This window comes from Microcebus murinus, chromosome 13 (genome assembly GCF_040939455.1).
Source record: "Microcebus murinus isolate Inina chromosome 13, M.murinus_Inina_mat1.0, whole genome shotgun sequence".
Classification (NCBI taxonomy): domain Eukaryota; kingdom Metazoa; phylum Chordata; class Mammalia; order Primates; family Cheirogaleidae; genus Microcebus; species Microcebus murinus.
Window position 1 is genome coordinate 84147779 of NC_134116.1, and position 121289 is coordinate 84269067.

Sequence of the window (121289 nt, forward strand, 5' to 3'; positions counted from 1 at the left end):
GGGCTGCCCGCACATTTTCGGTCACCTCTGGGATAGTAGGTGACTCCTGTCACGATGGGGCAGATGAGAAGGTCTGCTCATCTTCTTTACCGCTCTGAGACGAAATGCATGGGTTGTGCAGATCTGCTGTGTAGCTATGCCATCACTGGGTCTTATTTTCGGGGTGGGGCTTATATTGCACAAATGCTTAGAAATCCTGCCAGGGCTTATTTTATGGGTAGGTCTTATTTTCCAGGAAACACAGTACCTGCTATTTTGCCTTAAAAGATGCCGTGCTGGGTGTTGGCCAAACCAATGACACAATCATATTTGGTTTTGGGTTTTGTTTGCTTGTGTTTTGGACAGCATGACTAAGACACGATGGACATACTGTAAACTGCACACATAAGATAGATTTCAACGTATCTGTGACGTGTGCACACACCTGTGAAACCATCATCGCAATCCAGGTAATTCCTCCCTCTCGAATGTCCCTGCCCTACCCCGAGTCCCCGTCCCCAGGCAAAAGGCAAACCCACTGAAAGCTTTCTCTCACTGCCGACTAGTTTGTGTTTTCTAGAACTCGTGGGAAAGGAATCACACACACAGTTTGTACCAGACTTTCTGTCTCTCGTCTCACAAGATTTTGCAAAGTCATGAAGTTTTTTGTCTGGTTTCTTTCACTCGACATATTTGTTTTCAGAATCATCTACACTGTTGCATTTATCAATGATTTACTCCTTTTATTGCTCAGATCTGTGGTGTGCATATGCTGCAGCTAGTTTCTCGTTCACGTGGTGATGGACTTTTGTTTCCAGGTTTTTACTCTCACAGGTAAATCGGCCGTGAACATTGTGTGCATGTTGTTGTATGCATGTACGCTTTCATTTATCTCGGGGAAATATCTAGGAAGCAGAGTGTCTGGATCATATGGTGGGTATTTGTGTAACTTTTCAAGAAACTGCCAGACTGTTCTCCAGTTTGTGATGGCACCATTTACGTTTCCTCCAGCAGTGAATGAGAGTTCCGGTTGCTCCTCATCCTCACCAATATGTGCTGTGGTCAAGTGTTTTTTTTTTTTCTTAAATGTTGAATAGGTATCTAGCATCATTTCATGAGAGTTTAAATTTGCATTTTCCTACTAACTAATGATATTGAGCAAACTTTATTGTGCTTATTGCCATCCAAATGTCATGTTTGCTGAAGTGCTTGTTTACACTTCATTTTCTCTCTGTCTTTTACTTAGGATGTTTGCTTTTCCAATTGTTGAGTTGTTTATTGAGTTTTAAGAGTTCTATAGCTATTCTGGATACAAACTCTTTATCAGGTGAGTGGCTTACAAATATTTACTTCCAGTCTGTGGCTTGTCTTTTCATTCTGTAATATCAAAATTGTCTTTCAAAAAGCAGAATTCTTAATTTTAAAGTGCAGCTTATTAATTTTTCTTTTAGTGGATTCTGCTTTTAGTGTCATATTTGCCTCATACGGGGTCACAAATATTTTCTTGCAGAAGTTCTATACATTTAAGATTTATATTTTAGAATCAAGATCCATTTTGAGTTAGTTTTTGTCAATGGTGTTGAGGCATATGAATCAAAGTGCATAATAGATATGTATTATTGAAAAGACTTTTTTCTCCACTTGCCTTTGCACCTTTGTCAATAATCAATTGTCCATATATATATGTGTGTGTGAATCTCTTTATATCCTCTCTATCCAGTTCCATTTATTTGTTTATTGATCTTTAAAAGTAATACCACACTATCTTGATTACAGCAGATTTATAAAAAGAATTACAGTCATGCAGTGTAAATACTCAGACATTATTCTTTCTTTTCAAGGTTTAAGGTTGTTTGTTCTGTTTTTTGCATTTATGTATGAATTTTAGAATCAGCTGTCATTCTCTACAAAAAGTCTGCTGAGATTTTAATGGGAATGCATTGAATCTATAGATCAATTTAGCGATAATGAACATTTTTACAGTATTGCATTTTCTGACCTGTGAACATGGCATATCTTTACAGAGATCTTCATAAATCCTCTCAGCAATGTTTCATAGTACTCAGTGTGCAGGACTGACACATGCTCTCAGATTTGTTCCTAAGTATTTCACCTTTTTTTGTCCTATTGTAAATGACATTGTTGTACATTTCAATCTCTGTTTAAACAGTTGATTTTTGTATATTGATCTTGTATCCTGATACTTTGCTTAACTAAATTATTAGATTTTTGTTTGTTTGTTTTTATTTTATTTATTTTTTTTTTTTGAGACAGAGTCTCGCTTTGTTGTCCAGGCTAGAGTGAGTGCCGTGGCGTCAGCCTAGCTCACAGCAACCTCAAACTCCTGGGCTTGAGTGATCCTTCTGCCTCAGCCTCCCGAGTAGCTGGGACTACAGGCATGCGCCACCATGCCCGGCTAATTTTTTTTTTTATATATATATATCAGTTGGCCAATTAATTTCTTTCTATTTATAGTAGAGACGGGGTCTCGCTCTTGCTCAGGCTGGTTTTGAACTCCTGACCTTGAGCAATCCGCCCGCCTCGGCCTCCCAAGAGCTAGGATTACAGGCGTGAGCCACCGCGCCCGGCCGTTTGTTTTTATTTTTGAGACAGGGTCTTGTTCTGTTGCCCAGGCTCGAGTGCAGTGGCATCATTGGAGCTCACTGCATCCTCAAACTCCTGGGATCAAGCGATCCTCCTGCCTCAGCCTCCCAAGGAGCTGGGATTATAGGTGCATCCACCCTGCCCGGCTAATTTTTCTATTTTTTGTAGAGATGGGGTCTCACTCTTGTTCAGGCTGGTCTCGAACTCCTGAGCTCAAGAGAGCCTCCTGCCTCAGCCTCCCAGAGTGCTGGAATTACAGACATGAGCCACCACGCCTGGCCTCACATAACTTTTAATATAGTCTATTGTTATAATTGTTCTATTAGTTATGGTTGTTAATCTCTTACTGTGTCTAATTTATAAATTAAACTTTATCATAGGTGTGTATGCACAGGAAAAAACATGGTATCTAGAGGGTTCAGTACCACCCATGGCTTTAGGCATGCACTGGGGGTCTTTAGGTATGCACTGGGGGTCTTTAGGTATGCACTGGGGGGTCTTTAAGCATGCACTGGGGGTCTTTAGGCATGCACTGGGGGTCTTTAGGCATGCACTGGGGGTCTTTAGGTATGCACTGGGGGTCTTTAGGCATGCACTGGGGGTCTTTAGGCATGCACTGGGGGTCGTTAGGCATGCACTGGGGGTCTTTAGGTATGCACTGGGGGTCTTAGAGTGCACCCCATAAGGGGGCTGCTGTGATTATATCTGCAATGACTCTATTTCCAAATGAGGCTGCATTCCGGGGTACTGGGGGCTCAGATTCTAACATTCCAGGCACACAGTCCAGCCCATAGCAGGTGGCAGAGCGGGAAGAGGCCGCATGGGTTAGCCTTCACCCAGCTGTTGCAAAGGTGGGGTCCCAGCCGTGCAGCTCCCGGGGGGGGCAGTGGGTCCGTCTCCTGGACGCCCTGCCGGAGCTGCCCTGGGGTCAGGGTTTGTTCTCCCGTCTCGCAGGCAGGACAAAGTATAGTTTCTAAAACCACAAACCCTGACTTTCGTGCAAATACAGAACAAGCAAGTGTTACTAAGCAAGTGTTACTAACTCATCGCCAAAGGACCCAAAACGCTGGTAGGGCCGGTTCAAAGAGTATTTTAAGGAACTGGGTGTTCACCAGTGTTTAAAGAGAAATGTGAAAACAGACCACTCAGAGACTGAACTGGCCAATGCTCTTCAAACCCCAAATAATATATCTCTGCACACACACACAGAGACACATACATACACATAGACACATGAACACACACACATAGACACAGACACACATACACACACAGACACATAGACACATATGCACACACACATAGACACACATATACACACATACATATACACACAAATACACAGAGACACATACATACACATAGACACATGAACACACACACATAGACACAGACACACATACACACACAGACACATAGACACATATGCACACACACATAGACACACATATACACACATACATATACACACAAATACACAGAGACACATACATACACATAGACACATGAACACACACACATAGACACAGACACACATACACACACAGACACATAGACACATATGCACACACACATAGACATAGACACACATATACACACATACATATACACACAAATACACAGAGACACATACATACACACATACCTACACATACACAACAGACACACATGTAAACATATACAACACATACACATATATGCACACAGAGAGACACATATACACACATACATATACACACAAATACACAGACACATACATACACACATACCTACACATACACATACACAACAGACTCACATGTACATATATACAACACATACACATATATGCACACACAGAGACACACATATACACACATACATGCACACATGTATCTTTTGAAGTTATCTTTTTTGGGAACAAAAGCCACGTGCCTCTTTGCTGGGAAGTCCCTGGGGGTTGACAGGCACCTGCACAGAGTCCGCGTGGAAACAAACGGCAAGTAGAACAGGGACTTGGTGGGAGGACGAACAGCCTGGGTGGCGCAGGTGACGTGGGAGGACGCACCACACGCGCCTTGTCTCCGAGTCTGGGGTGTTTTTCTCCGCAGATAACGATGCCGCTGTGTCTGCAAGAGGCCGTTAAGCGCATCACGAGGTGTTTTGTGAGACTCTCTGCACAGTGTGGGGCATTGTGAGCTCGTATCTAATCTGCGCCCCGCATTAGCGGCTGCGTCGACGGTTCTGGACAACAGGGAGGCTGTTTGCCAGCCAGACTCCTCACAGGGAGACTCCGGATCGCACGCCTCAGAGCTCGGCCTAATCCGCGGGGCCACCCGAGCAGCGCGGTGCGGGCAGCTCCGGGGCGCCGCTCCCCACAAGGCCCTCCCTGCGGGCGACTGTTCCAGGCTCCGCAGAGGACAGGGGACTGCTGAAGTCTCCGTTGGGAAGATGGGGACCTACGCTCGGACCCCTGCACCTGTAAGTCAAAACCAGGTGCGGCCTCGGCGCGGTCAGGTTGTCAGTGAGATGGGCGGCCGCGTCTTCCCGTTTCCAGACTGGGCGGGGTGTAAGCTGCAGGGCAAGCGCCTGCGCGCGCAGCGCCGTGGTGCGCTCTGGCCAGCGAGCACGTGCTCCCTGGCGCTGGGCACCTTGCCTGGAATCCGGAACTCTCTGGTCCGAAAAGCAAAGTGACCACGGAGCGGGGCAGCGTCTCCTGCAGTCCCCAGGGCGGAGGTGTGCTCCGGCAGGTGCCCATCCTCTCTCCCATCCCGGCGTCTTTCGCCGCCCCGAGATGCTTGGTGACCGACCGCCCTCCTCCCCTGCAACGCGCGTTACCTGGTCTCTCCCCGCTTGTCCGCGCCACGTGGGACGTGCCGAGCAGCTGGCGGCAGACCTGGTCGAAGGTGGAAATCGTCTCTGAACAACCCGAGTCCAGCGACACGCCAGGTGGGCGAGAAGCCGCCGTGCAGGCTTCCAACGGAGGAGAAGGCCAGAGTCTGGCTGGAGACCCCGTCCCGTCCCTGGTCTCCGTGGCTGGAGCAGGTGCCGCACATGCCTGCACACACACACGGGCCTCCTTGGCTCTTTGTCACGAGGGAAGGGCGCACGGCGGTCAGTTGCGATCAGAACCGCCAAGCCCCACGCGCCACCGGCCCCACAGCGCAGAAATCCGTGCGTCTCGGGCGGAGAGGGAGCTAGTGACGCCTGGGGTTTTAGCGAGCAGGCGGCTGTTGGAATTATACCTGTTGCACCTGCGATTCGCGGAGGCCAACGTGGAAGCCCAGGCGGCCGTGCGTCCTGCAACGGGGTGCGGAGTCTGGGCGCCAGTCCCTCCGGGTCTAGACCAGGCTGCGCTTCCGCCGCTACAGCCGGAAGGTCCCCCGCGAAGCACCGCACCGAATTGCACATCGCTGAGGTCCGGGGACACAGGAGGGGGCTGTAAAAGCGAACTTTTACTCTCTCCTGGAAACACCAGACTTCTGGGGTGGGGGTGGTGACCCTGTCCTGCCACCCAGCACCTGGCGTTTGCGGTTTGCTTCCGCTTTTCGTGAGGACCAGGAGGGAGGTTCCGTGTCCCCAAGAGGGGGATGCGGGCCCAGGAGGGGCGGCCGGGCAGGCCCTGGCCTTTGGGAGGGGTCCAGGGGCCAGGCCTGTCCACCAGGGCTGTGCAGCTGGGACTACGTCCTGGCCGGGACTTGGGTTGCTTCTGCCTCCACTTATGTTTCTGGGATGGGGACGCCGTGGCAGAGCCGTGGTCAGGGCAAGGGCCGGGGCCAGTCCCGCTGCCATCCCACCACACCCGGCCCACAGAAAAAAGCTCAACCAACCCCCCCTTCCCAGCACCAGGCGGGGGCCTTGGCCAAGTGGGCAGGAAGGCTGCGCAGGGGCGTCGTCCAAGCCACTCACCCGATCGTCCGGCGCTGGCCTGTCCCGCTGGGCAGGGGTCCTGCCAGGAAGCGTGGCGCGCACAGCCGGCCCGGCACAATGGCAGGCCGCACCCGCTTCCTCCCTGCGCTATTTTCAGCCAGAAGCCGTGTACTTTATCCATAAACACTGCAGAAAGCGATTCTAAAAGGTAAGAACTCAAACGGCCCACACGACCTCAGCCCCACATTGACACCAAGAACAACGGAGCTGCTAGACCGCAGGGTCCCTGGTCAGCTCAGTGCTTGAGCGCGGGGTTCCCAGCACACGGGCGTGTCCTGCGTGCACAGAGCACGTGTGTGGCTCCCGGGGCGCCGTCCTGGTCTGCGCCCGCGTCCGTCCGCTCAGCACAGGCGGCCAAGGGCGGGCGGTCTGGTCTCACTGGTCTCAGGCGGGCGGTCTCCCGTTTCTCACTCGGTGGCTGTGATACCCTCTGAGAAGCGACTTTTCCCCCGGCGTGAGGCCACCGGGCGGGCGGCGTGTCCAGGAAAGGCAGGCTGCGCGCTCCATTCTGTCCGGCGTTTGCAAGTTTACAGAAAGACAAGCTGGTTTTCAGCACCCCCAAAGGCAAGTCACGTCACCGCTGGGTCACTTACTCTGGATTAACCACTTCGGTACGGCGCTCACCGGCCGCGACTCCTCGCCCACAGCCGCACCCACAGTCCGCACGGCGGTCTGCGCTGTGCACTGACGTCGAGTCCGCCTTGCTCTTGTGTGATGAGGAAAGCTTGAAAGCACTGAAAGCTTGTTTTACTTTACAGGCAGCTTTACTTGTAATATAAATCAGAATAGGTAACATATACATATATATGTTATATGTATATGTTTATATATATGTTTTCATGACGTTATTTTTAAATGTTCACAATTTTATTTTGGTAAATGAAAAATTAGAAAAGTCACATCATGGCCGTCGGCTAAAGTCGCTGTGCGCCGTCGGCTAAAGTCGCTGTGCGCGTTCATCTGTGGCTGTCGACTATAGTTGACGCTCGTACTGAAGTGGTTAACTTACCTCCCCCCTACACCCCCTACCTGCCCACAGGCTCTCCCAATACGCACAATCCTCCCCTCTCTGGTGCCCCCACGCCCCTAACCCACCTCTGACCCTTATGGACATGGACCTCCCAGGTAGGGCCTCACACCCTCCTTTTTGTTCAGAGCCATCCCCTACTCCCAGGCTGCAAGCGGCAGATCAGACGCGGCCCGCAGTCTTCCCACGAGAACCAGAGAGAACACACACACACACATATATATATATATAATTTTTTTTTGTAGGACTAAACACAGTTTTGTGTGACAAAAAAAAAAAGTGCTGGCGTTCCTGCTCCAGGAACAGGCACTTGGAGCAGGTGCCTGAGCAGGAGCTACAGCCCGCTCGCAGCTTCTCCAAAGGCAAGGTCCGTTACTCCTGGATTTACCGTGGGGGCGCTGGGAGGGGGGACACCTGACTGCCCGAGAGGTGCCGTCTCTGAGCTGTGGTGTGTCTCTCTGGCAGGTTGAGACGCCCGGTCGCTGTCCTGGTGGGCGAGGGTCTCTCTTTCTGCCTCCGCGACATTTTCCTCCCTGCAGAGAGCACACAGGCTTTGAACACGAGTTTTCTCTTCCTCCCCTGCCCGGTCTCCTCTCACACGGGGGCGTCACGCACACAGTGCCCTCGCCTTGGAGGGGCAGCGGGGCAGGCACACTTGTTCCCCGCTCCCGTCCACGCGTGGGGCAGCCTGGGCAGGGTCCGGTGGTGTGGCTGCCTTGGCCTGCACGGGGCCAGCCAGGTGCCGGTGAGAACCTGACCCGGACTCCAGGTGTGTGGATGAGAGTTCGGCCCCGGTCACCTCCCCTAAGGTGGAATCTATTATTTATTATTATTATTGACTTTAAATCTTCTTTTCTAATTTACGCCTTCAGCACTAGAAACTCTGAACTCTGCTTTCCCCGATGCCCACACGTTTTGATAAGTCTCATTTTCATTCTCATTTAGTTGAAGATGCTTTTTTCTCCTGAGGCTCTTCTTTGACTCCCATGTCATTTGTAAATGTGTGGTTTAATCTCAAATATTTGGGGACATTTCTTAAAGCTAACTAGTTCTTCCCTCATTAGTCTGACAAGCCCATCAGAGGATTCTATCCATCCGTCAGTGTTTTTAATTTCTTGCATTTCTTTTTTATTTCTTTGAGTTTCCATCTCTCTGAGTACATTACCCACCCTTTTCTTAATATTTTTCACTTTTTCCATTATTACAGGGATAGTGGTGGGTTCCCCGTGGGATGGTGGTGGGATCAGTGGTGGGCTCCCCGTGGGATGGTGGTGGGATCAGTGGTGGGCTCCCCGTGGGATCTGTGGTGGGATCAGTGGTGGGCTCCCCGTGGGACGGTGGTGGGCTCCCCATGGGATCAGTGGTGGGCTCCCCGTGGGATCAGTGGTGGGCTCCCCGTGGGATCAGTGGTGGGCTCCCCGTGGGATCAGTGGTGGGCTCCCCAGGGGACGGTGGTGGGCTCCCCGTGGGATCAGTGGTGGGCTCCCCGTGGGATCAGTGGTGGGCTCCCCGTGGGATCAGTGGTGGGCTCCCCAGGGGACGGTGGTGGGCTCCCCATGGGATCAGTGGTGGGCTCCCCATGGGATCAGTGGTGGGCTCCCCGTGGGATCAGTGGTGGGCTCCCCGTGGGATCAGTGGTGGGCTCCCCAGGGGACGGTGGTGGGCTCCCCGTGGGATGGTGGTGGGCTCCCCATGGGATGGTGGTGGGCTCCCCGTGGGATGGTGGTGGGCTCCCTGTGGGATCTGTGGTGGGATCAGTGGTGGGCTCCCCGTGGGACGGTGGTGGGCTCCACATGGGAACAGTGGTGGGCTCCCCGTGGGATGGTGGTGGGTTCTCCTCGGGATGGTGGTGGGCTCCCCATGGGATCAATGGTGGGCTCCCTGTGGGATGGTGGTGGGCTCCCCGAGGGACAGTGGTGGGCTCCCCTAGGGACGGTGGTGGGCTCCCCGAGGGGTGGTGGTGGGATCCCCTCGGGGTGGTGGTGGGCTCCCCGTGGGATCAGTGGTGGGCTCCCCGTGGGACGGTGGTGGGCTCCCCTCGGGGTGGTGGTGGGCTCCCCTCGGGGTGGTGGTGGGATCCCCGAGGGGTGGTGGTGGGTTCCCCGCGGGATGGTGGTGGGCTCCCCTCGGGGTGGTGGTGGGCTCCCCGAGGGACGGTGGTGGGCTCCCCGTGGGATCAATGGTGGGCTCCCCGAGGGACGGTGGTGGGCTCCCCGGGGGACGGTGGTGGGCTCCCCGCGGGACGGTGGTGGGCTCCCCGGGGGACAGTGGTGGGCTCCTCGAGAGACGGTGGTGGGCTCCCCGCGGGACGGTGGTGGGCTCCCCAGGGGATGGTGGTAGGTTCCCTGTGGGATCAGTGGTTGGGCACACAGTGGGATGCACGCCTGCCGCCCTCTGTCTTTCTGTGTGTTGTGTGGGTTTGGATGAAGCTGCAGGAGGCAGTGCACCTGCCCCTCTGTCCCCAAGGGAAGGTGGTGGTGAGAACACTGCTGGCTTCACCTGCCTCCCCAGGCGCAGGTGTGCACTGCACCAAGGTCACAGGGAAGTATGGACTGGCGTGTTGTCACGTGCACCCGGTCGTACACTGGTGATTTTCCACAGACTTTCGGGTCTGATTTTGCACGCCTGTCTGTACCCCACCCTTGCACATACCTGTCAGGTGTGTTGGCCTCTCAGTGAGTGGTGGAGGCCGTGACTGGGCCTCCGACGGGGGGACTGGCATCGACATCGGGGCGCTGCGGAGGAGGGGCCCCGTGGGGGATGCAGACTGGACGTGTCCCTCGCGGCACACCCCCCTCTGCCCTGGCTGGGAGAGGGCGGCGGGCCCACAGCGTGGGAAGCCACGTTGCCGCTGGGGAGAAGGGAAGGCCGTTTCTGACCCTGCTATGGGACCATGTCCGTCAGCTGCTGTTGAGGGAGGCACGGATGCAGGCAGGACGTGCGGAACAGCCCGGAAGGTCTCAGGAATGGCTGGTGATGGGCTCCTCCATGGGGCTCGGAGTGCAGCACTTAGCCCTCCCTCCCTTTGTCTCTCTCAAATTGTAAATGACACAAATGCATTTCCTAGTCTAAACATTAATCACGATAAGTCAGTTGATAAATTAAAACACAGCCGTGGAACAGCCCTGTTGGGCAGAGCTCTGAGGCCAGCCGTGGGGGGCAGCTGTACCTGACCCGGGGCCTCTTTTTGGTCCCGTTAGCCGTGGCCCAAGGGCCGGGGCCACAGAGTGAGGCGTGCGGGGAGGGGGAGAAGGGGCTCACGGGGGTGCCGGTCTCCGCATGTCTGCGCTGAGGCTGCCTTGCTTGCTAAAGGTGACTGAAGGGCTCATTGCTGTGAACTATGACCTTTGGCCTCTGACCTTGCAGACCAGAGCTTTCCCACCTGTCTGGGGGAAGAACACACTTTATTAATTCCAACGTGTTGTGGACAGAGATGTGAACAGCTTCCTTCAGTAACTGACAGAACAAGCAGACAAAATATCAGTGAGGGCTGTAAAATACAATAAAAATGAATTTCTAGAAAAAAATGTAATGAGGAAAAGACAAAAATTCAAGCCTGTGGATGACGTACTTGGGTGTGGTGGGGTGTCCCACTGGTGAAGTTTCCGGAACTTACTCTCCATTTCTGTTCTCGCCTCGTCACCAATCCAGGGCCACAGTTTGCAGATCTTCGTGGCCCCTGACTTGGCCAGACGCAATGGGCCAGGCCTTCTCCACCATGGCCCGTCCACTCTGGTTGGAGCTAGGGCACCAGGGTGCGGCTGAGGGCCTTGCCTCGAGCAGGCAGTTGGAGAGCCCTGGACCAGCGTGGCATGCAGTAGGTGCCACATGACTGCACACACAGGCTTGAGTCTGGTCGTGGTCAAAAGACACTGTCTGGGGAAGGTGGGATCAGGTGTCCTTAGTGAGGGATGCCTGTCATCACCCTCCACCAGTGTCTGTGAGCCTCGTGGTGGAACTCTCCCGCTGATAATTCAGTTCTGAGGCCAGCGGGACATAAGAAATCACCAGATCGATCCCTTGTCCCCTGGCAGGACATTAATGCACACATACAGGACGACACTGTCCTATTTTCTCCAAACGCTCTAGGGAGAGCCATGCTCTGTTTGCAGCTGTGGTTTTTACTCTCCTCTACCTGTGGGTCTCTGCGTGGCTTTCTGCAGAGTCTGTCTGACCAGGCTTGTCCCTCAGAACCTCCCCGGCTGCTCCAGGGTGTCTACCCGGCCCCCGCCCACCCTCAGCCCAGAGAGACCTGCGCTGGCTAAAGCCCCACCTCCTGTGCACACCCTCCCAGCACCCAGGGTGCACCTGGGAGGTGCTTCAGAAACACAGGAAAGGAAGGCTACTATGCTCATAGGGCATTCCTCCTAACACTAAGCAACTGCTATTTGGCACTTTTTGCACATCTCTTCAAAGTAGGAAAACAGATTCCTTCCCAAAAGTCTTCAACAAAATGCAGATGTTTCAGTCACTGGATATATTTTATTGAACTAAAAGCATTGGCTTGGTGTATAGCCAACCAGGCAACCTAAAGAGTCCCAAAGACGTTGTCCCAACTTTCTGCTTCCAGGAATTTATCCAAAGGAAAGAATTCAACATGTGGAATAAGTCTTTATGCCCCAGAGTATTTACTAGTGTGGCATTATTTGTAATAGTGAAAACATAAACGACCCAGTTGTCTGACAGCGAGATTACTGAGTTGGCTGTGGGGGATTCTCAGTAAGCACAGAGTGGTTGAGCACAAAGAAATGAAAACGTTTGGGGGATGGTCATGATGGAGACTCAGACTTTTGGGGGGAGGGGGGGAAATGGGCATTTATTGAAACCTTAAAATCTGTACCCCCATAATATATCAAAATAAAAAAAATAATTAAAAAAAAAAAAGAAATGAAAACGTGTGTCAAACGTTAGTAATACTTCTTCGTGCAATATGAGGATGGTTTTATGTCCAGGTTCTCAGTCCTGTTCCATTGGTCTATGTCCCTGTTCTTGTGCCAGTTCCATGCTGTTTTGGTTACTATAGCCTTGTAATATAGCTTGAAGTCTGGTGAATTGATCCCTCCCAATTTGTTCTTTTGGCTTAAGATTGCTTTTGCTATACGGGGTCTTCTCTGGTTCCATACGAAGTGTAGAATTATTTTTTCTAGATCTACAATAAATGATGTTGGCATTTTAATGGGGATTGAGTTGAATCTACACTTTGTGTAGTATAGACATTTTAACAATGTTGAGTCTGCTGACCCATGAGCATGGTATGGTTTTCCACCTGTTTATGTCCTCTGTTATTTCCTTCCTCAGTATTTCATAGTTCTTCCTGTAAAGGTCTTTCACCTCCTTAGTTAAATATATTCCTAGATACTTTATTTTCTTTGTTGCTATTGTGAAGGATATTTGGTTCTCAGTTTGACTGTTGTTAGCATATATGAATGCCTCTGATTTGTGAACATTGATTTTGTAACCTGAGACTTTGCTGAACTTGTTTATCAATTCCAATAGTCTCATGGAAGAGTCTTTGGGGCTTTCTAGATATAAGATCATATCATCAGCAAAGAGTGATAGTTCAGATCTTTGACAAAGCAGACAAAAACATACACTGGGGAAAAGAATCCTTATTCAATAAGGATTCTTGAAGCTTGAAGCTCTGACTTGAGAGGGGAGGAGGGGCAAAGGCAATATCCATTAACCTTAACATTTGTACCCCCATAAGATGCTGGAAAAAAGTAAAATAAATAAATAAATATTAAATGAAACAACAACAAAAAAGCCAACAAAACGGTGCTGGGATACTGGATAGCCCCATGTAGAAGACTGAAACAGGATCTGCACATTTCACCTTTCACAAAAATCAACTCATGGTGGATAACAGACTTAAACCTAAGACATGAAACCGTAAGAATTCTAGAAGAAAATGTTGGAAAAACTCTTACATACATTGGCCTAGGCAAAGAATTTATGAAGAATACCCCAAAAGCAGTCACAACAATAATAAAAATAAATAAATGGGACCTGATCAAATTAAAAAGCTTCTTCACAGCCAAGGAAACTATCATGAGAGCAAACAACCTACAGAATAGGAGAAAATATTCACATGTTATGCATCTGACAAAGGGATGATAACTAGAATCTATTTAAAACTCAGGAAAATCAGTAAGAAAAAAATCACACAACTCCATTAAAAAGTGGGCAAAGGACAGGAACAGAAACTTTTCTAAAGAAGATAGACTAACGGCCAACAAACATATGAAAATTGCTCAACATCTCTAATCATCGGGGAAATGCAAATCAAAACCACAATGAGATATCACTTATCTCCAGTGAGAATGGCCTTTATTAACAAGTCCCCAAACAATAAATGTTGGCGTGGAGATAGGAACACCTCCTACATTGTTGGTGGGACTGCAAACTAGTTCCACCTCTACGGGAATCAATATGGAGATACTTTAAAGCGATACAAGTGGATCTACCATTTGATCCAGCAATCCCATTACTGGGCATCTACCCAAAAGAACAAAAGTGACTCTATGAAAAAGACATCGCACTCGAATGATTATAGCAGCACAATTCACAATAGCAAAGCAGTGGAAACAACCCAAGTGCCCATCAGTACATGAGTGGATTAATAAAATGTGGTATATGTATACCATGGAGTATATTCAGCTATAAGAAACAACGGTGATACAGCACCTCTTGTATTTTCCTGGATAGAGTTGGAGCCCATTCTATTAAGTGAAGTATCCCAAGAATGGAAAAACAAGCACCACATGTACTCACCAGCAAATTGGTATTAACTGATCAACACCTCAGTGGACATATAGGAACAACATCTACTGGGTGTCGGGCAGGTGGAGGGGGAGGGAATGGGTATATACATACATAATGAGTGTGATGTGCACCAACTGGGGGATGGACACACTTGAAGCTCTGACTTGAAGGGGAAGGGAAGCAAGGGCAATATACGTAACCTTAACATTTGTATCCCCATAATATGCTGGAAAAAATAAACAAAAATAAATAAATATTAAATGAAACAAACAAAAAAAAGTGGGCAAAGGACAGGAACAGAAACTTTTCTAAAGAAGATAGACTAATGGCCAAAAAACATATGAAAATTTCTCAACATCTCTAATCATCAGGGAAATGAAAATCAAAACCACAATGAAGTATCATCACTTATCTCCAGTGAGAATAGCTTTTATCAAAAAGTCCCAAAACAACAAATGTTGGCATGAATGCGGAGAGACAGGAACACTCTTACATTGCTGGTGGGACTGCAAACTAGTGCAATGTCTATGGAAAGTAGTATCGAGATACTTCAAAGAGCTAAAAGTAGAACTACCATTTGATCCAGCAATCCCAATACTGGGCATTTACCAAAAGGAAAAAAAAAAAAAGACATTCTATAAAATAGACATGTGCACTAGAATGTTTACAGCAGCACAATTCACAATTGCAAAGATGTAGAAACCACCCAAGTGCCCATCAATACGTGAGTGGATTAATAAAATGTGGTATATGTATACCATGGAGTTCTACTCAGCCACAAAAACAATGGTGATCTAGCACTGCTTGTATTATCCTGGATAGAGCTGGAGCCCATTCTACTTAAGTGAAGTATCACAAGAATGGGGAAAAAAGCACCACATGTACTCACCAGCAAATTGCTATTAACTAATCAACACTTATGTGCACAATAGCAGTAACATTATTGGGTGTCAGGAAGGTGGGAGGGGGAGGAGGGGATGGGTATGTTCACACCTGATGGGTGCGGTGTGCACCGTCTGGGGGATGGACACGCTTGTAGCTCTGACTTGGGTGGGGCAAGAGGCAATTTATGTGACCAAAGAGTTTGTACCTCCATAATCCTCTGACATAAAAATAATAACAATAATAATAAACAATACTCATTCATGCACCTGTGACTTACGGTAAGGTCTTCTTTGTAATAATTCTGTCCTAAAAGCCATAAACTCATATATATGATATATGAGAAGAACTATTATTTTTCTTGAACTGCAATAGAAAAGTTCTTAAAGAAAACAAGTACAACAGCCCTCCCACCAAGGCTCGGGATTCTCTGCCCTCCACGAGCCATGACCGGCCTCCACGCCCCTCTGCCGGGCGCCTTGGCCCGAGCCCGGCCGCACTCGCTGAGCTCCAGCCCAGCAGCACCGACTGCGCTTCCGGTCTCGGTCCACCCTGCCTGGGACGGGAGGTCATCTTCTCCCAGGAGGCGCAGGGAATTTCTCAACCAGAAGTTCTTTTTTTTTTTTGAGACAGAGTCTCACTTTGTTGCCCAGGCTAGAGTGAGTGCTGTGGCCTCAGCCTAGCTCACAGCAACCTCAATCTCCTGGGCTCAAGCGATCCTCCTGCCTCAGCCTCCCGAGTAGCTGGGACTACAGGCATGCGCCACCATGCCCGGCTAAGTTTTTTCTATATTTAGTTGGCCAATTAATTTCTTTCTATTTATAGTAGAGACAGGGTCCCACTCTTGCTCAGGCTGGTTTCGAACTCCTGACCTCGAGCAACCCGCCTGCCTCGGCCTCCCAGAGTGCTAGGATTACAGGCGTGAGCCACTGCGCCCGGCCTTCGACCAGAAGTTCTTTACATTTGCAACACGTGTTATCCGTGTTTCTCTCACAGCTCTTACGAGGTCACGCCTGGGTGTGTGGGTGCCGGCAGGCAGGTCGAGCCGCCCTGCTGGCCCAAGTAACAGGCCGTCCGTTGGTTCCCATGTCTCCCGTGAACCACACGTGGGCAGCAGCAGACACTCGTCACGCCAGTGACCCGGCCGCTGTTCTCCACGTGTGCAGCATGACTGTGTGTGAAGCTTGCTGTGAATCCGTCCACCGGGCTGACAGATGCCTGGTGTATGGAAGCATTTGCTAACCAGGAGAATAGAGAGCATTACTCTCCCACTTTCAGTAACAGATGGGGTATTGAACAAAGGCTCTATAAGGAAATACAAGAGAGGTTCTGTAAGCCACCCAGGCCTGACAGGCACAGAAAGCCCCCTGCGCCCAACAGTCGCAAATGCACCTTCTTCTCCAGCACGCGTGGCTGGCCTCCGGGATAGACCGTGTGCTCCGCCCTAACACAATTCTCTAGAAATGTTTAAAAATTGAAATAAAAAAAAAAAACTGAAATCATACAAGCTATTTTCTTTGATCACAATAGAATGAAACTGGCCTGAGCAAGAGTGAGACCCCGTCTCTATTAAAAATAGGAAAATTAGCTGGGCGTGGTAGCACCTGTAGTCCCAGCTACTGGGGAGGCTGAGGCAGGAGGATTGCTTGAGCCCATGAGTTTGAGGTTGCTGTGAGCTGTGATGATGCCACTGCACTCTCGCCTGGGCAACGGAGCCAGATGAAAATAGAGGAGAGGGGAGGGGAGGGGAGGGGAGGGAAAGGGAGGAGAGGGGAGGGAAGGAGAGGAGAGGAGAGGAGAGGAGAGGAGAAGAGAAGCCCAATAGAATGAAACTAGAAATCAATAACAGAAGCAAAACTGGAATAGTTGCAGATATGTAGAAATTAAGCAACACATTTTTTTTTTTTTTTTTTTTTGACACAGGGCCTCGCTCTGTCACCCAGGCTGGAGCGCAGTGGCATGTCATAGCTCTCTGTAACCTCAAACTCCTGGGCTTAAGTGATCCTCCTGCCTCCGTCTCCTGAGTAGCTGGGACTACAGCCATGCACCACACCATGCCCAGATAATTAAACCAATTTTTTTTTTGTAGAGACGGGATCTCACTGTTATCGTCCAGGCTGGTCTCAAACTCCTAGACTCAAGCAATCCTCCTGCCTCAGCCTCCCAAAGTGCTGGGATTACAGATGTGAGCCACCACACCTGGCTTTAAACAATGTATTTAATACATTCTTTAAAAATCAATGGGTCAAAGAATAAACCACAAGGATATTAGACATTACTAAGAGACGGATGAAAATGAAAGCATAACATAGCAAAATTTATGGATGCAGTGAGAAGAAAGATCTCAAGTCGACAGCCTTACTTTATATCTTACATCTTAAGGAACTAGAAAAAGAACAGCAAACTAACCCAAAAACCATCATAAAGGAAGAAATAATAAAAATCAGAGCATAGAGAAATAATATAGAAAATACAAAAACAATAGAAAGAACCAACAAAACCCAAAGTTGGTTCTTGGAAGAGATCAACAAAATTGGCAAACGTGAACCGGGAGTTCAGAAAGAAGCTATACTGACTAGGAAAAAAGAGAAGACAGAAATAACTGAAATCAGAAATGGAAGTGAGCACATTACTGCCAACCTTACAAAAAGTAAGATTATAAAAGAAGACTATAAGCCAACAAATTTGACAATATGTCCAGGCGCAATAAAAGAAAACGAAGAAAAGTCCAATGCCAGATGACTTCTTGGCATATTCTACCAATCACTGAGGGAAGAATTAACGTAATTCAAAAAATAATCTTCCAAAAAATAGAAGAGGATGGAACACTTCAGAACACATTCTATGAGGCCAGTATTACCCTGATATCAAAGCCAAACAAAGAGACCTCAATAAAAGAAACTACAGGTCAAGATCCCTTATAAATATGGATGCAAAAATCCTCAACAAAATACTAACACACTGACCAGTGGCACAGATAAAGGATTGTTCCCCATGATCAGGTGGAATCTATCCCAGGAATGCAAGGGTGGTTCTACAGAAGAAAACCAATTAATGAAATACACTGTATTAGTGGAATGAAGAGGAAAAAAATCTACACAATCATCTCAACTGATGCAGAAAAGGCATTTGACAAAATCTAACACTGTTTTATAACAAAAACACTGAACAAGCTGGGAACAGAAGGACAAGATCAAGGGCATTAACATGATAAAGGTCATTTACCAAAAACCCACAGCTGGCATCATGCTCAGTGATGAAGGCTTCCCCCAGGGATCAGGAACAAGACAAGGATGCCCCCTTCTACCACTGCTATTCAACATTGTACTGGAAGTTCTGGCTGGAGCAATTAGGCAAGAAAAAATAAAAGGCATTCAAATTATAAAGGAAGAAGTAAAACTATCTCTATTTGCAGATGACCTGGTTACATATATAGAAAATCCCAGATCATCTACAAAAAAAACCTACTAGAGCTAATAAACAAATTCAGTTAAGTTGCAGGGTACAGGATCAATACATAAAAATGAGTCGTGTTTCTTTACACCATCCATGAACAATCCAAAAACAAAATTAAGGAAACAATTTAATTAAGATAGCATCCAAAAGAATAAAATACACGGGAATGAATTTAACAAAGGAGGTGAAAGATTGGTGCACTGAAAACTATAATACTTTGCTGAAAGAAATTAAAGAAGACCTAAAAATGGAAAGACATCCCATGTTCATGGATTGGAAGTCTTCATATTGTTAAGATGGAATACTTCCCAAACTGGTCTACAGATTCAGTACAATCCCCACCAAATTTCTAATGTCCTCTTTTCAGAAATGGAAAAGCCATCCTCAATTTTATGTGGAATTATAAGGGATCCTGAATAACTAAATGATATCGAAAAAGAACAAAGTTGGACACTGTCTCAGTTCATTCAGACCGCTATAATAAAATACCTTAGACTGGGTAATTTATAAACAATGGAAATTTATTACTCACAGTTCTGGAGACATGGAAATCCAAGATCATTGTGGTGGCATATTTAGTGTCCTATGAAGACCTGTTCCTGATAAATAGTGTTTTGCCTTCTTTGTGTCTACACATAATATAAAGGCACAGGGGGCTCCCTCAAGCCTCTTTTATAGGGGCACTAATCCCATTCCTGAGGGTAGAGGCCTGATGACATAATCTCTTCCCAGGGCTCATCTCTTAATACCATTACCATGGGGGTTAGGTTTCAACATATGAATTTTGGGGGAACACAAACATTCAGACCATAGCAGATACTTCATACTTCTCAATTTCAAAACTTATTACAAAGCTCCAGTAATCAGAACAGTATGGTACTGGCCTCAGGGTAGACATGTACATAGAACAATGGAATTAAACTGAGAGTTTTGAAATAGCCGAACATCTAGGCCCAGTAATTTTTTATGAGGATGCCAAGATCATGCAATAGGGGAAAGAACAGGTTCTTCAACACGTAGTTCTGAGATGACTGGACAGCCACAGGAAAAAAGAATGAAGTTAGACCCCACCTTTTGTATCGGTTGTATAATTAATACAAAATTCAGCTCAAATGGATCAATTACCTTAATATAAGAGCTAAAACTATAAAACTAGTAGAAGAGAACAAGCATAAATATTCATGACTTTGGAAGGGTTGATGGATTGTTAGCTTTGACACCAAAAGCATGCACAACAAAAGAAAAAAATTGATACATCAGACAACATAAAAACTAAGAACTTTAGTGCATTAAAGGGTCCTCTCAAGAAAGTGAAAAGAAAACCTACGACCTGGGAGAAAATACTTGTGAAACATGTATCTGATACGGGTTAGTATCCAGAATGTATAAAGAACCTCTAGCAACTCAACAACAAAAAGACAAACAACCCAATTTTAAAATGGGCAAAAGATCTGACTAGGTATTTCTCCAAAGTAGATATACAAATGGCCAACAAGCACATGCAAACCTCGATCAGCATCATTAGTCATTAAGGAAACGCAAATCAAAAACCACAGTGAAATGCCACTTCATACCCACAAAGATGGCTGTAATTTTTCTTAAGTGGGAAAGGGCAAGAATGTGAAGAGGTAGGAGCCTGTGTACGTTACTCGTATACGTAGAACAATTGCTGTGGAAAAGAGTTGGTGGTTCCTCAAAAATGACTCAACAATTCTGCTGCTAGGTGGAGACCCAGAAGAAACGAAAACATGTCCCACAGAAACTCGTACACAAAGCTTTGCACCTGCGTTGTTCATAACAGCCAAGGGTGGGAACCACCCGCATGTCCGTGGACAGAGGAACGTACGAACAAGCTGCTGTTAGCCACACCACGGAAGGGCATCCTCCGTAGGCAGGAATGAGAGACCGATTCATGCTGCGACTTGGCTGAACCTCAGGAACATTGTTCTCACTGAAAAAAGGTGGACACAAAAGTTCACAGATTGCACGATTCCTTGTGAGAGCAACATCCAAAGTAGACAAATCCACAGAGACAGAAATAAGACTGGGCTGGGACCAGAGGGGTGAGGAGTTGTTGTTTTAACGGGTTTGAGGTGCTTTTTTGGGGTGACGACAGTGTTCTGAAACTCGAGCGAGGCAGCGGCCGCACCATTGTGAACACACTAAGTGCCCTGAACTGCACATTTTAAAACTATTAGTTGCTTATGTGAACGTCACCCGAAAGATGTTTAAAGAGAGTATTGTACGATTATGTTTACGAGTGAACCTGCCTTTACACTTGCGATGGGAAGTTATTGAGGGAATTTCGGTTCGTGAAGCAAACGCTCCACTTTTCCTCTCCGGACGGATTATGTTCGTGGTCTGTGCCACGGGTGGGGCCGTTGGGGCCAGTCAGCCCAGGGGTGGAGGGCCACTGGGGACCCCACCTTTCCAATTGTTCCCCGACTCTGGAGAGCATCTGACCGTCTCTGTCTGTCTGCTCAGACCTCGGATCTCGTGTCACTCCTGCTGTTCCGGGCTTTCAAATTTGTCTGTCTAAACGTGGCTCTGCTCTCCTGTGGGGACCACAGCGGCCCCTGTGGGCCTCCCTCGAGGAGGACACTGGGCCCGGAGCAGAGCACATGGCCAGAGCGTGGGCACCGCTGTCGAGCTGGGAGGTGCGAGGAGCCCCGGCCAGAGGAGCCTTGGGCACAGGCTGGCAGAACGGGCGGCACTGTGTAGGGGTGCGTGGCTCGGTGGTGACGTGGCTGCTCCGGTGCCACGCGTGGTGCAGAACTGCGGGGCTTTGGGGCCACTGGGAGGGCTCCGCTCATTCCGGGTCGTTCTGTCTCCAGCCCTCCCTCCCTTTGCCTCTTCCCTTCCCCAGGTCGGATTTTGTGAGTCCGAGGCTTCCCCTCCCTGTCCACCCGGCCTCCTGCTGAGGGAGCCCTTGCCCCGTCCCTCCGCCACGCGTGGCATCTCCCCTGGTGGGCACACCACCGCTCGTGGGAGCTGCACGGCATGGCGCCGTGGCTCCTGCTCCCAGGAGACCAGGAACGGTCGGCAACTCTGACTCAGCGAGAAGGTTCGGTCTTGCCTGTGTCTGCCAGACTCCCAGCTCCCGGGGCGGGCAGAGGATCATGCTCACGGCTGCCGCGGAGGCCTTGGCTCCAGTCGGCTGTTTCCTAGCGCCGGCCTCTCTGGACAAAACCGCCTCCACATCCAGGTTTGTCCGTGTCCTGGGAAGAAGCCCAGGGAGTCTCCCGAGAACACGGCCTCGGGACCCGGTCGGCGCGGCCCGTCTGAGTTGCGCAAGGCCCGGGACCGTGTTGTGCCGATAGAAGAATGTGGCCCAGGCTCTGCGGTAACCCACAAAACTCCACCGAGATTCTTGGAAGAAAAAACGCCGTGTTCCTCCAGATGTTTTGAAACGTTAACCCTAAACGTGGCCTAGAGAATTTAGGAGAGAGACGGAATTTTGTTTATCCTTCTTGGCGGCGGACATGCATCGCGTCCTGCGGCCAGGAGCACACTCAGCACCACTGCGGGCCAGTGGGCCTGGGGTCCTGGCCCGGGTGCAGCTGGGCCGAGCTGTCCGGGAGGCGTCTGCATTCCTGGACGCGTTGCCGGGCCTGGTGTTCCCAGTCCTTTAAAGGGACGGAGCCTTCTGTTTGCAGGGGTGGGGCGGGGAAGGCTCGCAGAAGGCGCCGGAGCCCCCCAACCGCCCGCCCAGCGCACACGGGGATGGTGAACACAACACTCAGGTCGCAGAGTCCTGGGCGGGAAGGTGGGTGGACAGCCCCTCGGGGACCGCACAGGCCTGGCCCTCCCCACCCACGGACTCTGGTCTTCAATCCCTTGGGGGGGTTTGTGACCTACTGACATAGCTGTGAGACCAGGGCAGGCAATGCCCATCTCCCAGCCTCAGTTTCCCCTCCGTGCAATAGAAACAAAGTCGTCCCACCTCGCAGCACGTGGCCTCGGACATCCGTGGGGACACACGGAAAACCCCCTATGCTGTCACAATCGGGCGAGGTCACGCCTTGATCAGAAAGCCTCGCTTTAGGAGAGCTCTGATGGCCTCGGCCTCCCGCCGAGCTCTGTCTCTGCTCTCCCCTGGCCCGTCTCTCCCCCGTGGCCTCTGGTGTTGGCGCGGGAGCCGTGTCCCAGGCCACTGTGCCCCTCTGCCTGGGCCAGCGGGAAGGGCGGCCCGCCGAGGCCACCGCAGGCCTGCGTGGGCAGGAGCCCAGGCCGAGCCTCTGGGAGGAAGCTGTCTGTGCTGGGCGGCCAGAGCCGACGCTCCGCCCAGCGAGGAGGCCGGAGAGACGCTTGGCGAGGCCGTGGTGCCCACTCCCTGCACAGGACGCGGGCAGACGCCCACAGAGCCAGGGAGGGCCTGGCAGCCCTCTGGGGTGACTGTCCTTGTCCCCGAGTGTCACAGGAGAGTGTCCCAGGCCACTCTCCACGGGCTGGTGTTGGGGTGCAAGGCGAGGCTGTGGGGTGCCGTCCTTCCTTCCTGCCCCGGCGTCGTAGACGGCCCAGGCCCAGCAGAGCGCACTCCGCAGGCGCCGGCCGGGGGAGACCGCCGCGTCCCGCTGCAATCGCTTGGTGGGTCGCCGCCGGGCAGGGCTCCCGGGCGTGGCGGGTCTGGTGTGCAGAGGTTATAAACCAGCGAGAGCCGTGGTGGCCTCGCAGTGGTCCGAGTGACCTCCTGCGGCTCGACGCCTCGCCTGGCTCCATGGTGTCCGCCGCCCCCGGGGAACGCAGGCCCCGCAGGACGGGCGGTTTCGGGCCCAGCTGGCGCAGCCCGTGGAGGGAGCGCCCGGCTGGCACAGCGCGGAGGGCGGAGAGTCGCCGCGCGAGACCCTCTGGGGCGACATCACGCTGTCCGTGCAGTCGCGTGTTGTCACCTGCCGTGCGCGTGACCCACCCGGGGTGGCGGGGCTGTGAGGTCAGCAGCCTCCCCGGATCCGCACGACCCCCCCATGACCTTTCTCCTGATGTCGCTCGGGATTCCCAGAGCGTCCTGAATCTCCACTTGCCACGTTGACAAATGCCACGGCCCGAGGGCTCCTTCCCCCCCTCAGGGCGCGCGCCTCCAAGGGGAGCCCGGGTCCTTGCGCTGAGGCCGCCTCTGCCCCGGCCAGTCCCGGAGGAAGGGTGGGGCCGCGGCGCGAAGTGGGGGCGCACGGACAGACTGCGCAGCCTGGTGGGGGGGATAGGGGGAGTCCCAGGTGCTCGAGGACGTCCCTGCGCATGCGTGCCACGTTCATCTCTGCTGATCCCCAGCCAGGGCCGCCTCCTATCCACGTGGCCCCGGGAACCACACACTGGCTGGGCCCGGAGCCCCCTCTGCCCGCCGGGCTCAGGACCGGGATCCACACGACCTCTTCCGCGGATCCGCCGTGCAGCCCCCAAGCCCAGCGCGGTTCTCCTAGGAGGAGCGCGCGGAGGGAAGGTGTCATGCGCAAGAGCGAACCGCGGCCGAGGCGGAGGGATTTCTTAGGCCTCAGCACCGCGGCTGCGCAGCTAGGTGGGTCCTGGGGGGGGTCCTCGTCCCCACCCCCCTCGGGGCTGTCCCAGTTTTGAGGTCGGAGCCCTTGACCCTGGTGGGCCTGTGGACCCGGACGGCGCGCCCCCCGCCTGGCCCAGGGAGCAGGCACTGCCCATGGTGCCGGGCCACTCTTGGGGTGTCCCGCCTGCTAGCGACCGACTCCCCCAGCCCCAGCGTCACCGTGGCTACAGTGGAGTGACAGCAGCGCCCGCATCTAAGGGCCTGGTGACCCCGTGGGCTCCAGGCCAGGCCCGCGACGGAGACAAGACGGCGCCCGGCCCCGCCTGGCACGGTCCTGGGGTGGTGCCCTCAGGGCGGGTTGGACAGGGAGGCAGCTTCTGCATGTCCTCCTGTGTGTTTATCGTCTGCGCGCCAGCAGAGGGGCGCGGTCACACGTCCCCACCGCCCCACGGACACAGGACACGGCGGCAGCCAGGCTCCCTCGCGACCCCCACCACGCCAGTGCCACGAAGGCTTGCTCTGAGCGTCTGGACCTTGCGGCCACGAAACCAGACCGCGCGGCTCTCTCCGTGCCTGGGCGCAAGAGGTCCCGTCGGGAAGGGGCGCAGCCGTGTGTGTGTCCTGCCTGGGGCGCAAACCCGGGCGCAGCCCGGGCAGGACGGTACGAGGTCTCGGACCCGAGGTGCAGGGCACAGAGGTGGGGGGGTGGAAGGGACCCCTCTCGGGGGACCCTTTGTGGGAACCCCTTGAGCTGGTGGTGTGGGTGTCCCGTGAACGGTGGGCAGCGTGTTCCCAATGGAAATCGCGACCACTCTGCCATTGTTCTTGCCCTTCTCAGAGGAAACACGCGTGTAGCACAAGGTTCCCGCACGATTAGCCACTGCTCGTTAGACCTCCGGGGCCGTCCCTGTTCTCACCTTCACACCCAGACCGGGAGAAAACCGTGAGCCTGTGTTTCCCTGCAGGGACCCGTGTTCCCGGTCAGAGAATTCTTCATCCCACAGCCCTAAACCCATGTCCTTATGATGGGATGTCATCGGTTGTAGGTTTTTGTCCATTTTCAGCTTCATTTGGATTTTTCTTGCATACAGTGACAGGCCATAATTAAGACGTGCGGTCTGCCGGGACGTGACTCGTGGCTGTACGTGAAGTCACCGCCGCGGTCACGGATGCTGCCGTACGCCGAGGACCGTCTTGTGTGTCCCGGGATTTCGCATGAACGGGATGACCTGGTCTGTGCTCCCACTGCCCGGCTCTGTGCACGCCTCCCCTCTCCAACCTGGGCCGCGTTCTGTCACACGGACGTGCCGTGATTTTTCCGTGACCTGCTGGTGGGCACGGCCTGCTTCAGGTTGGCAGTCACGGACGGCCCCGTGTTGGCCGGATGGGGACATTCCTGGAGCCGACGCCAGCTCTGCGCAGCTTTGCAAGAAACTGCCAGGCTGTGTCCAAAGTGGTTTTCCAGCTCCACGTCCTGCCAGCCGCTGGGAGCGTCCCACCCACTCCACATTCTCGCCAGCACTCAGCACGGGCGGGGTTTTTCTGTTTTTCTCATTCTAGTGGGTTTGTAGGTGTAGCTCCCAATGGTCTCAATTTGCATTTCCCTAGAGACTCAGTGACACTTGGCCCCTTTTCCCTGTGTGCCGGCCATGTGTCTCCTTTGGTGAAATATCCATTCAAATATTTTGCCTAGTCTTTAATTGAACTTTGTCTTTTTTTTTTTTTTTTTTTTTGAGAGACAGAGTCTCACTTTGTTGTCCAGGCTAGAGTGAGTGCCGTGGCGTCAGCCTCGCTCACAGCAACCTCAAACTCCTGGGCTCAAGCGATCCTCCTGCCTCAGCCTCCCGAGTAGCTGGGACTACAGGCATGCGCCACCATGCCTGGATAATTTTTTCTCTCCATATATTTTTAGTTGGCCAATTAATTTCTATTTTTAGTAGAGACGGGGTCTTGCTCTTGCTCAGGCTGGTCTGGAACTCCTGAGCTCAAGCGATCCTCCCACCTCAGCCTCCCAGAGTGCTGGGATTACAGGCGTGAGCCACCGCGCCCGGCCTGAATTGTTTGTCTTCTTGTTCCTGAGTTGTAAGACTTTTTTTTTTTTTTTTACAGATTCTGGGTGAAAGTCCTTCGTGGCATGTTGCAAATGTTTCCCCTGCGTGGCACTCGCCTGTTCTTTTCCTTTGTGCTATCTCTTGAAGGGCAAAAAGCCTGGTGCCCGAGGGCCCTCAGCACCACGGGGAGCCCTGCACAGCCCAGCCCCAGGGCTGCGTGCGCTGTGCAGAATTTCCCCACAGCGGCCAGGCGGGGCCTCCACGGTGGGCAGGGCACCCGGCCGGGCATGCATGCGTGTCCCCAAGTGTCGGTGCTGCCACAGGCATGCCTGTTGCCCGCCCGCCCATGACTGTCTGCAGCAGCGGCAGTGCCAGGCCTGGGTGGGCCCGACTCCAGCACAGAAAGCAGAGGAGTCTGGGATGTGGCCCAGGCCTGCCACGAGGTGGTGCTGGTTGTCAATGCGTGTAGCCGCCAGGCCGAGCCGGGCCCACACAGCCCACGCCGTCACCCACCAGGGACGAGCCACAAGTCCAAGGCCAGCGCCCAGCGGCTCCTCTTCAACTCTGCCTGGGCGCCCCCAGACGCCCTCCACGGACGCGGCCTGGTCATGCACCCGCCCACTGCCCTGCTGCCACCTGCAGGCACGGTCCTCGGCCCCCATGCTCAGCTGCGCAGACGGACCCGGAGCCGACCCCCTGGGCCACAGTGTGCAAAACCACGCAGGGGAGCGGAGCCTCGGCCCCTCGCAGGGGCGGCCTGGGAGCCAGGGTCCTCGGAGTTTCCAAATTGCTGCGATCTTTATGAGACTCCGTGCGGGTGAGTTCAGATGCACCGAGTGTCTCCTGTCCGATCCGCAGGACCAGGGCCCCGAGCCGGGTCCCCTTCCCTCGCCGTGTGTGCAGCACGCAGAACTGTGCGCGGCACGGCGGGCGGGACTGCAGAGGACCCTGGATGGGGGCTCGCGGGGTGACGGCACCCCTGCAGGGCGGAACATCGAGGTGCCCCGAGACCCCGTCTCGTAAGAGCCACATGTGTCTGCCGATCTCCACGCACAGGCCTGTCTGCAGGCGCTGCCGTGCACGGAAACTGCGTGTGATGCTCTGCACGTCACGAGACAGTCTAGTCTGCACGTCCACATCAGCACAGGACACTCGTGGGTGCAGCGTCACAGGAAAGAATAGACCAGCAGCGCAGCTGGGGTGTCTAGGGGCTCCAGGGGGGACATGGCCCAGGTGCGGCTGGTGCTGCTCGGGCTGTGGCCACGGCCCCGTGGGAGCCTCGCCGTGGCAGTGGTGTCCTGCAAGGCCGGCCCCAGGCCAAGCCTGCTTCCTCTCCCACTTCCCGGCGTCTGCATCAGTGGGGCCACAGGAACCACGGAGAGCAGGGCGTCAGGCTGGGGCCACTGGCCGCTCTCACACGCCATGGGGCTCTGTGAGTGCCCCTCGGGACTGGGGGGGCCCGAGGACAGGGGCCCCGGTGTCAGGGGAGGAGCGGAGCGGGGGGCTGGACACCCCACCAGCCAGGCCCCCACCCCCCTCCCTGAGCCCGGGTGCACCTGCCGGTCTCTGCAGGAGGTGCCGCCTCGGCCCTGCTGGCCTCTCCGCAGGCTCCCGCCTCCCTCGCCCGAGCCCCCCCCGCCCTGACCGCGAAGGCACCTGTGTGGTGTTTGGGGCACGGAACTAACCTGCGTGGGCTGCTGCTCCTGCCACCTGCGGGTGTCTCCTGGCGCCCATGGTCCCCAGGCCTGTCTCAGGCCTGCCAGAAAAGGGACTCAGCCCACCTGCCGACCACCCTGCTGCGATGGCCACTGCCCAGGGACGTGCGCTCCGGCTCCACTGCGTCCTGGCCCAGCCTGGCCCCCAAACCCCCGGCCCCTGACCCCAGACCCGAGACCCTTGGCCCTGCCACAGATCCCAAACTCCAGGCCTTATCCAGATCCCAGGTCCCAGACCCCCAAACCCCAGACCCCCAAACCTCAGATCCCAAACCCCAGATCCCCGGCCCTAGATCCCAGACCCCCAAACCCCCAGACCCCAGATCCCCGGCCCCAGATCCCAGACCCCCAACCCCCCAGACCCCAGACCCAGGCCCTCGGCCCAGCCACAGACCCCAAACTCCAGACCCCAGACTCCAGGCCTTATCCAGATCCCCAGCCCCCAGGCCCCAGACCCCCAAACCCCAGACCCCCAGATCCCAAACCCCAGACCCCCAGACCCCAGATCCCAGACCCCCAAACCCCCAGACCCGAGACCCTCAGCCCTGCCACAGACCCCAAACTCCAGACCCCAGACTGCAGACCCCAAACTCCAGGCCTTATCCAGATCCCCGGCCCCCAGCCCCCCAGCCCCAGACCCCCAAACCCCAGACTCCCAAACCCCAGACCCCCAAACCCCAGACCTCCAAACCCCAGCCCCCCAGCCCAGCCCCCCAAACCGCAGACCCCCAGTCCCCAGGCCCCCAGATCCCAGCCCCTGGCCCAGTCCCAGACCCCCAGACCCCAAACTCCAGATCCCGGCCTAGCCCCCAGCCCCCCAAACCCCAGCCCCCCCAACCCAGACCCCCAAACCCCAGCCCCCCAGCCCAGACCCCAGATCCCAGCCTAGCCCCCAGACACCCGGCCCAGCCCCAGCTCCACACCCTGGCTGCACCTGGGCCGGCCCGTCCCCTCTGGGAGGCGGCGGCTGCAGCTCTCTCTCCGCCTGCCCCTCGGAGCCCCTGCGCCCAGGGTGGCGCAGAGGGGACGGAGCCCCCTGCTATGTGCATACATGTGTGCATGTGTGCATGTCAGCATGTGAGAGAGCTCTGGTCGGGTTCTGGTGAAACGTGTTTGTGGGAGTGAGGCTGGGCACGTTTTCAGGATGAAATTGCAGACCGTCAGCCCCTTGCGGTCGGTCCTGGCTACGCAGGTTTAACAAGGTGCCACAAAGCTGCATCTAGGCCCCTCTTCCTGCTCCGTCTCTGCCTCCTCTGAGTGGCCTCCTGGTCGGTTCGCAGTCGGGTCCCTGCGCCCACCTCCAAGGCATCGGGCGACACCCTCGCTCCTGGAACCTCAGGGGGCAGCGTCCGACCACCGTGGGCTCCAGCGCCCTGGCATTTGTCCCAGGTGGGACCCCCCAGGTGGCTCTGGCCATGCCTGCGGCTCTCACAGTACACGGAGCCCCCTCCTGCGCCGGCTCGGGGGACAGTCGGCCGGCTTGGCGGGGAGGACGTGGCCTCACCCGGCCCGGCCAGAGCCGTGGGCACCACAACCCCGCCTGGGGGTGGCCCCTCGCTCCCGCCTCCAGTTGTGACCAAAAGAGCAAAGCCGGATGTGGCGAGCGGGGTCCCCAACCCCGCACCCACTGGGGGACCCTCCCCCTCCTCTGGACAAGGGCGCAGGGCTCCCCCAAATGCAGATCGCGATGCCAGTGCTGTGACTTCCGTCCCCGCCACGCCCAGCCTGTGCCCGCCACACCCTCGGTGACTGGCGGCCACTGCAGCCCGCCCCAGGCGCCTCCCGACCGTCGCGTGTTCCGGGGCGCCGTGGGGGGCTGTGTGCCCCCCCCAACCCCACCCCGTGTCCCAGGCGCCCCTGCCCCCACCTCACGCCCCCGAGCCAGAGGGGAGGTTGGAGCCCAGAGAGACAGAGCCTGTCCCCTAACGCATTTATTGTGTCTTCCGAAGAGATGCCGGGGTCGCCGCGCCCCAGCGGGCAGCGGTCGTGTGCGGGGCTCACGCCGGCTGGTCGTCCGCCTCGGGCCTGTGTCAGGGCGGGGAGGGTCTTCCGCGTGGAGGCAGGCGTGGTCCGCGCCGCGCTCCGCCTGGCGTCCTGGGACAAGGAGACGGAGCCTCAGCGGCTGGCGGGGGAGGCTCTGGGGGCAGGTGGGCACCATCCCCGCGACACCTGCCTGCCGTCCCCGCCACCCCCTCTCCGAGCCCAGTACCTGCTGCGCGGCTACGCGCCGTCCTTCACCTTCCTCCTGGTCGTGTACGGGATGCAGCACACCCAGCTGGTCCGCGCCCTGGGGGGGGGGCAGGGGGAGCGAAGGGGTGAGCAAGGTCCCGGCTGGCCTCGCGCTCTAGAGCAGCACCCCTACCCCTGCGCATGCCGGCAGGTGCCCTCTGACCTCTCTTTCCCCCCAACACCTGGTGCTCTGCTGGCTGACAGGTGGGGCCCGCCCGCTCTGCCCCAGGTGTGCACAGACGGCTTCCGGAAGTGGGGGAGGAAATGCCCCCCCCAGTGTGACCCAACCAGCGTCACTCACTCGTCTTCCGACCCATCTCCTGTGTCCATCCGGGACCGATGCTCTTCCTTCGCGGCACAGGTGGCCACCTGTGGGGAGCAGCAGGACAGGTGTCGGCCGCAGCCACCTGGCCTGACCGGCGACCTGCCGGAGGGTCAGGGGCAGTCGGCGCAGAGACAGGGGCGCAGAGACAGGGGCGCAGAGACGGGGGCGCGGAGGGGACGGGGGCGCGGAGGGGACGGGGGCGCGGAGGAGATGGGGGCGCGGAGACGGGGGCGCGGAGACGGGGGCGCGGAGACGGGGGCGCGAGATGGGGGCGCGGAGGAGATGGGGGCACGGAGAGGGGGCGAGGAGAAGGGGGGCGCGGAGATGGGGGCGCGGAGGAGATGGGGGCACGGAGAGGGGGCGAGGAGAAGGCGGGCGCCGAGACGGGGGCGCGGAGAAGGGGGGCGTGGAGAGGGGGCGTGGAGATGGGGGCGTGGAGACGGGGGCGCAAAGAGGGGGGCGAGGAGACGGGGGCGCGGAGAGGGGGCGAGGAGAGGGGGCGCGGAGACGGGGGCGTGGAGAGGGGGCGCGGAGACGGGGGCGCGGAGAGGGGGCGTGGAGACGGGGGCGCGGAGAGGGGGCGCGAAGAGGGGGGCGCGGAGATGGGGGTGCGGAGATGGGGGAGCAGAGAGGGGGCGCGAAGAGGGGCCGAGGAGATGGGGGCGCGGAGACGGGGGCACGGAGACAGGGGTGTGGAGAGGGGGCATGGAGAGGGGGCGCGGAGAGGGCCCCAGATGACCTCCCACCGACAGGGCTCTGCTGAGGGGAAATTTCAAACTGGGGGCCCTGACCAAGGAACTGCGCCCTGACGTGGCCTCCCCGACCACAGACAGGGACTCGCAGCCTGTTCCTCCCACTCTGATGCTGGCTGGCCCTCCTCCACCCCATGGAACCCACGTACTCCAGGAGTGGCCTCCTGGGGGAGTCACAACCAGCGCTGTCCGCCTTAGGGCAAAGGGATGTCTGGAAAATCACCAGCCCCAGGCAGAAGCCTAAACTTGCCAAGAAAGAACTTTAAGAAACCTCCAAAATGATGACGGTTTGCTACAGCTGAGAAACGAAGGAAGGCATGCCAGATATCTGTGTTGGAAGGGCCCAGACAAGCCTCGGGTCAACCTCTTCTTTTTATAGATAATGAAGATGATGGTGATGATGGTTATGATGATGATGGGTACAATGGTGGTGATGGTGGTGGTGGTGGTGATGATGGTGGTGATGATGGTGGTGATGATGGTGGTGACCAGTTGGTGGTGGTGGTGGTGGTGACCAGTTGGTGGTGATGGTGGTGGTGGTGATGATGGTGGTGATGATGGTGGTGACCAGTTGTTGGTGGTGGTGGTGGTGGTGATGATGGTGGTGGTGATGATGGTGATGGTGGTGGTGACCAGTTGGTGGTGATGGTGGGGGTGGTGGTGGTGATGATGGTGATGGTGGTGGTGATGGTGGGGGTGGTGATGATGGTGATGGTGGTGGTGATGGTGGGGGTGGTGATGATGGTGATGGTGGTGGTGATGGTGGGGGTGGTGATGATGGTGGGGGTGGTGATGATGGTGCTGGTGGTGCTGGTGGTGCTGGTGGTGGTGATGGTGATGGTGGATGGTGATGGTGGAGGTGGTGCTGGTGATGGTGATGATGGTGATGGTGGTGGTGATGGTGATGGTGATGATGGTGATGGTGGTGGTGCTGGTGATGGTGATGATGGTGATGGTGGTGGTGATGGTGATGATGATGATGGTGATGGTGGTGGTGCTGGTGATGGTGATGATGGTGATGGTGGTGGTGATGGTGGGGGTGGTGATGATGGTGATGGTGGTGGTGATGGTGGGGGTGGTGCTGGTGATGGTGATGATGGTGATGGTGGTGGTGATGGTGGGGGTGGTGATGATGGTGATGGTGGTGGTGATGGTGGGGGTGGTGATGATGGTGATGGTGGTGGTGATGGTGGGGGTGGTGATGATGGTGACGGTGGGGGTGGTGCTGGTGATGGTGATGATGGTGATGGTGGTGGTGATGCTGGGGGTGGTGATGATGGTGATGGTGACAATGTAGGTGATGGTGGTGGTGGTGATGGTGATGGTGGTGGTGATGATGTAGGTGATGGTGATGGTGATGATGGTGATGGTGATGGTGATGGTGGTGGTGATGATGTAGGTGGTGATGGTGATGATGGTGGTGATGGTGGTGGTGGTGGTAGTGATGGTGATGGTGGTGATGGTGATGGTGATGGTGGTGGTGATGATGGTGATGGTGATGGTGGTGGTGGTGGTGGTGATGGTGATGATGGTTATGATGATGGGTACGATGGTGGTGGTGATGGTGGGGGTGGTGATGATGGTGATGGTGACGATGTAGGTGATGGTGGTGGTGGTGATGGTGATGGTGGTGGTGATGATGTAGGTGATGGTGATGGTGATGATGGTGATGGTGGTGGTAGTGATGGTGATGGTGGTGATGGTGATGGTGATGGTGGTGGTGGTGATGGTGATGGTGGTGGTGATGATGGTGATGGTGATGGTGGTGGTGGTGGTGGTGGTGGTGATGGTGATGATGGTTATGATGATGGGTACGATGGTGGTGGTGGCGATGGTGACGTGATGATGGTGGTGGTATCACAGTGATGATGGCAGTGATGATGGCAATACTGAGGTGTTCTGAGTGTCCGGCACTGTTCTGAGAACTTCACAACACCACCTAGAGTCTCGATACTACCATGATCCCCATCGCACAGAGGAGCCAACTGAGGCTCAGAGAGGGAAGAGCTGTTTGCACATTCGCCGGCAGAGCCATTCACCAGCCAAGACCAGGTCTCCCGACTCCCACCCCAACGCGACCCCACGGGAGGTCTGGGCCCCACAGACACCCTGAGGTTGGCCCAGGCCCTGGCGCCTCTGGTGGTGCTGGTGTGGGCGCAGGCTGGGGTGTGGGAGGGTGAGGGTGAGCCCCGCCAGGGCCCTCCCAATTGCCTGCCCGCAGCACACGCCTGCCACAGGAAGTTCTGGGGAAGGCTCTCAGGCCTGGCCTGAGACGCGCAGGCACCTTGCCGGTGGCTGGCGTGGCTTTGCGCGCATGAGGGCCTCGTCTTTACCTCCTCGGCGTGGTCTCTCAGGTCGATCTCCACAAACACAGATGGTTTCTGCGAATGGAAACCAAAGAGGTGGGCGGCGGGCGTGCATGAGCAAGGGAGGAAAGCGGAATTCCCAGGGGAACGGGGCTCCCGCCCTGGGGCTGCCCGGCCTGAGGATGCCACCAGGGCCACCAGTGCCACCAGATGCCACAGTGCGGGGCAGAGCGTGGGCGGCGGGAGCACCGGGAGCTGTCCTGGGAGGACTCAGCCCTCTCGCCCCACTCCACTCTCCTCCCACCACAGCCCTGGCAGCCTGGAAGGCGCCCTCCACCGGTGCCCTCTGGGACCAGGGCTTCCGGGCACGGGGCAAGGCCCAGAGCTGGGGCGACCCCTTCCCCCAGCCCTGCTCAGCGGGGCGGCGCGTGGATTCTGCACCCACGGAACCACAGGCCACACCGGCACCCAGGTAGTCGGGACTCCCACCCAGGCGTGGATGCCCCGGGGCTCAGCCGCTGCCCTGGGCCTCTCACTGGGCACCTCGGCTGGCTGGACCGTGTCCCCGATGGCAGCACTTTGGCCAACCCCAGGGACGTGTCTGGGGGGTGAAGGGCTTCTCAGAGCCAGAGTTGGAGCAGGGACGTCTGTGTCACAGCCTGGCCAGCTCCGTGTCTGCCCCTGCACGAGGCTTGGAGGAGAATAGAAGCCGCCTTCCCTCATCGGGTGCCCGGGGAGCCCAGCTCAGCACCGCCATGTCTCTGCCACGTCTCAGGGTCACACGAGGTCCCCCCTCCCAGCCCCCACGCACTGCCAGTGGCCGCAGCATCTGGCAAGCCAGGCGCGGACGCCGCCGTGGGCACAGAGCGTAGGGCTCGGCCCGCCCTTCAGCTCCCCGCCTGCTGAGATGACCCCCGCCACGGTCCGTGGCAGGCTCGTGGCCGGCGGGACTGGCGCCTGGACGGGCCTCCCCATCCCACTGGTGCCACCACGGCAGAGAGCACTTGCCTCTTTTTCCGGGTCCTTTAGCTTCACGGACTCAGGCTCCGGCTCCTGCAAGCCCAAAGACACCGACCAGGTAAACAGAGGCAGGGCTCGGGGGCAGGGGGCAGGGCTCTGCCGCGGCGGCCGGGCGCGACCTGACCTTGGCCTCCCCGCCACACTGCTCGCCGCGCTCGCCCTGCGGCTCCCCCGTGGCGCTGGGCTCCGGGCCACCCTTCTCAGGCTCCGGTTCCGTTCTTCCCGCCGCGGGCTCTGCCTGTGCAAGGTCGCCCTCCTCCTTCTCTCCTGCGTCTGCCTCCGCCTGGCTGCACGAGACGGGACACGCCGGCTTGGGGGCGCCGCTCTGGACACGGGGCCCCGGGGCCGTGCGCCGGGAGGGCCTCCCCGGGCAGAGGGGCCTGAGCCGCGGGTCCCCTGGCAGGGACGGTCTGGGCGGGAGGAGGCCGTCCGGAACTGCCCTCCGCTGCTGCCCCGGCACCAAGGTGTGCACGGCCAGCCTGGGTTGCGCGGAAGGCGGCGCCAAAGCTGGCTCTGGGGGGGACGTGGCCACCCCGTGGCACACACCGGAGCCCCCACGAGGGTGCCAGGCGGGACGGGGCGGGACGGGCATGGCCAGGTGTGCAGGAGCCTGCAGCCCGGGAGGACGGCAGGACCCCGGCCGCCGGCTCTGGGGGCTGCGGGCCCGACTTGGCCACGGTGAGCTCACTGCCTCGGGCTCCCCAGGGAGCTGCGCCAGGCTGGCCTGAGACACCCACCGCAGACACGTGGCACCTCACGCTTATCCGCCGGGGACTCCGGGGCCAGGTCACTCTGTGGCCCCACAGGGGACCCGTCTGTGAACCGGGGGGGGGGGGGGGACTGGCCCCGCCTGGGCCCTGCTGCAGCTGCTGGGAACCGGTCTTGTTGGCATCTGAGAAAAATCCCTGGTGGCCCGGTGACTGTCCCCTACTCCGATATGGCGGGAGGGTGCGCGGGCAGACAAGACCGGGCGCAGCGAGGTGGCGTGAGCAGGCAGGCGCCCAGCCCCCACCGAAGCCACTGGAGCTGCCCCTCGCGGCAACCGACTGCACCTGTCCCCAGGAGGGCCACTGGGGCGCAGTCGCGAGAGCCCCTGGCTGGGTCCCTCTCCGGATGTTTCTCCCCGACCCCCGTCCAGCCCTAGGGTGGGGTCTTTGGGGGACCCCAGGCCCCTCCCGGGTCTCCGGCACTCACAGCCCGTGCGCCTGGGTTTCCAGGGCTGCGCCTGGGCCCGCCACGCCAGGCCGCACTTACCAGCTGGAGTCTTCCACGTCACTCCGCGGGTCTTTCCCCGGATCCTCAGACTCTGGGGAGGAAGCACAGAGCGGTCATCGCGTCAGCTCCGTGGCCTCGTGCGCCAGCCTGGGGCCCGGCCCTGCCCCCATCGCTGGCCGTGTGCTCAGCCTCCCGCGGCTGCAGCTCCGGCATGTTCCACCGCGCAGCCCCACGGCGCTGGGCCCCCAGGGACTTGGGGGAGGCCCGTGGCGACTTCTCGGTCTGGCCCAGCACGACGGTGGAGCAGCACAGCAGGGGTGGGCGAGGCCCCTGCCGCGGCCCGGCGTCCTGAAGCCGCCGTGGTTGTGCAGAGAACACTCCGGTCATGGACCCCCGGGCCCTCGTGGGGCATTGCCGGGTGTTCCTCGAGGTCCTTGTCCCAAAAGCAGCTGGCGAGGGTCCCGGGAGGCTCCTGGACCTCGCCCGGGCGCTGCGGGGCGTGCGGGTGCGAGCGGCTCTCAAGCTCAGCCCGCGCCAGGCCGGGGCGGGTCCCTGTCAGGAGGTGCAGGGCGTCCTCGGTTTCCCGCTCGCTCTGTTGTAGCGAAACGCCGAATTCCCAGGGAGCCTGCGGCCCGCACAGCCGTCTGCGGGGGGTCACGGGCCGGTTGCCGTCCCACCCGTCGGGTTTCTGGCCCGCAGACTCTGCCTGCTCCCTGCGGCTGGCAGGGACGCAAGCGGGGCGGGAGGCGCCAGGGCCCCGCGCGCCTGGCCGGAGTCTGCGAGCAGCCCCGCCCGGCACTTCCCGCCAGAACGGGAGAGTGGGACCCGCCACCCAGGCCTCTCCTCCAGCTCCGCGCCAGGCCCGGGCGTGGGGACTTCAGCAGGGCGCAGCTCTGGGGGGTCCCGGGAGGTGAGGCCAGCGGCTGACCACAGGGCTGACCACGGGGCCGACCATGGGCCTGACCACGGGGCCAACCACGGGTGGGCTGACCACAGGGCTGACCACGGGCCAACCACGGGGCCGACAATGGGCTGACCACAGGGGAGCTGGTATGAAGCCCGGGAGGTCACAGGGTGGGGATGTCGCAGGACGGGATGAACGTGCGCCGGGCTTCCGCGCCACGGCGTGAGCAGCGTCAGGACACGCAGTTGGGACGGCCCCTCAGCTGCCTGGTGGCGGCACGCTCTGGGGGCCGGGCTCCTGGAACACGTCTGGGCCCCACGCAGAGGGTCCGGGGCGGAGGGCGGCGTGTGCCGTGTGGCCCCTGCTGTGGCCCTGCTCTCACGCCATCTGGGGAAGGCCATTCCAGCACTGGGCCCTGCTTCTGTCCCTGCCCCTGTCCCTGCTCCTGTCCCTGCCCCTGTCCCTGCTTCTGTCCCTGCCCCTGTCCCTGCTTCTGTCCCTGCCCAAATCGTCCCTGCTCCTGTCCCTGCCCCTGTCCCTGCTTCTGTCCCTGCCCAAATCGTCCCTGCTCCTGTCCCTGCTCCTGTCCCTGCCCCTGTCCCTGCTCCTGTCCCTGCCCCTGTCCCTGCCCCTGTCCCTGCCCCTGTCCCTGCTCCTGTCCCTGCCCCTGTCCCTGCTCCTGTCCCTGCCCCTGTCCCTGCTCCTGTCCCTGCCCCTGTCCCTGCTTCTGTCCCTGCCCAAATCGTCCCTGCTCCTGTCCCTGCCCCTGGCCCTGCTCCTGGCCCTGCCCAAATCGTCCCTGCTCCTGTCTCTGCTCCTATCATCCCTGCTCCTGTCCCTGCTCCTATCGTCCCTGCTCCTGTCCCTGCCCAAATAATCCCTGCTCCTAGCCCTGCCCCTGCCTCTGTCCCTGCTCCTGTCCCTGCTATCGTCCCTGCTCCTGTCCCTGCTCCTACCATCCTTGTTCCTGTCCCTGCTTCTATCGTCCCTGCTCCTATTGTCCCTGCCCTGTCCCTGCCCCTGCCCTGTCCCTGCCCTGTCCCTGCCCTGTCCCTGCCCAAATCGTCCCTGCGCAGCCTCAGGTCGTGTCTTCTGGGGACTTTGCATGTCTTGGGGAGCCGGGCGATGGTGGCGGGTGCAGGCGCCACGACGGCTCACGTCCCCGGACGGCGCAGCTCTGGACTTTCACGTCGTCCAGGGCTTGAGCGAGCAAACCGCCTCCCACCTGCCGCGGGCTGACTCGGGGAGGGGTGGCCGGCAGGTGTGGAGAGCGCCAGCCCCGCCGTCTCTCGGCCCACTGGGGCCTGCGCCGCTCTGGGGAGGTGGCGCGGCAATCACGCCTGCACCCACGGGTGCTCCAACGAGGCCGGGACGTTTCACGCGCCCATCCCTGGGCCACGCCAGGCCCCATGTGGCATGTTTGGGGGTGTCCTGGCGTGGCGGAGGGCGTGATGTGAGGCGGGCCTGCACGTCCCGCCGGTCAAAGCCAGGCCAGCGCTGGGCGGCTGCGCAGAAGGTCCCCGCGGCTGCGCCCGGCCGGCCTCCCGTGAGCAGGTGGCCGCGTGGTCCCCAGGCCCGGCCCTCCCTGTGCCCCCTGCGCTGTTGTGCCGCCCGCGGGCAGGAGACCCTCCCGGCCGGCCGGCCTCCGTGTGTTCGACCCGAGGGGACCCGGAACGTTCCAGCACCCGCCCAGCCCTACCCGGCTCCTTGCGCGGCTTCCGGAGGCAGCTGGGAGGGTCGCCCTTCTGGTGCAGGCCGCCCACGCTGCGGCTCCTCTGCAGCTCGGCCACCTCGCCGGCTGTCCTGGCGTGCCCGGCGGCCGCCCCTGCCGGCAGGGCCCCGGGGCCGGGCCGGTGCCTCCTGTGGCCCGCGGCCGCGCCGTCCTTCTCCATCCCGACGCAGGGACGCGGCGCCGGCTCCCAGCACGGCCTCAGCGGGGGTGCATGGCTGCCCGCTCCCGGCCTCTGCTCTGGGAGAGTGGCCGGGATGTGCCCTGGGGACCCCGTTGCCGTGGGGCTGCTGTGATGTCACTGCGAGGTCGGAGGTCAAAGGTTGGCCCGGGCCGGTCCAGTGTCTCCTCCCGGGCAGGTGCAGCGGCCGGCCCAGCCCGGGGCCCCACGTGGGCGCCCTGCCCGCCGCCGGGACCCCTTCGCGGACCTGAGACTTCCTCTCGCCCAGGGCAGACTTGGGGCCGAGGGAGGGCTCGGGAGGGCCGTGCCGGCGCCCTCAGCACGCGGGGCGTGGCCTCCATGACGGCGCGGCGGACGGCTCCCTGGGCAGGCGGGTGAACTCGCCACCTCTCGTCCCCAGCCTGCGCCGTGTGGCTGCGGGATAAAGGCCGCGGGCCATGGCTGAACCATAGGAGTTCGTTCTCGCATTCCGGAGGCGTCTCCGTCCGAGATGGGGGTCAGCAGGGCTGGCTCCCCAGGGCCGCTCTCCCGGGGGGGGACGCGTCCCCCGTGTCCTCACGTGCTGTCCCTCCACGTGTCCCCGTCATCTCTGCTCAGAAGGACGACAGCCCGGCTGGCCAGGCCCCCCCTGGTGACCCTGTATTACCCGAGTCACCCCCTCCCGCCCCCCCACAGGCACACGGAGGTCCTGGGGCTCCGGCGTGAATCTGGGGCCCCCACACGGCCCGACAGACGCCCCCAGGCCTCACGAGGCCCGGCCGTCCGAGAGCCCCACCTCTGAGCGTCCTTGGCTGGGCGGGAATTAAACCACGCGAGGGGCAGCACGTGGTCCCGCGGGTTCCGTGTGGCGTGGACGCCGGCTTCCACACGTGGGCACTGGCGTGGAAGGAGCGTGCGGGAGGCTGGAGACGGTGGGGCGGGAGGCTGGAGACGGTGGGGCGGGCGGGCCCAGCTCCACCCGGGATACGGGAGACGCCGCCTTCCTCCCGCTCCGGCCGTGCCCGGGCGTCGTGGCTCCTCCAGGAAGACGCGGGGGCCCCGCCGGGCACGGTGTTTAAGGGCCTTTCTCCCAACGTAACCCCCACGCCACACGGCCTGTGCCCGGCGGGGTCCCCGCGTTCGGGGCGGCAGAAGGACCCTCAGACCAGCCCTCTGGGGCCTCCCCCGCCATGTCACAGCACCCCGGCGACCCGGAGGCCTCAGGTCACCTGCCAAGCGCCTCGGTGGGCAGCAGCCTCCGCCCTGGGGTCCCCCGACCTACGGCCCCCCGAGACCGAGGCTCAGAGGCGCCTGTGCCAACCCAGACGCCCGGCCGATGGCCGCAGCCAGGACGGACGCCAGGTAGCTGCGCCTCTGCCGCTCTCTCTGCGATGGCCCCCCGTCACCGGAACCAAGCGGGTCCCGCCGCCTCCGCCTGGTGTGGCCGCTCTGGCGCTCGGCCCGGCTGCTGCAGAAGCTCAGCCCCAGGCACCCGGACAGCCTCGCGGGCAGCGGGTCCCCCCGGGGTCACCCCCACAGCAGCCCTCTGCCCGGGGCGGGAGGAGGGGCCCAGGGGCCGGACCTGCCGTCCTCGCCCTGCCCCACCGGCCCGTGCGGCCTCGTCCTCGCCCTGCCCCACTGCCTCACCCTGCCCCGCCGGCCGTGCGGCCTCGTCCTCGCCCTGCCCCGCCGGCCCGTGCGGCCTCGTCCTCGCCCTGCCCCGCCGGCCCTTGCGGCCTCGTCCTCGCCCTGCCCCGCCGGCCCGTGCGGCCTCGTCCTCGCCCTGCACCGCCGGCCCGTGCGGCCTCGTCCTCGCCCTGCCCCGCCGGCCCTTGCGGCCTCGTCCTCGCCCTGCCCCACTGCCTCGCCCTGCCCCGCCGGCCGTGCGGCCTCGTCCTCGCCCTGCCCCACTGCCTCGCCCTGCCCCGCCGGCCGTGCGGCCTCGTCCTCGCCCTGCCCCACTGCCTCGCCCTGCCCCGCCGGCCGTGCGGCCTCGTCCTCGCCCTGCCCCACTGCCTCGCCCTGCCCCGCCGGCCCGTGCGGCCTCGTCCTCGCCCTGCCCCACTGCCTCGCCCTGCCCCGCCGGCCGTGCGGCCTCGTCCTCGCCCTGCCCCACTGCCTCGCCCTGCCCCGCCGGCCCGTGCGGCCTCGTCCTCGCCCTGCCCCACTGCCTCGCCCTGCCCCGCCGGCCCGTGCGGCCTCGTCCTCGCCCTGCCCCACTGCCTCGCCCTGCCCCGCCGGCCGTGCGGCCTCGTCCTCGCCCTGCCCCACTGCCTCGCCCTGCCCCGCCGGCCGTGCGGCCTCGGCCTCGTCCTCGCCCTGCCCCACTGCCTCGCCCTGCCCCGCCGGCCGTGCGGCCTCGTCCTCGCCCTGCCCCGCCGGCCGTGTGGCCTCGTCCTCGCCCTGCCCCGCTGCCTCGCCCTGCCCCGCCGGCCGTGTGGCCTCGTCCTCGCCCTGCCCCGCTGCCTCGCCCTGCCCCGCCGGCCGTGCGGCCTCGTCCTCGCCCTGCCCCGCCGGCCGTGTGGCCTCGTCCTCGCCCTGCCCCGCTGCCTCGCCCTGCCCCGCCGGCCGTGTGGCCTCGTCCTCGCCCTGCCCCGCCGGCCGTGTGGCCTCGTCCTCGCCCTGCCCCACTGCCTCACCCTGCCCCGCCGGCCGTGCGGCCCCGGCCCCCAGGAGGCCCTCACACCCACCCCCAGTGTGCCGGGAAGCGCCTGGCCTGGCGCCCAAAGCCAGCCCCGGACTCTCCCATAACGGCTGACACGGTGGTGCTAAAATAAAAAGGAGGAATAAAGGAATCAGGAAGGTGCCGGGCGTCTCCGCCTGGCCAGAGTCTCCGTCACGGCCCCCGTCCCTCCCCGTCCCTCCCCGAGTGGCCCGAGCTGGGGACACGGCGCAGCTGGAGCCCCCGTCCCTGCACTCGGAGCAGAGCCGCACGTGCCACGGCCCCCGCATGCCAGAACCCCCAGGTCACACTGCCTGCCACCAGAGGCTGTCACCTGTCATCAGAGGTGTCCCTGTCACCAGAGACACCACCTGTCATCAGAGGTGTCACCTGTCAGGGATGTCATTTGTCATCAGAGGTGTCACCCGTCACCAAAGACACCACTTGTCATCAGGTGTCTCATCAGAGATGTCACCTGTCATCAGAGGTGTCACCCGTCACCAAAGACACCACTTGTCATCAGGTGTCTCATCAGAGATGTCACCTGTCATCAGAGGTGTCACACGTCACCAAAGACACCACTTGTCATCAGAGGTGTCCCCTGTCAGAGATGTCATTTGTCATCAGAGGTGTCACCCATCACCAAAGACACCACTTGTCATCAGGTGTCCCGTCAGAGATGTCACCTGTCATCAGAGGTGTCACCCGTCACCAAAGACACCACTTGTCATCAGAGGTGTCCCCTGTCAGAGATGTCACCTGTCATCAGAAGTGTCCCCTGTCATCAGAGGTGTCACCTGTCACCAGAGATGTCACCCATCACGAGACACCACCTGTCAGAGGTGTCACCCATCACCAGAGATACTGCCTGTCATTAGTGGTGTCACCTGTCAGAGATCTGTCACCTGTCATCAGAGGTGTCACCCATTATCAGAGACCACCTGTCAGAGATATCACCTGTCATCAGAGGTGTCACCTGTCAGAGATATCACCTGTCATCAGAGGTGTCACCTGTCAGATCTGTCACCTGTCATCAGGGGTGTCACCTGTCATCAGGGGTGTCACCTGTCAGATCTGTCACCTGTTATAAGAGGTGTCACCCATCACCAGAGACACCACCTGTCATGATAGGTGTCACCTGTCATCAGAGTGGTGTCATCCAGCTCCCGAGCCGGCGCCCAGCCCCCCAGGCGTGACCGCAGGGCGCACGGAAGAGCACACCAGTCCTCAGCAAGAATAAAGTATCTCCTTTAATTGGCCAGTAAAATACGCTGCAAAACATTAGTATTTTATAAACAGACGTGAATACAAACCCTATTACAGCTCAGCGCAGCCTCACCGCCGTGTCCCCACGGCGACCGTACACTTTCCTCCACCGTTGTGGTGACAGGCAATGTCAGTCCCCGAGTCTGGGTTGAGCCTGAACGATGGTCCCCAACGGGGACGGGGAGACAGGGGCACACGGACCCGGTGCACACGCTTCCCAGCGCCCGCCTGCAGCCCCGTGGGACGCCGTGCGTGGAGGGGGCGTGGGAGGTGACGGCCAGCGTTCTGGGTCCACAGAGACGTGGCGAGAGGGCGCAGGCCGGGAGGGCCCATGTCACTGTCACCGCAGGCCCACGCCCACACGCCGGACTCCTCCCTGCGTGGATTCCCTCTGAGCACGGCCACTCTCCTGACACGCACGGGTGCCCGCCCGCGGCGGCCGCTCCTCGCAGGCCCAGCCCTGACGCCAGGAGTCACTTCCTAGCAAAGAGCTACCTCAAAGTGGTCCTTTAACAACGTTAAGACAAACAGCTTCGAAACCGCGTGGTGCCTCAAACCCCGTGGAAACGGCAAGAGTGTGAGCCAGGCCGAGAGCGGGCCCTCCCCGCGGCCCCTCTGCGGCGGGACCCCCGGGCCCTCAGCACCCCCGGGCGGATTTCCCCGAAGCTCTGCGTGTCCAGCGCAAAGCGACCCTTCGGCCGGGAACAAAGCCACATCCAGGGCCCACGGGGCAGTCGGTGCCCGGGGCGGGGCGCGGCGAGATCCATGCTGAGCTGCACACGCGGGCGGAAGCACGTGCTCTGTGGCAGAGGCGCGGCGTGGGCTCCCTCGTGGCTGTCGACGTCCACGGCCCGATGTCTGGCTGGCCGCGGGTCAGCAGGTCGAAAGCCGGCGGCCGCACTCCAGGACGGCGGGCGGGCGGGAGGGATGGCAGCTTCTCCGGGCGGCGGCGTGGCCCGGCGGCATGGCCCGGCGGCGTGGCTCGGCAGTGCGGTGGCTGCGCTGGTCCCAGGGAGGAGGCGCCACGGCCCACCCTCGTGCCCGCTCCCCTCACGGCGTGCACGTCAGATGGAATGCGTGGAGGTCTCCGACTGCTGCCTGACGCAGCTCTGGAAGGTCCTGTCGCCGATGGGGTGCTCCCTGCCGGGAGGAGAGCGTGAGCCCAGCCCTGCGCGGCCGGGACCTTCACCTTTCACCGCGGCAAGCACGGAACACGACGGAAGACCGACCGGCACGGAGCCCCCTCTGGAAGTGCCCACTGCGGCCCTCGTCTGTTGTGTGCACACACGTAGGTCATGTGTGTACGCACGTGTGGCATGTGTGTGGACTGTGTGGACTGCATGGAGTGTGCGGGTCAGCAGGTCGACCCACACCGAGTGTGGGTGTGTGTGCAGAGTGTGTGCACACGTGTGGGTACACACGTGTGGCATGTGCGGGGGCTGTGTGCAGTGCATGGAGTGTGCAGCACCTTTGCAAAGTGTATGCACACGTGTGGGTTCTGTGTGCACACATGTGTGGCATGTGTGGGGGCTGTGTGCAGTGCGTGGAGTGTGCAGCACCTTTGCAGAGTGTGTGCACATGTATGGGTACACACGTGTGGCATGTGGGGGGCTGTGTGCAGTGCATGGACTGTACAGCACATCTGCAGAGTGTGTGCATAACGTGTGGGTTGTTTGCACACATGTGGCATGTGTGGGGACTGCGTGCAGTGCGTGGAATGTGTAGCACCTTTGCAGAGTGTGTGCACACGTGTGGGTCGTGCGGGTACACACGTGTGGCATGCGTGGGGGCTGTGTCCAGCACATCTGCAGAGTGTGCACACGTGTGGAGTGTGAGCTCCAGGGCACGGGTCTGTCCGTCTGTGAGCCGTGCCCGGCACGTCACGGGGGCTCAGTAGCCGCCGCCGCCATGGCACACGCCTGACTCGAGCAGCAGGGCCGGCTGCAGGCGCCATCTCCAGCCCGCCAGCTTCACGCCCGGCATCAGCGGAGCGACGCCGTGGAAGGCGAGCGTGCGCTCTCCCAGAGGGGCCCTCCGACCCGCGTGCCGGTGAGCACGGGTGAGGGGCGAGGGACAGGCACGCCTAGGCACAGACGGGTCACGCCACCCAGGAGGGGCTTCACGCTTGGTCCCACGGGCAGCCTGTCCAGGCCGGGTCCTGGGGACCTGCCGCCGTCCCTGGCTCCACCACTTCCCTCCCAGATCCAACCACAGCCGCCCTGCGGGGGGTGACGAGGGGACAAGGGGGGGAGGGGACGAGGGGAGGAGGGAGGGGACGAGGGGAGGAGGGAGGGGACGAGGGGAGGAGGGAGGGGTCGAGGGGAGGAGGGAGAGGGCAGGGACAGGAAGGAGGGGACAGGAGGAGGGGACGAGGGGAGGAGGGAGGGGACGAGGGGAGGAGGGAGGGGTCGAGGGGAGGAGGGAGGGGTCGAGGGGAGGAGGGAGGGGTCGAGGGGAGGAGGGAGAGGGCAGGGAGAGGAGGGAGGGGACGAGGGGAGGAGGGAGGGGACGAGGGGAGGAGGGAGAGGGCGAGGAGAGGAGGGAGGGGACGAGGGGAGGAGGGAGGGGATGAGGGGAGGAGGGAGAGGGCAGGGAGAGGAGGGAGGGGTCGAGGGGAGGAGGGAGGGGTCGAGGGGAGGAGGGAGAGGGCAGGGAGAGGAGGGAGGGGACGAGGGGAGGAGGGAGGGGACGAGGGGAGGAGGGAGAGGGCGAGGAGAGGAGGGAGGGGACGAGGGGAGGAGGGAGGGGATGAGGGGAGGAGGGAGAGGGCAGGGAGAGGAGGGAGGGGTCGAGGGGAGGAGGGAGGGGTCGAGGGGAGGAGGGAGGGGTCGAGGGGAGGAGGGAGGGGTCGAGGGGAGGAGGGAGGGGTCGAGGGGAGGAGGGAGGGGTCGAGGGGAGGAGGGAGAGGGCAGGGAGAGGAGGGAGGGGACAAGGGGAGGAGGGAGGGGACGAGGGGAGGAGGGAGGGGACGAGGGGAGGAGGGAGAGGGCAGGGAGAGGAAGGAGGGGACAGGAAGAGGGGACGAGGGGAGGAGGGAAGGGTTGAGGGGAGGAGGGAGAGGGCAGGGACAGGAAGGAGGGGACAGGAGGAGGGGACGAGGGGAGGAGGGAGGGGAGGATGCCACTATACAGGCTCCCTGGGCCCACCTGCCCCATCCAAGGTGGGCTCCACCCTGGCAGTCCCAGGGCACCTGCCCACTCCGGGCCCAGTGCTGTTCTAGCAGTTTCCGTGACTAACCTCCCAACGACTCACGAGGGTCTTATAACCCTCGGGCCTGCGGAGCAGCGGGAGTTCCTCTCCGCTAACCCGCCCCGCCCTGCCCTGCAGCCCGTGGCCGCGCCGGCTGCCGTCTCTGCACGCCCCAGCACCTCCTGACACGCACGGGCCAGCCCGGCCTTGGCGGGAAGCGCAGGCCCAGGCCCGGCCCAGAGGCCTCAGGCGCCTGAGGCCGGCACGGCAGAGGGGCCGGGAGACAGCCGGGGGCCGGAGCACAGAGCCGGGCACCTGCCCTGAAGGGGGGACCACCGCCGGGCACGGGGCGGGCACCCCCGGGCTCTCCTGGTCGGGGGCGCACACGCGGGCTGGCGGGTGGCCCGGCCCCTCCCCCCGAGACCCTCCGGGCCGTGGCCGGGACCCCCGCGAGCCGACTCACTGGCTTCCGTATCTCGTCTTCTTGAACTTGTCCCTCCGGTACTGGGCGTGCTCCTGCTCCAGGGCCCCGACGCCGGCGATGAGCTGCCTCAGCGTCTTGTACGTCTCCTGGGGGTCGTCGATGACGAACGTGGAGTACTCCTCCTGCTCGGGGCCGGCGTACACGGACTTGCTCCCGCATGCCTCTGGGGACCGGGCAGGGCAGGGCGGTCAGCACCCTCGGGCACTCCAGGTAACATTCCAGAACGAGCGAGGGCCCGAGGTCGGCAGGGCAGAGGCCACGCCACGTGGCACGCGGGGGACGAGACCACCCACCTGCCGTGCTCGGCACCGTGGCGCGGCACACGCAGGGGAGGGGACGGGGCGGGTGGGGCAGACCCCATGGTCGAGCGTGGGGAGACAGAGTTCAGCTGATACAGTGCAGCGTCTCGAAGCAACCAGGACAAAACCGCCCGCCCCGAGAAAGCTTGGGGACTGCAGGGCTGACGCTGCCGGGGGCTCGAGCCGAGACAGAACCTCACCAGGCGTCCAGCCAAGCGGGGTCCACTGACCACGCCACCAAGAGGGCTCCTTACTGGGAGGTGACCGAGTGTGAGGGCGCTTCCACGTGTCCACTATCAGCCCTTTGCCTGTCCCACAAACACCCGCCTGTCCACCCACTCACCTGTCCATCTACCTGCCCCCACCCATATGCCCATCCATTTGTCCATGCATCCATTGTGCACCCATCCATCCCATCAATCTATCCATCCACCCACCACCCACCCATCATCCATCCATCACCCATCATCCATCTATCCTCCATCCACCCATCTACCACTCAGCATCCATCCATCTGTCATCTGTCACCCATCCATCCATCATCCATCCATCCATCCACCCATCATCCATCAACACCCATCATCCATCAGTCCATCCACCCATCCATCACCCACCCATCATCCATCTATCCTCCATCCACCCATCCACCACTCAGCATCCATCCATCCACCACCCATCATCCATCCACCACCCACCCATCATCCATCCAACCACCCATCATCCATCCATCCATCCACCACCCATCATCCATCCATCACCCACCCATCATCCATCCATCACCCCATCAACCATCCACCCATCATCCATCTATCCTCCATCCACCCATCCACCACCCATCATCTATCCATCAATCCACCACCCATCATCCATCCATCCATCCACCACCCATAATCCATCCATCACCCACCCATCATCCATCCATCACCCCATCATCCATCCACCCATCATCCATCTATCCTCCATCCACCCATCCACCACTCAGCATCCATCCATCTACCACCCATCATCCATCCATCCACCACCCATCATCCATCTATCCACCACTCACCATCTATCACCCACCCATCATCCATCTATCATCTGTCACCCATCCATCCATCATCCATCCATCCACCACCCATCATCCATCCACCACTCACCATCAATCCACCACCCATCATCCATCACCCATCCATCCACCACCAATCATCCATCCACCACCCATCATCCATCCATCCACCACCCATCATCCATCCATCCACCACCCATCATCCATCCATCCACCACCCATCATCCATCCATCGACCACCCATCATCCATCCACCACCCATCATCCATCCATCCACCACTCAGCATCCATCCATCTGTCATCTGTCACCCATCCATCCATCACCCATCCATCCACCCATCATCCATCAACACCCATCATCCATCAGTCCATCCACCCATCCATCACCCACCCATCATCCATTTATCATCTGTCACCCATCCATCCACCACTCAGTATCCATCCATCTGTCATCTGTTACCCATCCATCCATCATCCATCCATCCACCCATCATCCAGCCGTCCATCCACCCATCCATCTGTCCATCCACCTATCCATCACCCCATCATCCATCCATTACCCATCATGCATCCATCACCCATCCATCCATCCACCACCCACCATCCATCCACCACCCATCATCCATCCACCACCCACCATCCATCCACCACCCATCATCCATCCACCACCCACCATCCATCCACCACCCATCATCCATCCACCACCCACCATCCATCCACCACTCATCATCCATCCATCCATCCATCCACCACCCATCATCCATCCATCCACCCATCATCCAGCCGTCCATCCACCCATCCATCTGTCCATCCACCTATCCATCACCCCATCATCCATCCATTACCCATCATGCATCCATCACCCATCCATCCATCCACCACCCACCATCCATCCACCACCCATCATCCATCCACCACCCACCATCCATCCACCACCCATCATCCATCCACCACCCATCATCCATCCACCACCCATCATCCATCCATCATCCATCCATCCACCACCCATCATCCATCCATCCATCCATCCACCACCCATCATCCATCTATCATCCATCCATCCACCACCCATCATCCATCTATCATCCATCCATCCACCACCCATCATCCATCCATCCACCATCCATCATCGATCCACCACCCATCATCCATCCATCCACCACCCATCATCCATCTATCATCCATCCATCCACCATCCATCATCCATCCATCCACCACCCATCATCCATCCATCCACCATCCATCAACCACCCATCATCCATCCATCCACCACCCATCATCCATCCATCACCCATCATCCATGCATCATCCATCCACCACCCATCATCCATCCACCACCCACCATCCATCCACCACCCATCATCCATCCATCCACCACCCATCATCCATCCACCACCCATCATCCATCCACCATCCATCACCACCCACCATCCATCCACCACCCATCATCCATCCACCACCCATCACCCATCATCCATCCATCCACCACCTACCATCCATCCACCACCCATCATCCATCCACCACCCATCACCCATCCATGCACCACCTCCCATCCATCCACCACCCACCATCCATCTACCACCCATCATCCATCCACCACCCACCATCCATCCACCACCCATCATCCATCCACCACCCATCATCCATCCATCCATCCATCCACCACCCATCATCCATCCATCCATCCATCCACCACCCATCATCCATCCATCCACCACCCATCATCCATCCATCACCCATCCATCCATCCACCACCCATCATCCATCCACCACCCATCATCCATCCACCACCCATCATCCATCCATCCATCCACCACCCATCATCCATCCATCCATCCACCACCCATCATCCATCCATCCACCACCCATCATCCACCACCCATCATCCATCCATCCATCCACCACCCATCATCCATCCATCCACCACCCATCATCCATCCACCACCCATCCATCCATCCACCACCCATCATCCATCCATCATCTACCCATCCATCCATCCAACACCCACTCATCATCCATCATCCAGCTGTCCATCCATCTAGCCATCTGACAGCACATAGATGCTGAGCACCCCTCCGTGCCAGGCCCTGGGACAAGCCCTGCGCTCTGTTCTCCGAAGGCCACAGCATGTTGAGAATGGAGGAGAGCAGATTATAACTGCAATGATGGAAACAAACCCCGACTGCTGGCTGGGGAGGTCAGTGCTCCTGGGAGGAAGGGACTTCCAGGGTGAACAAGGGTCAGCCTGCCTGAGGCCGGAGGACGTTCCAGGCCTCATGTGCGTGCAGGACACAGTGGTACAGGGGCAGCCCCAGACCCCGGTGCGGGAGCTGGGAACAGGTGGAGAGCCTGGTTGGCCTCATTCCTGAACCTGCTCTTACGTGGCGGCCCCACCTCTCCAAGGCTCATGTCCTGTTTGGCCACTGCTCTCAGGGGCCGGCCCCACCCTGCTCCACTGTCTCTCGCCCTCAGGTCTGAGCAGCCAGCGTGGTGCCCTGGAGCCTCAGACCCAGACAGGATGCATGACTTACTCACTTGCAGAGAACATGCTACATGTGTGGGGTAGCCCAGGTATGAGTGTGCATGTACACATATGGTCATCTATGCACATGTGTACACATGCACACAAGCATGAACATGGGAGTGTATGTGTTGTGTTCGAGTGCATGTGTGTGCATGTGTTTGCCTTGCGTATATGCAGGCATGTATACATGTGCACACACATGGCTGGCTAGGTGAGTGCATGTGTACATGGCATGTGTGTGCCTGGCACCTGTGCACACCCAGGGCACGAGGGGCCCCAAGAACAGGCATGACTGTGCTCGTACATGGGCGGCTGCATGAATATGGAGCAGGACTTGCATGGGGTTTCCAGGCCAAGGCGTTCCTGGCACTTGTGGGTCAGAGCAGGAGAACCTGACAGGCACCTCCAGGCATGTTCTGCTATTTCCCACCCTGGGGGGCTCACAGGCCCCGTCAGGTCGCCTCTGGGGGGCACCGAGATCTGCAGACCTCGATGCAGACATGGCCCAGCCACTTATCCCCACAGGCTCTTCCTGCATCTGCCTCCCCCCCCCCAAGCTACAGCTTGTCGTTTTCTAATCCCGTAAGACAGAGAAATGTCAAGGATGATTTAACACATGCAATGTGCCTGGAGGCACATGTGCACATGCATGCACACGCACACACATCCACACACGTGTGCACGTCTGCAGGTATGAAAAGTTATTAATACGGTCTTACAGAGAGCTCGGCAGTGCAGAGAATGCAAAGTTAAGTTCCTCCTAACAACCATCTGCAGGGCCTGTCACCAAAGTGCTCCTCCCCACAGAGCTGCCCTCCCGCCTGCCGGGGCCACAGAGACGCCTGCACTTGGCCCGCAGGACGCAGGAGCTGGGACCTGGCCAGGCGCCCCTCGAGCCTGCAGCCCGGGGCCGGCGGGCTCACCCTGCATCTTCTCCAGCTTGGCCATGTACGTGAGGAACAGAGAGTAGATCCGCTCCGTCTCTCGGTCCCCGTCGACGTCCAGCTGGATGTTGGCTGGGAGGCCCCTGTCCAAACACGGCGCGAACAGACCAGTAAGGACTCCGATTTAAATAACGCTCTTCAGTCCCACCTTTGAGAGCTCCGGGGGACTGAATGACCGTCAAGCGCTGAGCACACACGAGGCTGTCACTGCGTCCCCATCACACGCACAAGTGTCTCAGGGGCACAACCGGGCGAGGCCAGGCACCCCGGTCTCCTTCCTAGACTGGCAGAGACGACCCAAGGCCCACAGGGACCAAGGGAGGCCGGCTGATGCCACCAGGCAGATAACGGCCTCCCGAGAACATGGGCAGGAAGCAGCTTTTGGGAGGCGGCGTCCTCCTAGGCCCCGCTCAGAGAAACAGGACAGCACCCACCCGGGTCCTCTCTGCACCGAGCCCCCTGTCCAAAGGTTTCCGGGGCAGGAGGCTCCTTGGACGTTGCAGAGCGAACAGCCCTGCCGCCTGCACCCTCAGACACGCCTGCGCGCCTGCGCACAAACCCCCGCTGTGCGTCGGGTGTGGGGCAGACCTACCCCGTGCAGGGCGTGCAGCCCGCGGCCGTGTCCGAGGACGCCCGGCAGCACAGCCAGTGGCCGTTCAGGTAGGCGGACGGGTGGAAGACGCTGAGCCGCTTCTGGTTGCACTGGCTCACTTTGGTGAGGATGTCGATCCAGTCCTTGGCCTCCACGCAGTTGTTGGCCTGGATGTACAGCGCGCGCTCGGGCTGCACCACCTGGAACATCTGCGGGGGCGGAGCGCACTCAGGCGGCGCCACACGGCTAGAGTGCGGCGGGCACTTGGCGTGGGTCATCCGACCCTCGGAGGGGCTGAGGCCCCGCTCTGAGGCAGGAAGCGCCAGGAGTGCTCAGGCTGGGGGGCAGAAGGGGGCTTTCCCTCTAGCCGGCACCTCCTGTCCTGGGGCCCCCGGTCTCCATTCCCGGAGCAGAGCGGGGCAGTCTCCCCACGGCACCCCGGAGCTGACCACGGGTGCCGCATACACGTGGGGCTTGCTCCTTGGGTCTCCCTGTTTGCTGACTCGAGTGTGCTGTCCTACCAGGGGCTCGGGAGCTGGCCCTGCCCACCTGCCTGTTCCCAGCCCCCGCCCCGCCACCCTCGCCCCCAGCTGCCTCCTCTCTAGCCAGGTGTTGGGGCCTCATGAGGCCTCCCAGCACCCATTGGCGTCTAACAGTCAACAAACGCGACTGACTGCCAGGTACCTCCTAGGTCCTGGGACATTGTGTGGCCCGAGTCCCTGACCTTGTGAACATCCCGCCAGCACTACAAACAGAGGAGGCACAAAGCACAGGGGCGTGTGGGGGCGGGGAGACCACGTGCGTGGTCCCAGCGGCGCTCAGGTCTGGAGAGGAAAAGAGGTGGAGAAAGCGGGTGGGGGCGCAGGGCGTCCCAGGCGGGAGGGATGGGGGGGACAAATCCTGAGGTGGGAGGGGTCTAGGACTCCCAACAACACTGGCCAGGCTGTGCCAGAAGGCGGGGTGAGCGAGCGGGGAGGTCGCCACTTGGTGCGCAGTGAGGCACGGTGCGCAGTGACGCACACTCTCCACACTGCTGGGTCCCCACCACGAGGAACAGGATCCCTCCGCGGGGAATCCCCGTCCCTTTCCTCTAATTCCTCCGTGAGCCCAAACTCACATCAGAATAAACGAAGCTCCACGGAGAAACCCCGACATCCCCAGCCCGCTCCTGGTTCCTTGCCAGGAAGCCGGCGGGAGCAGCGGGTTCTGCCCGGGACCCCCAGGGAGAGCCGCCCCCTCGGTGCAGGTTGGACGCAAAACCCAGCTGCACCCACGAACCCGCTGGGGGCGCGCAGACCCGGGGACGCGCAGACCCGGGGGCGCGCAGACCCGGGGACGCGCAGACCTGGGGACGCGCACTCACGTTCTTCATCTTGAAGGACTCCTCCTCCAGCCGCTCCACCGCCAGGATGTTCTCGATGGGGATGCTGCACAGCGGCGGGTCCCCTGCGGCAGAGGCTCCGTGAGCGAGCCCAGGGCCCCCACCCCGGCCCTGGCGGGAGGCCGCATCACAACAGGCCTGTGGGTGCCTGGACATGCGGCCCCATTGGCCTCCTGCGCCCTCCAGGCAGGACCAGCGCTGAGCCTGAACGGCCATGACCCCCGGAAACGCACTCGCCATTCTGGTGGGGAGGGGAGTCCCGTCCCACACTTCATCGTCTGGATGGGGCGTTTCAGACCCAGGAGAGAACAGCCAAGAGGGAACAAGGCTTCTCCCTGACCCAGTGAGCCCAACCCCTGCGGCGGAGCTGTGCGCCCGGCCACCCTCTCCAACGCGCAGTGAGGTTATCAGCGGAGCATGGACCACGCACGCGCAGCTGAGGGAACCTCCCCAGCACGGCCTGCCGGGTGGCACGCGCACCCCCATGCCGAGTGCCACAGGCTGGGCCACGGCCACAGACAGGCGGGCACAGGAGCAGCAGGGCCTGCGCACGGGAAGGGCCTCGTGGCCTTGTCAGTTTTGTATTTGTGGCGGGTTCTTAAGACTAAGTTTCTCACCCATCCCGGTGCAGAGGTGTCTCAGGCTTCCTCCACCCGGCATCTGCACCCCCAGGACAGCCCTTCCCGCCCCGTCCCCGCAGAAAAGCAGCCGCTCAGGGCGCAGGTGAGGCGCGAGTTACCTTTGCTTTTCTGGTAGGTGAATTCGTGGTTGGTCAGGCGAAACCATCTCTTCTTGAAATTCTTCATCCCAAAGCGCTTTCTCCCCTGCGCCCTCTTGATCATGAACCTGTCGGGAAGAACACGCAGTCCGGGAGGGTCCTAGAGGCGGGCACCTCACCCTCCCCCACCACCGGGAGGGATGGGGTGTTCCCACGTGCTGGGACCCCCAGGAGGTCAAAGGAGGAGACAAGATGCGCCACCATGTCCCCCGCCAAGGACCACGGAGAGCACGGCGGAGGAATCGAGCTGAGCTCACAGGCAGGTGCCCAAGGCCTTCCCCGCCCCCCACCGCGCCCCCAGCCTCCCAAGAGGAAACCCTGGGAGTGTGGGCAGGAGGCGGGTGTGGCCGGGCAGCGTGGGGATCCCCACCCCCAGGCCGTGCACCGCCCCCCAGGCTCTTCTCCACGGGGCAGAGTCTCGGAGAAGGGACAGGAGGCCGAGGGACTCCAGCCAGAGCCCCACCGCCCTGGGGCCACCGTGCCTCCATGGGCCGCAGCCCACCCACATCTCCCCATCCACAGTGGCGCTGCTTACCCTTCCTTGAGCAGGATGGGCTGCTCTACGCTCTTGGGGTCTCTTCTCCCCGAGGACGAGATCAGATCTAGGAACTGCGGTGGGGAAGCAATCAGGCCGTTAGCGGGGCAGCCACCCCTCCTCGCACACGTGTTCTCACGCATGGTGTCGGCTGGGGACCTGCGTCTCCTCAGAGCAGGCTGCGGGGAGGTGACGGTCACTCTGTGTGTCCTCCTGCTATGCCCTCAGGTGTGTGGAGGTGAGAGGCCAGGCTCAGGGCACACCTGGAAACCCACCTGCAGCTCACAGGGGAGCGGGCAGGGCGGATAGAAATGGGAGATCCTGGCAGGGGAGGAGGCAGCACAGGTCCACCCGGAGCGGCCACTTCCCACGGGCAGGCACCGCCCTGGTTCCCTGAGTGCCAGTTGCAGGGGTGGGGGGGAGGGGTTTCGGTAGGTTTTGGCAGGTGGGGTCTCCCTGGGATCCTCCCACTAGCTGGGGACCACTCCCAGCACCGCTCGCTCCCTTCCCTTCTGCACAGTCCGGCAGCGCTGCACCCAGGGCTGCGTCTGGGCGGCAGACAAGGGCAGAGCTCTGGGTGCAGGGCCTTTTCTCGCAGCTGCCGCCCGGCTCTGGCCAGGGCCCAGGGCGCCACAGCTGAGGCGTGGGGTGAGCAAGGCCACGACACTCGCAGGTGCCCGCGCAGGTGGCTGGAGGGGAGGGGCTCAGACTCGGAGCGTGAGGGGCCAGGGGTGGAGCCGAGGAGAGCCAAACAGCCCTGGGAGGCGAGGGCGCCCTGGAACCGGAGGGCGAGTGGGCAGCGCCGCGAGCAGCTTCTAGGCGCTGAAACATTTTGGGCTGGGCGTTGCCGCCAATTTCGTGCTGTGCAGATTCCACCTCAACCAGAAGGGGCCACGCTGTTTCCTGGGACCGGCATGACAGGCGGCGAGCGTGGTAGGCTCCGTGGACACTCACGTTTTTCACAGCGTCCGCGTACTTCTGCTCGTTGAAGAACTCGTAGAACGTGGCCATGTAGGACTCCTTGAAGCTGGCCTGCAAGGAGACCGGCAGCGGTGAGGGCCGGAGAGTGCGCGGCTCGTGGTCAACCAGGAAGGCCAGAGGCACTGACTGTGTACGACCAGGAAGGCCAGAGGCACCGACTGTGTACGGCGATTCACGTGAGACCCGGAAACTGCCGGGTGCGTGGCAGAGCCCACGGGCCAGCCCTGACCAGGAGTAGCCCAGGCGTGTGCAGAAAGGAGCTGGGGACAGGTGTGGCTTCCCAGATGGGGCTTCGGGGGCTGGGTCACAGGCCCCAGGGCTGACGGAGCCCAAGTCCCGCCCGAGAGTGGCCGGCAGGGTCAAGTGCTACCGCAGGGGCCGGGCGGCGGGCCGAATCACGATGGCACCAAGGCGTGGCTGCCTCAGGACTGTCAGGGGCCAGGTGTTCGCTGCCCTGCAGGGGAGCCGTGCCCACGCACTCTCGAAAGGCAAAGAATGGCAATTCCGGAGGGCGCAGACGCGCCTGGAAGGCTCCAGAATGTTCTATGTGTTAACCACTTCGGTACGAGGGTGGACTATAGTCGACAGCCACAGATGAACCGAGCAGCGACTTTAACCAGCAGCCGTGATATGACTTCTCTAATTTTTCATTCATCAAGATAAAATTGTGAACATGTAAAAATAACGTAATGAAAACATATATGTATGTGTTACCTATTCTAGTTTATGTTGCAAGTAAAGCTGCCTGTAAAGGAAAACAAGCTTTCAGTGCTTTGAAGCTCTCCTCATCACACAAGAGCAAGACTGACTCGTCGTCAGCGCACAGCACAGACCGCCGTGCGGACCGTGAGTGCGGCTGTGGGCGAGGTGTCGCGGTGGCCGGTGAGCGCCGCCCGTGCCGAGGTGGTTAAGGTGGTTGGTGTGGATTTGGGGCTAGGTTTCCCGTTTGTTCCTTGTCCTTGTGATGTGCTACAGGTGCCCGCGTGTGAGGCCCGCTAGCTGTAGCTCCCAAAGAGAGAAGGGAATCGGCGTGCTCTCACGAGAGAGACGCGGACGGCGTTGGACTTACGGACTTGGACTTGGACAGGCTGCCGAGCGTCTGGATGGTCTTGGAGACCAGGGTCAGGGTCCGGGAGGTCTGGGGGTCCTGTGGGACGGGGCAGGGCCACGTGAGCAGCTCTGTCCCAGTCCTGCAAGAGGCCGGGACTGGCCCCCGTGGACACAACGAGCATCGCCCGCAAGCCGCTGCGGCGTGTGGGCGAGCTCCGGTGAGACGGAACAATCTGGAAAGCCTTTGCTGGGGAGCAGCAGCTGCAGCCTCAGGCTCTGCCCAGACCTGCGGCCTGCGTTCCCACGCGTGCGCGGGAGCCCGCCATGCTCAGCCTGGGGGTTAGCCTAAAGCCAGCGGGGAAGGGGCCCCTCAAACCCTCGCCCTGACTCCTCCCAGCCCTGCCGGATCCTCTGACGTGTCTCGACCTGTGTCCCCGCAGAACATCCACCCCCAGAACCAGGGGAGCCGGCACACGGCAGGTGTCTGCCCACCAGTGCGTGTTCGAGCACACACGAGGTCACACGTGCTCCACAGGGGGGAGGGACGTGGTGACAGCAGCCGCAGCCCTGCTCAGACCCCCCCCACCTCTGTGACAGCGTCGACCCTCCCACACGCACAGGCCGGGCGGGCAGCGAGAGCTTGGCGAGCCGCCAGCCACGGGTCGGGCCAGGAACGCCTGCGCCCACTCCCCTCAGCGCAGGGGCGCCCGGCACCTGGGGGGGCTGGCTGGTTAGGGGGGCAAATGGGTTAGGGGGGGCGGCTGGTTTAGGAGGACGGGCTGGTGTAGGGGGCTGGCCATTTAGGGGGGCTGGCCGGTTTAGGGGGGCTGGTTGGTTTAGGGGGCTGGCTGTTTGGGGGGCTGGCTGGTTTAGGGGTCCTGGCTGTTTAGGAGGGCTGGCTGGTTAACAGGACGGGCTGGTTTAGGGGCTGGCTGGTTAGGGGCTGGCTGGTTAAGGGGAGCTGGCTGGTTAGCAGGTCGGGATGGACACCAGGACGCCGGGGCGGCGCTGGCCCACTCACCGTGTGGTGCGGCGTGAGCTGGAAGAGGTTGGGGGAGAGGATGGCCGGGGCGAAGAACCGCAGGAAGATGAAGCTGCTCACGGCCGTGTACCGCACGTCCGGGTCGTCTGCAGAGACAGAACCGCCCTTTCCATCCGCACGGGCGGTGGGGCCTCGTTCCGGGGTCTGCCGTCCTCCGGGGTGTGAGGGCGTGAGCTGTTCACTCCATCTTGTCCTCAAGCGGGGCTGGGGCTGGGGTCCTGCCTCCCCGCCCAGGCCACCGCCCAGCCTGGGACTGCCCCGCCCGCTGCCGAGGGCCCAGCCAGCCGTAGGCCGGGGGGGCTCTGCTTGCGGGACCAGAGGGCCGGCGGGGCGTCCAGGCAGGAACACAGCGGGCCCAGGGCCGTGCAGGGCGCAGGCGCAGCCAGGCTGCCCAGGAGGGAGCAGCGGAAGGCGCCAGGCACTCGCTGAGCCTCAGAGCTTCTCCCAGGCGGACGCAGGATTCAGAAGCAGGGTCCAGGTCCCGGGAAGCCCCAGCTTATGTGCTCAGCAGGGGACAGCCCCACCCGAGACATCATCATCTCCGTGCAAACGCCCCGGTGCTGAGTTCAGGACACGGCACCTGCCCAGCCTGGTCGGCTGCGGGAAGCCCCACTGGCGGCTGGATGTTTCCTGAGCAGAGCCCAGGCCAGGAGAGCCGACCTTCCTCCCCGGGAAGCCCAGCAGCTGCCTCCCTGCTCGGGGGCGGGGGTCCACCGCAGTCAAGAATTGGGGTGCAATGACCGCGGGCGTGGACCCCGCAAAACCCAGCGCCAGCCCCCCGGCACCAGCTCTGGCCCAGCAAGCTGCGCCGTCCCCTGGCTGCGGGTGCCAGCGGGTGGCGGGGGCAGGGGGTCCCGCGGCCGCTTCTCCCCAGCGCGAGTCTCCACCAACACTCACCCTGGAAGCGCTTGGCGGCCGCCTCCCGGAGGGAAAAGAAGATGTCGCACATGACCGTGGGGCAGCTCACCCCGGACGTGGTGATGGCGTGGAAGACGTGGTCCACGAACTGCCGCAGGTTCTCCTGCAACGGGACACAGGTGCACCGGCGTGCCTGGGACCCGGGCTCTCCCTGCGGCCGCCGTGTGGGCTGCACTGAGCGTCGGTCCGGCCCAGGGAGGGAGCGAGTCTGCTGGGCCGGGGCAGCCACCGCCCTGCGGCGGCAAAAGACACACTCGCGCGATGGTTAAGAAGCCAACCCCTTTCAAACAGGTGCTAAACAGCTGCAATAATCCGTGTGGTGTAGCCACGACTCTGGTCTCTGGGGAGCCGGGGGTCCCTCTTCTCTCTCGACCCCCTGAACCGAGGGCAGAATTGAAATTCACTGGGATGCACCTGCCCGGTGGCAAGAACTACTGTGTCATTTAAAGGCACGACCCGCCCCCGTGTGATCTGCATGAGGAAATCACATAAAATGTTGGGAGGACGCTGGGCACCAGGGAGCTTCGCTGTTTTAAGGAACGGGACTCGGTCCGGCGAGCGGCCCGAGGCAGCCGGGTTTGCTGGGAGGACGGAGAACAGGCAGAGCAGACCAGGGCGGCCACCGGGACAGGGGGAGGACACCGGGGCTGATGCCGGCCAAGCCTCGAGGCAAACGTCCCCCACCGCGTCCTGGCCGCTGACCCAGGGCCCTGGGGCGAAACAGCGTCCACACGGACACAGGCTGAAAAGCCCCCAAGTAGGCGCCCGGCTTTGCACAGTGTCTTGAAGAAACAGGACTTACCATGTTGTTCTCGAGGTTTTCTCCGTCTTTCAGCCTCACCGGGTCGATCTCACAAGACTTGTGACTCTGGCATATCTGGAAGTCGTGGTCAGAACGGGGCTCTGAGAGGCGGCTCGGGGGCCAGGTGGGTGGGAGGGTGGAGGTCTCGGGCCTCCCGGGGACGGAGGGCCCGGTTCAGAGAGCTGCCTGGCGGCTCCCGGCCCTGCCCCATGTCTCCCATGCCTGGCTGCAGGGCCCGCCCCACAGCCCCCTGGTAGACAAGCGGGCTGTCAGGCGGGGAAACAGCCCTCAGCGGCCGGCAGACACGCAGGACCCCTCGAGGGAGGCCTGCGTCAGCCCACAGGGGCCGAGGTGTCGTGGGGTTTGAGGACATTTTCACTTCACAGCGTTGTCCTGACTTTGCGTCCACAGGATGTAAAACCAGGATGTTATCATTTAACATTTTTCTCACATTTGCAAAGAGCTTGTTTTTCACGGGGCCACTCTGGGGAGTGATGGCTGCACAGCGCCCCAGTGAGGGGTCTGCCGGGGAGCCGGGCTGCGTGAGTGGGACGTGTACGGCCCGAGCGCGTCACGCAGCTGGTGCCCGGGCAAGGACAGATGTCCAGACCGGGGCTGGTGGAAGCCACGCGGCTCCCAGGACTCGGGAAACCCAGAAGCGTGTGGGGAGAGAGGGTGTCCCTGGGAAGAACCGAGTTTTTGCTACATGTCCTGTCGTTAGCTGAAGGATGCATTTTTTTCTTAAGTGTATATATATATATATATATATATATATATATATTTTTATAATTTAAGAAAATGAGGAAGATTCTGGAATACACAAGAGCGCCCTTTCCACAGAAGCTAATGAAACGACGTCCCTGCAGGGAGGTGACAGGTGAAGCTGACTCAAAGCCCCGGTGTTTGCAGGCTGGACGGTGGCGTGGGGGGTGGCGGGCTGGGGGACTCACCTCCTCGATGGCCGGCCCCAGCGTGACGTGCAGGTAGTGCATGCCCGCCAGCTTCATCGTCTCGTCGATGCACTTGGACGTCAGCGAGTTTCCCCGGAAGATGGTGTTGGGGTCCCTGGGAAACAGCGTCCGGGGCATTTGTCTCCCGTGACCCCAAAGCCCTCGAGGGAGCGGAGCCCATCCCTGACACCCACTACGAGGACATGGACGGGTCTGTTTCAGGAGCTTCCCAGGAGCGGAACCCACGGGGGCCAGCACAGCAGGCCACGCGGCCAGTCCGTGCCTGGGGCCTGAGCGGCCCCTTCCTCCCGAGGTCCCCTGGCCCCTCTGCAGGGACTTTTTGCAGAGAACCCGCCCCGAAGCCCTGGCAGCGTGTGAGCAGCAGAGAAGCAAACGCCTCGTTGCCAGCCACGACGGGGACATGCTGGACCCTTCCGGATCACAGGCGTCCTAGGGCAGCCCGCAGGTCCCCAGGAAGCAGCACCCCCCTAACCCCCTGTCACCCCGGACTCCAGCACGCGGGCTCTCAGGGTGAGCGGAGACTGCAGAACCCCTGGGGCCTCCCAGAGAAGGCCCTTTCTGGAGAACCGGGGACTGTCTGCAGGCAGGTACGCGACCTGGCGGCGGGGCAGCACTCACTGCGTCCTCTGCACCTCGGCGCTGGCGATGGCGCTCACGAAGGCCACCACCCTGCCCGCGTGCAGCAGGAGCCGCGCCAGTGGGACGGCCGCCTCCTGCTTCTCCCGGCACACCTCGCCCAGGATGTGGGCCGCCGACGCGGACACGGGCTGGGGGCGGGGCGGGCGGTCAGCGCGGCGGTGGCCAGGCTTGGCCCCACCCGGTCGCGAGAGCCACGAGGGCGCCCAGCGCGCAGCCGGGGGCAGAGCCCAGCAAAGGGGTCAGGCGGCTGCGCAGTGCAGGGTGACCCCACCCCACGGGGAGGGACAGCTGGGACAGGCGGGCAGGGGGTGGGGCCTCAGGGGCCGGGGCGGGGCTGCAGGGCGGGGGCGGGGCCTGGTAGAGCTGGACAGGGGGCGGGGCCTGGCCAGGGTAGGGCCCCAGGGGTGGGGCGGGGCAGGGGCGGGGCCTGGTAGAGCTGGACAAACGGACAAGGGGGCAGGGCCTGGCCAGGGTAGGGCCACAGGGGCGGGGTGGGGCAGGGCAGGGGCGGGGGCGGGGCCTGGTAGAGCTGGACAGGCAGACAAGGGGGCAGGGCCTGGCCGGGGTAGGGCCACAGGGGCGGGGCGGGGCAGGGGCGGGGCTGCAGGGCGGGGGGCCTGGTAGAGCTGGACAGGCGGGTGGGGGGCGGGCAGGGGGCAGGGTGAGGCCTGGCAGGGGCGGGGCCAGACAGGTGGGCAGGAGGCGGGGCTGCAGACGAGGGGTGGGGCCTGGAGGGGTGAGGCCTGGCAGGGGTGGGGCCAGACAGGTGGGCAGGAGGCGGGGCTGCAGACGAGGGGTGGGGCCTGGAGGGGTGGGGCCGGGCAGGGGCGGGGCCGGGCAGGGGCACCTGTCCTGCACCCAGAGGTTCTGGTGCCCACACAGGGGGCGCCCGGGCACACACCTCCACGTCTGCAGACTTGAGCAGCAGCTCCCGCAGAGGGCTGTAGTAGTCGGAGGAAAACACGTGGTCCTCGGTGTACACCACGTTCAGCCGCAGGGACCCCAGATCGTCCGGCTTCGGGCTCTTACTGCCGTTGTCCCGGGGCTGAAGGAAGTACCTGCGGGAGGACACGGAAGGGCGTGTGGGCAGCAGCACCCTTCAGGGAGCTGGGCTCCCTGGGCGCTGTGTTGGGGTCTGGGGCTACCCTGCAGGACGCCCCGCAGGGTCTGGTCACCTGTTGTGCGCCCCAGCGCAGGTTCCCTACGGGGCTGCCCTCACAGCCGAGGGGAGGAGCTGATGGGGACAAGCGCCGGGGAGGTAGGTAGTCAGCCCACAGGTGCGCAGCCTTAGGGGGACTCTGCTGCCCGCACAGGGCACCTTGCAGAGTGACCCTGACAATGAGAGCAGGTGCAGGACAGAACTGAAACTGCTCTAACTCGCTGTGGGTGGCTTCGGACCTCAGAGGGGACGGTGACCTCGTGCAGGTGGGCCGGGCAGGCCCTGTGCACACAGTCATTAGGGGCTGATTTCTGACCGCCACGTTTCATCTTTGCAGCTGCCCAGGGGGGCCGACTGCATTGGCCGGGGGTGTGAGAGCGTGTGGACAGAGCTTGTGTCTGGGGCACCCGGCCACCAGTGGCCTTGGTGGGCTGCCCGGGCGGGGGGCCTGCTAAGCGCGAGCAGGAAACCTGACTGGTCCGGGGCCCCAGCCAGCGCTGTCTTCACGGAGCCCACGGGTTCCTGGCGATAGAAAACCGCCGCGGCGCCCAGGCAGCGTGGTGCAGAGCTACCACCAGGTCACCTGTGCTCTCACACAGCGTGAGTCTGGGAAAGGTGTGACTCACGGAGAAATAACACGGAGGCCCATTGCTAATGCCAAGCACCAACCACCCCGAGGAAACAAGCAGCAGGCACGCGAGCTGCGGGCCCCGTCCTCGAGTGGGCTCCAGGGCAGAGCCCACGCCCCTCACGCTGGGAGGCGAAACGTGGAGAACTGCCCCAAATCACAGTGTCCTGGGAATCGCCCCGGGCAGACGGGGCTGCGGTAACCAGGTCTGTTTCCGAGTGCAAGGCCACGCCCACCCTGGCTTCCTCCCAGCGCTGGGGGCTCCTCACACCTCTCCCCCCACTGAGCGGGAGCCAGGTAGGCGGCCAAGGGCAGCACGCGGCCTCTGCACCGCTCTGTCCTGCAGCTGGGGCGGCTCCCGCTGGCTGGGCCGTCCCGCGCGGACGCCGCGGCTTACCAGGCCTTGTGGGAGCCGGACTGGCGCAGCACCTTCAGCGGGATCCGCAGCTCTCCCAGGAACTCGTCCCCGAACTTCAAGTTGCTGGCGTTCCAGAGGTCAACTCTGCAAACGGCAGAACACTCAGGTCTCACCAGCAGACCAGTGGGCGGGGCCTGGCGCAGGCGCCTCCAGCGCGTGCGCAGTGAGCGTCAGCGAAGGTCTAGACTGAGCACGTTAAGCCGTGTCGAACCCGGGTGCTGCTCTGGGACAAAGACTTCGTTTCCCGGGTGCAAGGAACAGGCGGGGGGTGGGGGAGTTTGGAAGGGCCGAGCCCCCAGGATGCAGCCCCCAGTGAGGTGATGGGAGGGACCCGCTGGGCCCTGCTATGTGCGCCAGGACGTCGAGCAGGTGCGGCCACTCTGGGTCAGCACCGTCTCCCGTTAGGGGCCCGGGAGCTGCCCGCTTGCCTGGGCGGGGCGCGGGCCATGCCGGGGCCCTGCCGGGTGCGCCTCGTGGCTGTGCCCAGTGCCGGCCGCGGCTCTGACCTGCAGGGCTCAGCCCAGGACACCGAAGGCACCAGCCCTGGTGGCCAGGTGGTCAGGTGCCCTGCAACAGCCAGGTGCTCCTTGCTCCCACCTGACGAAATCTCGGCGCCTTCAAACACGCCTCCTCCCTCCACTTAGAACCTTGTTCCCCCAGCTGTGTATGAACCACCAGCGTGAATCCCAGTCCGGGGCCAGACACCCACGGGCACCGTGGCTGGGTCTCGAACACCTGCAAACGGCAGCACCCCGTGTGGCTCTGCGTGACAAGTGCGTGCCGTCGTTCCAAGCAGCCTGCTGGTGTCCGGCATGGCAGGGCCCTCGCTAACCCCCTTCTCTCCAGGGCCTGCTCAGGGTAACCCGACTTGCGGCCTGGGCTGCATCTGATAGGCACAGCGCCGGCCGGTCGGGTGCCCCAGGGTCACGGCTCCACCCACGGAGCGGAAAACCCCTGCGGCAGGCAGGTCTAAGTGTGCTGCGGCAGCCGGCCATGGCCGTGGAGGGGAGAGCCTAGAAGCGAGGCCCGGCTGTTGTCTGCGCAAATCCCAGCGAGAGCAGGTGCACTGTGGGACACCTGGCCTAAAGGAAGCGGGTCTAAACTGTGCAAACTGGGGAACCCCTGACCCCCCACCCTGTCCCTCATGGCCACCGGCTGCAGGCCCCCCCCCAGACCCACCCCACTGCCGTGATCCCTGGGGGCCGCGGAGCCGCCTGCACACTTGTCCTCACTCTCACGAAGAGGAAATAAACGCCTCTACCAGACAGGGAAGGAGAACGCAGGGCCAGGGGGAGGCGGTTTCGCCGGTGTCCGGCCTGGCGTCTCCCCAGGGAACAGGCTCGGCTGGGGCCGGGGCTGCACAGGCGCCAGACCAGGCCCTCGGAGCGCCGGACCCGTGGCTGCAGTGTGTCCGCCGCCGTGGCCCGAGGTTCCCAGCGGCAGAGCCTCACGGGCGAGAGCAGCACACGTGCTTTGACCCTCACTTCCTCCTATTGCAAAGTGAGACCACGCCCGTCTGTGCGGTAAATAAATCTCTGCCGGGCCCGTGGTCCCAACATCTGGGACGTTCACGGCAAACGCTCTCGCCTCAACCACTGCGTCTAACATCCCGGCGTTAGAATCACCAGGAGCGCACAAACCTGCTTCCGTCCCTGCCTGATTCTAGAAGCAAAAGCGAACGAGCAGCAGAGGTGAGTTCGGAGTGAAAGCGCCACGCAGGAGCCTGAGCCTGGTTTCCTCACCCACCTGATTTCGAGTTTGTCCACGTCCTCCTCCTCGAAGTCGAAGTGGGACTTTTTGCTGTAGCTGCAGGGCCTGGTCACCTGGCGTTGGAGGGAGAGAAGCGCTCAGGCCGAGCGGCTGCGCAGGGCGGCCCCCAGGCGGTCCGGGAAGGAGCCGGGCCGGGCACCCCACTTACTTGGCAGGAAGTGGAGGCGGGACTGGGATTCAGGCCTGATCTCCTGAGTGCCTGGGTTTGGGGGTGCCGGCACCTCCCACTCACAGCACCCCTGAGAGGAAGACCCAGGGGCTGCACAGGTCATGCAGGAACATGCCCCAAGGCCACAGCTGGCCGAGGCCCTCACTGGGGACCTGAGCTGTCCCCGGACTCTCGGCTGGGCTGGGACAAGCCTCCCGCCTGGCTGGCCCTGCTGCCCTTGCTCCTGACGCAGCATGGGGGAGGGGGAGGGGGACAGAGGCCACCACTGCCCCCGACGGCCCCACCTCCAGGCAGCTCCCTGAGATTCTAGGGACCCCACCCTGCAGGACACACGGGGCCACCCACGACCACGCCCACGACCAGCCCCAACTGTGCCCGGCGTCTGGGGAACGGTGAGAAGAACAAAAGACCGAGCACTGCCCTGTTCCTCCTTCCCTCAAATATGGAAAGGGCTGGACCCAGTGGAGGCCACACACCCCAGAGGGCGTCACAGACAGGGCACAGGTGACGTGCTCACAGGCTGCACAGCCCGCTTACTGGTTCTGTTCTTTTCATTATTATTTTGAGACAGGGTCGCGCTCTGTCACGCAGGCTGGGGCAGCGGTGTCGTGACAGCTCAACGCAGCCTCCAGCTCCTGGGCTCAGGGCAGCCTCCCGCCTCGGCCTCCCGAGTTTCTGGGACACAGGCAATCGCCCCCGCCGGCCCGCGTGACTTATCCGTTTTTGGCAGAGACGGGGCCTCGCTCCGCTCAGACTGGCACCTGCCCTGCTCTGGAGGCTCAGCCCTGGCGCCTGCCGCTTACTGATCGCGGAGCCTCACGTTCAGCCTGGTGACCCGGTGTCTGAACCGTGACCCTCACTGTCGCCGGGGACAAGCCCCCGGCCTGTGCTCTGAGGCCCGGGCGGGGCAGCCGCAAAACCAGAGACCCAACACCGGGCAAGCAAAACCCCAACGTCCGGCCGTCTGGAAGGCATCGACCTGCCGGCTTTCAACGCAAGCCCGGCCCTTTCTTTCTGGGGGGAGGATGGGGGTTCCCGGAGAGCCACGTGGGTCCCAATCCCAGGGCTGCCAGCGGCTGTCCTGAAACGGCTCCCAGAGACCGCGGCCAGGGCACCTCGATACCAACCTCGAAGTAAAACACCTCGTCAAACTGGGGGTTGTTGGTCTTCTTTTTCACTTTTGTCTTCTTGGCTTCCGACCTGTCGAAAGAGAGGAGGGTCGGGGTCAAACACACCACGGACGCCAAATCTGTCGGTCTCAAAACCGAGCTCTGAGTCCAGGCGAGGTGGCTCACGCCTGTTATCCCAGCACTCTTGGAGGCCGAGGCCGGAGGATCGCTGGAGGTCAGCAGTTTGAGATCAGACTGAGCAAGAGCAAGACCCCTTCTCTACTGAAAACAGAAAGAAATTTAGCCGGACAACTAAAAATATATAGGAAAAATTAGCCGGGCACAGTGGCACATGCCTGTAGTCCCAGCTACTTAGGAGGCTGAGGCAGGAGGATCACTGGAGCTCAGGAGTCTGAGGTTGCTGTGAGCTAGGCTGACGCCACAGCACTCTAGCCGGGGCAACAGTGAGCCTCTGTCTCAAAAAAAAACAAACCAAAAAACAAAAGAGTAAGGTCTCAGAGGCACACATAAAGTTCCACCTTATTTAGCTTATAGACATTTCTGTCTCCAGCTGCCAGTGTGCAAACCAGGAGCCTTTGCTGAGCCAGACACCTAGCTGAGGACACGTGGGGACACAGGGCTTTCTTGTCACACGACAAAGAGCAGGAAAGGAAAGGCGGGAACGGACACGCCCCTGCGGCCCGCCCCTCCCAGCACCGCCCAGGGGCGACTTGCCTGAGTGGTCCTGCCAGTGTCACCGTGGCGTAAGGGTCACACTGCCCGTTCACGATGGGGAGGCCTTGGCACTCCACGACGCTGGGGAGACAAGGGCAGAGGCTGGGGGAACGCGGGCCACAGGTAAGGGCAGGGGGCGGGCTTCCTGGAGCCCCGCCCACTGGGCGGTGACAGCTACACGTGGCTGGCGGGGGCAGCTGCGTCTGGGGCTCAGCTGGAGGGGGTTGGTCCCCGCTTGCAGGTCCCAGACAGCTGCGCCCCGAGACCCTGGCTCCCCACGGCCGGTGTCCTGGGGTTCTGCGCGCCTCCCTGGCTCTCCTGCAGCATCGCAGAGGCAGGAACAACTCAGTCCCATTTCACAGATGGGGAAACTGAGCCCTCCCGACCCCGCGGGCCGGACGGCCCCGCCCCGTCGCGGACTTCACTCGCCCGCGGATTCCCACCCGTGGGCGGGGCGGCTGCGACGGCTCGGGTGTGCTGCAAGCTCTGGAACTGTCGCACGGCTACAACACCGTGCTGCGTCCTGGCGGGTCGCGTTTTGCGTGGCGGCTGGACGTCGTGAATTGCATGGGCCGGGGGTCGCGTCCACCCCTGCTGCTCCGAAGCTCTGCACCCGCGTGGCGGCTCAGACCGTGCGTGTGTGCGCGGACTCCTGCGCCCCGGGAGGGGCCGCTCCCCGCAGTCACCACGATGCCCTCGGACTCCCGGACCTCACCTCCGCCACTCGGCCAGGACCCTGCCTGGGGGCCTGCACGGTGCGGGCCTCCCTCCCAGGGACACGGCTGCGCCCAGAGCCCGCGTCCGAGGGCGTGCGCGCTCGGCACGTTCCGTGGGTCACGTGTGTGGGGCGCAAGGACCGGGTGTCCGTCCTCCCGTGAGCTCACGGGCACAGGCCGCGGCAGGCTGGCTAAGACGGAGGATCGCTCCTCCCGACCTCCGAGCTTCCGCGCCTGTCCCCCTCCCCGCGCCCCGCAGGTGCGCCCGGCAGGTGCGCCGGGAGCTGCCGCCCCCTGGAGGCCCTCGGGCGCCTCTGAGCATCTCACGGAACTTTTCTACGCAGGGGTTTGTCTCCGTCCACAGCAGGCGTGCGCCACGCCGCCCCCACGCTGGGGGCCGTTCCTGGAGTTCCCTCCTCTCTCTGCTCTGTACCATTTTTTTCTTCCAGAAATCCTGCCTCCGCAATGGATCCCTTATTCCTATGAGCTCAACCCAAGGGTTTTCGATCTTTCCCGCTTCCTCTGCTTTCTGGGGTGTTTCTGTTTTCTCCAAGATTGTTCACCTGGTCTCTGGTCAGCCTCCTTCACTCACGCACCTCCCCGCACCGCCCTGGCCCCCAGTGCGCTACAGGAAAGCGTCCGGGAGCAGGAGGAGAGATCCCCGGGCCGGCCATCCCCGAAAACACACAGGCCGGCGGGAACCTGGTGGCCCCTCGGACACCCCCAGAGCCCCACGCCTGAACGCGGTCCCTGCGCTGTGCGGGAGCAGCCGGCGCAGGATGGAGTCCCCAAACACAGGAGGAGAGAGACCCCACTCTGCCCTCGGAGGGCGTCTCACACCCTGAACCGGGAAACACACCAAGTGGCCAACGCAGCCCACTAATCTGGGATTCAGAGTGCAAGGAGCACAACACGTTGTATTCATTTTAACATTCATAGGTTTTGATGTTGGATATAACCTTTAAAAACGGTCACAGAGTAACGGCCTGGTAGAGTGAGTGCCCTGCAGACACTCTCCCCACCGGCTGGACAGAACGAACCTCATGTGCTTTTGCAGTGATGTCCCAGACCCAGAAACGTCTGGTAAATAAAACACCAAGGCATCAGAAAGCACTGCAAGTCATTATCTCCATTGTGTCAGCCAGGAAACCGAGACTCAAAGATGAATCTGCTGTCCCAAGTGCATGTGGCCAGGGTTCAAGTCCAACTGTGGCTGTCTCCAAAGCCTGTGCTATGTGCAGAAGGGGTGCCTGATGGTGGGTGGTGGCAGGATGAGGGATGAGTGGATGGCGGAAGGATAGATGGATGATGGGTGGACAACTGGTAATGGGTGGATGGTGGGTGGATGGATGGATGGGGGAAGGATAGATGGGTGGATGATGGGTGATGGGTGGATGAGTGAATGGATGAGTGCATAGTGGAAGGATGGTGGGAGGATGGATGGGGAAGGATAGATGGATGATGGATGATGGGTGGATGATGGGTAATGGGAGGATGGTGGGTGGATGGATGATGGGTGGGTGGATGGATGGTGGGTGGATGAGTGAATGGATGAGTGCATAGTGGAAGGGTGGTGGGTGATGGATGGATGGTGGGAGGATAGATGGATGATGGGTGGATGACGGGTGGGTGGTGGCAGGATGATGGATGAGTGGATGGCGGAAGGATAGATGGATGATGGGTAATGGGTGGATGGTGGGTGGATGGATGGTGGAAGGATAGATGGATGATGGGTGGATGGTGGGTGGATGGATGGTGGAAGGATAGATGGATGATGGATGATGGGTGGAAGATGGGTAATGGGTGGATGGTGGGTGGATGGATGGGGTAAGGATAGATGGATGATGGGTGGATGGTGGGTGGATGGATGGTGGAAGGATAGATGGATGATGGATGATGGGTGGAAGATGGGTAATGGGTGGATGGTGGGTGGATGGATGGGGGAAGGATAGATGGATGATGGGTGGATGACGGGTGGGTGGTGGCAGGATGATGGATGAGTGGATGGCGGAAGGATAGATGGATGATGGGTAATGGGTGGATGGTGGGTGGATGGATGGTGGAAGGATAGATGGATGATGGGTGGATGGTGGGTGGATGGATGGTGGAAGAATAGATGGATGATGGATGATGGGTGGATGATGGGTAATGGGTGGATGGTGGGTGGATGATGGCTGAGTGGATGAGTGAATGGATGAGTGGAACGACTCCCTGCTGGGCGGCTCCGGGCAGGAGCGAGGACACCACGGAGTCGTACGTCTAGCCCTATTTCGGATCTCTGTGCCCGGACGCTGTCAGGGTCACTCACGTGCCAAAAAAGCCGGACGCCGCCAGGGCTGCTGTGAGCCCAGCGAGGACAGAGCCCAGGACCCAGGGCGGCTGCAGCTGGCGGCGCCCACGCCCTGCGCCGGCTGGGAGAGCCCAGCGACCCGGTGTCACCAGAGGCGGGAAGGGTGGCTCGGAGGAGGGGCAGATGACCAGGAAAGCAGAGGGGGGAGACTCTGGGCTTGGCGGGTTCGAGCCCCGACCCGTCTCCTCGTGTCTCAGCGGGGAGGCCTGGCCAATCACCGCCCGCACGCGGCACCGAGCAACCTTGCCCGTGCGTAAAAGCCCCAAACGGCACCCTACGGGTGACGCCTGCTTTGCCGAGCATGCTAAAAAGAACATTCCGGAACGTCTAAAAACGTCGTCGTCTTGGGGAATCAGCAAGTCTGGAAATTCTGACGTTTGCTTAAAAAACAACCCGCTGCGCGTCCCGGGAGTCGGCCTGCCACCGGGGCGGCGGGAAGGGCTTACCGCGTGGCCAGCTTGTGGCAGACGACGCCTGAGTCTGTGATGACCTCGCTCAGCCGCAGCTCCAGGTGGACCTGGCCCTGCGGGACGGACGGAGCGTCAGGCCGGGCACGGCCCCGGGGAGGCTGCGGGGCTCGGTGGGAGCACCGGCCCGCTCAGCTCTGACCGGGGACGGGGCGAGACCGGCTCTCCCTCGGGGGCTCTGCGCCCTGCCCGCCAGCCCGGAGCCCCGCCCGCCCGCCCGGGCCCCCTCGCCTGCCTCGCGTGTCCGTGACGCTGCCCCGGCCGGGCAGGACCAGGCGTGGCAGAAACCGACGGAACACGCAAGACTAACGAGCCTACGCATGAGTCTCTGAGCACAAACACACGGTTTGCGGCCACCGTTCTCTGTGACGCCCCAAAAGCCTGCGTGTCCGTTTCCGGCCCCCGTTCCCGGGGCTCGGCCAGGTCTCACCTGCACCTCGGAGTCGGCGTCCACGTGCTGCAGCTGGAACCAGGTGTCCCTGTTGTGGTACTTGGGCAGGTCCTCCTTGCGGATGGCCACCTTCCCTGCAGCGGGCCAGCAGAGGAGAAGCATCAGCCCTGCGGCTTACCCCAAACAGCCGGACTCAAGGCAGGCCCCTCCAGCAAGGGGCCACGCCGCACCCCCTCGCACGCCGCAGGAACGGGCATTTCACGCTCCGGTATCAGAGCATCACCTGTGTCAGGTGCAGGAGCTGAGGGGACGGGAGGGCAAGTCCCCGCGCAGGCGGTGGTCTCGGCCCTCCACGCCAGGGCGTCCTTCCTCCAAAACGCAGGCGGGAGCAGGACTCACCTCACAGAGTGTTCACAAGGATTTAATGGACACGTGTGTGTGTGCACACCTATGTGAGCTATAGCTTAGAACACGTGTGTGTCTACGTGTGTGTGCACATGCGTTCAAGGGCAGCTCATACGAGCGCTTGAGCTGTTCATAGCTCTTCATGGGCCGTGAAGAGACGGCGGGAATGAGCCACAGAGCTGCGTCTGGCCTTGGGACCGGCGTCTCTGAAGGGGAGATCTGCCCGGAGACCCCTGCCCCGCCCAGAGGGAGGAAAACAGAGCCTCGGGCGCGGGCCCCAAAGTTCGGGGACGTCCACGCCAAGCCGTTCCGTGCTCCTTACACAGGCTCAACACCTTGTGGCTGGAATGTCAACAGCACACACACAAATATATCTGTGCAGCATGTGTCTACCGTGTACAGATTCACAGTACTGAAACAGGCACGGGTGACCCTTCCCCGTCCACCGAAACATTCTCCTCGCTCCAGAAAAGCACCCAGGGCGGGCGGCAAACACACGCCCCTCTAGTAGGGCACCGGGCTCTGGGCTACCCTGCCCGTCCCGTTAAAAACACAAAAGATAGAGAAACAAATTATTTTAAATGTGCAAGATATGCAGGCTGAAAACACATCACAAGACGCTGATGGAGAACATTAAAGACACCCTGAGCACGTGGAAAGACACGCGGTGCCACAGGTCAGAGATTCGACTTCGTGAAGACGTTACTCCTCCCCCAAATCATCTATAGATCAAGGTAATCCCAATCAAAATTCCTGTGAGAATGCTTTGGAAATTGAAAAGCGGATTCAAAAACACACACAGCAGGCCGGGCGCGGTGGCTCATGCCTGTGATCCCAGCACCCTGGGAGGCCGAGGCGGGAGGATCGCTCGAGGTCAGGAGTTCAAGACCAGCCTGAGCAAGAGCGAGACCCTGTCTGTACTATAAATAGAAAGAAATTAATTGGCCAACTAAATATATACAGAAAAAATTAGCCGGGCATGGTGCCGCATACCTGTAGTCCCAGCTACTCAGGAGGCTGAGGCAGCAGGATTGCTTGAGCCCAGGAGTTTGAGGTTGCTGTGAGCAAGGCTGACGCCACGGCACTCACTCTAGCCTGGGCAACAAAGCGAGACTCTGTCTCAAAACAAAAACAAAAACAAAAAAACCACAAGACAGTGCACACCTATTAGAATGGCAAGATTTAATTAAAAATAAAAACCGACAACGCCAACTGCTGAGGAGGGCACGTTGCTTACAAGAACTCAAAACGGCGCCGTCACCTGGCAACGCCATGCGGCGGTTTCTGAGGTGCTGACCCTGCAGTCTCACCTCCAGGGGTATCCGGGAGCGACAGTCACCTGGCAACACCATGCGGCGGTTTCTGAGGTGCTGATCCTGCAGTCTCACCCCCAGGGGTATCCGGGAGCGACAGTCACCTGGCAACACCATGCGGCGGTTTCTGACGCGCTGACCCTGCAGTCTCACCTCCAGGGGTATCCGGGAGCGACAGTCACCTGGCAACGCCATGCGGCGGTTTCTGAGGTGCTGACCCTGCAGTCTCACCCCCAGGGGTATCCGGGAGCGACAGTCACCTGGCAACACCGTGGGGCAGTTTCTGAGGTGCTGACCCAGCAGTCTCACCCCCAGGGGTATCCGGGAGCGACAGTCACCTGGCAACGCCGTCTGGTGGTTTCTGAGGTGCTGACCCAGCAGTCTTACCCACAGGGGTATCCGGGAGCGACAGACGAACGCCTGCCAGCACACAGGCCTAAGGGAGGCTGTTTTCAGTCGCCTCATTCACAACCCTGAGAATGAGAGACGGCCCAGACGGCCGCCCAGCGGGTGGCTGCGCCGCAGTGCGTCGGCAGGTGGGACGGGGCAGCAGTGCCGTGAGTCGCTCCACAGGGCCATGGACCCGCGTGGGTCGCCCCGTGTGGCCTGGAGAAGCCGAAGCCATGGACACAGGCGCCGCGGCTGGGGTAGGGAGGGACACCCGCTCCAGGGGCCGCGGGGACGACCGGGGCGACGGAAACGGTCTTACTGTGCTGTTGTCGGCACAACTGTATACACCGGCTAAGACCCGGCGCGCTCTGTAGGCACAACTGTATACACCGGCTAAGACCGGTGCGCTCTGTCGGCACAACTGTATACACCGGCTAAGACCCGGTGCGCTCTGTCGGCACAACTGTATACACCGGCTAAGACCCAGCATGCTCTGTCGGCACAACTGTATATACCGGCTAAGACCCAGCATGCTCTGTCGGCACAGCCGTATACACCAGCTAAGACCTGGCGTGCTCTGTTGGCACAACTGTATACACCGGCTAAGACCCGGCACGCTCTGAGGTGGACCAACAAAGGTGACTTCAGCCACGTAAACTGCATTCCAGCAACCCGATTTACACCCAAAGGCAAGGAGGCCTCACTGCACCCACGGAAGCCTCCGGAAGCCGCTGGCCCGGGCGGAGGGACTCTCGGGAGGAGGTGGGGCCACCGGAACGGGGCCAGAGGGCGGTGGGGCAGGCGGTGGGGGGGCAGGAGGGGCCTGCCAAGCCCCCACCAGGCCCCTGCGGGCGCCACATTCGCAGGGGACCGGCTCGAGCTCCTCCCGCCGGACAGACGGGTCACTCTGCTCATCAGAGCTGAAGGCGCAGGTCTGGGCTTCGGGTCTGCACCTGGAGCCGGCGCCTCCCTGGCCACAGGGAAGGACCGTGTGCATTTGTGTCGCAGCCTCAGCCCAAAGGAAACATGGGAAATGCCGGGCCTGTGACGTGTCCACGTGCCAAGGCCCCGCGGTCGGGAACCTTCCCCCCATCCACATCCACAGCTGCGAGGCCCTGCCGTGACCCCGGTGGGCGCCAACCACACGCGAAGCCATGGGACCAGGCGTGGCCACTGCCCGCTCGTGCAGGACGCTCCGTGGCCTTCCCCACCTGCTCCATCCTGTGGCTCTGGACCCGGCTTGGCCCGGACTCGGCCACTGGGGAGGTTGGTGGCAGGCGTGGTGGGCGTCAGGGCTTCACGCTTCCCAGCCCTCACCTGCCCAGGCACTGCCCTCCGCTCAGCCCCGCCGGTGCCTGGGCTTCCATAGCCGCCTCCCACCAGGCTGAGGCCCCTGCGGCTGGCACGGGGCTGCACCCACCTGTCCCCAACCCCTAGAATGCCCTGTCCCCTGTGAACATGCCTGCATCTCCCCTGTGCCCTGTGAACACGACTACATCTCCCCTGTCCCGTGAACACGCCTGCATCTCCCCCTGTCCGCGTGAACACACCTGCATCTCCCACTGCCACCTGTGTACATGCCTGCATCCCCCCTGTCAGCGTGAACACACCTGCATCTCCCACTGCCACCTGTGTACATGCCTGCATCCCCCCTGTCAGCGTGAACACACCTGCATCTCCCACTGCCACCTGTGAACACGCCTGCATCTCCCCCTGTCCGTGTGAACATGCCTGTACCTCCCCATGTACCCTGTGAACACGCCTGCATCTCCCACTGCCACCTGCCGCTGCCCCTCTGTCCTGGCTGCAACCTGCCCCGAGGCACAGGTGTGGCTGCATCCGAGGAACCTGCAGGCAGGTGGGGCTTCCTCAGGGCGTGGGCGCTCCTAGATTAGAAACCAGGAAACCAGGAAACCGCAAGCGCAGCACCGCCCAGAGCCGGCCGCGGCACCGCTCATTTCCACGACAGAAAGCTATTTCTTAGAACTAGTTCTTTTCTTCCTGTAACAACATAATTACCAGTCATGACCCTAAATCACTGCCGCAGAGCAGGCAGCCACTTGTTTTCACGGCTTTAAAAACGCCGGCGAGAACAGCTGAGCCCAGCTGTGCCGGCCGCATCATGACAGAGCTACCAAGAACCCCAGATCACCGCTGGGCGGGTCGTCGGCAAAAATAGCAGGTGCCTTCAACAGAATGACTAATGAGCACCTCACCAGATTATTTTGAGACAAAATGACCCCAGAACTAATTTGATTCTGTTCCCTGATTAAAATGTGCGAAAATCTTTTTAGATTTCTTTTTCCTTAGGGTTGCCACTCGAAATTCTCATATGCCTCCAAGAATTAGTCAAATGCCTTCCCACCCTGGTGCACAGCCTGAGCCGGTCACTAAGCTAACGCTGCACCCTCACGTTCTAGCTTCCCCGTCCACTGTGGCAACGTGCGACACCCAGCACACGGTCCAGTCCCCCCCTCCCTTCGAGCACCTGCTGGGTGCTGGGACACGGCAAGGAGACACACACCGGCCCCCTCCCGAACCCCCGACACACAACTGCTTCTGGGTAAGTAAGCACTCAGAGACACGCACACTGAGTGGCGGCCTGCTCAGGACAGCGGGGAGGGGAGGCCACCTCCGCCAGCAGACCAGAGCCATGGAGCGGACACGGCAGCCACGAAGAGTGGGGGAGGTGGTGCCAGCCCGGGGGCAAGAGGGAAAACTGCCATCAGCACTGCAGCCCCTGCCCAGGGCGGAGGGGAGGAAGAGGGGCCCCTTCCTCAGAGTGCATCACGAAAGCCCTGACGCTGAGCAGAGTGTTTGGGCATCACCCGAGGGCAGGGAGGAGCCTGAGTGGGCTCTGAGCAGGGGACAGCTACAACCACATGGGACCTCCACAGAGGGACCTCCAGCTCCAGACCCTGAGAGAGAGGGCCAGTTGACCCACCCCACACGGCAACGCAAATATGTTCCTCCACAATCTCATGTCTGGGCTGGCGCGTCTGCTGCAGAAGCTGCTATCACAAATCCACCCTAAAGTGCAGTCAGATGTGATCATCTGAGTCCCTGTGAGACCCATGCCCATGTGCTTCCTGAACACACGCTGCCTATTTCTGCTTAAATCACAGAAGTTTCTGAGAATGATCACTTGGGTAGACCGAACAACAGTCCCAAAGATGTCCAGCTCCTATTCCCCAGAATGGTGGTACTGGGTAGTAGACGGTAAACGATGAGGGTGATGGTGATGGTGATGGTGGATGGTGATGGTGATGGTGGATGGTGATAGTGGATGGTGATGGTGGATGGTGGGTGGTGATGGTGATGGTGGATGGTGATGGTGATGGTGATGGTGGATGGTGATAGTGGATGGTTATGGTGGATGGTGATGGTGGGTGGTGATGGTGATGGTGATGGTGATGGTGGATGGTGATGGTGGATGGTGATAGTGAATGGTTATGGTGGATGGTGATGGTGGATGGTGATGGTGGATGGTGATAGTGAATGGTTATGGTGGACGGTGATGGTGGATGGTGATGGTGGATGGTGATAGTGAATGGTTATGGTGGATGGTGATGGTGATGGTGGATGGTGATGGTGGATGGTGGGTGGTGATGGTGATGGTGATGGTGGATGGTGATGGTGATGGTGATGGTGGATGGTGATAGTGGATGGTTATGGTGGATGGTGATGGTGGGTGGTGATGGTGATGGTGATGGTGATGGTGATGGTGGAAGGTGATGGTGGATGGTGATGGTGGATGGTGATAGTGAATGGTTATGGTGGATGGTGATGGTGGATGGTGGGTGGTGGATGGTGATGGTGATGGTGATGGTGGATGGTGATGGTGATGGTGGATAGTGCATCCTGCATGGAAGTGCAGGGGTGACACGGGGCAGTGGGTGTGCATACCAGGGAGTGCAGGGGTGACACAGGGCAGGGGCCAACTGCACCGCACGCCTGGGCCTCACGCATGGGCCGCGAGGCCACTCTCAGAGGGTCCCGGCTCCTCTGGGGACAGAAGCCCCCAGCCGTCCCCTCCCCTGGAGTGGGCTCCTGCCACCGCACCGCAGGCGGTTAGGGTGACACGGCCTTGACACGAGCCGCCCGTGGGCCCCCACCAGGGCCCCCCACCCCTCACACGCCATCTTCCTGGGAAACGGACGGTGTTGCCACCCTCCTTAACACCAGAGGGAAACTGAGGCTCAGAGAAGGCAGCGGCTCGGCGGGACTCTGGCACAGACCTGCCCAGTCCCCGACCCTCTGGCCCTTCCCTCGCCCACACTCGGGGCACACGGGGAGTGGAGGAAGAGCAGCCTGGTCCCGTGGAGGGAGGGTCGCACACGCCAGAAAGGCCCCCCACAGACAGGCCCGCGTGCTCTGCTTCCTGACGGGGCTCTGGGGTGGGAGGGTCCCTGGTGCAGGGACACGCGGGACCACTGGCGGCCGTGCACGCACGGGCACAGCTGACCACGAGGGCTGCAGCTCCCGCCCGGCGTCCCCAGACTACGGCCCGCAGGCCACATGCGGGTGATTTTGCCCGTTTGTTTTGTTACTTCAAAATAAGATGTGTGCAGTGTGCATAGGAATTTGTTCACGGTTTTCTTAAAACTGTAGTCCGGCCGTCCGACGGTCTGAGGGACAGTGACCTGGCCCCGTTTAAAATGTCTGAGGACCCCTGGTCTAGACCGAAAGGCCGACATCCCTTCCGAGGCAGCACGGGACGGGGTGCGCGGGGCAGACGCCGCCTCTGCCAGGGCGAGACCCGCGCGGGAGGGGCAGAGAGGGCGGGCGCGCCCGCCGGCACCCACCTATGATGGAGTCCCTCCGGAAGACGTCTCTATCGAACAGGTAGAACGACAGGTGCCGGAAGCTCCGAGGAATCTCGCAGTAGAAGTCTTCTCCGTAGAAGGGGCTGCACAGACAAGCAGAGGCACAGCGTTAGGGTGTGTGCCACAGGCACACGCGTGTTATTTTGACACATGCCATAAAAACACACCGCAGTGCAGCTCACGTGTGAGCCGTGAAATCGCAGCTCCCCAGCGGGGGTGGAACCGGACCGGCGCCGAGCAGACCACAAATGGCGAACAGACCGAAAACGGCGAGCAGACCGCAAACGGCCCCGTGGACCTGCCCGAGGCTCGAGGGCCCTCGGGCTGAGCGAACGAGTTTCTGCACGAGGCGTGGCCGGCAGTCCGGTAAAACTGGACACCTCGATGCCGGCGGTGGCCGTGAACGACACGGTTTGTGCTGTGTGTGCTCAAGTTCGGCACACACGCTCCAGGCCCCCCGTGATGTTCTGCAGGTGGGCGGGGTGGGGTAGGCGGTTGCTCGCTCTGTGCACGAAAGCGAAACACAGGGTTCCAGCTTCTCACATCACTGCTTTTCCCCAGAAATCCGGCGCAAGGTCCTGACCGCACGGCCATCCCCGCCGACCCTGTGGGCAGGGCGCCCGGCTCATCCCACCCACGTGTGAGTCACCCACGGACGCGGCACGACACAGATGGAGACTAAAAGTGAACGGCGAGCCCGAGGCGGGAGGCGCAGAGCCCGTGGGATTTGCTGTCAAACAAACCTCCCTGTTGCTCTCGGTGGCGGCCGTGCAGGGAGGACAGGCCGGTGCGTGGCGCCAAATGACACCACAGGGGACACGCTTAGCTGCTCGGGAAGCCGAGTGGTGACTGCAGCTCACACACCCCTGGGAACAGGAGACGTGAGGGAACCTGTGCACGTGTATAGCCGAGGCCAACGTGGGAAACGCGCAAGTCATCCGTGCGGGAAGGAAAGCGGCGGCTCTCCTCTGGTCAGAAGCGGCAGGACGGGGCTGGGGACGGCTGAGGGCTGTCTCCACGCTGGGCAGGGCGGCTGTGGGCACTGACTTCACCCGCACACGGAATTCACTCCAACGAGTACACGCCTCGATGCCAGGCTGCAACCGAGAGCCTCTTAGAAGGAAAAGTAGAAATAGATCCGTAACCGGGAGTTAGGTAAACATCTCTCAGACACGACACCAAAAGCACAGCTGCTAAAACAAACAAAAAAACCCCGGCAAATCAGACTTCACCCAAAATGAAAAACGTTTACGCTTTAAAAGACACCATGCAGACAACGAAAACACAGACTGGAAAAAAAGTATTTGCGAATCAGTTATCGGATGAAGGGCTCGTATCCCAAATACGTAAAGAACTCTTACAGCTCGATAATAAGATGACAATGCAATTTTAAAACGGGCAAAAGGTTTGAATAGCTGTGTCGCCACGACGACAAATGTCCAACGGGCCCGTGACAAGGGCCACAGGGAATGCGGATGGGACCAGGAGAGGAACACTCGGCTCTGCTGCGCCCTGGGCCGGGAAGGGACAGAGCAGGGACCCACGGGCACCTGGCTCCCTCCTCAGATCGGCCTCGAGGGCAGACGGCTTCCATCTGGATCTCACTGATTTCATAATTTCTATAATTTGCTCAGAGAACGGGTAAAGTCTACCTAGAAAACCACTTCTCTGTAATGAAAACGAAGTCTTCCAAGGGAGACCTGAAATGCTTAGCTTGTTTTCTGAGCATCCTGGAAACGGAGAAGTCTGCATTTACACGCAACAGGGAACATCACTTTGTCTCCTGACGGAAGCAGAATGCCCACAGACTTCCCAGCGACAGCGTCCTAGTGTGACAGCGTTAGCCGGGCGCAGCAGTGGCACCTGCAGTCCCAGCTACCCGGGAGGCTGGAGCGGGAGGCTCGCTTGAGCCCAGGGGTGCAAGTCTGCAGCGAGCTGTGATCCTGCCCGTGAACAGCCACTGCACTCCAGCCTGGGTGGCGGAGTGAGACTTCAACTCTAAGAAAAGAACACACCCTTATTATAAAATCACATTTCTTTTAAACAGACTCTCTCAGGCCGGGCGCGGTGGCTCACGCCTGTAATCCTAGCACTCTGGGAGGCCGAGGCGGGCGGATTGCTCGAGGTCAGGAGTTCAAAACCAGCCTGAGCAAGAGCGAGAACCCATCTCTACTATAAATAGAAAGAAATTAATTGGCCAACTAATATATATAGAAAAAAAATTAGCCGGGCATGGTGGCGCATGCCTGTAGTCCCAGCTACTCGGGAGGCTGAGGCAGGAGGATTGCTTGAGCCCAGGAATCTGAGGTTGCTGTAAGCTAGGCTGACGCCACGGCACTCACTCTAGCCTGGGCAACAAAGCGAGACTCTGTCTCAAAATAAATAAATAAATAGAAAAATAAACAGACTCTCTCGTGTGGCGTCTCCTCTCTGCGCCCACGCGAGGCTGCCTGACCCGCCTGCGTCCGACGGCTCCAGTCCTGCCCACTCCCGGCACGACATGCTGAGTCCCTCGGCCCCCACTGGGTCTCTCTGCTACTGACAGCCTTAAAAACACCGTGACGCCCACGCATGACCTCAGGGAAACCTGAAACTCTGGAGGGAACGGAGGGAGTGTGTGTGGGGGGGTGTGTCCACGCATGTGCACAGCTGAATGGGGCCCGCACTGACATTTAATAACAATTCACAGGACACTCGGGTTTCTCCCGTCTGTCCCCGCGCCAGCTTTCAGGGGCAGCGACACACAGCACCGTGGAGCTGGGACGAGCCAGAAACCGGCCGGGGCCCTCCAGGGCTGGGTCTTTCTGGCTGAGCCCAGCTCCAAACGGCAGCCCCGCGGCCTCTCGGGAGAAGGCCAGCGGGAACGCAAACCACCGTGGGCCTCAGCCCGGATGCGCACCCACAAGAGGGAAGTCGAGCCTCCGAGACGGGTAAGCACAGAACTGCAGCCCCGGACAGCCGAGAGGCGCAAGAACGGAATGGCCCAGGGCGAGTGGAGCCCCCAACCGTCCCCACCCGGCAGCCCTGGGACTCGCCAGGGGAGCCATCTCTCAGGAAACGGCGTCAGAAACCGAGTTCAGCCCCACCTCACCCCGGAGGTGAGGGCAGGCCCTACAGGGCGGCAACAGGGCAGGCCCTAAGGCGCCCCCAGATGCTCGCCCGGGGGGCTGAGGGGAGCACCTTCCCCGAACGCGGTGCTGAGACGGCCACGGGGCTCACCCACTCCGGGCCAGCCTGCGAGGGGACCCTCCAGCGCTGGGCACACGTGCAGCGTCTACACTGCAGGAGGCCGCCTAGGGCCAGAGGGATAACACGCCGCTGGCCTCGAGCTCCTTCCAGCCAAAGCCCCACCGGCTGGCTTCGACCGGCACAGCCCAGTGGGTCCTGGGAGGCGTGTCGCCTGCCTCAGTGCGCCCCGCGCCAACACCCCGCTCCATGCCGGGATGGACGCGCTGCCTGGAAAGCAAACGCGTGTCGACTCGGTTCATCCCACGACCGTGTTAGGGTTCAGAAACTTCTGGAAGAATGCAAAACACCCCAAAAGAAAGCAGGGAGAAGCTACTGGGGCATCTCCCCATCTTTCCCGGGAAACTAAAAATCTCTGAGAAGGAGCCGGTGGACCAAACCCACACCTGACCCCGCAGGCGCAGCCTGTTTCCTGGGCTCGGGCCAGAGGCGGGAGATGCCGTGTGAACACGCGTGTGCGAGTCCACAGGGACAGCCCACGGGACGTGTCTGCCACAGGACACGGTGACAGCTGAAGGGCGGGAATTCGTTTCCTTCTGGGGAGGAGAGAATGTTCCGGGTTGATCGCGGGGACGGCTGCACAACTCTGTGAACACACCCCAAAACCACCGAATTGTACGTCTTAAATGGGCGAATCGTGCGGCCTGAGAATTGTAGTTCAAGAAAGCTATTTTTAAAAAACCAAAATTGTAAAGTACATAAAGAGTGAGAAAGTGAAATCTAGAATTACCATCCTAGGACATATTCTCCTAGAGTGTTCTTTCCCTAAGCTATAAAATAGAATAAAATGCAAAATCTTATTTATACACTTAAAATGCATAAAATATAAATACATTTATAGCATAAACATGTGTACTATAAATATAACATTTACAATAATATTAAATAGTTACATTACAAATATAGAAGAAATGAAATAGATATATATATTTTTTTTTAAAATAAAAGTGTGATTATATTACATGTCCTGATACATAGTCAGCTTTTTCCTTTAGCACCACGCGTGGGCCACTTTCCAAATAACCACCGACGTCCCCGCACAGGGACAGCGCAGTTGTCTGACGACCCCACGACCCCGGAGCAAACCCCTCCCATAGCGGCATCCTTGGCGGGAGAACACCCGCTGTGCTGAGACTGTCGGAACACAAAACCATAGAACCTTCCAGAAAGCCTGGGCCATTCACACCCTACCATACTGAGTCTGTTTAATATTTTTAAACTTTGCTAAACTGATGGCAAAAAAAAAAAAATCTGCTTCAATTTGCAATGTTTAAATCACTGGTGAAGTTGAACATCACATGTTTATGAGCAGTTTTAAATTTTCTTTTCTCTTAAAATTCCCGTGGCCCATTTTCTACAAGAAACTCGCCTTTTCATGCTCTTTTCATGCGTAGCGTATTATTAACCCACTGGGAACTTCTGGATTTCTGTTGCAAACTGAAATAAATTATCGATTCGCAACAGATAAGGAGTATCTTTTTGACTAAAAACACCACAAATTCGTTAAAAGCTTCGTCATCCGTGAGCACGGACACCCTGAGCACGGACACAGGGTCCCGGTTCTGCAGGGAGCTGCGCCCCAAGTCCACGCCCCCACAGCCCGCCAGGCCGGACCCCGCCAGGCCGGACCCGGCCAGCCCGGACCCCGCCAGCAGGACCCCGCCAACCCGGACCCCGCCAGCAGGACCCCGCCAACCCGGACCCCGCCAGCAGGACCCCGCCAGCCCGGACCCCGCCAGCAGGACCCCGCCAGCCCGGAACCCGCCAGCAGGACCCCGCCAACCCGGACCCCGCCAGCAGGACCCCGCCAGCCCGGACCCCGCCAGACCGGACCCCGCCAGCAGGACCCCGCCAACCCGGACCCCGCCAGCAGGACCCCGCCAGCCCGGACCCCGCCAGCCCGGACCCCGCCAGCAGGACCCCGCCAACCCGGACCCCGCCAGCAGGACCCCGCCAGCCCGGACCCCGCCAGCAGGACCCTGCCAACCAGGACCACGCCAGCCCGGACCCCGCCAGCCCGGCCCCCGCCAGCCCGGCCCCCGCCAGCAGGACCCCGCCAGCAGGACCCCGCCAGCCTGGACCCCGCCAGCCCGGCCCCCGCCAGCAGGACCCCGCCAGCAGGACCCCGCCAGCCTGGACCCCGCCAGCCCGGACCCCGCCAGCTCGGACCCCGCCAGCCCGGACCCCGCCAGCAGGACCCCGCCAACCCGGACCCCGCCAGCAGGACCCAGCCAGCCCGACCCCGCCAGCCCAAAGGGGCGGGGGAAGTGTCCCCAGCACAGTCCTGGAGCCAGGCCGCTGTCTCGGTCTCCCTCCGGCCCCGCCCGGGCAGAGGGAAGGGGGGGATCCGCACACAGGCCCCGGTGCCCGCGGGGTCCTGCCCACACGGCCGTGCCCAGGGCCGTCCGCACCGTGTGTCCCCGCAGAGTGGAAAGCGGGTTCCCGGAAGAGAATGCAGGTGGCGGGACGCGAGGACACCCCATGCCACTCCTGTGCGCCTGCGCAGACAAACCTCCCCTCGAGGGACCCGGGGCCCCAAGCGCTGGGTGCGCCCGCCGCCCGCCGCCCGCCTGGCCTTGCGCATCCCTGGGCCCCCCTGGACCCTAACCCTAACCCTAACCCTAACCCTAACCCTAACCCTAACCCCGGGCTCCAGAGCCCTCGTCCCAGACAGAGAAAAACGCCGCCCAGGCGGACCTGATTGCCCGAACACCGCGCTGGGCGCGAGGACGCGAACGCACGGCGCCGCCCGCCTCGTGCCTCCCGCGAGGACCGCGGAGCTCGGGCGCAGGATGGGGCTGTGCCGGGAAGGAGAAGCCTCTCGCGGAGGCCAGGCCCGGGGTTCAGGCGGCGCAGTGAGAGGGGCTCAGTGCCCGGGAGGAGGCGCACGGCGGAGGGAGAAGGGCTCAGGGAGGAGGGCAGAGGGCGCAGGGAGGAGGGCAGAGGGCACAGGGAGGAGGGTGCAGGGCTCAGGGAGGAGAGCAGAGGGCGCAGGGAGGAGGGCAGAGGGCGCAGGGAGGAGGGCAGAGGGCACAGGGAGGAGGGCAGAGGGCGCAGGGAGGAGGGCAGAGGGCGCAGGGCTCAGGGAGGAGGGCAGAGGGCGCAGGGAGGAGGGTGCAGGGCGCAAGGAGGAGAGCAGAGGGTGCAGGGAGGAGGGCAGAGGGTGCAGGGAGGAGGGCTCAGGGCACAGGGAGGAGGGCTCAGGGCTCAGGGAGGAGGGCTCCGGACTCAGGGAGGAGGGCGCAGGGGGGAGGGCGCCCGGCCTGTCACTCACCCCCGGCCTCCGCCCACCGCGCCTGCCCGCGAGTACAGCTGCCCTGACTCAGCTCCGCGTGTCCCGGGCAGGGAGCTGCCGGGCTATTCCCAGGTTTGGGGACCAGGCTGCCGGCCAAAGGCAGCAGAGCCCGAGCCAGGCCAGCCCCTGCGGAGCCGGCACCGCCCCTTCCCCAGGGCCCGACCCCTAAGCGGCCCCAGAGACGGTGACCGCGCCAACAGCCTGCAAAGCGCAGGACGGAGAAGTGCCGGCAGCCCCGGTGCCCCGGCTGAGTCCTGGTCCCTCCCGCGGCCAGCACAGGTGGGTGGGGCCGTCTGTTTCGAGAGAGTCCTCCAGCCAGACACGGGCATGGAGAGAGAAGCAGGCTGGGCGGGCGGGGCTGAGCCGCAGGCCTCGCTGCCCCAGACTCGGTTGCATCAGCAGACCGCGCAGGGCTGGTGGGCACCATGCGCCCCCGACGTGGCCCCAGAACGAGGGGGCTCAACTCTGAGCCCTGCTGTGCCCCAGACCCCCTCCCCACCCGCATCCCAGAGAAGCCACCGTGAGGCCGACAGACAGACAGACAGGCACCAGCCCCTGGCACAGGAGGCCTCTCGGACCCCAGAACCTTCCAGGTGGAGGAAGGGTTGTCAGAGCGGGGCTGGGAGCGCTGAGGAGTGTCCTGCCCCCTCCCCCAGGTTCAGTGTCAGGGTCAGGGTTAAGCTTAGGGTCAGGGTGAGCTGCAGGGGAGAGGTGGGCCTGGCTCCTCTGCCCCTCCCAGGACCGCGCAGCCCTCCAGCCATGGAACCACACGGGCTGTCTGCAGCGCCCCACCTGAGCAGGGCAGGGAGGGGCCCCAGGGCCTGGCCTGACCCCGGTGACGCCCGCTAAGGAAAAGCAGGAGGAAGAGAAGCTGCCTCTGTCCTCTCTGCAAACAAAGGACCAGGTCTCAGAGGCGGAGCCGGCGCAGGGGGCCCACCGGGGTAGGGGGCCCACCGGGACGCAGGCTGGGCGGGGAGACAGGCAGCAGGAGCAGCAACGGCTTCCTAGGCGGCAGCGGCTACGGCTACGCTCTGGCCCCCTGACCTGACTCCCGCCTCTCTGGGTGGACGTGGCAAACCCACGCAGGACCACGCGACACACACACGCGGTCCAGGGTTCTGGACCCCAGACGTGGCGTGCGTGGACTCGGCCGCCTGGGTCGCGCCTGTGCCGACAGGAGACCGGTTTTCTTACCTTCCACCCCAGCAGGGCAGGGCTGCGGGGCCTGGGCAGGGAAGACCACGTGGGCCCAAATGCTTCAGGCTCGGGGAACTGTCTGGTGCGAGTCTATCTCTATCTGCGCTCGGCGTCCCGCGGACAGCACCCTCCGTACCCGGCACACCAGACAAGCACTCGGTGAATTAAGTAGTCGCTGAACTCATGAATAAATCAATAAACAAAAGCAGCTAAGTTCACTGAGTGGCCGGGTCTGCTCCTGCCAGCCGGCCATCAGGCCACGCAACTCTGGGGGGCGCGGACCGCGGACCCCACTGCCGACTGCAGGGGCCCCTTCCCGCCCAGGCCCCTGCTCGCCTCCCCTGAGCGGCCCCCAGAGACGCCCCTCCTGGGCCCAGCAGCCTGGCCCCAGAGACAGCCCGGCACAGACGGTAGAAATAGAGGCCTCTGCTCACAGGAAGCCACAGAGGCAACCCCAGGGGCACAGGGACACTTCTTCTGTCTTCCCCGGCCGTCCCCACGCAGCCCGAGAGACTCCCGCAGAGCCAGGTCGGGCCCTGGCCACGCTCCCCAAGCTCTAATTATCTCTGACAAATTATTTCAAACACCCTGGAGGGGGCATTAAAATGCCACCAACGACTGCACTTTTCGGCCGGGGGAGACCGTCCTGCAGTGAACCAGGAGCCACAGCGCAGGCGGAGGGGGCGTCGGCCGCTCTCGGGGGCAGGGAGCCCCGCAGTTTTCTAGGAACTGAATTCATCGAGTCGTCGGAGCGTGTTGTTTGGGCCGGGCGCGGAGGCTCAAGCCTGCGGTCCCAGCATGCAGGGAGGCCGAGGCTCACGGGGAGCTGTCACGTGATCGCGACACCACAGCCCAGCCGGGGCAACACAGCAAGACCCTGTCTCTCTTTTTTTTTTTGAGACAGAGTCTCGCTTTGTTGCCCAGACTAGAGTGAGTGCTGTGGCGTCAGCCTGGCTCACAGCAACCTCAAACTCCTGGGCTCAAGCGATCCTCGTGCCTCAGCCTCCAGAGTAGCTGGGACTACAGGCATGCACCACCATGCTCGGCTAAGTTTTTCTATATATATTAGTTGGCCAATTAATTTCTTTTTATTTATACTAGAGATGGGGGTCTCGCTCTTGCTCAGGCTGGTTTCGAACTCCTGACCTCGAGCAATCCGCCTGCCTCGGCCTCCCAGAGTGCTAGGATTGCAGGCGTGAGCCAGCGTGCCCGGCCAGCCCTGCCTCTTTTAAAAAAAGAAAGAAGAATGTGTTGCTCATTCTCCCTTGGAAGCAGCAATACGCAAGGATTTAATTCATCTGCTAAAAACGTTCTCGAAATCAAAATAGCTGTTTTGACGAAACCGCAGCCATTCTGCCCACAGTCAGATTCTGACCCTGCAGCCCGCGAGACGCCAGCTCCGCCCGACACAGCCGCCGGCCCACCCACCTCCCGCGCGCTCTCCCTCACAGCCCTCTCCGTGCCTCTCCCACCCGCACACACGCACACACGCCGCCGCCTCCCCGCGTGGCTGGCCCGCGCCCATCCAGGGAGGAGTGCCAGCGCCTCTCAGAGCGGGGGCCACCCACGGCACCTCCCGGAGCTCGGTAGAAACGTCAGTCCCGCCACGGACACCGGGGGCTAGCATCCGTGTCCACAGGCCACAGGGGAGAAGCACGGATGTGCACAAACACGCCAACGTTAAGACGAGGGTCTCAAACCCAAACAAGAGTGAGGGTCAGGGTGAGGGGGAGGGTTTAGGGTTAGGGGTCAGGGTGAGGGTTATGGTGAGGGTTTAGAGTTAGGGTTTAGGGTTAGGGGTCAGGGTGAGGGTTATGGTGAGGGTTTAGAGTTAGGGTTTAGGGTGAAGGTTAGGGTTTAAGGTGAGGGTTGGCTTAGGGTGAGGGTTTAGAGGTAGGGTTTAGGGTGAGTGTTTAGGATTCGGGGTAAGGGTGAGGGTTTAGAGCGAGGTTAGGGTTAGGCGTGATTGTGACTGAGGATTTAGAGTTAGCGTTTAGGGTGAAGGTGAGGGTTTAGATTTAGGGTTTAGGGTTAGGATAAGAGTGAAGGTTCAGTGTCCGGGGTTGGGGTTAGGTGTCAGGGTGGGATTAGGGTGAGGGGTTTCTGTCATGGTGACAGCAAGGGTTTTGAGTTAGACTTTAGCGTCAGGGTGAGGTGTTAGGGTTAGTGTCACAGTGAGGGTTAGTGTTTAGGGTTTAGTGTTAGGGGTGAGGGTAAAGCTTAAGGGTGAGGGTGAGAGCTGGTTTTCCTTGGCTGGCTCCTCTCTTCCTCAAACTGTACCAATAACTTTTCCCAGGTCTCTTCCCTGGTATGTGTGTCCCTGCCGGTGGTCACACACACCTGCTCGGAGTCCTGGTGTCAGGACGGTCGCCGGCCACGTGGCCACACCCGGATCGACCCTTGACCCCACCGCCCTGCAATGCAGAGGCCCGGCAAGCTCTCCACCTTCGGCGCCCAGACGAGACCAGGTGGAAAACCTCGAGACACACGCGTGGGCAGGATTTTTGCTCCGCAAAAGAGGAAAGCCGCATCGGATCACAACAGAGACGAGGACATTACCAGAGCGACTTCTCCACGATTTTGGTCCTGAACACCTCCTCCTGGTCGAGGTTCACGGTGCAGTAGCAGTCCCGCATCTTGTTGGGCCCCGGGTAGGAGGGCAGATTCTTGGCTTCACCTAAAAGGCAAAGGTGACACGTGTCATCCGTTTAGCTCGGAAACGTGTGTCCACCTGCCAGTCACGGACACGTCCCCAGACAACAGGCTCCCTCCACGGAGACGCGCCCGACGTCCACACGCTCACGGGCGCCACGCGCCGGCTGGGTTTTCCCGAACACCCTGCGTGCCGCCGAAATGCAAACTCACACACGCCAACCTCCGGGACGCGGCGATCGAGGCAGGGAAATTTCCCCTCCGCCTGGGAACTTTTACCCACATTAGGCCCTTTAATTTTTTAAATGGTGGCAAAACACGCGTGACATAAAGTTCGCCGCCTCCCCGGTTTCCGAGCGAGAGTTCAACAGCGTCAGGGCGCCTGACTCTCGAGGTCGTCACCGCCACCATCTCCGGAACCTTCCACGCCCAACCCGGGCCCGGCCCCTGAAACGGCCACGCCCTCCCCCGCCCAGGCCGGCACCACTGTCCCCTCCTGTCCCGTGGGTGTGGCGCCCGGGGATCATCTGGGAGGAGCCACGTCATAGCGGCGCAGAACTGCCCCTTCCCGGGCTGCCCACGCCCCGAGTGTGGGGCTTCCACCCTCCACTTCTCTGTCCATGCCGGGTCGCTTTTATCTCAGACCTGACTCAACAGCATGGGGTAAAAGTCGGGCCGTGACTACGGAGCAGGCCACTCCTCACGGACAGACCAGACCTCGGCCCCAGCTGGGCCCGTCCCCCCGCAGGCCCCGTCCTCCAGCGACCCCCGGGAGGCATCCAAACACGCGTGAGGACCACAGAGGATGTGTGGAGGCAGCCGGAGCCGCTGGCCCCGCACGGCGCCTGCGACGTCACGGCCCCAGCGGCAGGTGTCCTGGGACCCAGAGTGAGCGGAGGCCAGAGGAGGCTCTGCAGCCATGGCAGACCCAGCACCCAGGGCCCAGCCACTGAGCAGGCCACGTGGCCTCCTCCCTGGGCCTCCGTTTCCTCCCATCAGGCACCGAGATCGGGCCGGTAAAATGTGTGACGCCCCGAGCGAGGTCTCCGCATATTTAAGAAGCTGTGGGCCGGGCCAGGTGGCTCACACCTGTAATCCCAGCACTCCGGGAGGCCGAGGCGGGCGGATCGTTTAGAGCTCAGGAGTTCGAGGCCAGCCTGAGCAAGAGCAAGACCTCGTCTCTACTAAAAACAGAAAGAAATTAATTGGCTAACTAAAGATATATAGAAAAAATTAGCCGGGCATGGTGGCACATGCCTGTAGTCCCAGCTACTCGGGAGGCCGAGGCAGGAGGATTGCTTGAGCCCAGGAGTCTGAGGTTGCTGTGAGCTAGGGTGATGTCATAGCACTCACTCTAGCCCGGGAAACAGTGAGACTCTGTCTCAAAAAAAAAAAAAAAAAAAGGCACTGCATAACTGTCACCCAGGACAACAGGCCATGTGCCATCATGTTCACGCACACACATGTAACATAGACCTGCAGGGGACCACGCAATTAGCAAACACTGCTTTGGAAGGTAAATGACTAACATGCCTCTAGATTAAAAAAAAAATACTGCTGTGCGATTTGCTTTGTTTTCTGACAACCCGACTCAGTGCCGGGCACACCTGGGCCCCATCTCTGCTCGCCCCGCGCAGACCACGCACGACAATCGCCACTCTCCGCGTCAGCCCGGCCCGCGGCATCCACGCTCACTCGAGCTCCCGGAGCACGAGTGTGCGTCGCCTCTACAGCGATTCTCCTATGTCGCCCGAGACAGTCCGTCTCCCTCTGAAAGAGTGAACCCCACAGAGGAAAGGGCTGGAAGTGGCCTGAACCCCCCAACCACACTGTGCCACTTCCCGGTCTGAGGGCGGAACTCGCTAGGCTTGTACGTTGCAAACCCCCAAGCTAATTTTCACGGGGTAAAACGTTACCTGGCTGCTAAAATCAATGAATAAGCATCTGGGAAGCAAAGTAGAGAAGATGTGTAAGAAAAATCAATAACCAGGGGTTGAAAACGTCACTACGTGTGAAATCGTAATCACTACGCAACTTGACTCGTAAGTACCGTGTTTCCCCGAAAATAAGACCTGCCCATAAAATAAGCCCCAGCAGGATTTCTAAGCATCTGCGCAATAGAAGCCCTACCCCAAAAATAAGCCCTAGTGACGGGCGTGGCTACGCAGCGCATCTGCACAACCCATGCATGTCGTCGCGGAGCAGGAAAGAAGACGAGCAGCCCATCTCCCTGTGAGAGCTCTGTTGCTCGACATGAGAGATCGGGGGCGATGGATCTAAAGGAAATAGAGTCACAAGAAATTCAGGATGGGATTCGGGGTTTGGAGAGTTATGATGATGTTCCAGAAGACGACTTGACTCTATTTGAATAAATGTAGATTGTCGGCCGGGCGCGGTGGCTCACGCCTGTAATCCTAGCTCTCTCGGAGGCCGAGGCGGGCGGATTGCTCGAGGTCAGGAGTTCGAAACCAGCCTGAGCAAGAGCGAGACCCCGTCTCTACTATAAATATAGAAAGAAATTAATTGGCCAACTAATAAATATACAAAAAATTAGCCGGGCATGGTGGCGCATGCCTGTAGTCCCAGCTACTTGGGAGGCTGAGGCAGGAGGATCGCTTGAGCCCAGGAGTTTGAGGTTGCTGTGAGCTAGGCTGATGCCACGGTACTCACTCTAGCCTGGGCAACAAAGCGAGACTCTGTCTCAAAAAAAAAAAAAAAAAAAATGTAGATTGTCGTAGCGTACTTAAAAAAAAATAACACATCCCCTGAAAATAATCACTAGGGTGTCTTCTTGAGGAAAAATAAATATAAGACTCTGTTTTATTTTCGGGGAAACATGGTAATAAAACCCCGATGAGGACCATGCTTCCTTCCCCTCCCACGGGGTCCCCCAACCCTCCTGTTCTTTTTTTTAGGCTTTGGTTTTGCTCGTTGCACAGCAGTTTCTAACAGGCTATCATTAAAGGGGTGGGAGCGAGCATTTCAAGGTAGCAGAGAAGAACACGCAAGACAGAGATGGCGGGAATGTTCTGAGGTTAAGAAGCAGCTGCAGAAAACTGGGGTGAGGATACAGTGGAAACTTCCCAGAAGCTTGAGGGGGAGGATTTGAGCAAAACCCGCTCTCCTCGCACGTGAGGGCAGCGAGGCCGGGATCCCCGGGCAGCTGGACAGCAACCTGGGCAGGAATCAGGGCCGCGTCCTTTCCCCAGCCGGGCGACACTCCATCTGCGAACGCAGCACGACTCGCTCACCCCTTCACCACTGCGGCGTCCTCGCTGCCTCCGGCCTCTGCCCAGCGTGGCGGCGCCGCTGAGAGCCTCCGTGCCCAGCTTTCTGGGTGAACCTGTTTCCTCTCCTCTCGGTGCACGGGGCGAGGGGCCGCGGCCGCAGGGCAGCTCAGCCTTTGCCCCTGCGAGGAACCTCCAGGGACGCACCGGGGCGAGGGGCCGCGGCCGCAGGGCAGCTCAGCCTTTGTCCCTGCAAGGAACCTCCAGGGACGCACCGGGGCGAGGGGCCGCGGCCGCAGGGCAGCTCAGCCTTTGTCCCTGCAAGGAACCTCCAGGGACGCACCGGGGCGAGGGGCCGCGGCCGCAGGGCAGCTCAGCCTTTGCCCCTGCGAGGAACCTCCAGGGATGCACCGGGGCGAGGGGCCGTGGCCGCAGGGCAGCTCAGCCTTTGTCCCTGCGAGGAACCCCCAGGGATGCACCGGGGCGAGGGGCCGTGGTCGCAGGGCAGCTCAGCCTTTGCCCCTGCGAGGAACCTCCAGGGATGCACCGGGGCGAGGGGCCGTGGCCGCAGGGCAGCTCAGCCTTTGTCCCTGCGAGGAACTCCCAGGGACGCACCGGGGCCAGGGGCCGCGGCCTCAGGGCAGCTCAGCCTTTGTCCCTGCGAGGAACCTACAGGGACGCACTGGGGCGAGGGGCCGTGGCCGCAGGGCAGCTCAGCCTTTGCCCCTGCGAGGAACTCCAAGATGCCCCCCTCCCCCCGTGGGGCCAAGCCACCGGCTGTGCAAGGGTTGCCATCCTCCACGTGCCGTCCTCCACGTCCACACGGCCCGCACTACCGTCCTTCTCGCCAGCTGTGCCTTTGCTTTGAGCAGAGAAACATCCGCCTTTGTTTGTTTGTTTTTTTATGATGGCAAAGTAGGGGAGAAGTGGCTGTGGCAACAGCCTCGGGCAGTTAACATTTCTGGCAACAGACCAGGCAGATGAAGAAACTGAAGAGAGGCCGGGCGAGGTGGCTCAGGCCTGTAATACTAGCACTCTGGGAGGCCGAGGCGGGCGGATTGCTCGAGATCAGGAGTTCGAGACCAGCCTGAGCAAGAGTGAGACCCCGTCTCTACTACAGATAGAAAGAAATTAGCTGGACAACTAAAAATATAAAATATTAGGCCGGGCGCTGTGGCTCACGCCTGTAATCCTAGCTCTTGGGAGGCCGAGGCGGGCGGATTGCTCAAGGTCAGGAGTTCAAAACCAGCCTGAGCAAGAGCGAGACCCCGTCTCTACTATAAATAGAAAGAAATTAATTGGCCAACTGATATATATATATAAAAAAAAAATTAGCCGGGCATGGTGGCGCATGCCTGTAGTCCCAGCTACCCGGGAAGCTGAGGCAGAAGGATCACTCGAGCCCAGGAGTTTGAGGTTGCTGTGAGCTAGGCTGACGCCACGGCACTCACTCTAGCCTGGGCAACAAAGCGAGACTCTGTCTCAAAAAAAAAAAAATAAATAAAAATAAAAAAATAAAAAATAAAAAATAAAATAAAAATATTAGCCAGGCATGGTGACACATGCCTGTAGTCCTAGCTACTTGGGAGGCTGAGGCAGGAGGATTGCTTGAGCCCAGGAGTGTGAGGTTGCTGTGAGCGAGGCTGACACCACGGCACTCTAGCCGGGGCAACAGAGTGAGACTCTGTCTCAAAAAAAGAAAAGAACAAAAGAAAGCTCCGCTGTAGAAGAGACAGACTCGGCATTTCACACCCAGGGTTCTCCGCGCCAGCTGTGCGGGACCCCAGGGCTGCACAGAGCCCCCATGTGTGGTCTGGGGCAGAGCCCGACACCTGCAGTCCACGGCTCCCAGGTGACGGAGGTGCAGGTGGGGCCACTGTGAGGGCCGTGGGTCAGGGTGGGGCACAGAGGACGGACGGCTGGTGGGCACACCTGCGCCTGCCTGCCGCCGCCTGGCACGCCCGGGCCTGCGCAGCCAGGCGGAGGTCTCGCTCCCGCGGTGCCCTCCCTGGGGACGGCAGAGAACGCCGGCGTCCCCGGTGCAGCTCTGGGCTCGGCTCTCAGTCAAAGGGGCTCAGGGACAACCCACGGCAGAGAGCAGAGAGCAGCCCCAGAGCCAGCAGGAGGGCTGAGTGCAGGCAGGGGCCGGGCCGGGCAGGGGCCGGGCGGGGAGGGCCAGGAGGGTGCTCGGGTCAGCAGTGGGGCCTCCGGGCAGCAGAGAAGCCCAGGCCACCGTGGCGGGGCGGCCAGCACTGGAGATGGAGGCCGTGCGTGGGTGGGACGCCCTCCTGACCTGGGAGGTCGAGGGGCATTCGGCCAGAGCCCCTGCTGCCCCTCCCCAGGTGCCGTGCTTCGGGGACCGTGTGGCTGGGTCGAGCCTGTGCCCAGACGCGTCCCCCTCCGTCCCGGCACACAGCCTGGGGCCCGGCACCTGCTCCCACGGAGACCAGGGACAGATGGCTCTGGGGCGGCCCCGCACAAGGCAGACACACCTGTGCCCGAGACGGCCCAGCACCCAGCGCCCCGGGCCTGCGGAGCGAGAAATAGATCCAAGGTGGCAGGCAGGTCGCTGCTGAGAGCGTTTGGAGCAACCAAGCCGCTTCTGACAACCGTGCTAACGGGGAACCAGATGGGCAGCACCTGTCACCTGAATTCCGAGGTCGCCAAGCGGCTGATGCTGGAGTTGCTGGCCTGTGCCCACCGCCCGCTAATCTGCCCGAGAGTCCTCGCCCAGCGGAGCCTGCGCCCAGCCCCGGACACCCTCCACCAGGCAGGGGGCCCTCGACCCCACAAGCCGACACGTGACAGCACAGAGTCAAACCACACGTCTATCTGTGGAGCTTAAAACGAATTTCCTCTTGTCACGTGCTAGCTTTCCACCCCAGGGGTTCCTGTATTAGACTTGAGTCCAAAACTATCTTGGAAAGAACTCCGGGATATCTCGGCTTTACACACTTGGGGTGCGGAGAAGGGGGGACGCGAAGTAATCAGCAAATGCTCCGGGGGCCCGCTCCGACAGCCACACGAGCTCCGGCCCGTAAAAACCAGCCCCTCGGCCGGGCGCAGCGGCTTGTGCCTGTAATCCCAGCACTCTGGGGGCGCCGAGGCAGGAAGATCGTTTGAGCTCAGGAGCTCAAGACCAGCCTGAGCAAGAGTCAGTCCCCATCTGTACTAAAAATAGAAATTACTTAGCTAAAAATATATAGAAAAAATACATATTTTGCAGGGCATGGTGGCACATGCCTGTAGTTCCAGCTACTCGGAAGGCTGAGGCAGGAGGATCGCCTGAGCCCAGGAGTTTGAGGTTGCTGTGATAAGCAAGGCTGAGGCCACGGCACTCACTCTAGCCTGGGCAACAAAGTGAGACCCTGTCTCAAAAAAAATAACCAGCCACTCACTCACTAAACAGCACAGTGTGGGCCCAGACCTCATCTCACCTTTAGCCACTTCGGTCCGGCACTCACCGGCCATGAAACCTGGCCCACACCCTGCACTCATAGTCCACACGGCAGTCTGTGCTGTGCATTGACCACGCGTCCGTGTTGCTCTTGTATGATGAGGAAAACTTTAAAGCACTGAAAGCTTGTTTTACTTTACAGGCAGCTTTACTTGTAATGTAAATCAGAACAGGTAACATATACATATATTTTATCATTACGTTATTTTTAAATGTTCACAATTTTATTTTGATAAATGGAAAATTAGAAAAGTCATATCACGGCTGTTGGCTAAAGTCAACACTCGGCTGTGCGTGTTCATCCGTGGCTGTGGACTATAGTCAACACTCGGCTGTGCGTGTTCATCCGTGGCTGTGGACTATAGTCGACGCTCGGCTGTGCGTGTTCATCCGTGGCTGTCAACTATAGTCGACACTCGGCTGTGCGTGTTCATCCGTGGCTGTGGACTATAGTCGACGCTCGGCTGTGAGTGTTCATCCGTGGCTGTCGACTATAGTCGACGCTCAGCTGTGCGTGTTCATCCATGGCTGTGGACTATAGTCGACGCTCGGCTGTGAGTGTTCATCCGTGGCTGTCGACTATAGTCGACACTCCGCTGTGCGTGTTCATCCGTAGCTGTGGACTATAGTTGACGCTCGGCTGTTCGTGTTCATCTGTGGCTGTGGACCATAGTCGACACTCCGCTGTGCGCGTTCATCTGTGGCTGTCGACGACAGTCGACACTCGGCTGTGCATGTTCATCCGTGGCTGTCGACTATAGTCGATGCTCAGCTGTGCATGTTCATCCGTGGCTGTCGACTATAGTTGACGCTCGGCTGTGCGTGTTCATCTGTGGCTGTGGACTATAGTCGACACTCCACTGTGTGTGCTCATCTGTGGCTGTCGACGACAGTCGACACTCGGCTGTGCGTGTTCATCCGTGGCTGTGGACCATAGTCGACGCTGGTACCAAAGTGGTTAAATAAGTAACACCGTATTCTCGCCTGGCCTTGACCCCCCACAAGCCAAAGAGTTGCGCACTACTGTGTGTCTAACTTACTTGTAAAGGCAGCTTGTTTCTCTTCATTCTTTACCAGCCTCTGTTTGCTCTTCCCCGTCCACAAAACCTGGGCAGGTTTCAGCGTAACCCTGCGCAGGTCGACGTCCGCCCGCCGCGCCGGCCTGGGGACAGCTGTCCGGCCCCACGTCCCGCGGACCAGGCGTACGGGCTCCAGGGAGCTCCCGGCCGCCCTCCGAACCGGAACCAGGACGGAGCAGAGATCCACGCAGGGACCTGCGGCCCGGGGAGACACGCAGCTCCGAGACGCACACGCGAAACGGTGGCGTGTGAGGCGAGCACACGCAGCTGTCGGCACAGCGTCCCGGCCCTGCCGTTCCCGCTTCCGGCGAACTGCACACACACGGGGGAGCCGGGGAGCAGGGCAGACCACGGCACGCGCCCCGGCGCAGGGAAACACGCCAGCGCTCAGACAGCGGGCCATGCGGGCACACGGGGAAACGCGGGCACATGGGGAAACACGTGTGCACACAGGGAAACACATGGGCACATGGGGAAATGTGTGCACACGGGGAAACACGTGGGCACATGAGGAAACATGTGGGCACATGGGGAAACACGTGTGCACACGGGGAAACACATGACCACACGGGGAAACACGTGTGCACACGGGGAAACACGTGAGCACATGGGGAAACATGCGGGCACACGGGGAAACACGTGGGCACATGGGGAAACATGCGGGCACACGGGGAAACATGCGGGCACACAGGCTGGCAGTCGCAGCATTGACTCGGCGCACAGCTACGAGGCAGAGGGAAACCTCCCCTTCTGGCAGGTAAAACCTTGAGTGAAGCTGAATTTCTGTTTGAGGAGGAAGGTGAGGAGCTGCTCTCACACGCCGGCAGCCGTTTACCTGATTGAAACTCATCCTGCGAGTGTCGTCCCCACTGCCGAACCGCACTGTTCTCAGTGCATTGTGCGTGTGAGTGGGTGCGTGTGTGCACGTCTGTGTGCGTGTGTGTGTGTGTGCACCTAAGTACCTGTCCGTGGACAAACAGGAGCAGGCTGTGTGCATGTGTGTGTGCACCTAAGTACCTATCCGTGGGTGAACAGGAGCAGGCTGTGTGCACATGTGTGTGTGTGCACCTAAGTACCTGTCCGTGGGTGAACAGGAGCAGGCTGTGTGCACGCGTGTGTGTGTGCACCTAAGTACCTGTCCGTGGACAAACAGGAGCAGGCTGTGTGCATGTGTGTGTGCACCTAAGTACCTGTCCGTGGGTGAACAGGAGCAGGCTGTGTGCACGTGTGTGTGCACCTAAGTACCTGTCCGTGGGTGAACAGGAGCAGGCTGTGTGCACATGTGTGTGTGTGCACCTAAGTACCTGTCCGTGGGTGAACAGGAGCAGGCTGTGTGCACATGTGTGTGCACCTAAGTACCTGTCCGTGGACAAACAGGAGCAGGCTGTGTGCACGTGTGTGTGTGCACCTAAGTACCTGTCTGTGGGCGATCAGGAGCAGGCTGTGTGTGTGCACGTGTGTGTGTGCACCTAAGTACCTGTCCGTGGGTGAACAGGAGCAGGCTGTGTGCATGTGTGTGTGTGCATGCAGATGCACACGCACACGGAAGCGCCTGTGCGGGACCCGGCAGGCGGTGTCTCTCCCGGCACCGCCCCGCGCTCACCAGCACTAGGGCCTCGACACCCCGCCATCGCTGTGGTGAACTCACGACCCCGTGGCGAACGTGTCTGCTTCCCCTCAGTCTGCAGAGCCTCGGCGGTGAGGCTGGGTTCCCCACGCCCGGGACCTCCTGGTGCAGGTCCCCAGGGCGGGCAGCCCCCCCCGCCGGCAGGCCCACCCACCGCACAGTGTCCGGCGGCCGCGGGGCTCAGACCCGCAGCTCGGCACACCCGGTGGGGAGCACTGAGAAATGGCTTCGCTGCTGTGAGCCAGTATTTGGGATCGGCACGCCGGGTGAACCTGAACGCTCTCGCCTTTGCCTTTTCGTGGGCGACCTTGAAGGGCCGTCTGTCCACAGTGCCCTGTGCTCGGTGCCACCCTAGCTCTACCCTGAGCCCTAACAGGCAAAATCAGAAGTGCATCGCACACCACCGTGGGCATGAGCTCCACGTATTTCCTGGACCAGTTGCACACAAAATTTCTGAAACAGTTCTGGAATATTCCATCTGGAAAACAAGGCTGCCGCCACATTCGAGCCACGGTGGCACGAAAGCCTGGGCTGGCTCTAGGGAGTGAGTCACCGCGCCGGAGATCTGCACCTCCCTGCGGCCGTGCACCCCGCCAACCTGCGGTGGGGTGTTAGCCGCCCCGGCTCCCCGCCCCGGCCTTCTCTGCTGAAAATCGAAGGGTGAGTCCGGCTGCTGAAACGCGACGTTCTTATCACACGAGGCCGGCAGCACCCGCCGGGGCGGGGGACGGGGACGAGGGCCCGGAGCGGAGAAACCGTCGTGGTTACTCGGGACCAGACGTTCCGTCCCCTCTCCTCTCCCGACACCGGCCCGGCTCTCTCCACTGAGGCCCAGGAGGGCGCAAGGGCAGCAGAAAAGACTCCCGGAAGAAAACACAGAGACATGCTCCAAAACACAAAATAAGGTTCAAAATGAAGGTTCTCAGGCAAAACGGAGAAAAGTGTTTTTCTTTCACATGACCCTCACTTCCGCCGAGGGTCCCACAGACGCATTCCCGGCCCGAGCGCTGCCGCGGCCGCAGGAAGTGATGAGCAGAGAAAGGAATGAGGCCAGCTGGGGCGCAGGGAGCCGCACCGAGGCCTCTGGGCGTCAGCCTCCTCGGTCCTGGAGGGCACGGCTGCCGGGGCGGCGAGCACAAGGCCCGAGTTGCTGTTTGCACCATGCAAGCCCCACGCGGAAACCCAGGAGGGCCTGTCCCTCTGTGCCCTGCCCCCTCCCACGCTGGGGCGCAGCCGGCTCTGTGGAGAGGGGCCCCCCACTCCCACGCTGGGGCGCAGCTGGCTCTGTGGAGAGGGGGCCCCACTCCCACGCTGGGGCGCAGCTGGCTCTGCGGAGAGGGGCCCCCCACTCTCACGCTGGGGCACAGCCAGCTCTGCGGAGAGGGGCCCCCCACTCCCACGCTGGGGCGCAGCCGGCTCTGCGGAGAGGGGCCCCCCACTCCCACGCTGGGGCGCAGCCGGCTCTGCGGAGAGGGGCCCCCCACTCCCACGCTGGGGCGAAGCCGGCTCTGTGGAGAGGGGCCCCCCACTCCCACGCTGGGGCGCAGCCGGCTCCGTGGAGAGGGGCCCCCCACTCCCACGCTGGGGCGCAGCTGGCTCCGTGGAGAGGGGCCCGGTCCCGGCCCGACTGCCGGCCTCTGCCGCGGCTTTCTTTGCTCGTAAACCCGAGAGGATTTGTGTCTGTCCCCAGAAAGACGCCCCTGCTTGAACCCCGGCGTTTTCCAAGCTGGGTGGCGCTGGGGCTGGTCTCGGGGTCCCCAGCAGGTCACGGACCGGGGTCTCCGCCTGCCACGCGGCCACCCGAGAGAGCAGGTGGAGACGACGAGCTACAGAGGCAGACAGGTTGTCGGCCTGAAAGTGAAGACTTCTCCCCCGCAGGAAATATTAGATCAGGAACTGGGGACAGGCCCCGCTGTGCAAAGGCAGGTGCGAGGCACGCACCCCAGCAGGCCCCTCTCAGACGCCAGGTGCCTCCTGGGGCACCGCGAGCCTGCAACCCCGCGACACGTGTTCCCTGCCTTAGCATGTCATAGGCCTGTGCGGGGCGTGTTCTCAGTGTTAGCGCGTCAGGGGCGTGTGTGGGGTGTGTTCCCAGCCTTGACGTATCGGAGGCATGTGCGGGGTGTGTTCTAAGGCTTGGCGTGTCATAGGCATGTGGGGGGCGTGTTCTCAGCCTTAGCGCGTCAGGGGCGTGTGCAGGGTGTGTTCCCAGCCTTGATGTGTCAGGGGCGTGTGCACGGCGTGTTCCTAATCTTAGGGTGTCAGGGGTGTGTGGGGGGCGTGTTCCCAGCCTTGGCGTGTCAGGTGGGGAAAACATAAGAGCTGCTTGAGAAACCGGAACAACTTTAAGCCCCGTGCACCCGCTCTGCTGGGCCGGCCCGGTCCTTCCGCCCTGGACCCTGGCCCACAGGAGAGTCAGGGGAGCCGGCGCAAGAGCCTCAGCCTTCTATCCCAGCGGCGACGCTGCTCGCCGGCCACACACCTCTGCCCCGCGAGCGCGTGCCTGTGCACGTATGTTTGTGTGTGCACAGCCGTGTCACCAGAGGAGCCCCTCCACACGGTGCGGCTGGACTGCCTGTCCCTGGGAGGGACGGGGCGCGTCCTCCCTGTGAGTGCCGGGGACGCCAGGCCCAGGCCGGTCCGTGGACGCGCGGCGCCCGGCAGGGCCAGTCTTCTGCGTGGCCCTCACGCGGGGGAGTTCGCTGCCCTTCAGACTCAGCCCTGCGCGGCGAACACCCCGAACCGCTGACAGCTGTGACCGCCGTGATTGCGACTGGAACGCACAGCGGGGTCTCCCTCTGCCTGCAGGGGTGCGGCTCCCGTCGCTGAGCCAGCCCTCCTGGCAGGTGAACGCTGGGGGCAGGCGGGGCCCGGAGCCTCCTCCCTCAAGCAATCGCCCACGAACCCCAGAATCTCAGCAGCAGGAGCCTTGGGGGTCGGTCTTGGGGCGACATCCAAGAGGGCCAGCCCAGTCCCAGCGGCCCCTGGGGCGGCGGCCCCTGCCCAGGCCACGAGCCTGCCGGCTGCAGCCGAGGGACCGGAATTCCCCAGAGCCTCCTCCCAAAGGCCACGGGAAAACCAGCCTCCTGAGCGGCCAGCCAGACCCCCCCGAGAGCCCAGCGGGGTCCCTGCCCACGGCCCGCACCAGCTCAGCCTGCCTCGGGGAGCCCCAGTGTAGCCTGGGCCAAATGAGGCAGCTGCCCCGAGGCATGGGGTGCTGCAGGCTGAACCCCCAGATGCCAGAGTTGAGCTGCCTGGCCCTCATCCCGTGGCCTCGCCCCACGGACGGGGGGAACGTCCAGACACGGAAGCCGGAGGGCTGGCACCGAGGCGCTGAGCACAGAGCGCAGAGCTCTGCCGCCCGTGGCCCCGGGCCCCGCCTGCAGCTGTCTTGGGGACGCTGCCCCGGTGCAGCAGGTGGATCCGCTGGAAGGCCGGTCTCTGGCGGGTCAGCCCTGGGCTCTGTGCGCCGTCCCCGCAGTGAGCAAGGACCCCAGGGTTCCGCTCTGCTGAATGCCCCTCCACGACATTTAGAGGGACGCTAAGGGCCGGGCGCGGTGGCTCACACCTATAATCCCAGCACTCCGAGAGGGCGGATTACTCGAGGTCAGGAGTTCGAGACCAGCCTGAGCAAGAGCGAGACCCCGTCTCTACTAAAAATAGAAAGAAATTAATTGGCCAACTAAAAAAAAAATATATATATATATATATATATATATATATATAATTAGCCGGGCATGGTGGTGCATGCCTGTAGTCCCAGCTACTTGGGAGGCTGAGGCGGGAGGATTGCTTGAGCCCAGGAGTTTGAGGTTGCTGTGAGCTAGGCTGACGCCACGACACTCTAGCCCGGGCAACAGAGTGAGACTCTGTCTCAAGAAAAAAAAAAGGGGGACGCTAAGGACAGGGCCTGTGGCGGGCACTGGCCACCACCATCTGTAGGAATCTCGTGAGGACACGCCCAGGACAGGCCCTTCCTCCTCGCACACGAGCGCCGCGCCAGGACGGCAGTGGCCACAGCCACGTGGCGCCAGGCCCCCACACCCAACTGCTCCGCTCGAGACCCCTGAGCAGGTGACTCTGACAGTCCCTTTGCCCCTGGGAGCCTCGGAGGAGGCCGCTGAAGGCGTTTAGCCGGTGGGTGGCTGCCAGCCAACGGAGCAGCGGAAGCCGTGGCGTGGGGCCGCCGTGGGCTGAGATTGGCCCAGCCTAAGCCACGGGCGAGACTCCACAAAACACCTGTCCTGCGCACGGCCATGCCCAGCGGTGACGCGGCCTCCCCCTGCAAGAGCACCTGCCGCCTCGAGGCTTGTCCAGGCTCCCAGCGGTGGCCGGTTCTGGTGGCGGGACTGCGGGGGGGGGGGGGGACACAGAATCACAGCAAATGGGCTGTTCTGGTGCCGTGTTTCCCCAAAAATAAAACAGCAGCGTCTTATATTTGTTTTTCCTCAAGAAGACACCCTAGGGCTTGTTTTCAGGGGATGTGTTATTTTCTTAAGTACGGTACAATCTACATTGATTCAAATATACTTCAGTCGTCTTCTGGAACATCATCCTCACTCTCCAAACCCCGAATTCCATCCCGAATGTCTCGCGACTCTATTTCCTTTAGAACCATCGGCCCCGATCTCTCCTGTCGATCCACAGAGCTCTCACGGGGCAGATGAGAAGGGCTGCTCGTCTTCTTTCCCGCTCCGCGACGAAATGCACGGGTTGCGCGGCCACACCCATCACTAGGGCTGATTTTCAGGGTAGGGCTTATACTGTGCAAATGCTTAGAAATCCTGCTAGGGCTTATTTTATGGGTAGATCTGATTTTCGGGGAAACACGGTAACTTCCAGATGTGGATTTATAACCACAAAGGAAAACCACAAGCGCCAAAAAGGAGAGTGACATTTCTCCCTCGGAAGGAAGAAAGCCAAGCGCGCAGAGCTGCAGAGACGGCGTGGGGTCCGGTGCCCGGCGACTGAGAGGCGCAGCCGCGTGGGGTCCCGCCTCGCAGCCGTTGGGCAGGAAAGGCAACGCCCAGCAAACAGAAACCAGCAGAAACCAGTGCGGACGCCCGGCCGCCTGGCTCACACCGGGGAGACTCTGCTCGGCTCCACTCTCGGAACACGGAGTCTGAACTGGCTTCTGGGGAGACATGGTGACAATGACGACGGCACCTCTGACTCGCTGAGGGACGCCTCCGTCCTGGGCTGGGACCGTCAGCGCCAGACGGGCACAGGGAGAGACGGCAGCTCCTGGCCATGTCTCCTGATGTGGCCCCGCCCCGGCGCCCACGGAGGCGCCCACGGACCAGTCTTCGTGGCTGGTGAGGGGCCCCTCGGAGGCCTGGCCTCAGGGGACCTGGTCACGGGGGACGTGGTCAAGGGGGACCAGGTCACGGGAGACGTGGTCTCGGGGGATGTGGTCACGGGGGACATGGTCTCAGGGGACGTGGTCTCGGGGGACGTGGTCTCGGGGGACCTGGTCGAGGGGGATGTGGTCGGGGGACGTGGGTCGGGGGACGTGGTCTCGGGGGATGTGGTCGTGGGGGACGTGGTCTCGGGGGACGTGGTCTCGGGGGACGTGGGCTCGGGGGACCTGGTCGCAGTCAGGACTGGCGTCGCCGCAAGCCCCCAGAGCTGGAGAAAGACGCGGCCTTACTTTGCCTTTGGGACTTTGTCCCTTCTGCGACCCGGGCCAAGGTCCGGCAACGCCGTAGATTCTGAGAGCGACGCAGACAGCGCGGGGAGAACCGTGCGCGGAAGGAGGCACGGGCCGCCCTCGGCCGACCCGGGCGCAGTGTGACCTCTGCCCCAGAGAGCGGGCGCCCCACATCTGAGGACGCTCGGGCCAGAGACGAGGAGCCCGGCCGTGTCCAGGCCATCGGGACGCCGGCTGTCCCAAAGGTGTCACTCGGAGTCTAAGTCCCGGTGACCGTCCCAACGTGAGGCTCGAGCTTGCGGGAAAACGAGAGCTAGCGACGCCAGACGCCAGGGAATCTGCGCCCCACCCAGAGACACACGCGATGTTCCCAGGACAGAGTCACTATTTTGGATAAAACACACACAGACCAAATCTTCTGGACGCTGCTTCCCCGAGGGCCTGACTTTGCCCCTGACCACCCTGGTGCCAGAACCGTCCCCGGTCCCAGCCCCGGCAAACACCGCCATCGGGACCCTGCCGGCGCTCGGAGAAACCCCAACCTTCCTTCCCTCTGTCCTGCGTCCCGGTGCCCGGCACGTCCACACGCCTGGGCCGGTGCCCCCTGTGCTCTCCCCACGCACCCCTGCGCAGGGCAGGCTGCCTTTCCTCGGCGGACCATGTCCCCCGCCTGGGCGTCCTCCACGGGATGCTGTTCCTTCCATTCTCTTTGGTGTTTTTGACAGAGTCTCACTCTGTCACCCCAGCTAGAGTGCCGTGGCGTCAGCCTCGCTCACAGCAACCTGGAACTCCAGGACTCAAGCAATCCTCCTGCCTCAGCCTCCCGAGTAGCTGGGACTACAGGCATGTGCCACCATGCCCGGCTAATTTTTTCTATATATATTAGTTGGCCAATTAATTTCTTTCTATTTATAGTAGAGACGGGGTCTCGCTCTTGCTCAGGCTGGTCTCAAACTCCTGACCTTGAGAGATCCTCCCGCCTCGGCCTCCCAGAGTGCTAGGATGACAGGCGTGAGCCTCCGCCCTGACCTCTTTCCATTTTTAAAGCTGTGATTTCTGAGCTCCTCCCTTTGCTCTTCACTCACCCACCGGCGCAGACACACGACGCTCGTCCAAGTCCACGCACGGCAGACGCACCTGGGTTTACGACACAGACTCTCCCCTGTCTCTAGTTTGCCTGTCGGCCGTCCACGTGCGTGTCCCGCCCTCCCAGAGAAGTCCTCGGGCACACGCCTGTGGGTCTTCTCTCCCGAATCTGCGTGAACTCGCCCGTGTGCTGTGACTCCGTCAGGGCCCCACACAAGATGGAGTTCTCGCATTTTGCCTTTCTTTCTGACCACACCCCACACTCCCTGCAGGTCGCGTGGTCTGGCCTGGGCCTGGCGCTCCTCCACGGCCACGGAGCAGCCACGCGTGGACGCCCACAACACAATCACCCCGTTCCACGGCACTCACGTTGCTTCCCTCGCCTAGCCGCTGGCCGCGGTGCCCCTGCGGTGAGGTCCTGCCTGGAGTCGCTGCCGGTCAAGCGGGGGTGGGGTCTGGCTGAGCGGCTCCCGCTTTGCTGCCAGGAGACCACAGACCCCACCGCCCACCTGCCTGTCGCCCCTTCCTCCCTCTGTTCACTGACCGCCCGGGCCCCAAGGCCCAAGTCTCTCTCTTTTCCAGCCCTCCACGACCCGCCCCCCATTCAAGTCCAAGGTCACGGAGAAAGGGAGGAGCCCTCTACACCGCCGGGATGGGAGAGGCTGGGAAAGCCGCGTCACACCCACGGGGCTTCAGATCCTGCATGGAGGGCGACTGCGGCCAGGTTAAATTCTACGAGCCTCCGTTGCTCAGCCCGAACGTCGTGGCGTTGGGGGAACTTAAATAAAACACGAGAACCACGCACGTGAGAGCTGCATCCCTCCTCCACCCCACACGCGCGCAGACACGCCCAGTCCCCAGGTACAGCCCAGCTGTGCGCTTTAGTCCTCAGCAGTTAAATATAGCACAGGCCACTGAGCCGGGCTCGCTTAAGAGAACACCCAGGTTAATTTTAGCACGAGGAGAGTCTGGGATCTCTGATGTCGCGGGCCGCCGTGGCCAGCAGCAGGGCCCTCCCCACACAGCCGGACAGCCACGCCGGAAAAGCTGCCGCGTCACTGACATCACTCCCGCACGCCCACGAGACGCTTCTCTCGTTTGGGGTCAGCCTCAGCCCTGGGAAGCCCCTCCTGTGGTGCGAGTGTTTTCACTTGCTGACCAGACGCTGCTGCACACCAGGGCCACCACCCAAGGTGACGCCTACAGTGCCAGCCCGTGACAGCAGCTCCTGCCCCCAGGAGGAGGACACCAGGAGAGACTCCGCAACCAGAAGTTGGCACTTTAGTGTCAGCCATCTCACTCGCAGCAGAGCCAGGTCCAGCAGCCCCTGCGGTCGGTCTCCTGCCACCCACATGGCAAGGGGTGTGGTCCAGAGACGCCTCCCACCCCACACCCCAACTCTGGGCTCCCTTCTCACACGGCACCTCCTGCATCTGGAGGGATCCCGTCCACAGTCCACCGGAGGGCGGGTGGCTGTGGGGGCCGCCCAGGGGTCTGCAGACGCCGTCAGCGCTGAAGTCCCACACGGGACCCACATGGCCGCGGCCCTTCTACCTGGACAAGTTCTGATCTTGCAGCGAAGGCACGGAGAGCCCAGAGGAGCAGCCGGTGCTGGCAGCGAGGGGAAAGAAGGGGTGCGCGGGGGGGGGGCAGGCAGCCCGACAGCAAGGACACGGGAGGCAAAGCCTGGCTCCCACGCCACGGCCACCAGCCGCCCACGCCTTGGCAGCAAATGAGCAAGTCATAGGAGTGCAGGAGGACTCTCCTCATCCGCCCCAGTGGCTCTCGCCTGTCATCCTAGCACTCTGGGAGGCCGAGGCGGGAGGATCGCTCAAGGTCAGGAGTTCGAGACCAGCCTGAGCAAGAGGAGACCCCATCTCTACTAAAAATAGAAAGAAATTAATTGGCCAACTAAAAATATATAGAAAAAATTAGCCAGGCGTGGTGGTGAATGCTGGAGTCCCAGCTACTCGGGAGGCTGAGACAGGAGGATTGCTTGAGTTCAGGTCTGAGGTTGCTGTGAGCGAGGCTGACGCCATGGCACTCACTATAGCCAGGGCAACAGAGTGAGACTCTGTCTCAAAAAAGAAAGAAAAAAACAAAAAAGGACTTTGTCAACCTAGAACGCAAGGCTGGGATTGTTTATTTTGTATAGACTAGGGGAAGCATCTCTGTGTGTTGCTCCTTATTAAACACCTGTGTCGAGATAAGATCACACTCTGAAAACAAGCGGTCAACTTGGTGGGAAGGGAAACATCCCCGCAGGGCCGGGCCAGGGAGGGCGGCGCGGGCACTCCGGGGCTCCGGGGCTGACTCACGGAAAGTCAGCGCCGCACACTTCCTCAGAGCCGCGCACAGGAAGTGTGTGCCAGCCGCACTCGCCAGGCTCGCTGGCTGCAGTAAAAGGCCGCCACTGTCACCAAAGACACACAGCTGGAAGATTTTTCAGTGCACGGAATAACTGTCTCCTTCTTCTGTATCATCTCATTTGCAAAAGGTGGAAGGAAAAAGAAAGAGGGAGGGGAAAGGAAGGGAAGATTCTCTCCACTCATTGCAACTTCAGCCTCCAAAAGACACCACGTACCATTGTACCTTCCAAAACTATTTAAGAATTACAGGAGTTCGAGACCAGCCTGAGCAAGAGGAGACCCATCTCTACTACAAACAGAAAAATTAGCCGGGCACAGTGGTGCATGTCTGTAGTCCCAGCTACTCGGGAGGCTGAGGCAGGAGGATCCCTTGAGCCCAGGAGTTTGAGGTTGCTGTGAGCGAGGCTGACGCCACGGCACTCTAGCCCGGGTGAGGGAGGGAGACTGTCTCAACAACAACAAAAAAGAATGTAAAAGGCCAATACCCCTCCCACACATCTTTAAAAAAACCTCCCAACCCCTCCCCCAAAATGTTCTGCCTTTTTTCTTAGCAATAATAGCATGATACTTATGGCACAACCTCAGGGAGAATTCTTCTTTTTCTTGGCTTGAGGGGGTCGGCGCTAACCTAAGCCTGACAGCACTGCCTTGTCAGTTCCCACCAGTTCCCACAGGAACTGCCTGCAAACGGGAAAGCGAGGTGATGAGTGAGAGGATCGTCCGAGTCACCCGGCGGACTGGGGTGCACGGCTGGAGAGCCTGGGGCCTGGCGAGGGGGTGACCAGGGCAGGAGACCGTGTACGGTGTGTGATTAACGCACGCTTGCCCTCGACGTGACTGTTTGCGGCTGTCTTGTCTGCCTGCGGGAGCCGGGCAGGGCAGGGCCCGACCGGCCACAGGAGCTCAGCGCGCCACCTGCTGTGCCCTGGGCGCCCTCCCCTTCTGTCCCACGGACAGGCTTTCCCTCTGGGAGCGAGGCACCAGGAGAACGAGACAGTGGAAGGAGACTAAACCCCAAACCAGCTCGATCACAACCAGCCTTGGGTCTCCAGGAACAGCACACCCTGGTCCGCTCTCCGCTCAAACCCAGAGGGAGGGTGTCCTGCCTTTCTGCATGCCCCGCTGTGCTCCCCACACAGGCCCAGCTACAGCGGGGGACACAGACGTCCCCCTGCAGCCAGCCCTGCAGGCAAACACCCCCGAGGGGAGAGACTCCGGGCTCTCCGAGCCAGAGCCCCGAGCAGGAAGTCGTGTGCTGGTGCCTGGGTGTTTGCGCACTATGGCCCCTGAACGCTGCCGGGGGAGCGGGGTCAAAGGTTCAGATTATACCCAGGCCCCACGCTGGATTAGAGGTCTAAGCCTCCGCTGAGCTAGCCCTCCTCACAGAGGGGTGGGGTGAAAACAGCCCAACCGAGCAGCTTCTTCAAACCTCCCTTCTTGCACCAGCCTCCTCTGGGCAGGTGTGTGGGTGACAGACCCTCCCAGGAAGGCCGGGTGTTAGGCTGAGCACCCTGGAAGGCAGGCAAAGCCGCAGCCTGTGCTCCACTTCCTCTGCAGTCAGGGAAGAAGTGACTCTTCCTCCAACACGGCACTGGCCCCGGTGCTGCGGCTGGTCGGAGACTGCAGAGCCCGGCAGGGCCACGGCCACACCCCGCCCGAGTCCGCTCTGGTCCCCGGGTTCAGGACGCTCGGCATTCCTCGCAGCTCGCCACCAGGACTGATTCGCTGAGCTGAGGGATGGGGCTGAAGCCACACTGTGCACTCTGACCCTCCGAGAGGCTTCAGGTGGAGCCCAGCGCTGGCTTACCCGGTTTGAAAGTGACAGCACGTTTCAGCCACAAAAACAAGCCAGATCCTCCCCGCCCACTACTCGGAGCCAGTGCTGCCACATCCTATCTGCCGCGCCTCTGAGCCAAATATCAAAACAGTGTCTCAGCGATGATCTGCAAACCCAAATAAAGCCGACAGGAAACAACACGCTGATTGAGGGTGGCTGGAATTCCTCGGGCAGCATCGAATGTCATCAACAACTGACACTCCAACAGTCGCGGGGCCTGGCTCTGTTCCCGGAGGCCTTGCTTCACTTGGGAATGCCCCGGGATGTGGGGCAGCTCGCGCCGTCCCGCGCCCTCCCCAGCACCGACGGGCGCCCCTCCAGCACGCTCGGGCTGTCACTTGTTTTGGGGAGGGGGAAGACATCACTCTCTCCAGATCAAACAAGTGGGGGAAGCACATCCCTACAGATAACCCGCGAAGTCCAGCCGTGGCCTCTGTCTCCGGAACTCCTCCCAAGCGCGGCTCACGACCGCATTTCCTCTCCCTCCCCAGCTCCGCAGCCCGGAGAAAGGCCACTGGCTGGGCAGCCGGTTCTCAGGAAGAGGCTGGCGCTGGCGGAGACCCAGAGACCCCGGCCCGCAGGAGCGCTCGCCACACACGCGCGCGCAGAAACGTGCACACGCAGACACACGCACACGCGCGCGCACACACACGGGCACACGCAGACACACGCACACGCGTGCAGACACGCACACGCGTGCAGACACACGCACACGCGAGCGCGCATCCCCCCGGCCAGCCGCGCGCCTGGGGACCGCGGAGGGGCCCTCACCCCCGGAAAGGACGTCTCCGGGCGCAGCGGCGCAGGGCAGGCGCGGAGACCCAGTGCGGGGGGCCGGACACCCGAGTGCCAGCGCCCAAGCGGAGACGCGCGCACGGACACTCGGACAGACGCCCGCGCAGGGACCAGCTCCCCGCGCCGCGCCGCGCTCGGCCCGGCCGCCCGCCCGCTGCGCCCCGCCGCGCCCAGGCTTAGGGTCAGGGACGCGCGCGGGGAGGGCGGCCGGGGCGTCCCAGCCGCGAGACCCCGCCCGCGCCGGCCCCGCGGGACTCACCGATCTTGATCTTCACGCTCTGGAAGACCCGGAGCCCCTCTTCCTCCACCGCCATGCTGCGCGCCCGCCGCCCGCCGCGCCTCGCCCCCCGCGCCGGCCGCAGCCGCCCGCGCCCGCCACAGCCCCGCCCACGGCCCCGCCCACGGGGCCCGCCCGCCGGCCGGCCACGGAGGGCCCCGCTCCCCATTGGCCGAGGCCCGAGGTGGGGGAGGCCTCGGAGGCGGGATCGAAAGGGCCAGGCCTTGGCTGCGCGGCGGAGGGGACCTGGGGGCTGGGCGCAGAGTGGGGACTTGGGGACCGGGAGAGGAGGGAACCCGGAGGGACGCTGGGGGTGGGGGGAGTGGCTGGGGTCCGGGCGCTGGGTGGGTGGGGTAGTGGCCCGGGTCCAGGCGCGGGGGTGGGTGGGGTAGTGGCCCGGGTCCGGGCGCGGGGGTGGTGGGGTAGTGGCCCGGGTGGGGACCGGTAGTGGTGGCTGGGGTCCGGGCGCTGGGTGGGGTATTCTAGTGGCCGGGATGGGTGGGGTAGTGGCCGGGGTCCGGGCGCTGGGAGTGGGGTAGTGGCCGGGGTCCGGGCGCGAGGGTGGGTAGGGCAGTGGCCCGGGTGGGGACGGGTAGTGGCCGGGGTCCGGGCGCGAGGGTGGATAGGGCAGTGGCCCGGGTGGGACGGGTAGTGGCTGGGGTCCGGGCGCTGGGTGGGGTATGCTAGTGACCGGAATGGGTGGGGTAGTGGCCGGGGTCCCGGCGCTGGGAGTGGGGTAGTGGCCGGGGTCCCGGCGCTGGGAGTGGGGTAGTGGCCGGGGTTCGGGCGCTGGGAGTGGGGTAGTGGCCGGGGTCTGAGCGCTGGGAGTGGAGTAGTGGCCGGGGTCCGGGCGCTGGGGGACGGGTAATGGCTGGGGTCTGAGCGCTGGAAGTGGGGTAGTGGCCGGGGTCCGGGCGTGGAGGTGGGGGTAAGGCCGGGTCTGGCCGCACCGCCCCCCCTCCGTGGCTCTCGGGGCCCCTGCTCCCGCGGTTCCGCGCCCGCACACCCCGGCTGCCTGCAGGTTCCGGCGGGCCGCACCTCCTTTACTGCTCTGTGCGGTGCCCAAGGTCTTCTCCTCCTTGACCTCCTGTCTTGGCCTCCACTTCCCTCCTCTACTTTGCAGAACTGCACAGCCCCGGCCCTGCACACACAGGTACTCACAGCATGCGCTGGAGTACAGGCTTATGAAGATAGAGGCCTTTTTTCACTGCTTCATCCTCACTTCCTAAAAGTAAAGCGGTTAGGTGTGTTGAAAGAGTTAGTAACTATTCTCAGCCTGGCGCGGTTGCTCACGCCTGTGATCCTAGCACTCTGGGAGGCCGAGGCGGGAGGATCACTCAAGGTCAGGAGTTCAAGACCACCCTGAGCAAGAGCGAGACCCTGTCTTTACTAAAAAAATAGAAAACAATTAGCTGGACAGCTAAATATATATAGAAAAAATCAGCCGGGCTCTGTGATGCATGCCTGTAGTCCCAGCTACTCAGGAGGCTGAGGCAGGAGGATTGCTCAAAGTCAGGAGTTCAAGACCAGCCTGAGCAAGATCGAGACCCCGTCTCTACTATAAATAGAAAGAAATTAATTGGCCAACTAATATATATAGAGAAAAAATTAGCCGGGCATGGTGGCGCATGCCTGTAGTCCCAGCTACTCGGGAGGCTGAGGCAGCAGGATCGCTTGAGCCCAGGAGTTTGAGGTTGCTGTGAGCTAGGCTGACGCCACGGCACTGTAGCCCAGGCGACAGCGTGAGACCCTCGAGGTTGTGGCCCCAGCAGGAGGTGGCGGTGGAGGTGCATCACGGGACTGTCGGTGAAATAACAGAGTCCAGGAGGAGACAGCCGTCAGCTCTGCGAGGCCGACGCGGTCCCTACCCTGAGCAGCCAGGAGCTCCCTCACGGCAAAGCGCTGCAGAGATGGTTCGTGGAGCCAGATGGGGGGCGACCAGCAGCCCTGGCTTTGGTTCAATTTACACGACCAATGGAATTCAAAGACAGACATCAGAAGGCTAAAGAAAACTGTCCTAAAAAAGTCACCTTCCCTTGCCCAGTTTCCAGACGTGAGCAGTTCTCTTACCCAGAGGCCCTGGCCACGCGTGTGGGTGGAGGGGGCCCAGGACTCCCACAAAGGGCCTGCTGCCGTTGACTGGGGCGACCACACACCAGGGAAAGGAGCTACCTGGGCATGCAGAGGGCTGCTGGGCTCTGAGTCTGCACCCACACGGCTGCCTGGCGACCAGAAGGTCATCACGCCTCTGTTAGAGCAGGTGCTCGCGGGGGCCAGGCGTTCAGTGGAGTCCCCCCAGGCCTGGCTCCCGGTGGGACCATTGCATCCACGGAGTCACTGTATGATCATTTCTGCTCACACGGAATGTGAGGTTTGCATGGACATACGGTGTCTGGTAGCCGTCAGAACACTTGTGTTGGCTGCTTGGCATGCAGGTTCAATGTCATCCCAGTGGGGAAGGTCAAGTGGGTGCCAGGATGGAAATCCAGGCCGGGCACAGTGGCTCAGGCTATAACCCTAGCACTCTGGGAGGCCGAGGCGGGCAGATTGATCAAGGTCAGGAGTTCAAAACCAGCCTGAGCAAGAGTTCAAAACCAGCCTGAGCCTCCTACTCAGGAGACTGAGGCAGGAGGATCCCTTGAGCCCAGGAGTTTGAGGTTGCTGTGAGTTAGGCGGACGCCACAGCACTCTAGCCCCGGCAACAGAGTGAGACTCTGTCTCATTTAAAAAAAAAAAAAAAGATGGAAACCCCAAAACAGTGCTATGGCCCAGGCATGGTTGCATGCATCCACAATCCCAGCATTTTGGGAGGCCAAGGCGGGAGAATTGCTTGAACCCAGGAGTTTGAGACCAGCCTGGACAACACGGTGAGACTCCATGTCTATACAGAAAATACAAAAATTAGCCGGGTGTGGTGGCACGTGCCTGTAGTCCCAGCTACTAGGGAGGCTGAGGCAGGAGGATCACTCGATCCCAGGAGTGTGAGGTTGCTGTGAGCTATGATGATGCCACAGCACTCTAGCCCGGGTGACAGAGCAAGGCTCTGTCTCAAAAAAACCCAAAAACAGTAACACATCCTGGGGGAGACAGAGACCATGCTGCCCCGAAAGACCCTAAGGGGTTACGTAGTCAGCAGTCCACTTCCGAGGGGCTGGTCGACTTTGGAGGGTGTCGGGGACACTCAGCCACGCAGAAGTCCCGGCTGTGGCGCTGGGCAGGACAGAGCCACGCAGCCTCTGCTCCAAGGCACGGCCTCCCTTCCAGCCTGCGGAGAGGGTGTCGGGAGGGCTTTGCAGGCACAGGGACAGCCTCCGGCACACTCACCGTCCTGCCCTGTGACGGTCGCCCTGCCTGTGCTACAAAACAGCCCAAAGGGACCAGGACCCTCAGGACAGTGGGCAGGTGGTCAGCGTCCCTTGCTGTGTTGATGACATTGTCTAAATCACAGTACTACTTTTTTTTTTTTTTTTTTTTTGAGGCAGAGTCTCGCTTTCTTGCCCAGGCTAGAGTGCCCTGGCGTCAGGCTAGCTCACAGCAACCTCAAACTCCTGGGCTCAAAGGATCCTCCTGCCTCAACCTCCCCGGTAGCTGGGAATACAGGCATGCGCCACCATGCCCGGCTAATTTTTTCTATATATATTAGTTGGCCAATTAATTTCTTTCTATTTTTAGTAGAGACAGGGTCTTGCTCTTGCTCAGGCTGGTCTCAAACTCCTGACCTTGAGGGATCCTCCCGCCTCGGCCTCCCAGAGTGCTAGGATTACAGGTGTGAGCCACCGCGCCCGGCCCACACCACTACTTCCGATCAAGAAGTTGGCAGTTCACTGTAGGCTTTGATGGCAGGTGTGCTCAGAGGGCAGGAAACAAACTCGCAAGGATTCAAGTGCCCCCATGTCAGGGAGGTTTCAGGGCTCTAGTGATCTGCGGTCAGGGCATTCCCTGCAAAGTACAGGACACGTGATTGCATCTCACGCTCCTCAACACAAAGGAGGAGGCCTGAGCCCTGGCTGGTGCCTTTCTCCTTCTGCGAGTGGCATGTTCTGAACTCGGAGTCGCTTCTCTGGCCCTTCTCCCCGTGACCCTGAACGCCGGCGGTTCTGGGTGGGTTCCAGACCAGAGCAGAGCCCTGCAGAGGGTCAGCGGTGGTGGTGCCAGCAGGCTGCTGCCTCAGTTACACAACTCGGAGACCCAGTGGGCGCGGTGCTTGGCACCTTAATGAGCTGTGGTGTGAAAGGGCATGGGTGGAGCTGGAGGGGGTGTAGGCTGCACCCCCCGGGCCCTGCAGAAAAGGGTGCCTGACCCTGGGACGTGGGTGGCCACTGTGAGCTGCGTCACCCGTTCCCATTATGGGGAAGGGAAGGGCACTCCTGGGGTCCCGGCTCCGCTGCACCTGCCCAGGCCCAGGGTGTCTGCAGGGCTGGACGGAGCTTGTCTGGGTCCTGCCAGCAGCTGCGATCCGCAGTCAGCACCGGCCCCAGCAGCAAAGCAGGGCCCGCCTGAGCTACAGGGAAGGCCTGGCCCTGAACCCCTCCACGGGACTTCGCCGGGCCAGGCTGGGACCACACGCTTGCTCCCAGACCCTGGAGTCCGGTCGTCCCTGCACGCCACAAGATGGTGGGGGTAGGGCAGGGAAAAGTCTGTGCTGCACAGGGGACACTGGCCAGGACCTAGCAGAGTGCCCCACGGACGCCCACTGGGAGCCCACGATGGCCACCCGCACCGAGGGACCCTCAGCAATAAAAAGGAACAAGCCGCTGACAGGCGCAGCAGCTTGGACAGGTCTCAGGCTGAGTGGAACAAAGAGGATCCTAGAGGTCAAACACGGAGTCCGTTCCCACGCCACTCTCGAAGGGACAAGGCTGCAGAGACGGGGACAGACGGCGGCTGTCAGGGGCCGGGCAAGGGCAGGGAGGTGGCTGCGGCAGGAGGACTGTGGGGCGGGACGTTCCGTGTCTTGGCGAGAGCCCACACCTGCACAGTCCCGACAGGCGCTGTGCACCTCAGCGGGCGGCGGGTCCCGCCAGCGGCAGTTTTCGGAGAGGTCGCGCTGGGGGAGCGGGGTGAGGGACCCTGGGATCTCGGTGGCACGCCCTACCCTGGGCGCGAACCTGCGATTATCTCAGAATGAAAATGTTCTCTACGAGAGGGCAGCCTGGCTGTGGACGCCAGCTCGCCGCCTCCCGCTGCTCTCGCCCGGCCCAGGCAGCCCGGGCTCCGCGGTGGGAACCCAGGCCTCCCACAGGAAGGGCGCGACCTGCTGTTTACTCACCCCGAGAGGGCACAGCCCTGGCGGGCGGAAGGCTGAGGTCGGGAGAAGCCCCAGGCCTGCGAGCACCGTGCCCCAGGCTGTGTGGCAGGAAACCGGCGTGGCCCTGCAGCGGAGGGACGCTCTTCCTGCTGACTCTTCTCTCAAGGTCCCCCTTTCCAGAACCTTCTCAACCTCTGGGCCTGTCCCGCCCGCCTCAGGCTTTCTGCAGACTGGCAGCCCTCTCCGCCCTCGGCGGTCAGGGTGGATGGGTCACCGCTGCCCACGCCGGCCCTGGGCAGCGCAGGAGCTGGGCGGGGACCGCGGAGCTGCTCAGACCCACAGAAGCAAGCGCGGTCTGGGCACGGCCCGACACACCCGGACGCAGATCCACGGAGCAGTGCTTATCCTGACTAGACACGGCGCGTCCCAGCTTCACGTGGACTAATCTGGTTTATTTAATCCTGAAAGGTCCGTGTCAGGACCCTCGATGGGACAGTGAGCCCTGGCGGGCTGCAGGGACTGGTGCACGAGGCCTAATGGTTAGGGTTCCAGGGATTTTGCAGGCTGTCTGTCAAACAGGGCCGTTATTAAAAATTACACGACATGCGCTTGCAGAGTTTACAAACGTATACAGAACAGGGAGGCTGTCTGTGTCTGTCGTAGGTGGAAACAGCCATGCGCTGAGGAGCCGGGCGTGCGGTCAGCGTGGACCAGGCGTGTGCGGTGGTCCTGTGAGACCACAAGTAGGCATTTTTGCTGAGCCTTCTCTAGGTTCAGGTGCCAACTCACGGACACGGCTGTGTCACGCTCGCCCACGCCACCCACGCTGTGCACGTCTGCGGCCCAGGCTGTGCGGTGCGGCCGTCCAGTCTCTCAGAGGACGTCCCGGTGCTAAGCGGTGCGCGCCTGCGCGGCGTGTGGAATCGTGTCCTGCGTGTCTTCCCAACAGAAGCACTGCTGTAGGCCACGGCTGCACGCAGCCTCTCCCCGCCCGCCCGCGGCCCACCCGCCCACTTGCCCGCCCGAGGCCCTCCCGCCCACTTGCCCGCCCGTGGCCCGCCTGCCCGCAGCGCCGATGCGGGATTCACAGCACTGCCCTGCCCGCCCGCCTCGTGTTTTCCTGTGAAGACACGGGAGGAAGGGTCAGAGCGCCACACGCACGTGGCCAGCAGAGCTTGGGCCAGTTGGGGCACCCACGTCTGCTTCTGGGCCCGGCACTGTCACCCCCAAAGTTCCACCTCTCAACTCTCTTCTTTTCTTTTCTTTTCTTTTCTTTTCTTTTCTTTTCTTTTCTTTTCTTTTCTTTACTTTTCCTTTCCTTTCCTTTCCTTTCTTTTCCTTTCCTTTTTTCTTTTCTTTCTTTATTTTTTTGAGTCAGAGAAGTCTCACTCTGTTGCCCAGGCTAGAGTGAGTGCCGTGACGTCAGCCCAGCTCACAGCAACCTCAAACTCCTGGGCTCAAGTGATCCTCCTGCCTCAGCCTCCCGAGTAGCTGGGACTACAGGCATGCGCTTCCATGCCCGGCTAATTTTTTCTGTATATATTTTTAGTTGTCCAATTAATTTCTTCCTATTTATAGTAGAGATGCGGGTCTCGCTCTTGCTCCGGCTGGTTTCGAACTCCTGACCTTGAGCAATCCGCCCACCTCGGCCTCCCAGAGTGCTGGGATTACAGGCGTGAGCCACGGCGCCTGGCCTGCCTCTCAACTCTCACGCCTGTCCCACAGGCGAGCACTGCCTGGGCTGTGCAGACCCCCAGCCCCACCTGCCCCCCAGACAGGGCCACGTGGAGAACAAGGCCAGGTCCTCTGCTCCAGGCACAGGGGCCGCAGGGCGCCCAGCAAGTGCCCTGACCTGCTGGGGGGGGCTCCACTGGCACGGCCTTGTCCGCCAGCACTTCCCATCTGCCCTTTCCAATTTACCGGGAAAGCTTTGCAGGGAGGAGACCTGAGACTCAGGACCGGGTGAGCCACCTCTGCGGCGCCCTGGCTGGGCAGGGCCACCAAAGCCAAGCAAGTGCCGGGCTTGGGGGTCCTTCCCGCCCACACAAACACGTGGCATTGCAGCTCTTCAAAGTTGTCTTCCCTTTGCCACTTCCAACGCCTATCAGAGCAGCCTCAAGGGGAGTTTAACTCGATTGCTCCAAAACCCCCTCCCGCCTGCGGGCAGAAGGCACAAGGCTCCCTGCCGGATTATCCTCCACGATTCCAAAGTAAATGCCGACATTTAAGCAATGCATTGAGACGCACAACTGTGCAAATACTCGACTGAGGCTCTCTGAAGACAGTGCAGATGTCCAAAGACTTTGCACTCACAGAATTTTCTAAAGCTCCCAACCACAGTCAGAAGCCTGCTAAAACGTGACTGTTCTGTGAGACTCTCCGAGCCAACAGGCAAGGCCCGGCCCGCCCGGAGCTCTGCGCCCACTTTCCGGTACTGTCCTGGATGCCAGTTCCTGGGCACCTTATACTACCACGTTTCCCCCAAAATCAGACCTACCCATAAAACGAGCCCTAGCAGGATTTCTAAGCATTTGCACAATAGAAGCCCCATCCCGAAAATAAGCCCTAGTGACGGGCGTGGCTACACAGCGCATCTGCACAACCCGTGCCTGTCGTCGCAGAGCGGGAAAGAAGACGAGCAGCCCTTCTCATCCGCCCTGTGAGAGCTCTATGGCTCGATATGAGAGATCGGGGCCGATGGTTCTAAAGGAAATAGAGTCAGAAGAAATTCAGAATGGAATTGGGTGTTTGGAGAGTGATGATGATGTTCCAGAAGAAGATGACTTAATATATTTGAAGCAATGTAGATTGTTGTAGCGTACTTAAAACAACAACACGTCCCCTGAAAGTAAGCCCTAGGGTGTCTTCTTGAGGAAAAATAAACATAAGAGCCCGTCTTATTTTCGGGGAGACACGGCAGGATGAGCTGCAATGCTGGAGAGCCTGACGTACCGCTCATCCCAATTTCAACTTTTCTTCCAGAATGGCAGGAAGGGGTGGGAGCGGGTGTGCTGGGGGCTCCCTGGAGGCAGGTTTCTCGGGGAGACTCAGCGGCTCTGTCACAGCCCAGACGGGCTGCCGAGGCCCCAGGTTCCGTGGCGTGGCGGCGCGTTCTGCTGGCCGAGACCATGGCCCTGCGCAGAGCAGTCCCCTGGGCGACTGTTCTCCGCTGCTTTTGCAAAAACGCTTGTCCCCTGGGATGACAGGCAGCCGCTCCCGGAATCCATCACACGCCAACGTCACAGGGAACATCCCCCAGGTAGCAGAAATAACTTACAACACACGGCTTTTATTTTAAGGCAATAATGAAATAATAGCGTCACAATACAAATGTATAGGGCCATTCTCTTTCGTCTCAAATTTTATCCTTATGAAATACAGAGGCCAAGTGTGGTGGCTCACGCCTGTAATCCCAGCACTCTGGGAGGCCGAGGCGGAAGGATTACTCAAGGTCAGGAGTTCGAAACCAGCCTGAGCAAGAGCGAGACCCCGTCTCTACTAAAAGTAGAAAGAAATTAATTGGCCAACTAAAAATATATAGAAAAAATTAGCCGGGGATGGTGGTACGTGCCTATAGTCCCAGCTACTCGGGAGGCTGAGGCAGGAGGATTGCTTGAGCCCAGGAGTTTGAGGTTGCTGTGAGCTAGGCTGACGCCACGGCACTCACTCTAGCCTGAGCAACACAGTGAAACTCTGTCACCAAAAAAAAAAAAAAAAAAAAAAAAAAAAAAAAAAAAGAAGAAAAGAAAGAAAAGAAAAAGAAAACAAGTGACTCATTCTTGGTCACTCACACATGGATATCACTGAATCACCCTACCCTCTGCTCTGCTCGGGTGAAGGTGTTTTATAGGTTTTTAATCAGGACTGGGCAGCATCCACGTACCACCTACAAAGCACAGTAAATTCTAAGATGTGGCTGAATAAACAGGCTCTGAATTTCAGAATTCCACCCTTCTTTCCCCCTCAAAACCGTCTGCTTCCCGCCTCCGCGTTTCTGCGCCCAGAGCGCTGTGCTCTTTGGGACCACACCCCACCTCCCTCCAGCGCAAACCCATGCGCGCTGCAAACTTCCTGCAGCCCTGCGGACGGCACAGTGTGGCTGCACGTGCTCCGCAATGTGTCGCACCTGGTGTTCCCGCCCCTGCGGCTGTCCTGCCGGGGGCGACCCGCATGTGCCACCTGCTGGAAACGCTGGCACTGCCATGTGACCCGAGCAGGTCACCCCCAGTCACGGCAGCCAGGGCCCGCCCCACCCCACAGGGGAGAAAACCCTCCACCCAGTCTCTGCCGCGGGGAAGCAGCCACTCGTCTTCCACTAAAGACCTGTTCAAGCCATCACGCCCTTGAAACCAAGACTGTCAGTTGTGTTGTCTACACAAGGAACTAAACTGCCGCCAGTGCAATGCTGCCGGCGTATTCGCCAAGACCACAGTATTCGCCGAGAAACACAGGGGTTTCTGTGGAGGGACACGCCGCCGGGCCAAGCATCGAGGCTGCCGGGTTCCAGCTCCGTCTCTGACCGCCGTGGATCGGGCTGGCCAGGCCCACCTTGTGGGATGCGAAGAGTGTCACTGACAACTGGGTCTGAGCGCTGCTCGGTAATGGTCACTTCTCTTGTAAAAAATAAAGTTGTCCGGGCACGGTGGCTCGTGCCTGTCACCCTAGCACTCCGGGAGGCTGGGGCGGGAGGATCGCTTGAGGGTCAGGAGTTTGAGGCTGCTGTGAGCTGTGGTGACGCCAGGGCTCTCTAGCCTGGGTGACAGAGCAGGAACCTGTCTCAAAAAAAATGGAAAAAGAGTTTACTGCAGCCAAAGTGGGGCAGCTGCCCAGCAGACTCAGACCGGTGACCCTGGGCGTGAGCTCCTTCTGACTTTGTCCTTGGCAGGTGTTACAGGCCAAGGGGACGGGCTGGTGAAAGGCTGCTTGTCAGGAATGTCACTGGTTGCGGAGATGACACTGCGCAGAGACTGTCGAGCGGCGGGGCGTGGGGCACAGAGCTGTGTTGTCAGATTAATTTACAGCTACCTGTGGAACAGCAGGCAGTGTCCGGGGTGACCGCACGGCTCCGAGCAGGGCTGGGTGTGGTGAGGGTCCGTCTGGGCCTCACCGTCCTCAGCTCTTTTCTCATGGTCACGCCGGACGTTTCACCGCAGAGGCCGGGACCCTCTCTCCCCCAGGGACAATTCTCAGCGTCTGGAGGCGGTTTTGGCTGTTAGGTGTGCGGGAGGGGTCACTGCGGGGCAGGGATGCTGCCACACTCCCGCACTGCACCGGGATCGCTCGGCCCAAATGTCAGTCAGTAGTGCCCGAATTATACCCTTCATCTGGTTACCTTGCTTGATGTCCGCCCATTAGGCAACAGGCGGCTTATTAAAGCACGAGAACTGCGGGAGCAGCGTGCACGGCTTCAATCAGAGGGCCTTGCACCAGGAACCCCTAAATCTGGGCAATTCTGGGGGAAGGAAGAGGCGGCCTCAGTGTAGCGAGAGGCATTTTAAGACGGGACCGACTGCGGAACCGCAGTGGCTGTTTGGACCCAAGAGGAGACCGTGCACGCCCTCAGGCCAGCCAGAAAGGAAGCCTTCCGTTCCCAGCCTCCTGCTGGTCACGTGAAAAACATGCACACGCGTGGCACCACCGCAGGGACAGTCCCCACCCGAGCAGCAACTTCCTGCCCAGGACGTCTGTTGCCCCAGAGGCCACGGCCCTTCCTTATCAATCAGAGGAATATTTACACTCTTCTCACATTTCATTTTCCTTCTCCACTGGAGCAGAGGGTGTAGCTGTGTTTCCGTTGCATTTTCTCCTTTTTCTTGAAAGGAAGGCTGCCTTGCCAAAAATGTGCACGAACTGCTTCCTTGTTTTTGTGACGGGTGAAGCGGCTTGTTTATTTTGCAACTGTGTCCGCACTAAACTGCAACAAGGGGCAGTGGAGCGGAGAGCCTGGCCCGTCCCCTCCCCGGGCTGCCAAAGGAGGCACTGCGTGTCCGGAAGGTCTCGGAAACACACACATCCTGCTCGGCCGTGGCCCCCGCAGAGCCCGACTCCAGGGGCTATTGAGACAGTTTAGCGCACAGGATCTGAGCAGCCGCAGCGGAATCAAAAGGCCCTGTGATGTCCCTTCCCGGCCAGCCGTGCCCTGGGTTCTGCTCCAGGAACCGCCGATCCGCTGAGCCAGCCGGGTTCCAGCCGCACCCCGCCCAGAAGGGACCTGGCCCGCAGAGGACATGGGCTCCGCGTAGGGCCAGACTCGAGGACCAGCGGCTAGGGACAGAAATAGCACAGAGGCTGGTATTGTTCAGCTCTGAAAGCCTCACTGCATTCTGAAGCCAAACAAACAAGAAACTGAGGGGCAGACGCAGGCGGGTGGGGGGCTTTTGCAGACAGAAGGGCTGCCCCTAGGAAGCAGCTGCCCCCAGCTCTGGTGCATTCTGGCCCAGGCGGGCTTGGAGCCCCGGCCTTCCCTTGCACCGCTGTGAGCTCCCCGCATGGCTGGCCGGTCTCCCCGCAAATGCAGACTGAGCGTCGAATGGGCAGGGAAGGAACAGCCCACGCCTTTCTCCAAGGGGGGCGAGGGTCTCTCTGTAGCCCGTGCTGTCAAAACACAAGGCGGGGCCGGGCACAGTGGCTCACGCCCGTAATCCTAGCACTCTGGGAGGCCAAGGCTGGCGGGTTGCTCGAAGTCAGGAGCTCAAAACCAGCCTGAGCAAGAGTGCGACCCCGTCTCTACTAGAAATAGAAAGAAATTAATTGGCCAACTAATATATATAGAAAA

General features: G+C 60.7%; 2 protein-coding genes across 3 annotated transcripts; both read right to left on the minus strand.

The window, feature by feature from the left end:
• Window positions 1–29792: 29792 nt before the first annotated feature.
• Window positions 29793–38646, minus strand: C13H13orf46 (chromosome 13 C13orf46 homolog). Its single transcript, XM_076009643.1, has 8 exons — window positions 38330–38646; window positions 35766–35817; window positions 34636–34798; window positions 34500–34544; window positions 33519–33566; window positions 30410–30477; window positions 30089–30166; window positions 29793–29973 (listed from the first exon to the last, which is right to left on the minus strand). The coding sequence occupies exons 1-7, from the start codon at window positions 38520–38522 to the stop codon at window positions 30100–30102; spliced, it is 636 nt and encodes a 211-aa protein (XP_075865758.1). The 5' UTR covers window positions 38523–38646; the 3' UTR covers window positions 29793–29973; window positions 30089–30099.
• A 3767-nt stretch (window positions 38647–42413) lies between these two features.
• RASA3 (RAS p21 protein activator 3) lies at window positions 42414–109355 on the minus strand. 2 transcript variants are annotated; one of them, XM_012765528.3, is made up of 24 exons: window positions 109249–109355; window positions 87770–87887; window positions 77452–77555; window positions 70578–70672; window positions 70127–70203; window positions 66615–66695; window positions 65898–65970; window positions 64578–64654; window positions 62811–62915; window positions 61528–61684; window positions 60606–60754; window positions 59967–60081; window positions 59017–59091; window positions 58194–58317; window positions 57276–57382; window positions 56274–56351; window positions 55178–55255; window positions 54224–54297; window positions 53650–53756; window positions 52893–52975; window positions 51530–51738; window positions 50917–51020; window positions 46100–46283; window positions 42414–43587 (listed from the first exon to the last, which is right to left on the minus strand). In XM_012765528.3, exons 1-24 carry the CDS (start codon window positions 109301–109303, stop codon window positions 43512–43514), a joined length of 2505 nt encoding a protein of 834 aa, XP_012620982.3. In that variant the 5' UTR covers window positions 109304–109355; the 3' UTR covers window positions 42414–43511. The 2 variants fall into 2 exon arrangements, with proteins under 2 accessions (XP_012620982.3, XP_075865731.1); XM_076009616.1 differs by lacking the exons at window positions 64578–64654; window positions 65898–65970; window positions 66615–66695; ... (3 more) ...; window positions 87770–87887; window positions 109249–109355 and adding an exon at window positions 64011–64099.
• Window positions 109356–121289: the final 11934 nt, after the last annotated feature.

Coding starts and splice junctions, on each gene's coding strand:
- C13H13orf46 (XM_076009643.1), bottom strand. CDS start 38,522: ATGGAGAAGGACGGCGCGGCCGCGGGCCACAGGAGGCACCGGCCCGGC. Junction 34,545..34,635: donor AGTGTGGCGGGGAGGCCAAG/GTCAGGTCGCGC, acceptor TTGGGCTTGCAG/GAGCCGGAGCCTGAGTCCGT. Junction 33,567..34,499: donor TAAAGGACCCGGAAAAAGAG/GCAAGTGCTCTC, acceptor TTCCATTCGCAG/AAACCATCTGTGTTTGTGGA.
- RASA3 (XM_012765528.3), bottom strand. CDS start 109,303: ATGGCGGTGGAGGAAGAGGGGCTCCGGGTCTTCCAGAGCGTGAAGATC. Junction 60,755..61,527: donor TCAAGTCTGCAGACGTGGAG/GTGTGTGCCCGG, acceptor CCCCGCCCCCAG/CCCGTGTCCGCGTCGGCGGC. Junction 51,021..51,529: donor GGCTGCACGCCCTGCACGGG/GTAGGTCTGCCC, acceptor GTGTTTGGACAG/GGGCCTCCCAGCCAACATCC.